This window comes from Osmerus mordax, chromosome 20 (assembly GCF_038355195.1).
Source record: "Osmerus mordax isolate fOsmMor3 chromosome 20, fOsmMor3.pri, whole genome shotgun sequence".
NCBI lineage: Eukaryota > Metazoa > Chordata > Actinopteri > Osmeriformes > Osmeridae > Osmerus > Osmerus mordax.
In genome coordinates this window covers 2,547,946-2,659,192 of record NC_090069.1, presented here as the reverse complement: position 1 = coordinate 2,659,192, position 111,247 = coordinate 2,547,946, and the positions used below count along the sequence as shown (strand labels likewise).

At 47.9% G+C, this 111,247-nt stretch overlaps 10 protein-coding genes and 1 non-coding gene across 15 annotated transcripts in view; 4 read left to right on the top strand and 7 right to left on the bottom strand.

Annotated features, from left to right (window-relative positions):
- Positions 1 to 5,228: 5,228 nt before the first annotated feature.
- Positions 5,229 to 10,119, bottom strand: c20h2orf42 (chromosome 20 C2orf42 homolog). The gene is made up of 7 exons (XM_067258015.1): positions 7,956 to 10,119; positions 7,736 to 7,852; positions 6,773 to 6,877; positions 6,572 to 6,679; positions 6,313 to 6,413; positions 6,043 to 6,208; positions 5,229 to 5,752 (listed from the first exon to the last, which is right to left on the bottom strand). The coding sequence occupies exons 1-7, from the start codon at positions 9,055 to 9,057 to the stop codon at positions 5,487 to 5,489; spliced, it is 1,965 nt and encodes a 654-aa protein (XP_067114116.1). The 5' UTR covers positions 9,058 to 10,119; the 3' UTR covers positions 5,229 to 5,486.
- A 3-nt stretch (positions 10,120 to 10,122) lies between these two features.
- Positions 10,123 to 17,606, bottom strand: tia1 (TIA1 cytotoxic granule-associated RNA binding protein). 3 transcript variants are annotated; one of them, XM_067258017.1, is made up of 12 exons: positions 17,386 to 17,606; positions 16,091 to 16,187; positions 15,816 to 15,914; positions 14,240 to 14,294; positions 13,834 to 13,921; positions 13,526 to 13,601; positions 13,059 to 13,167; positions 12,669 to 12,767; positions 12,418 to 12,502; positions 12,182 to 12,320; positions 11,931 to 12,082; positions 10,123 to 11,349 (listed from the first exon to the last, which is right to left on the bottom strand). In XM_067258017.1, the coding sequence occupies exons 1-12, from the start codon at positions 17,412 to 17,414 to the stop codon at positions 11,211 to 11,213; spliced, it is 1,167 nt and encodes a 388-aa protein (XP_067114118.1). In that variant the 5' UTR covers positions 17,415 to 17,606; the 3' UTR covers positions 10,123 to 11,210. The 3 variants fall into 3 exon arrangements, with proteins under 3 accessions (XP_067114118.1, XP_067114119.1, XP_067114120.1); XM_067258018.1 differs by having other exon boundaries at positions 12,669 to 12,764; XM_067258019.1 differs by lacking the exons at positions 10,123 to 11,349; positions 11,931 to 12,082; positions 12,182 to 12,320 and having other exon boundaries at positions 12,414 to 12,502; positions 12,669 to 12,764.
- A 606-nt stretch (positions 17,607 to 18,212) lies between these two features.
- Positions 18,213 to 18,283, bottom strand: trnag-ccc (transfer RNA glycine (anticodon CCC)). Its single transcript has one exon. It is a non-coding gene; the product is annotated as a tRNA-Gly (tRNA).
- A 152-nt stretch (positions 18,284 to 18,435) lies between these two features.
- dtwd2 (DTW domain containing 2) lies at positions 18,436 to 20,922 on the bottom strand. Its single transcript, XM_067258469.1, has 6 exons — positions 20,524 to 20,922; positions 20,238 to 20,328; positions 20,046 to 20,140; positions 19,681 to 19,888; positions 19,272 to 19,400; positions 18,436 to 18,819 (listed from the first exon to the last, which is right to left on the bottom strand). The coding sequence occupies exons 1-6, from the start codon at positions 20,700 to 20,702 to the stop codon at positions 18,640 to 18,642; spliced, it is 882 nt and encodes a 293-aa protein (XP_067114570.1). The 5' UTR covers positions 20,703 to 20,922; the 3' UTR covers positions 18,436 to 18,639.
- An 839-nt stretch (positions 20,923 to 21,761) lies between these two features.
- si:ch1073-398f15.1 (cardiomyopathy-associated protein 5) lies at positions 21,762 to 25,436 on the bottom strand. Its single transcript, XM_067258308.1, has 2 exons — positions 25,058 to 25,436; positions 21,762 to 24,524 (listed from the first exon to the last, which is right to left on the bottom strand). Exons 1-2 carry the CDS (start codon positions 25,186 to 25,188, stop codon positions 21,998 to 22,000), a joined length of 2,658 nt encoding a protein of 885 aa, XP_067114409.1. The 5' UTR covers positions 25,189 to 25,436; the 3' UTR covers positions 21,762 to 21,997.
- A 2,617-nt stretch (positions 25,437 to 28,053) lies between these two features.
- On the top strand, positions 28,054 to 44,500 carry LOC136964264 (homer protein homolog 1-like). Its single transcript, XM_067258296.1, has 9 exons — positions 28,054 to 28,391; positions 35,767 to 35,923; positions 37,282 to 37,413; positions 37,865 to 37,957; positions 39,001 to 39,140; positions 39,961 to 40,120; positions 40,826 to 40,936; positions 41,077 to 41,157; positions 41,377 to 44,500. The coding sequence occupies exons 1-9, from the start codon at positions 28,387 to 28,389 to the stop codon at positions 41,563 to 41,565; spliced, it is 1,068 nt and encodes a 355-aa protein (XP_067114397.1). The 5' UTR covers positions 28,054 to 28,386; the 3' UTR covers positions 41,566 to 44,500.
- Positions 34,182 to 67,165, bottom strand: bhmt (betaine-homocysteine methyltransferase). 2 transcript variants are annotated; one of them, XM_067258295.1, is made up of 9 exons: positions 67,060 to 67,165; positions 66,682 to 66,814; positions 66,374 to 66,486; positions 65,639 to 65,830; positions 65,298 to 65,445; positions 64,946 to 65,128; positions 64,515 to 64,743; positions 64,144 to 64,359; positions 34,182 to 34,192 (listed from the first exon to the last, which is right to left on the bottom strand). In XM_067258295.1, the coding sequence occupies exons 1-8, from the start codon at positions 67,081 to 67,083 to the stop codon at positions 64,179 to 64,181; spliced, it is 1,203 nt and encodes a 400-aa protein (XP_067114396.1). In that variant the 5' UTR covers positions 67,084 to 67,165; the 3' UTR covers positions 34,182 to 34,192; positions 64,144 to 64,178. The 2 variants fall into 2 exon arrangements, with proteins under 2 accessions (XP_067114396.1, XP_067114395.1); XM_067258294.1 differs by lacking the exon at positions 34,182 to 34,192 and having other exon boundaries at positions 63,579 to 64,359.
- On the bottom strand, positions 44,762 to 62,682 carry jmy (junction mediating and regulatory protein, p53 cofactor). The gene is given in 12 exon segments (XM_067258293.1): positions 44,762 to 46,185; positions 46,464 to 46,648; positions 46,650 to 46,954; positions 47,061 to 47,159; positions 47,291 to 47,377; positions 47,567 to 47,677; positions 47,679 to 47,755; positions 48,020 to 48,185; positions 48,664 to 48,836; positions 49,664 to 49,814; positions 55,897 to 56,070; positions 61,166 to 62,682. Coding segments are annotated over 12 exon segments (2,742 nt in total). The 5' UTR covers positions 62,063 to 62,682; the 3' UTR covers positions 44,762 to 45,868.
- Positions 67,166 to 68,942: 1,777 nt separating the features above from the next.
- On the top strand, positions 68,943 to 86,991 carry dmgdh (dimethylglycine dehydrogenase). The gene is made up of 16 exons (XM_067258292.1): positions 68,943 to 69,152; positions 69,623 to 69,791; positions 70,925 to 71,023; positions 71,312 to 71,476; positions 71,917 to 72,121; positions 77,873 to 78,121; positions 78,882 to 79,080; positions 79,406 to 79,575; positions 80,020 to 80,173; positions 82,020 to 82,185; positions 83,170 to 83,300; positions 84,364 to 84,581; positions 84,850 to 85,007; positions 85,513 to 85,572; positions 85,711 to 85,845; positions 86,043 to 86,991. Exons 1-16 carry the CDS (start codon positions 69,031 to 69,033, stop codon positions 86,253 to 86,255), a joined length of 2,613 nt encoding a protein of 870 aa, XP_067114393.1. The 5' UTR covers positions 68,943 to 69,030; the 3' UTR covers positions 86,256 to 86,991.
- Positions 86,992 to 87,147: 156 nt separating this feature from the next.
- On the top strand, positions 87,148 to 101,437 carry arsb (arylsulfatase B). The gene is made up of 8 exons (XM_067258211.1): positions 87,148 to 87,568; positions 87,703 to 87,889; positions 88,060 to 88,250; positions 88,540 to 88,747; positions 93,309 to 93,552; positions 94,768 to 94,838; positions 99,870 to 100,001; positions 100,630 to 101,437. Exons 1-8 carry the CDS (start codon positions 87,302 to 87,304, stop codon positions 100,890 to 100,892), a joined length of 1,563 nt encoding a protein of 520 aa, XP_067114312.1. The 5' UTR covers positions 87,148 to 87,301; the 3' UTR covers positions 100,893 to 101,437.
- Positions 101,438 to 106,602: 5,165 nt separating this feature from the next.
- Positions 106,603 to 111,247, top strand: part of lhfpl2a (LHFPL tetraspan subfamily member 2a) — a 32,071-nt gene continuing 27,426 nt past the window's right edge. The window contains exon 1 of one of the 2 annotated variants that reach the window (XM_067258309.1): positions 106,603 to 106,744. The gene's annotated coding sequence lies outside the window, so the exon portion shown is untranslated. The remainder of the gene's footprint in view (positions 106,745 to 111,247) is intronic. The other variant, XM_067258310.1, reaches the window with a different exon arrangement.

Genomic DNA, 111,247 nt, shown 5'->3' with positions numbered 1-111,247 from the left:
CATTACCATACATCAGGACAAATAATGAGGCTTTCAGCAAGCGGGTAATAAGAATTTGATAAATCATGAGCCGAGAATTAACTAGACGTCAAAACAATGAGAGCACCTTGATGGATGGGGAGAGGGTGATGGCACAGATTACTCAGGGCAGAGGAGAGGAGCGAGGGAGAGAAGGAGAGAAGGAGGAGGGGAAAGAACAGGAGGAGGAGGAGAAGGGGGGGGGAGCAGGTGGGGGGAGGAGGGGGGGAACAGGTCCAGACAAGGTCAAATGGGGTCTAGGAAAGAGGGAAGGAGGGGTGTAAAGAATGGTAGGGGAGGGGTAGAAAGGAAAGCTTAGGGAGGAAGGGAAAAGAAATAGAGAGATGGTTGATTGAGGAGGTGATGGAGTGGAAAATGGGTAATTGAGCGGGGGTCAGGGGCAGAAACAGAGAGGACAGCCGGATAGAGAGAGAAAACAGGTGGGAAGGTAGAACAAGCGAGTGGGGGCGGGGGGGGGAGAGAGAGAGAATCAGAGTCCGGGCGAGGGGAAAGAGAGAGAGAAAACGAGAGAAACATTCCAGAGAAACACAAGGGGGAACTGGTGACAGGAGACTGACATTTGGTGACATCAGAAGCATCTTGTCTTTGTCAGGTTCGCAGCCTGTCGATTAATGAGAGCCACGTGTGAACCATGAGGCAGAGCTGCAGTCATCAGAGCTGCAGTCATCTGAGCTGCAGTCTTCCATTCTTGACTAAGACATGATGACCTGGAACACTTGTATTGGTCACAAACACGTGTTTTTTGGTCCCTGGAAGGGAATAGTTGGTTGTTAGACAATGGATTCTGTTTCACGCTGCTTTCTTCCCTTCCATTTCTCTCCTCCTTTTCCATCTCTCGCCATCTTGTTTACCCTCCATCTCTCTCTCCTCCATCCTTCTTCCTCCTCCATCTCTCTCCCTCCCCATCTCTCTCTCCCCTTCTCCCCGTCCCCGAGTGAGTGATGTGACAGTGGGATGGTTTATTTAATGAGAGCAGTCTGGAGGGGGGTAATGAAATCTGCTCGTAACACCATTAAGCAGCCGGCTTATTCAGCTCTGGAGGGACACACACGTCAGGGCACCGCGGAGCACCAGTCCACACCACACTGTCCCTTTTGTCCCCTGTTCCAGGGGTCAGTGGCCCCTCTACACCCTTTTACAAACCCAGGATCCGATTAGGGCCCCACCTCGCCTGGAAGCCAAGCATGGGGGTTGGGTTGGGGAAGGGGGGAGAGAGACTGACAGAGATCAGAGTAACTCTATCCTGTAACATCTCACTCGCCAAGCCTGATGTGGATGGCAGGTAGGAAGGGGGAGGGGGGTGAAGACGGGTTCACAGGGTTAGTCAGGTGTCTGGCTGTCTGCTGGCTGAATGGGATCTGCAGAGCGTGTGTGTGGGCGTGTGTGTGGGCGTGGGCGTGGGCGGACGGAGGTAGCTGTCCGTTGTGCCCTGTTGAGAACTTTTTCTTGTTTTGAAATCAGGATAAGAAATGCTAAGGACAGAGTCTGTCTTTTTCCTTTTCGATCTTTTCTCCATCCCTCCCTCCATCCCTCCCTCCATCCCTCCATCTCTATCATCTCCACTTTACGTTCCACTTTTCTTTCTCCCTTCCATTACATACTCCCTCTCTCCATCCATCCATCCATCCAGCCTCCTTCACTCCAGAGTGCGTCCACATTGCTCCAGCTGTCATAGACCATGTGTTTTCTCTTTGAATTGTATAAACTGTTTTGCTGTGCCTGTGGCCTGCCCATGAATAGCCCGATATTCTGTAATGTAATGCTGAGTAATTCCGTTAGAGTGGCGCTGCTGATGGCCACACAAAGCCATGTAAATGAGCTGCGAGAGGCCCCCATCAACTCATCATGCCAGACGCTCTCTTCTCCCATTATTATTTATGACCATAATTGCCCCATGTTTCCTCGGGGCGATGACTCGTCGCTGATGGATCTGGTGACGGCTCCACTTAGCCAAACCACTAGGGTAGGCTACTCTTTCTCTCCCTCTCTTCTTTCGCTCTCTGTCTCTCTCTTTCGCTCTCTGTCTCTCTCCCGTCTTTCTCCCTCTCCCCATCTCTCTCCATCTCACTTTCTCTCTCTCTCTCTCGGCTCTCTCTCTCTCTCCATCTCACTTTCTCTCTCTCTCTCTCCTCTCTCGCTCTCTCTCTCTTCTCTTTCTCTCACTGTCTCTCGCTGTCTCTCTCCATCTTTCCCTTTCTCTCTCTCTCCATCTCTCCTGGAACACACGTGTAGTCTGCGTGAGGTCATCACGTGACCGAAACCGTACCGTCTCCTCCGGCTGCACGGATGTCCTGGTCAACACGGCGTGCCCTCTGCCGTAAGGACATACAGGATATGGAACGCTCTTTGCTCCTAAAGCCAAAGACAATAACATTGTACAGCAGAATGTGAAGTTCCTCAAGTTGTTGTTGTGTTGTGTGTTGGTGTATGTTGTGGTGTGACTGTGTATAACGCCGTCAAACTATGTCCCATTTCCTGTAAGTACATATCGAGTTATCCATCCATCTGGCTCGCCAGATTTCCTAACAGAGAGGGAACCAGAAAGCCGGCTATTAAAGATATGAAGAAATCGAAGCACTCCATCTCCAGACAAATCTGGACATAGGTCACAATGAATACAACACAACATGCAATCTAAACCACGTGTCCACCTATTCACCAGTCACTGTTGATTGCTTGATTCATTCTGCTAAAAGTATATATGGGCTAGGTCTGGACCAGTCTGTCCATCTCCACATTGCTTGGTTTGTCAGCTTATTGATAAGCAGTAACAGGGAGGTGTGCTGCGGTTGGTCAGCTCTCTGATTGCAAGCTTTGAAGGTCATGGGCCAGGTGGTCTATTGACTTCTCCCCTGACCACTTTGACTTAATCCCACTCACAACCCTTGACCTTGGAGCCAAGGAGACATCATGTCAGTCATCAAGAGGACTGGCTCTTATTTTGTAGGACAGTCAATTGTGACTGCCCAACAGGGGATCTTGCTTTCTCTCTCTCTCTCTCTCTCTCGTCCTCTCTCTCCTCTCTCTCTCTCTCTCTCTCTCTCTCTCTCTCTCTCTCTCTCTCTCATCTCTCTCTCTCTCTCTCTCTCTCCTCTCTCTCTCTCTCTCTCTCTCTCTCCTCTCTCTCTCTCTCTCTCTCTCTCTCTGTCTTTGTCTCTCTCTCTCTTTCTCTCTGTCTTTGTCTCTCTCTCTCTCTCTCTCTCTCTCTCTCTCTCTGTCTCTCTCTATGTCTCTCTGTATCTCTCTCTCTCTATGTCCTCTCTCTCTCTCTCTGTCTCTCGCTCTCTCTGTCTCTCTCTCTCTCTCTGTCTCTCTCTGTCTTTGTCTCTCCTCCCTGGTTGGCAAGGCATGATGCTGTGATGGTGGGTCTGCAGGTGGGGGAGTGTTCTGTGTCATGGTGTGTCATCGGTCGCCATGGCAGTGTTGACACAATCCTGTCAGTCCGCTACTTCCACTCTCCGTTGGCAGGTAGACTGCATGTTGGCAGGTCCATTTTCCTCTGGCCCCACACTGTGTGTGTGTGTTTGTGTGCGTCGGTATGTTGGTAGGCGCATATGAGTGTGTGTTTGTGTGTCAGCAAGGCAGGGTGCGTTTGAAGGTTTTTCCTTGTGTGTTTGAACCAGGACTTGCTGGACTAGGGTCAGGTTCAGCTTGTCACGCCTACCTCTTATTTTATAAGTCAGCAACGTCTCCGAAGACTGATGATGACTAGAACACAATGGGAATGAACTCATTCAAGTAGCCCTCTGTAATACAGATTCTTTAAGTAACGTTGTTACGACATGAGGTTATAATAAACTCTTGTAGGGAGAGAACAGATTGTTCTGACAAGTAAAGTATGGCATTCATATTCCCCAAATACGTGTGTGTGTGTTTGTGTTTTGTGTATGTGTTTTGTGTGTGTGTCGTAAGTGCAGTATGTAATTTGGAATGACATGGCTAAGAGAGGGTTGTCAGCTTGGTGTATGTCTGCAGTCTGGTGTTGACAGACACACAGAGACACACAGTCCTATGGGCAGCTGTCTCTTGGCAGCTTCATGCAATCATCATGGGACACACACACACGCGCGTACTCACACACACACACGGCTCACAAGCTAAAATCATTTTCAACTTGAGAGGCTGTGACCCTGAGATTTGCGTCGCATTCCTCTTCACTTATGTGGCCGTGACACTAAATGTTATATCAAAGACAGGTTTTTTATTTTTTTTCTTCCTCTGGAACTGGCAGTTTTAGCTGTCATCGGTTCCTCTTTCTCCACAGCTTGTTATTCATCTCCGTCCAACAGTCATGCTTGATTCGTGTCATTTGGTTTCTCTTTTACTCCCTCTCTCTCTCTCTCTCTCTCTCTCTCTCTCTCACACACACACACAAAAGCGCACACTCTCAATTCCCCCCGAATAACAACTTTTTTTCCTTCCGTCAACTTGCCGGCAGTTTGGATGAACGGATTCTGCACGAGTCTTCCTGGGCTCATTCTCCATTACTGTCTGTGAAAACACTCCCCATGGAACGTAGCCTGGATACCAACCCAGCATTGTGGAAGGGTAGAAGGTTCTGGAAAGCCCTCCTGGAGGCTTCTGTTGTCCCGTGGAGCTGATAGAGGCGGGAAGCCGGGGGCAGCCCATGTTCTGACACCCTCCCACACCTCCCACACCCTCCCACACACACCAAATGTACTAACGCTCTTGTAAAGAGGGCCGTAGAGATAATTCCCCATGGTGCTCTGAGTGTTAAATTGCAATCTTTTTTTTGTTGCATTTGGACATATTCTTCTAGGGCTGTGTGTATCTGTAGTTCTCAGTGATAAGACATGAGAGGAAGTGTGTAATTACTGGAATGTCATGACTGCAGGGGATGGAACCAGAGCCAAGACAAGGAACGCAAATAGACCAGATTTCTGTTCTGCTCTCAGATTGAGATTTCTAGACAGAAAAACGGATGTGTTCCAGTTATAACAAGGCTTCGCTGACCTCATCCCAACCTGGTAGGACATCTGGAAAGTTATGTAGCCCACAACCGATCCACAACAGAGAGATGTGAATCCACTGTGTATGCCTGAATCCCATTCTCCAAGGAAAAGAGCTTGTGTGAAACTGTTTGCTGTTGTCTCCCACTGGTGGACAGAAGCTGCAAGTGACATTCGGAAAGAAAATGGATGTACAATGAATTTAAATTCCTTTATATATTGAACATTATACAGTTTGGACCGATATCTCTGCATATAACAAATGTATGATTCTAAAGGCTGTTATGAATGTGATATTACTGAACTGTTCTCTGTTACACACAAGCAAACATTTCTCAAAGGTCATTTGGTGCTTCAAAACAATCCATGGTGAATATACTTAATGTATGTGTATACAGTACTGTTTTGCTTCTTAAAATACTTTAACATGTAAATATTTATCACCCAATTAGCTTTCACAAGACAACAAGATTTTCTTCAGACAATCACTTGAATGAAAGCAGGGGAGCGATTCGGTTGGAAGGTGGCAGATGTGGTCTTGTTGGCCCCACCCCCTCTGGCCCCGCCCCCTTTGGCCCCGCCCCCTCTGGCCGCCTCGTCGCAGACGTCCGGCTGGCCGCCGTTCTGATGTCCGTACTGGAAGCTGATCCTGAGCTCTCCCACCCGCGAGCGAGGCAGGATGTCTGGGATCCACTCGATCACAAAGGGGGGGCCTTCCTTCTGCTCCGCTGAGGAGGAGACTCCTACAGGAGACATGAAAAGATTTGGAACCTGACCCAGACCCAACCCAGCACCCAACCCAGGACCCAGCCCCAGGACCCAGCCCCAAGACCTAGCCCCAAGACCTAGCCCCAGGACCCAGCCCCAAGACCTAGCCCCAGGACCCAACCCAGGACCCAGCCCCAGGACCCAGCCCCAAGACCTAGCCCCAAGACCTAGCCCCAGGACCCAGCCCCAAGACCTAGCCCCAGGACCTAACCCCAGGACCCAGCCCCAGGACCTAGCCCAAGGACCCAGCCCCAGCCTCACTCACCCACTCTGAGAAAGGTACGTAGCTCCAGCGGTCGTATGGGCTGGGGGTGGGGCCTCTCCGTCCTGCTGGGGCCCTCGGGAGGGTCGGGGGGCGGCTCAAGGCAGCGGAAGGGAGAATAAGACCCATCGATGTTCCTCACAAAACTCTGGGTGAGCTCCAGAGGCAGCTGTGGACGACAGAGGGACAGAAGAACGTCAGGGTGGGTCCGAGAGGAAGAGAGGGGAGAAGGAGGAGGCCGATGTCAGGAAGAGAGAGAGAGAGAAAGATCACCTCCGGAGTGTCGAAGATGCGTTTGACCTGCATGAGATTGGTGATGTGCCAGGTGTACTTGGAAAATGAGCCCACGGGCAGAGAGTCGTTCCTCACGATTGCTGAGAGAGAGAGAGAGAGAGAGAGAGAGAGATAGAGAGAGAGAGAGAGAGAGAGAGAGAGAGAGAGAGAGGGAGAGAGAGAAAACAAGTGAGAGATGCGACATTTACTCATGACATTGAGTCCACTGGAGTATGCCGGATGCGCGCTCCGTCCCCACCTGAGGTTGCGTTGGGCAGCCGTCTCTTCTTGGAACCCAGAGAGAGGCGATGCTGCAGGGAGTTGAAGAACGCCTGGGGGATGTGAAACACCAGGGGCTCTGGCTTTCCTGAGGAGAAAAAACATCACCACCACATCTTCACTATCATCACCATCATCATAGTCCTCATCGTCACTTCTGGGAACTTGAGAAATGGGTTACCATCAAACTGATAGTGCATGGTCTGGTGGATCTTCTCGGTCACACTGGCTAGCCACTGCTGGAAGCCCTGGGTCACCTGCCGTTCGTCTACTGGCTGGCTGCTCCCTGAAGGACACATCGCACACACATTACACACACACACACACATCACACACACACATCACACATTACACACACACACACACACACATCACACACACACACACATCACACACACACATCACACATTACACACACACACACACATCACAAACACACACACACACATCACACACACACATCACATATTTTTGGTAATATTTGTATTTTTGTATTTTTATATTGTAATTTACGGCAACTTATATTTTATTGTATATTTAATTCTATTCTAATCCCACTTAGTACTGCTAGTTTATGTACCCTTAGTATAGTTAGTCCACATATTTAAATTGTAGGTATATGTTTATTGTATGCACCTTCCTGCCAAAGCAAATTCCTTGTCTGTGCAAACTTTCATGGCGAATAAATCCCTTTCTGATTCTGATTCTGACATCACACACAATAGGATTCTGAATGGAAAGTTTACATTTAAAAAGTTGCCAAATGGTTCCATTGACAAGACCAAAGTGATCTGTGTGTTTTGTCGTTGTGAACTGAGCTATCATCGCAGCACGTCCAGTCTGATATACCACTTGATGGCCAAGCACACAGCTGATGCGAATTCTCCGCCCCCTCGTCAAAGCCAGGCGATTGCAATGTTGTTTTCAATTTAAAAAAAACATTTGCACTAAGCAATCCGATCCACTTTTCCATGTTGATAAGAGCATTAAAATGAGAAAAAAATAATTGGACAAAACGAAATCAAGAGACATTTAGAATAGATAAAAATGTGCGATTAATTGCGATTAATTGCGAGTTAACTATGCCATTAATGTGATTAATCGCTATTAAATATTTGAATCGTTTGACAGCACTACTATTTACCTGTGATTGGCTCCTCCAGACGGGGTCTCTTTGTTTTATGAGCTGTGATTGGCTCCAGCTGCAGAAGTGGCTTGTCAGAGGAGCACAGGACAGCACCGCCAGATCCCGACTTCACACCTGATTCCATCAATGACAGACAGCAATCAAGCTCTTAACTGCAGTAACATTGCAAAGCTGTAAACTACAGTAACGTTTCAAATGAAAACAAACTCTGCCATACCGTTGGAGCTGTAATCGAGGAAAGCTGCAAACTCAGAGGACAGTTTGTCATCGCTGGTAAAGGCACACACACAGGCGTAGAAGTGGAAGCAGTGTTCTGGCGCGGTGGCGCCGAAACCGCAACGGGAGGGGTGCCCCTCCTCACTCCTCAACCCCCCTCTGGGGCCACCCTGACAGGCACAGTGGAACATAACCTGCTGCTGGCCCGGTCGCTCCTTCCTCTGGGCCTTCGGGGGCCCCGTGACCCCCGCAGGCCCCACAGTCAGGTGCAGCAGCCCCAGAGGGTGGCTGGGGCCTGAGTGGCATTTCACCACCATGGTGTCCCTGGACACTCGCTGGACCAGGGGTCCCGGAGACTCTGTGGCCAGCTTCCACAGCTCTTCTTGGGTGTCAACCGAGACAGGCAGCCCCTCTAGGACGGAGCTCTTCAGGGGCAGTGGGGTGGCCCGGTTCTGGCACTCGATGGCCTGCTTGATGTGGGCACAAGGGCTGTCTGACGACGAGCCCTGTTTAGAGATGTTGGGGAGAATGTGCTGCGATTGGCTCTGATTGGTCCTTTGACCTTGACGACAGGTGGGAAGGAAACAACGGCCTAGATTGACCCGCGTCAGCAGGGTCGCCCCGTCTCCCGTGGCGATGGCGGTATCCGTGGGAACCAGCTCCACAAAGCCTTGCTGGGTAGTGCCACTGCCCCTGCCTCTTTGGCAGACGGAGAACACCTGGACTCGTATACCTGAGTCAATCGCTTCTCCTCCCTCCTCTTCTCCTTCATCCTCCCCTCCACCACCACCATCAATCACCACCCTAACCACCTCTATCACGGCCCTCTTGGAGCTCCTGCCCCTCGCAACACACCCCCCGTCCTTGAAGACGATTCCGCAGGCCTTGTTCTTACAACTAAGACCGCGGGTGCCATTGTAAATGCCACACTGGGGGCATTTGCGGATGCCCCGGAGAGTGGCTTTGCCCAGGTTTGAGAGGAAGGCAGGGGTGGTGGGTGTATTCTTCCGGCTTTCTCGCTGCCTGGCTGCCAAGTTCGGAGGAGTCTGTACGGTTGGAGACGCTGTGCTGGGTGGGGAGGTCACGGATAACCCAGAGTCCATTTCTTTGTCTGACCCTCGCCGCCCAAAGGATGCAGCTGGGTTAATACGAATCCGGCAATAAGTAGAACAATGCCAACAGCAGAAAGTGCTTTTTCTTGCCAACAGCAGACAGTATTTTTGTTAGTTAATCCAAGCTATTTCTGAACCTAGTAGCCTATATCAATTTTTATTCAAAAGTTAGCTTTGAGTTTTCCCATGTTAAAGACATTGTAAAGCTTATAAGACACCTGTTATTCCAGTAAACGGACAGTTGGTTCACTATAGCTCTAGCTTGAGAAACATTCTCATTGCAACAATAATATTTTCATATTTTATTTACATCGCAATCCACATAGCTTGGCTCATGGAGGCTACGATTGGTTTATGTCATAATCATACCTGTGTTTCTAAATCATGAGCCGTCTCTGTATGGTCGAAATCAATTTTTATTCACCAAACCTCCTTTTTCTTTCGGCCGTCGCCATTCCTTCTTACATCCTTGTCTCCGCATTGCGCCTGTAACGAGGCTTGAGATTGGCTACCGAAATGATCACATGAGGAAAAGGATCGGCCTCTTCAAAGAAGTGAATCATGGGAACTGAAGTCCAGCTGCATCATCAGTCCATCTTTATACAAAAACAGTAAATATTACACGGCTTGAGAAATACCAATGTTGCGAACAAACAGGAGCAGTTTCCAAAGCAGTTAGCATCAGCATTTTAATGGGACAAAGCAAGAACACGTTATAGTAGCATCAACATAATATCCCCCCTCCCAAAAACACCTTCTCAAAACATCAGGTCTGAAAATATCCTTAGGCACTGCCTACTCTTTATGATAATTGGTTGATTAAAATGAAATTAACTCAAAATAAGGCAACACAATGGGTTTCATCCAACTCCATGGGGGCCACAGTGCAAAATTCTGATTCATTCAGGTTTTTTTGTCTGATACTATTTACTACATTTAAAAAAACACAAAAGTTTATATTTAAGTTTTATACACAGAATAACTTTAATTCTACATTACTTTTCAGTCTAGATCACTTTGCACTGCATAGCAATGCTGTTGGTACCCCCCCCCCCCTCCCCTTCCCCTGGAAGAATCAAATGTTGCACTGTCCCTACATAACCATGGACCAGCATTAAACAGTGATGCTAAAGCCAAAGTCTACTTTGAATGATCCCTGTTCCCTAACCCTCCCATCAAAAAAGCAAGCAAGCTTTCATAATTACGATTTTTTTCCTCTTTATACAGCGTCAGAACAATTGAACAGACTTGGTTTGGTTATTTACATACAAAACAGTTTACATAAGCCCTCCAAAAGAAATTTCCAAAGAAAAAAGTGGAATGCAAAACAATTCAAAATACCTAGATTTTGTGTAACATCAAATTTTGTGAAAAGGTAACCATGAGTAATAGTATTGTGCAATATTTGTCTGCCTTTAAAAGAAAAAAAACAGTGGCAGTAATCCCTGCAATTGGTTTAGTTGAGATATTGAAAATCTAATTTAAAAAAATACAACAGTTGACATCCATTTTTCATTTTTTTTATAAACAAATAAAAAAACAAAAAAGGTTCTTACATTTCACATGATTCCATGGTGTCATTGCTTAAACATTTATTTAAAATGACAGTCCCAAAACAAAAACAAAAGGCAAAGCTCGTTTCTTACGATATCAGCAGTTTGAAATCGCTCTTAACAAACCAACAAAAAAAGCTAATCCAAACGAAGTTGCTGTTTTTTTTTGTTGTTTTTTAAATCATGTGTTTTATTCATTTATAGTATTTTTAATTAAAAATGGCATAGTCCTTTCTGATTCATGAGTCAGTCAATCTGACACCAGGCCAAAGACCTAAAGGTTGTGTTCGTGTGTATGCGTGTGTGTATACATATATACGTGTGTATCTTATCCCAGGGCAGAGTAAACTCTCCCACCAAGCAACCATGTCTCCTCCATAAACTCAAATCAGGTTTTGAAGGGGGGGTGGGGGGGGGGGGGGGCTGGGGGCAGGGAGAGGTCAATCCCACCCACCTTCCCTGCCAGAGTTCTTAAATTGTGTTGTAAAATAGAGAGGGCACCCCCACCCCCTCTCCCTCCCTCCCCCCTCCAGCGTAGGATCCTTGTTGCCATGGTGAAGGTCAGGAGAGTGTGGCGTCCCCGCTTGCGGATCAGTGGGTGTGGTACCCGGCCGTGCCCATGCCAGACTGGTTGGCCATCACCGTCCCGTTGACTCCCTGGCCGGCCTCCACCACTCCTCCGTTACTGACGGCGCCCACGCCCGTCCAGCCTGCCCCGGTTTGTAGATGACTGCCGACAGCACACAACAAAGTTAGAGGACTGGTGGTGGTGGTGGGGGGGGGTGAGGTGTGTGTGTGTGGGGGATTAGCCAGAGTGAAGGGGAAAATGGTGAATAAAGAGACAGCAGAGTCAAGGTCAAAGGAAGGGAGGGTGAGGATGATGATGGGGGAGGATATCTCAGGAAGCTGCCAAGATTAAGGTCAATGAGAGGACAAACAGCACAGAAAACGAACGAGGGGGGGGGGGGGGGTCGTAAATGTCAGACGCCATTGAGGGACATTGAAGGAAGTGGAAAAAGGGGGATGGATTAACACAGGAAGAGGAGGAATGGATTGAGTTGTAGTGAGCTGCTACAACACAAAGGCGTAACCCAGTCTGCTGACACAACTGAGTACACTAAGACATCTACACTGAAACGGACATATCAACAGATTAAATTGATTACGCACAACATCACACAGGGGAGATTCGAACCTGATACCTCTTGATATTCAATCAGGCAAATTATCTCTGCTATTGAGCTATCCCATCCGGTAACCATAGAATTAAACGGGCGAAGGAGATCTGGGGAGATCCAGTGAGGTACTGACCTGAAGCCCTGCTGGTTCCAGGCCTGCCCGTAGACACCATAGGTGGGCACCTGCCATCCGTTGGGTACGTACTGGCCGATCTGCTGGGCGTTGCCGTACCACTGGCCCCACTGGCCGTACGGCTGAGCGGCGAAGCCCACTTTGTTCTGTTGCTTAAGGGGACCAAAAAAACACACCCCTTTAGCGATCGGCTAGTTAGCGAGATCAGAGGGGTAACGCTGGGTCGGCGGGGGGGGGTGGGAGGCACACACCTGGGGAACCTGCACCTGCTGCAAGGGGCTGACCATGTCAGTGGTCTCCTTGCCCCAGTAACACTTGACCACGTGGCCCTCGATGGACGTGCCGTTGACGGACACGATGGCGTGGGCCGCTCCCTCGTGGGAATTGAACCTGCGCGGGGAGAGGAGGGTCGTGTTTAGCTCGGAGGCGGTGGGGGGTTTTGTTGCTCACCCACACAGGTGTGCGTCGGGGTCCCCCGAGGGCTCACCTCACAAACGAGTAGCCTTTGTCCGGGAAAACTCGGATCTCCATGATTTGGCCGAAGGGGGTGAAGGTCTGTCTCATCAGTTGCTCTAGGAGACGACAAGAACATCACGTTGTGAGTATTTTCAGAGGCGGCGGTTACCAGAAGAGGAAACTACCAGCTGGGAGGGCGAATACGTGAAGAACGTAAACCATGAACACCTTGCAACAGTGTTTGGATTCACTTCATGGGGGGCATTGAGGCTGCTGTCTGACCTGTGAGTCCTGTTGTGACTCCTCCACAGTAGACAGTGCAGTTGCTAGGGCTGGACTGGTTTACCACCTCCTCGAACGACAGATGCTTGGTATTGGCTGCTTCACAGTTAAAAAAAACAAAACACACACACAAAAACAGTTGAGAAACAGTTGAAGCCACTCGCACTATGAAATTGGTATCAATAGTCCAATCCGGCAAAGGCCAACCATTAACAGAATTGATTTTTCGATACTTTTCCTCAAATTAATCATGTCTTTTTCCAAGTATGGATGCTTTCATTAGTCAAGTTCCAGTCTACAATCCATAAATGCTTCTTCTTCTTCTTCTTTTAATCTAAAGATGCACAGATCAGGCCGTTTCAAACACGGACTCGAGGTCCTCCAACTCACTCTCGTAGGTGGCTTTGGGAGCAGGGGGCTTTCTGGTCGCCCAGTTCGTCCTGATCTGTCTTCCTCCTAACCACTGGCCTCCCATCTGTTGGATGGCGTTCTCTGCATCCTGGACAGACAGCACCAAAACACTCTGCACTTAGCAAAGCCCGCCACACATCACTCGCACGTCTCCCGTCGCCACAAAGTTCATGTTGTGTACAAATATTTATAGATTTGAAAGACACACACACACAAAAAAAAAAAGAGCAGCGAAACTAAGACGTGGATTTCGGGTTTTGGATCCCGTTTCTCCTTTGCTACATCGAAATTTAAGTCCATCACCACAAGAGATTTTGTAAGAAATGTAATATGCAGCGTGGACATTTCTAGACTACCAGGAAGACTGAGGGAGAATACTTTCTTCTTCAGGGATACGTGCAAGCGATTTCTTCCAGCACAGCAGCTGGCTTAGAGGGTACACTTACCCATTTGTTGAAGAAGGAGACAAAGCCATAGCCTTTGGACTTTCCGGTGGCCATGTCTTTTACTACGCGGGCATCGCTGTTAAGACAAGACAGATGACGCACTGTTAGCCGTGGACAGACAGAACAACAGAGGCCTCTGGCTACAGGCCAGAACCTCCATCTTGTAAACAAAGAGGCCAAGACCTTATTGATTTATCCCCGATGTGTGTAAAAAGAACGATTACGGCATGTTTTTTCGGTTGAAATATGACACCTCGGAGAGTGCTGAAGGAACACGCAGAGGAGCGGCGACCGTAGAGAGCACTTACGATATCCTGCCGAAGGGAGCGAAGGCAGCCTTGATGTCGTCGGTCGTAATTTCAGGACTGAGGTCGCCGACAAAGACGTGGAAATGATCTAGCGAGGGAGAGAGTGGGATTTTGACTTTGCGAGCCGAGCTCTCGTCAAGCGCTGCAAACACATGTTTTTATCTTTAGGGAGTCAGGTGGCTGAGCGGTGAGGGAATCGGGCTAGTAATCTGAAGGTTGCCAGTTCGATTCCTGGCCGTGTCAAATGACGTTGTGTCCTTGGGCAAGGCACTTCACCCTACTTGCCTCAGGGGGGAATGTCCCTGTACTTACTGTAAGTCGCTCTGGATAAAAGCGTCTGCTAAATGACTAAATGTAAATGTATCTAGATCGTGTCTAGGTGACAGAAAACACGAGGGATACTCACTGCTTGTGTCCTTCTTCTGGCTGCTTGGGGTTGTTGCCCAATTGACCTTGACCTCCTGCCAGAGAGAAAGAAGAAGAGAAATAGAGAGGGGGGGGAGAGGAGGAGGGGGGAGAGAGAGAGAGAGAGAGAGAGAGAGAGAGAGAGGGAGGGAAGATGAAGTGAAAGGTACGCCAGGAGCTGGACAGCACACGAATGTCAGCTTGCCGATTAGAGGTCTTGTCACACACCAGTGAAGAAGAGAATAGAGGGAATTCCTGTTCACACTCATAACTAAGCACAATTCAGTCTCCGGCTAGTCAAACTTTAGAGCAAAACTCTAGGATGTAAAAAGGTCCAAGTAACAAGGGACTTACAAACAAGTGAATTTTACGAACTTGTAATACTCCTCAAATGGTCCTTCATTACCTGTTGAGGATAAAATATTTTCAACTGAATGTGTCTTTATTGAAAATCTCTCTTATTTGGATTCTTTATGCAAAGGAATTTGCAAAAGAACACAAGACAGGTATAAGGAAGGGGTAAAAGAGCATTATTTGGAACAGGGAAAAGGATGCCACTTCTAAACACACACACACAACAGTGCCAAATCTAGATATGCCATAGGTACCTATATGGCTGTTCCTTCTGTTCTGAAAATGACGTTCTGCCTATGGAAACACGTGACAAGCTTTCACTTTGTAAGGTAAGAGGAAAAATAGAATACCACTCATCAATGTGGCTGTGAGATTGATTTCATAACTCATCCAATATATATATTGTACTGGTGAGAGTTCGCATGTATGATCACGCAAGAAGGGAAACCATTTGTCAAGTTTACAGAGGAATGGAGTTGCTTTAAAATGAATGTACTAAACAATGCAATCAACTATAAACCGAAAGGATCTAGTATCAGTGACTAAATATAAAAAGTCTCCTCTGAGGTGAAATCGTGGCTTGTCATTAGAGTTCAAATGACAGATTTCTGCTAAAATATCCAGCCAACCTATTACAAGAAACCGACAGTGCACCCCAGACAACACCTAGGGAAACTCCATCATACTTACTTGATTTACGAGACAAGACTGTGTACAATATGCTGATTCAACCTTCATTCGGATTGAATGCATGTCCAAAAACAACCAATTGCCTCAGCCGTTTCCAACACCCGGCTCAAAAAACAGTCTACTACTGTGCTGTGGCACTGAATGGGCGCTGAACATCTGCCGCAGTCCGTATTCCCATCCAAACTGTTCAGTGTCTTGTGGTGAGTCAGGTGGCTGAGCGGTTAGGGAATCGGGCTAGTAATTCAGTTCGATTCCCGGCCAAATGACTTTGTGTCCTTGGACAAGGCACTTCACCCTACTTGCCTCGGGGGAATGTCCCTGTACTTACTGTAAGTCGCTCTGGATAAGAACGTCTGCTTTTTTTTTTTTTTTTTAAGTGTGTGTGTGTGTGTGGGGGGGGGGGGGGTCAGAGGTCGATTTCAACAGGTCACAAGAAGTCGCCTCTTCTTTTAATTAGATTCTTACCGCCCCACCGCCCGCCTGCCCACCAACCCCAGCCCCGGCCAACTCACCCAGTAGATACGATAGCTTACCTTACCCATTATTTTACGACCGTTCATTGCTGCGAGTGAGGCGGCAGCGTGTCTATGCTCGTAGAACTCCACAAAGCAGTATGGGTCATTACCTGCCGTCTGGAAGGGAAAAGACACAACAGACTTCACCACGGTGGACAGAGCAAACAGGGAATGTCGGTGTGCTTCCCCCCCCCCCCCCCCCCCCCCCCCCCCGCTCCCCCCCCCCCCCACACACACACAAAAAAATAGGTTAAAACGGTTCTATTCACAGGTTGAAAGGCTGGTGAACTCACGTCTACTATCATTTTACAGCTCTTGCAGGGTCCGATCTGGCCGAACAGCTGCATGATTAGGGCTTCCGTCACATCCCGGGACAGGTTCCCCACATACCTGCGTGCGCACACACACACAAACAGATTAGAGATGGTTGGCAGGATGTGACAGTCAGTAAATTACAGTAACTTCAGGAACTACTAAAAAAAGGACTAGCCCAGTGGAGGCGATCAGGTGCTCATCACGTAACTCATCTCATCATCAAACTCGAATAACCTGATTGCCCGCATCGACATGGCACGTCAGTGCACCTCATGGAGTTATATCTGTTATGAATTTAGCAGGAGATCCATAATCTCACATGCCAGTCAACAATGTCTGACATCTAGCTGCATGCACCTTTTCGCATAGGGCTGACCAGATGTGGCCTTGAAACCACGTTTATGTAGCCTAGTCTAGGTTATTGCAAGATAACTAGTCAGATGCATTGATATACGGCCGAACTGACACATATTGAAACGAGGATTCGTAGACAGCTGAGAAATTAAAGCTACTTCGAGCGAGGAGAACATTGCAGGCGAACCTGCGCGGTGTTACTCTGACGGAGGCAAAACGCTGGCTAGCAGTTTAGCAATAATAGCAACATTCTTCCTATAATTGTATATGAAACATGCTCGTTCAAAGGGCACCCTCTATAAATAAACTGTGTGGTCAAAATTCTAAACAACAAAATCTAAAACTACCTTTCTTGAGAATTCTGGAAGTGGTGGAAATTAGCTACAGCAAACACTAGTCTTTGTCTCAATCAAGAACGGACACGTCTGACATGTTTCATGGTGCCGCTGTATAGCATGCTAGCTAGCTAGCCAACAATCTAGCGAGCTAGCTCAATGTTGACAAGTGACACGAGGGAGCTGGCTAGCCGCTACAGTAATACATATGTGTAAAAATGCATTCCTTAACCAATGTTTAAAGGGCAAGAAACACACACCAGTACCAACATTATGCAACACCGTAAGAGTTCCTTTGACTGCAACAGTGGATAACGTTGCGTGGCCATTCCAACACACAGGCTAACGAGAGGTTTCGTATGTTAGCTGACATTTGCTTCATTACTGTAACCTGTTAAGCACTCAATCTAATCTTAGTTACGTTCTGTCAACAAATCACACACAGGGAGACCTTGAAGATCTACACAAACGGCAACACAATCGCCCTCCGAGATAAAAAATAAAACGAAATAGTCAGTAGAGCTCGCTAAGCCTGGTTGGCAATTAGCTAGCTAGCTGCTAACATTACTGCTGTTCATACATACAGGGTCTTGGGTTGTTCGTCGTCCATCATATTTTCCGACCAAACGAGAGACCGAACCCTGAGATAAAAATCTACGAGTATCGTATTCTGTGATGGCCTTGGATTCTCACTCTGGTCCCCTGCGTTTCTTATATTATTTGAACACTATCCAACGTTATTTTATTGCGCAGTATTTTGCTCCGCCACCCAAGCTTACTCCGATTGTGAACAATAGAAAGGCGACATAAGATGGCGGAGAAACCGGAGCGGATACTCGGCTTCGCATGCGCAGTATAGGAACGGTGAGGTCTATTCGTTTTGTCTAATCAGTGCCGGCCCAAAAAGGCACTATCGATTTCATAACTAACTCATAACTCAATTTCGAAAACTTTTCAGACGTTTTAGATTATAAAAATGTGATCACGAAGATGGTTAGCTAGGTAAAATATTACGTCATGAATCAGGATTAAGTGACGAATTAGTAGTTATTTAAACCCACCTGTACATTATCACTTTTTTATTTGTTTTAGGCCGCATGAGCCCATTTGATGGAACCCTGGCATCGCAGATTCCTTTTGATTCCCAGGCGACATTGATAGTGTAGAAATACTTTCTTTACAACAGCCGCAAAAGAATGGAACCTTTCAGAGCAGGCTGACCAAAACGATTGCATGCATCTACTCATTTAAATTACATCAAATAGAAAGCACGAGTTTTGCATATGATGGCTAAACTAAATACGTTCATACTTGCTCGTAGGTTTTAACGGTTTGCTTGTCTGCCTATCTAAATCAAAGCCCTCTCAGAACTTGTATCAAATAATATGTCGACAGAGTGGCCAAAAACTCGTGCGCCGCCCGGGAATCGAACCCGGGTCGCAAGAATGGGAATCTTGCATGATACCACTACACCAGCGGCGCTCTGATATAACCGGAGATCTCTGTTTATAAATAGATCTCATACGTTAAAAAAGGTGCAATCGCTTTAACATTTTATAAAGTTTGTTTAATCAAATGCTAAACGGATGTTTTTATTAATAATTTATTATTTAATTCATACAAACAAACCAATTTCAATCAACCTAACAATTGATGCTCAGTGTTGTGTCAGGGTAGCAAACTGATTTTTAAACACTGCATTATATGTAATTGGTTAAAGATAACACACAGATAATACAAATTTTAAAGTGCCACTTTTGCTCATTATGTAAAACAAATATTCAAAATGTCATTCCAGAAAGTCATTAGGTCTTTTTCCCGCTCTGGGCATTTCCCCCTCATCTTGGACAGACCTTCTGGTCAGTGACAAGTTTCTCCATCCTCTTAATCTTCCGCTTGTTCTTGGGCATAGGCTTGTCATACATGCCATTTCTCAGCAGGTGTTCTTTACTGTGGTGCACTTGGGCTCCGTGCTGCAACTGGAAGGAGCAGAGAGCATTCAACGGCTTCAGCAGAACCTGGACAGAGAGGAGGAGACTTTTTAGAAAAACGGTCGTAACTAAATCACTCAGCTAGAAGACTATCTGTACCAGCCTCTCTGCAGACTAAAAACCACGGTTGGAAGGGCATTCCCATGTGCTTTATTTCCCCCCCAACAGGTTTTTTATTGTTAATTTAATTGTGTCGGTTCTTATTATTATTGTATATTATTTTTTATGATTGTACCTTTTACTGTAGTGCTTTTAGTGTAAGAACGGCACATTACAAATAATGTGTTTATTTCCCCCCCCCCCAACAGGTTTTTTATTGTTAATTTAATTGTGTCGGTTCTTATTATTATTGTATATTATTTTTTATGATTGTACCTTTTACTGTAGTGCTTTTAGTGTAAGAACGGCACATTACAAATAACATGTATTGTTATCCTTCTGTTCTGGAATTCCTTCACAAAGGTCAGTTAGTGATATACCTGCTGGATGTCCTTGTTCCTCTCCAGAATGGATAAGCTAACAGCAGCACACTCTAGGGTGGACAGGCAGATATTTGTTGGTTGTGTACGAATGACATACTGGCTGGAAAGAGCCTTACTGAGCTGCACCTGGGGAGGGAAAATCACAAAATAAACAGACAGCCTTTTTAGGGTTTTCTTTTGTTTCTGTACCACAGGTAAGTACAAGTGCAGAGAGATGCATTAGAACTTTTCTTGACATCTGAGCGGCAAATCTTTTAATGCTTCCCCTCACTTCACATCTGAAAAGGTTTCTCTTCCCGCTAATCCAGAACAAACGTTTTCAATCCTATATTCTAAATCCCACAACTGAAAATAGCGCAGACATTCAAGCCATGAATAGGCACACGCTGGATGTGTCAAGGCATACCTGTCTAGGCAGGTGAAGCATCGTGTTTCTGAGAAACATGTCTTTGGCCTGGCTCCAGGTACCATCTATGATGATGACATTGTGTCCTGGTGTTTCCAGGTCTTGATGTTCCTGGGTCTGAACCAGCTCCTCCAGATTCTGAGCATCTGGACCAGGGTACAGAATCAGGGTTCTGCTATCCTTGCACACTGCTGCCAAGTCTGGGTTTCTGAAGGGAAAAGGGTGTGTTGTGTGAGAGTGGAAGGGATCAGAATCATATTTTAAATGTGTAACACAATTTGAATGTGTATGAGGTAAGAGAATACTTTCCAGTAAAGTACAGGCCATACACGCTCTAAACAAGTGTTTAATAAAATCTTACAAACCTTTCTTCATTGAACCTCCTTCCGATCAAAACTTTACATTTTCCAGGAGGCAAACAGGCAGCAAGCAGGGGGACTGTACGAAGCACTCGACTTTCCTGAAAACACAAAAAAACTGTTATAATTGCAGCTCCCATGTAAAGCGAGAATAGCTTACTTAAATAAAACGGCCATAAAGAAAACATTTGTTTTTACCTCGGCCGGGTGCTGCACAATGTACAGACATGTAGAGACCTCAAGGGGGTGTACTGGCAAGAACGGACAAAGGCATACTTTCTGTGGACGACTGACAGGAGAGGGGAAAAGGGGAATGAATGAAGCTTGTAGACAGCATCAGACAACAGAATCGGTAAATACACTTAGTCTTTTTAACCTCTGGCCTTCAAAGGTTAGGTAGGTACAAACAAAGACATTGCAAAGTGTAGTGTTGGTTTTTAGCTATAGTATTCCTCCACAATGCAGGTAGTCACCAAAATCTTACCAGCATCGTAGACATGTGGGGCGCCTCTCACAAACTTCTACCGGCAACGCAGCCAGATCCTCGAATCCGTCCACTTCTACATCTTGCAAGGACCGGGTATCACACAAATTAGCAGATTTATCGGAATCAGAAGGGTCATTTAATGAAATATCCGACATACAATTGCATGTTGTTTCCATCTCTCACTGTGAAGACTAATAGACTATTGCCATTCGTGTATTTGGGTGGGTTCCGAATGTGACTGTAACCGATATGGTGAATGTATATTGCCCCCTTTTGGTCTGGAGTTAAACAGTAAAGCAGTATTTTTTATCTGACAGCGAGATGGCACTGTAGTTAAACTAAAATTGTAATGGAAAGTCAGAAAAACATCTGTACTTGCAATAGGCTTAGGAAAACCAACCATAAAATATACCAACATACCAATACAATACCTATTTCAGTCAACAGGAGATATTAAAAACTTTCTGTTGCTGCTTGGCAAAGGGTTATTTTCACAACTTTTGTCCTTCAATGGCATGCACAGTGGGAGAGAAGTTGCAGTCTGCTGGTCAAGGTGGTGGTGTCAGGCTCAAAGCCAGAGAGGGTTATTTATAACTGTCTTTATGGAGTCAAGAGGAGGGGGGATCTTAAGATCCAACATTACTCTCCCCAATCTCTTTTCCCTCTCGTCTGTCTATCTGTTTCTCTCTCTCTCTCTCTCTCTCTCTCTCTCTCTCTCTCTCTCTCTCTCTCTCTCTCTCTCTCTCTCTCTCTCTCTCTCTCTCTCTCAATCTCTGTCTTTGTCTCTCTCTCTGTCCCTTCCTTCCTCCCTCCCCCTCTCTCTCTCTCCATCCCACCCACCCACCCACCCACCCTCCCTACCTCCTCTCTCTCTCTCTCTCTCTCTCTCTCTCTCTCTCTCTCTCTCTCTCTCTCTCTCTCTCTCTCTCTCTCTCAGCAACCTTCAGCAACACGCTCAGGCGAATGTAAAGGCTGAGACCACCAGCCCCAGTCTTCCTCTCCCGGGGCCGTCTATGTGAGTGGCTACTCTGCTTTTAACGATCCTCTCCATTTCCTCTACCAGCAGCCTTCCCTTCAGGATACATTCTTCCCTATTGCTCTTCCCCCGACCATTGACACACACGGAGGAGATAAACCTTCAGGTGTATGTCCAGTACCTTCTGCTCAGAAGAATCTGAGACAAACACCCATCCAATGAGATATGGTTAGAATACTGTTGATTGTACTGACGGGAATAGGGTGGGAATTATATTTTTAATAGTAACATACAAACACAGAGAAATATTTATTGAGATCAAATTTGTACATGTGCCATATGCGTCGTATGAACGAAGCAGTTTTGGCAGAGGACTTTTTGTTATCTTTTCTGTAAGAAACTTAATCGACATAAAACCACGTTTAAATTGCGATTAATCATATTTTCATTAGATTTTGGGCTTAATTTCCTCTAACTATTTCCCGCGGAAAATAGTTAGAGGATGATGCATCGTCCATGCTGTCTGTCTGGCTCAGCCTTAGAAGCCACAGGACTATTTCCTGAGTCTGTTTTAGCTGATTCAGTTACGCCAGCCCCTCCTTTCTCTGGCTCAACCTCTGTTTCAGCTGATTCGGCCGATTCGCTCTCTGCTGTTTCTAATGTAGCATCTCCTTCAGCCGGTTCTCCGTGACAGTTCTCCTCTTTCCGTTCCACCTCGACCTTCTCCTCCTCAGGAGGAGAAGACCCAGCCCCTGCTGTGTCACGGTTCTCTGTTTCCTGGTTGCTTTCCTCGCCGTCCACCGGCTCAGTCTCCGACGTCCGAGTCACCTGCCCTTGGTCTGTATCGTCGTTATCTGCTATGGGGAGCAATGCATCTTGGGAAGGGGCAGGGGGCGATGATGACACGTCCACCTTTTCTGTCTCATCTCCATCCCCCTCTCCCTCGTCAGCAGTTTCAGCCGGCGAAGCTTTTTCTTTCTCCTCCTCCCTCTGCTCCTTCCCTTCAACCCCCTCTCCCTCCTCTGCAGTTTCTACGGGGGACAGAGGGGTTAGGTCCAGAGTAGCCTTAGGAGCTGTGGTCTTTCGTCTGGGCGGGGCTACCAGCTTGAGGGGCTTCTGATTGGTTATGCCGCCGTCAATCTGAGAAGGTGGTTGTTGTTGTTGAACTTTCTTATTAGGGAAGGCTTTACCCTTCTGACCTGGAGCGATACACTTCTGTGAGATTGCCGGGATCCCAGGCTCCTCAGGAACGCTCGTCTTACCGACCCCTTGTGTGGAAGACTCTGAGCTTGGTTTGAGTGGCTCATCTGCCGGTTGTGTGTTACCATCCTCCGCGAGAGCTTCCCCTGGCACGTCGACCTGAGTCTGAGGAACCTCCAGGGCATTTGTGAGGTCTTTTTCTTCGGCTTTCACTTCCTCCTCGGTCACTTCTGTGGCATTTTCCTCCGATAACAACGGGGGGAACGGTTCGACGTTGCAAGGAGAGGAGCTGGCGCTCGTCCTGAAAAAATCTGTTATTTCCTCTTCAGTTTCTGGCATGTCTCCTTGTGTTTCTCCTTCGGGGGGTTGTGAGAGAAGCTTGTGTGCATTTTCAGTCCACTTCTGAAGCCTCTCCTCTTTGATGCGGCGTTCCTCGTCTGGTTCCATGTCCATGACTGGTGTTTCGTCCTTCAGGACGAACTTCTCCAGGTAGCCCCTGGCCTCTCGGTCTGACTGTCTGCTGTGGAAGGACCTTTCAGAGGCCAGGCTCTCTGCATCCTCTTCCTTCTCCCTACTCCCTACGGCCTCTTCATACAAGTCCGTGTACAGGAAGGCCATAGCCTTGGGCTCATCCAGAAGAGCGGGATCAATGATTTTAGGGGGTCCCGGAGAGAGGAAGATGGGGGTTAGGACATCTTCCTGGCTACCAAACAGAGACGAACCACTCTTTTTCAGAGGAGACTTGGAGAATGCACTTTTGTCACGGTTGCCATTCTCCTCTCCCTCAAGAAAGCTGCCGATGTCATCCGTGCCCCCATAGAACACCTCATCCAGATGATCGCTGGCGATTTCATCGCCACTGACGGCCACTGCGCCGCTCTGGTCTCGAGTCATGGGAGCACTGGTATCTCTGGGCTGGTCTTGGTCTTCACCTGCCTGGTTCTCTCCTCCGGCCCCCTCTAAGGTCACAGCAGCCGGGGCTCCTGGGGCTGCCTCTGCATCCATCAAGGTAAACGTTTCAAAGTAGTCTGTGTCGATTTCTGCTCCTGTCCTTGGAGGTTTGGCCACTGGAGCCCCTGGTGGATCTGTCCCGTCGGGCCTAGCGAGGTGTGAAGCCCCAGGGGAACCCAGGCTCTGGACTCCACCTGGCTCCGTTGGTGCCTGCCCCGACACCGTCACGCCAATGCAAGGGTCAAACACTTCATCGCTGTCTATGTCAGTGGGTTTTGCCACGGGGGTCTCCTCCAGGAATGACAGATTGTCCTCCATTGCTTTGCTTTCTTCCTCGTCCACCGACGCCAGCTTTGGCGGGACCACGATGTTGAGGATTTCGGAGCCCTCGGAGACGAGCCGGAACAGGCGCTGATCCTTCTCTTCCCGGGTGTCGGCCGCTCCCTCCTCCGCCGCTTCTCCCTCGCCTTTCACGTTGGGCAGAGAGACCCCCACCAGCTCTGGCCTCGCGGCGACTCCCTCAGAGTCCTCAGGGTCCACCAAGGGCGTCTCTCTGTCTGCCCGGCTCCTGCGTCCGGCGTCCCTCTCTCTGGTCCTCTTCCTCCTGACGATCTTGTCCTCGTCCATGATGAAGATGATCCTGCCTGCGACTCCGGACCCCGGTGTGACAGACCTCTCCGTGGCGGAGGAACAGAACTCCAAAGAGCTGCTGCGGCCGTCGGACACCCAAGGGGTGGAGGAGCGACTGGGGGTGGTCTCCCATTGGATGCCGCTGTCTTCGCCCTGCACGGTTACCATGGAGAAAGAGGGGTCCATCATCAGACACTGAAGCTTAGGCCGGATGGTCGAATCATGGACGGCCTCTCTTAAACTGGGAAAAGAGAAGCACATTATATTTATACAAGTACAACAACGGTAGTGAGGTTAAAGTGTTAGTAAGGAAAAAGGAGCCAGGCCAAATAGAAAGCCCACACACACACACCCACTCACACACACGCTCACACACACACTCACACACACACACTCACACACACATCTCTTTCTGCTCCTCTTTCCCTCTGTCCTTGTCTTTTACGGTTAGTACATGTAGCAAGAGTGTTTGGAAACATACACAGGCATTTGCTCAGTGGCTATCAATCACTTAATAACACCGTAATTTCCAATGGAATGCCATGTCACACAGTATTGTAGACATTATCACCCACAATCTTCAGGGGTGAGATGAATGAGAGGTTACAACTAAACTAAAACTGCTATTATTATGCGTCTAGATACACAGGAACAAAAGAACCAAATAACAATCAAGAGAACGGAATAAGGTGCAATACATTTTCTTTCTTTACATGTGTAAGAATGAAAAAAAAAAGGTTTAGTTTGTGTTTAAAGAATGATGTAGACTGTTACCTGTTACTTAGGTCCTCCACTTCATCACTGATTTCTCTGCCTTCCTCCTCTGATATTGCCACACCCTGTAGCATTGTCAACTGAGGATCTGCATCTATCCTTACACATTCCTCTGACAAACTGGTATCCATTTTTGAAAGGTCTTCTCATCTAATTCCTTATGGCTTCTCACTCGAGCTCAGCAGCGTTGATGGCGCTCTAAAAGCAGCTTGCTCTGAGATTTCTTGCTCAGCGTGATCTTGAAATAGATAGCGAGGCATCCAGTGTTTCATTTGAGTCGTCGACAACATGGACATGGGAGTTTATTCATCATCAGTTTACCCAGACACATCTATGCAGAATGTCGTGGAGAGCAATTAAATGCCATTGCTGGAATTCACTCATCTCTTTTCTTGAAGGAGAAGATCATTGCAAGCCAGGTTTAATAGCCTCAACATTATGCAGTAGTAGCACTATCTTTGGAAAAAAAACACTCTTGTTTCTTGCCAGCTCTAAAAATAACTATTGTATCCAATGGCACAAGGATGTTTCCAGTCTGTCACGAAAACCAAGGGTCATTTAAGGGGTGATTATTGATAAAGGATCATGGATGCCAATCAAACTTGGCAGCACCATAGCCCACAATAAATAGATTATAGAGGTGAGAGGATCTGGTTAAGAGTCTTCACACTCATGCAAAACATCTACTTCTCTCTTGATTGCTCTGCCTTTCTCTGTTGCTCAACATGTACAACAACCATACATCAATCTATTAATATAGTTGATTTAAAAACAACTAGAATCCTTTAGCTTGTGAAAGACTCCTTTGGATAGGACGTCAGAGTGTCACCTGCCCGTATCCATCTTCTTCTTGTAACGTGACACACACACTGGCCTGGGAATGCCGGAGTTCGGAGGGGTGGACTGGGTACTATTGCTACGCACGAAAAGGTATCACTCTCCGGTAATCATCTTTGAGTGAAATACATTTGCTGTAACAGATACCAAATCTGCTCACGTCATTCCGCCCAACCACAAAGCTTGACCACATGCCGGAAAAATCTAAACCGCTCGAACAGGATAGAACGTTCACAGTCATCCTGGAGCCAACAGATCAGGCAACATGAAACTTTTTTGGATGGTTTCAATGACTGGGGGGGGGGGGGGGGGGGGGCTGGATTAAATAACAGTGTGCCCGTGGTGTGGAACAAATTTGACAGGCTCTCACGTGGTGTTGATGTTGGTTCAGGCTAAAAACAGGCATCCCTGTACCGGTGTCAATACAAGGGCCCGATGACTCTCTTCCCCTCCGAGACCTATTGCCATGCCAACACACTCACTCACCAAGTTGTAATGTCCTACCAGCAAAGAGCCAATTTAAAAATACATGCACCAGCACCAAAACAAGGCCCAAATGACTCATTTTAACAGTGCATCCATTGCTCTTTTCGGGAAAGTACATGGAAATGAGGGTGGAAGGAGAAAACATTTGAAGGTTGCTATGGTGATTTTAAATTGTAATTATGTTGATGCTAATAATGTCCCTGACATCCAAACTCTTATGTGCTTAGCATTTGAATTTAAAGCCATTCTAGCCTGCTCCTTCGTTAATTTAATGTGAGACCACACCAGTATATTGTACATTTTACGGTTGGTGTTGTGCAGTCGAAGATTCAAATAATGTGGTTCTTTGCCTCAGTATCTAGGTATGTAATTGTATGTAATTGTCAACTTCATTATGTTCTGATCCCGTCTGGCATGCTGCGAATACTGACATCTTATGTCCACAAGGTGGCCGTCATCAATTGCAAAAGGAATCTTTGGCATGAATAGGTCGGTTTTAATTGCAGTGTGATACTTATTTAATATAATATATATGTATTATATGAAAACCAAAATAATATTACTATATCAGGGTTGAGTATCAGGGGATTTTTTTTCAATATGTAAATATATGTTTCTTTATATTACATTATTAATCATATATCTTTGTAAGGATGCTAAAGATGACTTATCTCTCATCGCGTCAGATTTTAAAGCATGACGTTGATACGGAGGGTGGCGTGATGACGTTGGCCAATTTACCGCTTTTGGTGAACAGAGGACTAACAGACTCCGAGGTAATGAATGGGATGAGAGCCATGGATGAGAGCTGATGCAAGGATACTGATCGGTGAAGAACGGAATCAGTCGTTCGATGGAGCGAAGAGGCAACGATTTGACGGATGCTTGCTTTCTGTACAGTATCAAAGATTTGACCATTTGTAATTTAACTCGGACTGTGCTCCTCTTTTCATGAAGCTTAGATTAGTCCTGTAAGAGACTGTGCTACTGATGGAGCCTTAAGTGGGAATGCACCAAGTATTTCCGTGTAAACAGACTTGAAATGAAACCATCACGACAGAAATTTTGATTATTTTTACCCAGAAATCATGCGTTTGGTATTGCTTTAATTTGTTTGGTTATTTTAATAGGGTACATGCACTGAAGACTACCCTCTGATATGTGGAATGTCTAGCTAGCCAAGGGAGGGGGATTTTGATGGCACTTACGACGCCAGGGAACTGCAAGAAGCAACGAATACATTTTGGATTTATAAGCAGTAGACATTTAGTATCAAGTATGAAGTTGGAATGAATGTTCAGTTGTAGTTTTTTTAACCAAAGGAAAACTATGTTTGAGCAACTGGCAACCTCCAGCGAGGTATCATCGTAAAGAGTAGGCTACGTTAAATACCAGAAGGCAACGGAGGATGAGCACCAAACTGCTATTGCTAGTTACCCCTTACCGAATGGATATTTAAGTTGATTTTGAAAATAGGATGGGACAGTGTGTAGTCAATATAAATACCTGGATACTTCCTGCATAGCTACTTTTTGCCTTTCAGTTGAAAAATAGCAAGTTCGCGGCACGCGCCTCATTGACGCTTCATGACAGAGCCTGTCAATCATGTATCTTCGTCTCGAGCTAGCAGCTTAGCAGATATTCTCTTGCTTATTCCCATTGTCAATGGACATAATTAAGCAATGCTTTTCATGATGCTCGCTAGCTAGCTAGCTAACGTCAATGCTGATGTTTTCTATCATCATGCATGCACTGACACGCTTGTTTGGATGAGCCAGAACCAACACCCCCATCATATTCAAAAACAGATCAGTAAGCCATGTCGGACTGAGGTGAACCGTGCACCATACTATTTGGAGTCCACTGTTTGTCAAGCCACAAACATAGAAGCTGCGAACAGCATCTCAGGAGAGGAAAATACTTGGTAACAACACAGATTGTTCACGTCTCTCTCGGATTCCTCTACGACCACGGACGAAATAACTCCGACCTCCGCACCAAGCAAAATGGGGTACGTATCGCGCAACACAGCTAACGTTAGCTGTCTTATGGCGTTTAACCCGTTTTAATCCCCGACAGTGTTGTCTGTTTACAGATTTCGAAGAAGACTGATTTTGTTTCTAATCATTTGGGTTTCGACACACACTGGCCACGTCATGTTTAGAGTTGGTTTGCTACTAGTTAACTCCCCTCTAGCTATATTCTATAACTGGATCACCTACGGTCCAGTCTCATGCTGGTGTACTCGGTAATTCACGGGACATGCACTTTCTTTCACTGTGAGTTGTGCTTTTATGGTGTTTTGATATTACTGTACGAATTCAAATGCACGCTATCTAGGTGCAAACTTCTATCAATGGCACTGCAATACTAATTACAGTGAAGTACTATGTGGATACTTTCCACTTAATCTCTAGTCCGTAAATCTGTAATTTATTTGATGATGGAAAGGGAAGTGTTTATGATATTGCTTCAATCGGATTGTAATAAGATGAGGAATACCTGGTCATGGTACTGTAGGAGTGGGATCGTTTCTTAAGTCTTAGTTTCATTTTGAGGGATGGGTATGGTCTGGCGTATGGAATGCTACGGCTGAAAGAAATGTCAGACACGAAAATGTGTTCCCAGTATGACACCTAATCTGGGTCCCGTGACTGTCAGAGTTAGCAGTTACAGCGTTAGTGCAGAAGGTAATGTTTTGCATAACGGATTCATGTACATGAGCACTCAAGCATGAAACTTGGCATATCTGAGTTATGCATATAGTCAAGCTGACACTGAGGCAAATACCTTTACAAAGCTTGTAGTGAAATGGTGGTTTGCCACAGCTCAAATCTGAAAAGGGTTTGGTATTCGACTTCTAATACGAGGTTCTAAGTAGTTTAGATGTATTACAGTTGGTTCCTGCTTCTTTTCTGTCTCCTCAGGACACCAGCATTTGCTTGATACTGGCTGCGGTCATTGTAGGCTTATCAATGTCCTGTAGTCAAATTAAGAATCAAATTACAAACAAAGCTGTGGCGAACTTGGTCAACAATTAAGTTAACATTAAATAGCCTTTATTTTCCTCAAAGAAACCACGTTTTGCACAACTGATGCATCCATTAGTGATTTCAGATCAAACTGATCTTGTCAAAATTAGTGCTTTGGAAGACAGACTGTACAAACGATAATTTCGGGAAACTTTTCAAAACAGTCATCCCAACCGGAGTGCATCCATGTTAACGCATCTTAAGACCTACTGAACAGAACCTACCTGAATCAGATTTGACTTTGCAACTGTTGCCAAATCAACCAGGTGTGTGGCTGTGTCTGAGCACAGACAACCTGCTGAACCTAGTTAGCATCTGTGCCACATCGCTAACGTAGAAAACGGCTCCGTTGCCAAACACACAGGCCACAGGGTGAAGACATGTCAACTTAACCGTTGTGTTATCTTCAGGTCATTCTGACCCATCAGTCATTGTGACCCACCGTCGTATTGCGACAAATTTACCGCATAAAAGTGAAGCATTTTCTTTTAATCGTTGGGCTGTCTCAGACCCCCCACACTGCAAAGGTTAAAACAAAATTATTTTTATTTGTTTTCGTATTGGGTAAAATTGGGTAAACACAACGATGGTTCGTTATGAACCTTTGGGTCATGTGACCTGAAGGCAGCGCAAGGGTTAAAGCCACGGAAAGCCCACCCTTGAAACGCAGAGGGGTCCCCAGGCACAGGTGAGCAGAGAGTGTGAAGGGACAGGGAGCTGTTGGAGAACTCACCTGCTCTCTGGGAGCAGATGGAGCCAGCATCGCCCCGCGGGCTGCCTGCTGGATGTTAACAGTGGAGAGGAGATAGGAGAAGGAAGGGCTACAACCAGCGCAGCGACAAGGAAAATCCCCAAAGCGGTTCAAACTGTCAGTTTTTTCCAGGGCCCTGACAAACCAACATGTACAGGACCTGAAAGTCAACATACGTAGGAAGAACACGGTGTGTTTAGTGTGTGTGTGTGTTTAGTGTGAGCGCTTTTGTGACCGGAAACCACACAGATCAAAGTCTGACATATGGGTATTTTGAACGAGTCTTTGCCAAACCCTTGCTGCCTCCTCTCTGCGAGTGGGTAAACTGTTAGGGAGATGAAGGGATTTGATTGGCGGATTGAGCATGTGGGAAGGAGAGGGAGGGGGGAGGGAGGGGGAAGGGGTTGGAGGACATTCGCGGCTCATGACCAGCCCTGAGTCACATGGTGGTTACCATGGCGACGTGGCAGCTAAGTTAGTAATGCAGGGATTTTGAGTCCGTTAAGCGCAGACCTGACACAGACGCCCGAGTTTCTCCCGGTGAATTTCATCGGTCATCGTTTGCTCACAGTTTAATGACCTGTATTCTTCGCACCCAGCAAATGTATCCCAATGAACTCGGATTTCAGTCAATGTGATGTGGTGGGAAAACATTGAATGTTGCCAAAATGCTGTTTAAACCCGTCACAGCGGGCATATCCCAATATATCCATGTGGTTTGGTTGTATAACTTCCAAGAATAAGGCCTCCGCTGAAACAGCCAGCCAGAGGCCACAGAAACATCCAGCCAGAGGCCTAACCGTCCAGAGAGAGTAGCAGGTGCTGGATCTCATCTGCCTTCATCTCCACCATGATTAACCCTTTTGTTATCTTCGGGTCATTCTGACCCATCAGTCATTGTGACCCACCGTCGTATTGCGACAAATTTACTTCCTACAAAAACAAAGTGAAGCATTTTCTTTTAACTGTCGGGCTGTCTCAGACCCCCCACATTGGAATGGTTAAAAGAAAATTATTTTTATTTGTTTTTGTATTGGGTAAAATTGGGTAAACACAACAATGGTTCGTTATGAACCTTTGGGTCATGTGACCCGAAGGCAGCACGAGGGTTAAGTAAGGAGCGGAATGAATAGCAGGTCAAATGAGCCTTCTCCCTGTACTTCAACATAAGCTCTGTGGAGAACAGTTAGGCTAAACATTTACATTTAGTCATTTAGCAGACGCTCTTATCCAGAGCGACTTACAGTAAGTACAGGGACATTCCCCCTGAGGCAAGTAGGGTGAAGTGCCTTGCCCAAGGACACAACGTCATTTGGCACGGCCGGGAATCGAACTGGCAACCTTCAGATTACTAGCCCGACTCCCTCACCGCTCAGCCACCTGACTCCCCAGGAAGGACCAGACCGACTCAAGAGTGCAAACCCCAGGTCATGGACAAGAGGAGTATTTACTGACCACACACAGATAAAGAGCATAATTGGAGACTGTGCCAGGGTACTTTACCCTTTGGCCATAGACAGTACCTCCCTTTGTCTGTCGCTATGCAAACACAAGGTCGGGGGCATGCATGAGCTGCTGTGTGTGGAGGAGAACTGCTGATCTGATAACATCTGCAGTCAGATTCCTCTGGCATGGCACTCGTCATTGAGCCATGCATGCCACAAAACAGTCCATTGTCGAAAGGATTATACAGTGACAATAACTCTCTCGCGCGCACACACCTGGCACCTGTCTGATAGATGACGGGGACAAGGGCTCTAAGCAAATGTTGGTTGAAGAGGAAGTGAAGTTTTCATGGCTTTAATGGGCATCAGTTTGTTTTATCTTTGCCATCAGCGCTATTGTTTCCCAATAAGACTGATATGCACTCGAGCACTGGGGGGACATCTTTAACTGCCCCTTAGTTTTTTCTGTTCGCTACAGAAACTCCCATTCCCGATCCATCCATTAACAATAGCTTTCGTGCTTTGGACATCGATTCCTGTCTTTAATCCCCGACCAGAAAAGTAACATCTTTTCCAAATGTTTCTGTTAGAACGGGCGGTGGAAGTGCTCCCCTTGCTACGAGAGATACGCTCCATATTTAGCTGACACCCCTGTGACTCTACCTTGCAGTGCAGTCAGAGTGAGTGCACTTCCACCCTCACATCACCGCTGCCTCTCTGATTAACAGAGTCTGTCTTAAATAACAGCTGCCAAGCCCCTCTTTTTCTGCCAGCTTAATTAACACGTTGGGACTTGGGACAGGAGGGGGGTGGGGGGGTGGTGGAGTGCATAACTTCCACGCTCGCAGAGAAGACCCTGTGGATATATGGGAGAAATTTTTCTCGGAGCCAAGCAATTAAAGCTTTCTCCTCACAGGACGCCAGACTGTCATCTCGTGACAGAATGAAAATGAAACGAGGCCCTGTCGAACGAACGAGCAGCTGTCTTGGTTGTATGAAAATTGTGCTGGCATTTACCAGCTAATTGTGCTGGCATCACACTCAGCTACTGGTCTGAGAGGACCAGTAGCTGAGGTTGACCTCCAGTAGGGAGGGAAGAACCAAGCCTAACAAGCCCAGGGAGACCTCACTCTGGTTGGGCAAGGGCCACTCTCTAGAGACCCTCTTCTCTGGTTTGTCCAGCCTAATTAAGCCCAAGATTGTGTGGGTAAGATAAGGGAGGGATGGAAGTGGCCAGAAAGGGCTCTGCTGGCCCCTATCCTTCTAGTTCTTGATGATCGGAGAAAGGTAGCTATGGAGACGTCATCGTCGGAGGTTAAGCTAGCCTTCTGGATAGTTCCGAAAAGTTTCGTATCCATGTAGTGCCTCTACATGACGTCAGGCATAACCAGCCCTGCACTGACTTTCCTGTTAGGGCCTAGACACACACAATTTTTCTAAAGATAGAGACCATTGTAGTCTAGTCTAGTTAGTATCTTTATCACCGACTTGACTTGCTTCTCAACAAGGAAGGTAAGGTTGAGGTTCACTCTGGTCGTGAGTGTCTTTGGAGTGGAGATTCAGTCGATGCATCCTGAACGGCGCTCCTCGCTGTGCGAGGATAGATTAAAAAAAGATGGTGATTGAAGAGCAATTCTGAGGGAGCAATTTGCCGCCATGATAAAATGCGATCGCCATAGAAAGGGCGTCAGGCAGAGAGGAGGCACCCACTGTCCTTTTCACCGTCCCAATTATAGGAACAACGTGCTCGATCACCATCTTCCATATTCAGGGTTTTTTTCCCCCCTACGCTCCTCAAAAGTGCAGACGACATCCCCGAAGCTGTGCGATTTCCCAGTCAAGAAATACAAACTTGATTTGCCCCCTCACTATCTTTTTTTACTGCTTTCTTCCATCTCTCGTGTTTCCCTTGCGAGGTGAAAGGTCTGGTCAAGAAGGCCTCAGCCATAGATGGCGTCGCCAGACATGTAAGATCTTGTCATCTAAAGAACGGGATGCTTTCCGGATGTTTCTGATCTGTGTGTGTCTGAGCAGGTGCCCGCAGGTGACCTTTACCATTGTCACGTCAGTGCAGGGACCCTCTCCCGGCAACAGATGTCCTGCTGTGCTGATGAACACTTGTGCTCCTATCTTGGGTCTTCGATAGGTTTCTGACAGAGACTCACATGGGATAGATATACCCATCATATGTTGCTTAGAAGGGATGGCTGTAAGTTTGTCTCTGTGTGTGTGTGTGTGTTTGCTCTGCAGCATTGTTCAGCTCTGGCTTTAAATTTAGAGTGACATTTGCATATCTGCCCTCGCTTTGCTTGCTTAGAGAAATATAAAAAAAACAAAGCAGAATTCCTGCCTTATCTCATCACCACCTCCCACACACAATGCAGGAGGGGTTCAAGTTAAACCCACTTCTCTCTCTGTCTCTCTCTGTCTCCCTTTGTCTGTCTGTCTCTCTCTGTGTCTCTCTCTGTCTCTCTCTGTCTCCCTCTGTCTCTCTCTGTCTCTCTCTTCTCTCCCTCTCTCTCTGTCTCTCTCTCTGTCTCCCTCTGTCTCTCTCTGTCTCCCTCTGTCTCTCTCTTCTCTCCCTCTCTCTCTCTGTCTCTCTCTGTCTCCCTCTCTCTGTCTCCCTCTCTCTCTCTCTGTCTCTCTCTCTCATGCCTTATTCCACAGCTTGTTATGTCGTCCCCCATTTCTCTGGCTACCTCCTCGGCCCACCTTTGACTTTGTCCTCCAGGAAGCTCTCGGTCTTCGATCGGTTCACCTCTCTCTCTCTTTTCCCCCCTCCTGTTTATCGCTATCTCCAGTCCTAGCCTGGCTCCCTCTGTCCCCACCCTCCCCGGTCACCTGGTTCCCTGATGTTAGCGATAGCCTAATTACCCGATGGTGGAATAACTTATCGGGGACCAATTACGAGGGCTCGTAGGAAGCTTCTCTCTAGCCTCGGGGACTAGCGTGGCTAGGTGTGGCACCGAGGATGAGTCACCTGAAGACACTGCTGCTCCACCTAACATTCTTTACACTAATAAAGATACACTATCGACTACAATGAATGGAGTGGGAGAGTCGTTTGTCTTTGTTGCTACCGTTCTGGCTTCTTGAATGCGTTGCTCCCTACTGAGTCCATTGAATCGACTCCCAACATTCATCCACTCGTTGGTGGTGATTCATTCATTCAGCCGGGGGCTGTTTTTATACGGCTCGACCGAAGCCTCTTTGCTAATGTGCAGCTGGCTTGAAGAGATGGCCCGCACTTAGGCGATGCAGAAATGGTTGTGTGAGTGAGAGAACGAGAGAGTTTTTGGAGAGATGTATGTTTGTGTAAGAGAACACACACTGGGGCCTCCGTGTGTGTGTGTGTGTGTGTTTTTGCTTCCCCGGTCATGGGCAGTGCAGTGCTGCGAACAGCAGGAGAGGGTGAATAATGGATGTGTAGAGATCTGGAAGGCTGTCTCTCACCTAACTTGACTCCCACCATCTCAGGCCTGACTCTACCATGGGTAAACAGGGATGTGGACCTGTACTGTATGAGGAAGGCCTATCACAGAGTCCTAGGGCTAAAACTCAAGTATATCCTGAATAATGTGGTGACCTTTGTGATATTTTTGTCGAAATTGAGTTAATTACATATACAACCTACATATTAACCTCTGGATGGTGTTCATGTGATGATAACGTGTTTTTATGCTTGTAGGCCTTCCAACTTGGCATCATTAGGTTCTACTTTCCATCCATCCAATCATGCGCGTCAATGAGAACCGGAGGACCAATAATAAAACGGTTCCGTGACGTCATCAGATCTTAAGCTGACGGGGTTGTGTTTGATGTCAGCAGCGTTTATGTTTCTTGTGGTATTTTAATCTGGGTATTCCTGGCTGTTTACCCCACATAACCCCTGAGAGAGCCACCAATGGGAGCGCCCAATTAGCCTAGCCTACGATGGCACTGACAGAATGTCCGTGTCAGAGCTTCCCCCATGCAGACGTTGCACATTTCTAGGCTATTTTCTTCACCGTTGGGTCGATTTTTAGTTTCCGTCCATTTTTTTTAATCAACTATAAGTTTACATGCTGGCTTTCTGATAGGGCAATGGCATTTACTTGGTATTTTCTGTACTTTCTCTCTGTTTATTTCTTTCTGTTTCTCTTTCTCTCTCTGCTGCAGGGAGCAGCCAATCTTCAGCACGCGGGCCCATGTCTTCCAGATCGACCCCACTACAAAGAAGAACTGGGTTCCGACCAGTAAACATGCCGTCACGGTCTCCTACTTCTTTGACAGTACCCGGAACGTCTACCGCATCATAAGCTTAGATGGGCCCAAGGTGTGTGTGTGGGTTGTGTGTTTACATGCATTTTTCTCTGTTTACGTTCTTGGAATCGGTGTCAGAAATGTCTGTCTGTGCATCTGTGATGGTTTCAGAGAGGGCTGGAGGGAAGGAGAGAGAGGGAGAGACAGACAGACAGACAGACAGACAGACAGAGAGAGAGAGAGAGACAGAGAGAGAGACAGACAGAGAGAGAGACAGACCGAGAGACAGACCGAGAGACAGACAGAGAGAGAGAGAGACAGAGAGAGAGAGAGACAGAGAGAGAGAGAGACAGAGAGACAAGCCTGCTGCCTCCCCCAGGCTCTGGCCTATCAGAACGTCAGACGCTGCACAGAATCAGAATGGGATTTATTCGCCATGAAAGTTTGCACAGACAAGGAAGTCTCCGACTGTTAGCCTACGCCGATTCATAGATTACAGCCGATCACACACTCAGATACGTACGTTCTTCAACCTCATCTGGATGAGCCGAGAAAATAATTTGATCCCGTCCTTTGCACTTACGAGAATAAACAAATACTTTCCGAGTCCCCCTGCAGACTACTTTTGCCAGCCGTGTTTCCATGGGCGGCAGCAGATCCCCACAGCGGTGGCAAGGGGGGCGGCGTTGGTCTTATTTTAGTCTCCGTTCGGGGTGCAGGAGAGGAGTTATTTTAGCTGAGGTGGTTATGTAATGTCCTGCGCTCGTCTCTCCGCTGTTGTCTGCGTGACCCCTGGTGAGTGGGCGATCTCAGCTGTGCGGCGCTCTCCGCTGGATATAGCAGGAGGAAGAACAGGGGCCCTGGCACGCCTTCACACGGGGAGAGCTGTCGCAGACAACACCGCGGGAATAGACACGAGCACAGAGTCGACGCTTTTAATTCAAACGCAGACCCACTTATAAGTGGCGTTCCGGCACATAGACCCCCTTCCTCCTCCCTCCCACACACCCACACACACATATACACAGACCCCACACACGCGCGCACACACGCCTCTGCCTACTCGCTCTCTGGATCTACATCGCTCTCTTCCCACCTCCCACTCCATCCCCATTCTCTGGTCGATGCCAGTTGAGTGAATCGGGCCTCGCTGGGCCCCTCTCGTTATCGATTGCTTCCTGTTTGGCAATCAATACAAGTGCAAACGCTGTACACACACATGCATGTGCGTGTACACACACACAGAGAGCGGCAGAGAGATAACAGGCTCTCTTCCAGTCACAGTTGCTCTAGGCAACTATCCTTGCTTACACAAATTGTACTTTCGTCTGAGGCAAGAAAGCTTTCTGGTGGAGAGGGAGCCCAAGTACTGGGCGTGGCCCTTTTTTCCCCTCATGAGTCACTGTAGTGTGTTTTTTTTTTTTTCCTCAGGCCATCATCAACAGCACGATCACTCCCAACATGACGTTCACCAAGACATCCCAGAAGTTTGGCCAGTGGGCCGACAGCCGTGCCAACACCGTGTACGGGCTGGGCTTCTCCTCTGAGGGCCACCTGGTCAAGGTCAGGACCACAGGCCTGCACATACCTGGTGTCTCTCTGTCTCTCTCTCTGTGTCTCTCTCTCTGTGTGTCTCTCTCTGTGTCTCTCTCTCTCTGTGTCTCTCTCTCTGTCTCTCTCTCTCTCTGTGTCTCTCTCTCTCTGTGTCTCTCTGTGTCTCTCTCTCTCTGTGTCTCTCTGTCTCTGTCTCTCAATCTCTGTCTTTGTCTCTCTCTCTGTCCCTTCCTTCCTCCCTCCCCCTCTCTCTCTCTCTCCATCCCACCCACCCACCCACCCTCCCTCCCTCCCTCCCTCCCTACCTACCTCCTCTCTCTCTCTCTCTCTCTCTCTCTCTCTCTCTCTCTCTCTCTCTCTCTCTCTCTCTCTCTCTCTCTCTCTCTCTCTCTCTCTCTCTCTCTCTCTCTCACTTCACCTCCACCGTCTAGTGTTTCTCACACCCCTGCCTCTGTCCCAGTTTGCAGAGAAGTTCACCGAGTTCAAAGAGGCAGCCCGGCTAGCCAAGGAGAAGTCTCAAGAGAAAACCGAGCTCACCAGCACTCCCTCGCAGGTAACCTCCCCTCCACCCCTCCTAGTCTGAACGTGTGGTCATGACAACTAGTCTTACCCACAGGGCTAGGCGGTCACGAGGACCAGGAAATTTGTTGTGTTCTACCAACTGCTAAAATGTTCATCTCGGGGTGACGTTGTTCTAGGAGTGGCAAGAACTGGGCATGTTCACGCGTGCATTCCCCCACTCCCAGCTCCTTCTCTGAAAAGTTCTTTAGTCACGTGTTACAACCCCTCCTATTGAGATTACATGTTCTCATTTGAAACCCTTTTCACTGCTATGGCCAAGTGAATCACCTTGTTGGGGCCTGATTGACCCCTGTGCTCTGCCCATCAACTCTTCCTCCAGGTTGCAGCTGTAAGGAAATATGTTTTGTCTGTCAACAAACCTGGTATAAAGAAGGTAAAAAAATAATAATAATAAACCATAACGCCATAACCTCAGTCTGATTCCTCCCTGGCCTAATCCTAGATGACATTGTTGCCCCCCCCCCCCACCCCCCCACCCAGCTTTCATCTAACTCACTCACTCCTCCAGCGCTCTCCCCAGAACAGTGCCACCTAGTGGCCTCATGTACACAGAACGGCGACTACAGAGGCCTGCTCACAGTAAAGCCAAATCTCATTGTGATCTGGGAAGTGTAAAATATCACTATTCCACTCTTTGGGGAAAGACCTGTCCTTAGTGTGGATGTGATGCCCTCTACCCTTCTAATCTCAGATTAACACTCAGATTAACCCCATTTCAGTGTCACATTAACTCACCCAACCCGCCAACCACCCCCCCCCCCCCGCCCTCCACCCCCTCTCCCCTTCAGCTCAAGGCATCCATGCTCCTAGATACTCATGTTTCATTTTCGACAGCTGATAATCAACTGTGCTGCCTTGGAAATCAAACGAAAACGTTTTGGAAGCAGAGTGTAAATCTGTGAACAGATATTCAGTTTTTTTTGGCGCTAGAGCGGGCTTCCTTCACCCAGCGCCTGCCTTGAGATCGTTTGACATGTAAACCGTTTCATGTGCCGGCCGTTCTGGTCCAATCAGGAGTCGGCGAGCGGCGACCTCCTGTCCCCCCTGACCCCGGAGAGCATCAACGGCACAGACGACGAGAGGGTCACGCCAGACACGCCGCAACACCCGGAACCCCGAGCGGAAACCCCCCAGTCACTGCCCTTCTCACACAGGTAGGCCCTGAAGCCTGGGACCGGAGTAGAAGGCTAAGCCCAGAATAGCTACACCTCATTGGGTATAGATAGTAGATTAACGAGGCCCTTAATGCCTCAAATCCTGCACGTACGAAGGCCCAGGCCTTTCATTTTTCAACACCATGTTCGTAGAGTATATAATTTATCGAGTGTACATTTGAGATCTTTATTAGCAGTACCACTCTGTAGTGAGCATCTGCGTCCGGTCAAGCTCCTTGTTCTCCATCCAAACCAGAACATACACAGAGCTACATGCTACTCTCATGTTCTCTGTAGCGGAGGGCTTTACTAGCCCACAGAGGCCTCCATTTAGAGTGCTGATGTCAAAGGAAATCGGCACAGCACAGCACATTCCAGGATGGACGTGTCGATTCGTTCATTCATTATTTATCCTGTCCCAGAAGCCCCGGCACAGCAGAGAAACATTGCATTAAAACACCACGCGTGGCTCGTATTAATTATGAATCGCTAAACGAGCGCGACTTTTGCCTTTCGCAGCCACTGCGCGTCGTTTCCCTCGGGTCGGCTTGGCCTCGGGGGGGGGGGCGTTGCTAGGGGGTGTTGCTAAGGGCCCGATGACTGTAGGACATGAACTTAAAACACACACAGCTCGTTAATGACCGTAGCGCAATTAGACCCCCTGTCCCAGGGTTAGTCCCTGAAGGCCCACAGCCACTCTCCCGTCCAGCTCATAAATCACTGGGTCACTAATCAAGGTGCATCTGATTGACCGCTGGCCTCGCTGCCTGGCTATGCGCCTAACAACCCTGTCCGTCCGTCTGTCTATGTGGGGGTCCAGCTCGTCCAGCATCAACAAGCACTGGGAGGCGGAGCTGGCGGCGCTGAAGGGGAACAACGCCAAACTGACGGCGGCGCTGCTCGAGTCCACGGCCAACGTGAAGCAGTGGAAGCAGCAGCTGGGGGCCTATCAGGAGGAGGCAGAGAGACTGCACAAGCGGGTCAGACCACCCTGCAGACTGTCCTGCTGACCACCCTGCATACTGTCCTGCTGACCACACTACAGACTGTCCTGCTGACCACACTACAGACTGTCCTGCTGACCACCCTGCAGACTGTCCTGCTGACCACCCTACAGACTGTCCTGCTGACCACACTACAGACTGTCCTGCTGACCACCCTGCAGACTGTCCTGCTGACCACCCTACAGACTGTCCTGCTGACCACACTACAGACTGTCCTACTGACCACACTACAGACTGTCCTGCTGACCACCCTACAGACTGTCCTGCTGACCACCCTGCAGACTGTACTACTGACCACCCTGCAGACTGTCCTGCTGACCACACTACAGACTGTACTACTGACCACCCTGCAGACTGTCCTGCTGACCACACTACAGACTGTCCTACTGACCACACTACAGTCTACTCTATAGACCACATACAGCCTGTCCTACAGATCATTTTGGCATGACTCCACTTTGCAGACTTTCCTCCAGACTTTCCTCCAGACAGCCCTACAGGAGTAGACTGGGGATGTGTTCGATACTGTGACGTCTACAGAGACAGCACACTACAGAGCACAAACTGGTTATTGAAACAAACCGTATAATTGGACAGCTGAGATCGTACAGGTGGAAAGGACAGGGGAGAGCTTATGGAATAATGAAGGATACGGGCGTGTGTGTGTGTGTGTTTCCATAGGTCACAGAGCTAGAGTGTGTGAGCGGTCAGACTACAGTGATTAAATCTCAGAAGACCGAACTCAACCAGACGATAGAGGAGTTGGAGTCTGAGTTAAAGGCCAAGGAGGAGGTAACGTGTGTGTGTGTGTGCAGGTGTGTGCCTGTGTGTGAGTGCAGGGTGTGTGTGTCACACACAAGACTATATGCTTGCTACCGTATACTTGCTATCACCATTGTAACTTCCGTTTCCAACCTGGCGCCTGCCTGCAGGAACTGGAGAGGCTGAAGGCGGAAGTGGAGAGTGCCAACGAGTTCCAGACCCAGAAGGACTCGCTAGCGCAGAAACTGAAGGTGAACCTGAATGCACAGCACCACCGCTCACAATGTGACGTGACACAGCACACATGCCTAGTACAGAAGTGAAGAATCCTCCTCATCCTCTCTTCCTCCTCCTCTCTTCCACTCTTCCCTTCCTTCTCCTCCTCTCCTCCTCCTCATCCTCCCTTCCTCCTCCTCCTCTCCTCCCTTCCTCCTCCTCCTCTCCTCCCTTCCTCCTCCTCTCCTCCCCAGGACACCGAGTCGAGGAACCAGGTCCTGGAGGCTCAGCTGGGTGAGATGGAGCAGCGTCTGGAGGGCAGTCAGCTGGAGAGGGAGGCCTTCCGCAAGAGCCTGCGCTCCCTCCTGGAGCTGCTGGACGGCAAGATCTTCGAGCTGACCGAGCTCCGAGACAGCCTGGCCAAGCTCATCGAGAGCAGCTAAGAGGCCGGGCGCTGCCCCCTGGTGGAGCGCTCCGGCCACTGCACCCTCGCCATCGATCCCCAACGCAGCAGTGTAGACTTGCGCCGTGAGGCAAGCGACCCCGAAATATTTAAATTGACATAAATACCACTCACCTGCATTCTGCATGCGGGCACTTGACCGGGAGGAGAAAAACACTCATATTGCTGGTGAATGAATAGCTTTCATTCTCCGATTTTGATGATTTACGCTCATGTAACGACACTGGTACTCCTGTATAGATAGTTTTTTGGGTTAACGCGCACACGCTCACGTCTCTTCACGTCTCTTCATGTTTACACGAGAGGCTACCGCTGGCCTCTGCCTTCCCCCTGCTCCCCTCACACCGTGCAGAGCGGGAGCTCTGACGACACGTCCGCTAGTCAGTCACCCCAGGTTGGACGCTTTATTTCTGGCTTGCATTCCTTTTGAGAAGATACCCCCCCCCCTAATCCTGAAAGAAACCCTTTTTGTTTTTTAAAGGGGGTTAACCTTCCATCACAAAAGCCTGGACAGTAAGACGACAGCTCTGATTTTGTGCTTTTCTTTAGTGCGTTGTTCTGTCACCCAGTGGTGGTGAAGTTTGTTTATATTTGTTGTCCTCCAATCATTCAGGTTTCTTTTTTTTTGTATTATCATTATTATTGTTATTATTATTATTATAGCTCATATTGACAGGGATGTCATTGTCAGCCAAATGAACAGTCAGACCAGATGAGAAAAGACTGCTTGATAAGACTTCAAGGTCACTAGGACATCTGAACTCTCGAGGTCACGGTTCATTAAGAAATGCCCTTTGTGTGAACTTGGCAAACTCGGTGTCACCCTTTTCGTTTGAGATGAGAAACCCCAGCCCAGCCCCACTGGTGTGAGGGGCCTGGGATCATGCGTCTTTTATCCACTACAGTAAATGAGCAATACAAAGAGAGCGCGTTTAGAAGTCAAACTCTTTATCAGTCTCACTTTCAGGTATTTAACTCCTCTTCTCGGACGCGTGAGACTGACCACCAATCGAGGCGCTGCAGTCGTGCTTTAGCAGCGAGTGACGGTCTTGTTCGTTTCTACACACGGTTTTGTATGAATACTAATATAACAACTTTATAGTGCACTTGTGAAAATGGAATTGTATGTTTGGGTGAATCCATAGAGAAGATTTTTGTTTTATTTTCCCTGTTGTTATTGTTGCGACTTGAAGTGCAATGATTGAACTATGTTTTTTAGTTTTAATTTATTATCCAAGCTATGTATTGACTATGATTATTATTATTATGATACGAAACAAAGATGTTTTCTTTTCTTTGAACCTCATGATTTGTACTTGTTTTTTTAGTGTCTGGTATGTGGGCGTCACGGCTGGTGTTTTCTTAGGTGTGGAAACTGGCAATATTTTTGAACTATTACACAAAGGAAATGGAAATTGAGACACTTGTCGCAGACGAGATTTGCAAAGAACTTTTTTTCCTTTTGCCAAATATGTTTTCCTGTACAGAATATTAATTTTGCTGATGTTGCCTTTGGTACAAAGATGCATCAATGGTAGCTAACTACGGTACTTTTTGTGGGGTTTACTATTGCCAAAAATCTGTGATAATGTAAGAAAAATATATATTATATGTATATCTGAAGAACACTATTTAAGGGCTTGTTGTTGGTTCTGGTATATTTGGGCGACACGCATGGCCATTCTGGTCAGCCTCATCATGACGTTTAAATTATGAACCGTAAAATTAGTTTGAAAGGGAATAACCTTTGAATGATTTTAAATGTTGATTATACCACATGCTTAAAACACAATTTTAATTTTCAGTTTCTAATAAAAACAAAAATAAGAACGTAATAAAGGGTTTTCGTTTTTTGCTTAAACGTAATTTAAATGTGGAGGGATAGGAGCATGGATTATCTGCAGCGTGGGAAGCTAGTCACATGACATTGGAAATAATCAGCTATGTTTCGATGTAATCAATGGTTTTTCCAGTCAGTGGGCATGCTAGGATTCATTGAACTTCCTGGACCCACAGTGTAAAAATCTCGTTTTACCTAAAGGTTGATAGATCTGTCATATGCCGTATCAAACCAAACATGACGGGAATACATTTTGATTGTTTTATTTTGAAAGGAAAATATATCATTGGAATATACAAAGCGGTTAGGAATGTAATGATAGGAAAAGACAGGAATAAATGCAAAAAACATCTTAAAAAGCACATTTACATTTGTATGGTATTGCTTTAAAAATCCTTACTCCCATTTTTCTAAAATATTAAGTCTTTCTCAATAAATACTTGACTTTGAGCATGCCGATGTATTTTCAGGATTTACATTTCATTACAGTATTATACATGACAAATAATTAGTTTTCGGTTTCACATAATATTGCACTTACACCCAGTTACCTGCTCTTCAATTTGGACCAATCATGCATCAGGTCACAGCAGTCAGGGGTTTCTGAAGTCAACGGTTATTTTTGTTTGAGAGAGAATGCCTAAAAATGGAAAATACGGTATTTGGATTGGATTTATGTATTGACCTAACAAAGACGGGTATAAAACCTAACTACATCAAAACATCTAAATACAATGAAAAGTGGACAGAGTTGTGAATGGTGGGTTAACAGTGGGGATGAGTCAACAGTGGAGACAAGCTGCCCCTTCGCTAGTTACTGCTGCACAGGAAGTCAACTCCTAGATCTCATCCACTTCATTTCACCAAGACGACGCGAGGGAAGGAAGCAAGCCAGACTGTTGAGACGCAGCCCAAATGTGAAAACACTGCAGAAAGTCGCACGATTGGGGTTTTAACGAGTTGCCATGATGACACAGTATTCAAGAAAGAGATGGGAGACCGCTAAATACTATAAGTGTCAAAATACTTAAACTGGCCTGAAGTCTACGAGGACAGCAGTCTGTTTTACAGTTCAATCACAGCCAACCAGATTCTTCATCCTCAGTGCATGCGTTTCATTACAGTAAAAAGAAAAGGTTCTTCCGTTTTTTGGAGAAAACTTTTGACACAACCCATACATAATTAAAACATGGTCAAACCCTCAAACGAGACAAGCACACGCTCAGGTAAATCAGTTATAGTGGACCTCCGTCACAACAAGGCGGTAAGAATGTAAGACACTTGTCTACTACAGATCGGTATAAAAAGAAACCCAAACAAACAAACCCCCCCCCCCCCCCCCCCAAAAAAAAAACATTTGAGTGAAAGGACAAAAATATCGACTGATCAACACACAAAGCCAGCGAGTAGACCTGCTGATTGGGGAGGGCTGAGGCGGCTCGAAACAAGCATCCCACATCCCGCGGGGTTACAGTGTGTGGGAATGTGGAGGACGCAACAGATGACCCAATCCTCTCCCACTAAAGACGAAACGCGACCACCTACAGTCTGACTTCTCCAACCGTCAAAGACCCGACGGGCCTCGTCATGTCTCCTGGGGGGTCCCAGGTGACCCGACGGGCCTCGTCATGTCTCCTGGGGGGTCCCAGGTGACCCGACGGGCCTCGTCATGTCTCCTGGGGGGTCCCAGGTGACCAACGAGCCTCGTCATGTCTCCTGGGGGGTCCCAGGTGACCCAACGAGCCTCGTTATGTCTCCTGGGGGGTCCCAGGTGACCCAACGGGCCTCGTCATGTCTCCTGGGGGGTCCCAGGTGACCAACGAGCCTCGTCATGTCTCCTGGGGGGTCCCAGGTGACCCAACGAGCCTCGTTATGTCTCCTGGGGGGTCCCAGGTGACCCAACGGGCCTCGTCATGTCTCCTGGGGGGTCCCAGGTGACCCGACGGGCCTCGTCATGTCTCCTGGGGGGGTCCCAGGTCAAGCAGGAGTGATCGGAGGCCAGTTGATGCCTTTCACGGTCGCTAATCACCTGAACCGGTCGCGAGGCTAATTGGCTCGAGACCAAAACACACGCAGGAAACAGGCGACGGAACTTCCTTAAACATTGAACAAAAAAAACACAGAATCCCTTCATTTTGTAAAGCACCCGTTTGCCTTTTGACACGATGCTTAGCCATAACCACAACGGAACGTAAGTAGGAGGGGGGTAAGGGGTTTCACCGACCACACCGCACCGACGGGAAAAACTAAAAAGGGATGTTTTGGATCATTTCAATCTGAACTAAAACATCGAGGATCCACGTTCAAGCAGCAGTAACACATCTCAAGGTAAGGACCCCAGGGTTTGTGCAACGAACCTGGGCCCTTCTCCCTCCTGCAGGCCCTTACTCTCTCTGTCAGTAAAAGACCCAAAGTAACTGCTGAGGTGTGCGTGTGTCTAACACTAGCTCTCCCAGTCGGTGCAGGGCAGGCCCTCGTCCTCCGACTCGGACTCGGGCGAGGCCTCCTTGATCCTGCGCAGGGCCTCGTGGATGCTCCGGGTCAGGGAGTCGGCCGAGTGGGGGAAGCGGTCCTTGGGCTGGCGCTGCTGCTCAGGCCGGGTCTTGACCTTCTTCAGCCGGACGCCCTGCCGGATCTGGGCCAGGATGTTGCAGCTGTCGTCGTCGTCCGGGTCAGGGGCCAGGACGCGCAGCTCGGCCTTGCGCAGGTGGAAGCTGCCCCTCTTTAGGGAGGCCAGGACCTCGTCCATGGGGGAGCTCGCTGGGGATGCAGGGGGACGGGGGGTTAGTGCCGGCACGGAACGCTACGCAACTCTGCTTCTCTGGCCGTTCCGAATCACATTTTGTGGGGGGGGCCGGTAACTTGGGCTAACTTGAGCGTGGATAACTTAAGCTGAGTGACTCTGTTTCTTTCTTTCTGCCTTGCCTGTCTCTCTAACAGTCACTATCACAATAAATACAGCAGAAAATGCCCCCAAAATATGTATAATTTTCGTTTTTTTTTTTTAAGGTTAAGAAAATTACAAACTGCCGACTCACCTCTCCTCCACTGGGAGGAGTCGAGTGAGGCCGTCTTCCTCAGCTTCTTCCTGGCCGTCACCAGCTGGCTGCTGTCGAAGAAGCGTGGCGAGAAGGGCGACAGGGGCAGCGGGGGCGACTCCCCGCCCCCCCGGGGCACCTGCGTCGGGGCTGCGGGGGCGAGGCGGCCGCCCCTCTCCCTCCGCCTGCTCCTCAGCGGGGGGCGGCGGGGGAGGAGGGGGCGGCGGCGGGGGAGGGGGGGTGGAAGTGGAGGGCGGAGAGGGGGGAGGGAGCAGGAGGAGGGAAGGGGGCCGGCGGGGGGCAGGGTGAGGCCCCCCGCTGGGGGGGAGGGAGGCGGGCTGGTGGAGGCAGGGCGCGGGGAGCGGCTGGGCGTGGTCGGTCTGCACGCCGGCCGCGTGTGTGTGGGGCGGAGAGGAGCCTGCTTTCCTCCGGGTGTGCGTCTGGGACACCCGCGGCCGGCTCGACTTGAGGGTCACCTGACCCGGGTGGTGCTGGACAGGGAGAGAAGAACAGGGTCAGTCAGTACTGCACACACAACCCTTTACACACACACACACACACACGGACAACACGAGTCACCGGGTCGCGTTCCCACACCTGTTTGAAACTGCGGAGTCTTTCCAGGGTTCTCTGTCTCTCCTGGCTCATACTGGCCCTGTTCCTCTCCTCCTCCTCCTCTTCCTGCTCCTCTCCTCCCTGCAGACAGGACAAAAGAGGCATGATCAGGGAGGGGGGGTTCACGTGTGTCGGTAAATAAAACGGAACTTTCCGGAACCTTCAGAGTAGTGTACACAGGCCGACAGAGCGGAGACTAGAAGTGGACGTACCTGAGGCAGCGGTCGAAGACCATCCTGGTCGTCTTGGCAACCGTGGCGTTGCTGCATCTTCTGGTTGTGGTTGACGATGCAGATTTCCTGGTTGGGATAAAAAAATAAAGTAATTTAAAAAAGCGAATATCCTTTCCACGTTTACGACAGCGTCACAATTTCCCCCCTGGAAAAGGATCTCTGCTGGGACAAAAAACAACGGTGCGTTGCCCAGGGCAACCCCCCCCCCACGCGGCGTTGCCCGGGGTGACACCCCCCCCCCCCCCACGCTGCTACCTTCTTGTTCTTGAGGTAGACTCTCTTGGCGGTGATGCGCCCCCTGCGGGCCTCCAGCTGCCGGGTCCTGTGCTGCAGCTGACCCAGCTCCTCCCTCAGGGGGGAGGGGGGGGGCCGCCGGGTCCTCCACCCCCTGCATGGCGTCTGGGCTCTCGTACGCGTCGTAGTACACCACCTCGTCCTGGTGCTCTGAGCGCGTGCAAAGACCACACACACACATACACACACACACACCAAAGGACGGGATGAGGAATGGCAAGATCCTACCCGGAGCCAAGGAGAGTCTATGAGGTACAGTCAGTAGACATCTGTTTGTAGACAGTGGAATATGTGACAGACTATCTAGACCGTCCTGTCTGTTTACAATAGAGTAGACAGTAGAGTCTGCAGACAGTATATAGTCTGTAGACAGTATATAGTCTGTAGACAGTAGCGTGTGGAAGACGCCCTCACCAGTCATCTGTCTGCGCAGGCTCTGCAGCTGAGCGTTGAGCAGCTGCTCCTCACAGCGCAGTACCTCAGCCTTGATGTCGTACAGCTGCAGCTGCAGCTCGTAGTACAGCGCCTCCATGTGGTCCAGACGCAGCATGGCGCCCTCGCCACCCTGCAGGCTCTGCATCTGACACACACACACACACACACACACATAATAAGACTAACTCCTTGATGAGAGCCAGCGTTCTGTGTTCTAGAGTGTTCTGTGTGGTGTGTTCTGTGTTCTAGTGTGTTCTATGTCATGTGTTATAGTGTGTTCTATGTCATGTGTTCTAGTGTGTTCTGTGTCATGTGTTCTAGTGTGTTCTGTGTTCTAGTGGGTTCTGTGTGGTGTGTTCTAGTGTGTTCTGTGTTCTAGTTTGTTCTATGTCATGTGTTCTAGTGTGTTCTGTGTCGTGTGTTCTAGTGTGTTCTGTGTTCTAGTGGGTTCTGTGTGGTGTGTTCTAGTGTGTTCTGTGTTCTAGTTTGTTCTATGTCATGTGTTGTAGTGGGTTCTGTGTGGTGTGTTCTAGTGTGTTCTAGTTTGTTCTATGTCATGTGTTCTAGTGGGTTCTGTGTTCTAGTGGGTTCTGTGTGGTGTGTTCTAGTCCCTGCTCTCCTACCTCCTCTCTGAGGCTGTGTTTCCTCTGCTCCAGGCAGATCTCCTTCGCCCTCATCAGCTGCATGGTCTCCTTGGAGACGGCGTGCTGCAGCTTCTCCATGCCGCATTCCACGGCCGCAGTCCAGGCCGCCTTGCCGAACTTCCTCTGGTCCGCACGCATGCGCTCCAACACGGCTGAAACACACACACACACACACACTTCTGTTAACGTGTACACGCTTCAAAACCACAAGATAAGGTCATTAAACATGCAGGTAGACAGCTGTTGTCCCGAGATGGTTGTTTAGCTCAGTGTGTGCAAGAGGGATGCGTTGTTCAATGTTGCACTTTTATGACAGTGCTTTTACTGTACTATGTGATGCTGTCGTTGTTGATATGTTATAGTGTGTACTGTAGTTAGATGATGATGATTATTATTATTGTTGCACCACACCTGCTAGCTGAGAGGCGGTTAGTTTGCGCCGTCTGGTGCATACAGACCATTCCCTGACACCGACCACCGAAATAACGTTGGAACTCTGCACTCGTGATCCTTGATGTTTCTGCTGCGCTTTCTATGCAGTACTTTTATGTCGCCTCGGATAAAATGAAGAAAGTGCTACATGAACAAAATGTGGAGCCCAGCGATCGGAGGGTGAGATAGTGCTGAGATAGGGAGGGGATTAGGAAGATGCTGCTGGGAGAGCTTAGAGAAAGCAGTTTGGCCTGGTGTAGCTGGGAGATTAGGGGTGGGACAGCCTGGTGTTTTCATCCCAGATGGTTTCTGGGAGATGTAGTCACTGAAACACAGCTTTCTCCTCCTGGTGCATCGGCGAGTACGTTTACATGCACACTGACATTCCACTATTATTTCCGAAGACGACAACGTGACTAAATAGTATGCGGTCGCGTAGTCCGAGGAGGGAGCATGTCGTCTTTATGGGAATGTTTGATCCGAAGCGTAACCGTGGTGACTGAGATGTGCTTGGGGGTGGGGGGTGGGCGTGGCTCTGCGGCCGTACCTTTCTGAGCGCGTGCCGTGGTCTCGAAGAACTTGACGGTGAGGTCCTGTATGGAGAGCATGGCGGCGTGGGCCTTCCTCTGCCACTCCTCATCCTCCCTCCTCAGGGAGTCCACGCGCCGCGGGCCCAGCCGCTCCGTCTCCAGGGAGATCTGGAGGAGGGGGGGGGGGGGGGGAGAGGGGGGTTAACACAGGTCACGCCTGGCCAACATCCAGAGCAGCGGTCTTCAACCCTGCAGGCTGACCCCGTCGTGATCGGGCTCCTGCCGAACTTCACGACGACCCGTTTGTTTGAATCCGGTGTGCTGGAGCAGGGAAACATCTAGAACATGCAGTGGGACATTCAAGGCTGTGACGACTAACCGCTTTACATTTACATTTTAACATTTTTAGCAGATGCTCTTATCCAGAGAGACTTACAGTAAGTACAGGGACATTCCCCCCCCGAGGCAAGTAAGGTGAAGTGCCTTGCCCAAGGACACAATGTCATTTCGCATGACCGGGAATCAAACCGGCAACCTTCTGATTAATAGCCCGATTCCCTAACCGCTCAGCCATCCGACTTGCCTGGCTTTCGCTCGCCCTGTAACGCCAGCGCTCAACACCAGGCGGCGCTGTGGGGTCGCCGTCCGACATGCCTTGTCATGTCTCAAAAGTAACTTTAATATAGCCCTTGGGACAAACAACAGCACCACAAGCCCAGGTAATGAACAAGCGGGGCTAATAAGTCAAAGAGTTAATGTGACACCGAAGTTGTCCCAGCTGTGTTGGTGTCAGTCAGGGACAGGACGTTTCTGTGGCCTGGAGGCTCCACCTCACCATGGAACACAATGTACAGATCGAGCCCCAGGAGCAGAGCCGCCGTCCCACGGAGCCTCTCTGTACATGACGTCCACATGTTGATGAGCCAATGGAAACCAGATGGCTGTAGGCGCTCACCGCACACACACACGCTGGTAATCAACAACAAGCCACACAATAGGCCCGTGCCGTAATGTCGAGCAGTAGGTTAAGCTGCGTTTTTTTGAGAGAGAGGAGGAGAGAGAGAGAGAGAGAGAGAGAGAGAGAGAGGAGAGAGAGAGAGAGGAGAGAGAGAGAGAGAGAGAGGAGAGAGAGAGAGAGAGAGGAGGAGAGAGAGAGAGAGAGAGAGAGAGAGAGAGAGAGAGAGAGAGAGGGAGGAAGGAGGGAGAGAGAGAGAGAGAGAGAGAGAGAGAGGAAGGGAGTGAGGGGAGTTAGTGAAGTGACTTCCATAGCGGAGCTATCCCCCCCCTCCACCACCGACCCAACAGAGCCGTTCTCGAATCACGCCAAAAACGACAACGTTCCGTGAGACGTTCCCCTCGTTAAGAGTGGACCAACACCCTGCAGGCCAACAAAGGAAACTGCTAACTGGCAGAGGTGCTTCATTCTCTCCGAGAGAACCAATCACCACGGCCACAACCCCGCAGGATACTGCACTAGAGCCATGCAGGTTGTCCAGTCCCTATTGGGGTTTGTGACTGCATTTAGCCCCAATCTGTGTCCACTCTGTACTGTTATCAGGATTCCCCATAAGGATATTTAAGGAAACAGTGACAATAACAGTGAGGTGGCAGTAGAGCAGTCATACAAAAAGAATGCAAAAAAAAAAAAAACAAGAACATTCAAATAGAGATGTGAGTGACGTCTTATTTGATTGTTTGAGTCCAGGTGTCAGCTGCTTGGCCCCTCCCCCTCTCCTGTCACTTCCTGGTGTTGGACTCTGTGACCTCATCCCTCCCGCATGAATAATATAGCATGGTCTCCTTGGTAACAGGGCCACTTCACACTAGAACATCTTTCACCTGTCTCTCCACACGTCCACAGGGGAAGGAGGGGGAGAGAAATAAGTGTTTGACTACAAACAGTACCAAAGTGGGGGGGGAGGAGAGAGAGAGAGGGGGGGGGGGGGAGAGGAGAGAGAGAGAGAGAGACGAGGGGGGGGGGGGGGGGGGGGGGGGGGGGGGGGTGGGGGGGTGAGGGGGGGGGGGGGGGGGGGGGGGGGGGGGGGGGGGGGGGGGGGGGGGGGGTGGGGGGGGGGGGGGGGGGGGGGGGGGAGAGTGTAATTAGTGTTCGACTACAAACAGTACCAAAGTGGCCGACACCTGTCGATCCACAACGACAGCTGCTGATCAAAAGCCAGAGGTGCGACCAGTGACACAGATGGGTGAGCTCTGTTACCCAAGGTTACCGAGGTCAGCGGCCGACTGGGTCACGAGTCTCATTCACAACTCCTCTCACCACAGCTTTTAAAACAGCCTCCTATTTTATGTGTAACTTATCTATAAACCTTATAGGTACGTCAGAAAATGTGAAAAATAGTAGGAAAAGTTGTGAATATGTTTTAACCCTTGTGTTATCTTCGGGGTCATCGTGACCCATCAGTCATTGTGACTCACCGTTGTATTGCGACAACTTTACCGCATACAAAAACAACCTTTTAACCATCGGGCTGTCTCAGACCCCCCACATCGCTGTGGTTAAAAGAAAATGCTTTTTATTTGTTTTTGTATTGGGTAAAGTTGTCGCAACACAACGATGGTTCGTTGTGAACCTTCGGGTCATGTGACCCGAAGGCAGCACAAGGGTTAAGTTGCAGAAACTGGACAAGTTTTGTTCTTTTTATATATAAAAGTGCTCACTCGCCAATGCACACTCAGCAGAAACTATTTACAGGCAGCATGACTGTCAAATATTCAGCAAGTTGGTACTTCGATGCATCTGAACCTGCAGTGCCCACAAACTGACTCCATCCCAGACCTTCGTTCTCAAGTCCTACTGCCGTCTGCCGTCTGCAGATCTGAAGTGATAAGATCACTTGACTGTCTGTGCAGGTCCTGCGACATGGCACTTTAACAATCAAGCTTTTCCGTTAAATGGCCAGTGTTTATCTCCCATGATAGGGGCTTATCTCTGGGGGAGCCAAGGTCACACCTGGGCTTATCTCTGGGGGAGCCAAGGTCACACCTGGGCTTATCTCTGGGGGAGCCAAGGTCACACCTGGGCTTATCTCTGGGGGAGCCAAGGTCACACCTGGGCTTATCTCTGGGGGAGCCAAGGTCACACCTGGGCTTATCTCTGGGGGAGCCAAGGTCACACCTGGGCTTATCTCTGGGGGAGCCAAGGTCACGCCTGGGCTTATCTCTGGGGGAGCCAAGGTCACACCTGGGCTTATCTCTGGGGGAGCCAAGGTCACGCCTGGGCTTATCTCTGGGGGAGCCAAGGTCACACCTGGGCTTATCTCTGGGGGAGCCAAGGTCACACCTGGGCATACAATGGCTGTTTAAAGCAGAGGGACTATTTGACCTGACACTGGGACTTGACACTTTTTTCTAAATATGTGAGGTCAGACACCGGACCTGGTTTTATGTGTCTGTGTGTGTGCGTGTGTGTGTCTGAGAGAGATAAAGAGTGTGTGTGTGTGTGTGTGTGAGACAGTGTGCGTCTTGGAGAGCGAGAGTTGTGCGTGAGGGAGTGGTTTTATGTGTCTGTGTGTGTGTGTGTCTGAGAGAGATAAAGAGAGTGTGTGTGTGTGTGAGACAGTATGCGTCTTGGAGAGAGGGGAGAGCGTGTGAGGGAGTGGGTGAGTGAGTGAGTGTGTGGGAGAATGCTGGATCTATTACCACAGCCAGTCCAACGCCATGTAATAATGTATGTGAAACAGTAACTGGGGCCCAGGGCAGGCCGAGCCGGCCTAGAGCTCAGCGCATACATCCAGCATGTCTTATTCATGGATGTCCCCTGACCCCCACAGGCAACAGGATATCCATACAGCACTGCCGCGACACGTGATAGCGGTCTCCAACAATGGCCCCCTTTCCCTTTGTTCCAGACGCTCGATCACTTGACAGTTTATTCATCCATTCATCGTCTCCCTCGTTCACCTGTTGTCTTGACCTCCGGCCGCCCGAACACAACAGAAAGCAGATGGCCACACTGGTTTTCTTTACATCATAACCTTGTCCTCTTCTTGATATTCTTATGTAGAAATACACACAGGCGAGTATCCATTTGACCTAGATGGTGTTTCTGTCCTGTTTTAGCTCTTTTATTGTTCTGTCACATCTGTGTTATTGTTTTGTCACAGTTGCCTGAGAAGATTTGCATTGAATTGACATTCTGACAATCACCCTAACCCACAACTCACCGTCCAGTGTCACCTCCCCCTCCCCCTCCCCCACGCGCTCCTGGTGTGAATCCCAGATGAGACGCACCGAGAAATGCAACCAGACCAACGCCACGCAAATCAAATGTAAACATTGCATCCTTCTCATCCCCCCCCTTTCCTCCCAAGATTCCAGACAGCTGCCTTTAAGCGAGCGCACAGACCAGCCGACTCCTGAATCAGCAGTTTGGGACGAGCCAACTGCCCCTTCTGCGGTGTTGGGGCCTATTTGCATAGGGCTTTGTGTTCAGCAGCCGGCTGTTGGTGTTCCCCCCTGAGGGGAACAGGTGGCTGGAAGTCGGCTCTGGAGGCATGTACTTCCTCTCAGACAAACTGTGGCCTGAAGGTTGACAGAACGTTGGGAACTCAAAAGGAAAGAAAGAAAGAAATAAAGAAAGAGGAGAGAGGAGAAGACATGCAGCAAAGGGCCATGTCTGGATTCGAACCCAGGCAGCTGTGGTAAGGCCTCAGCTACCGCGGACACTGAACGTTTTTAACTCTTCAAATGCAAATGATTCTGTAGCAGGCTTTCAGAGTATCAAAGCCTGGGCCAGCTGGACTAACCTACAACGCTACATAGGTTTCACTAAGCCTCCCTGTCACTACTACACGTTTGGGACATCTGGCAGGCTTAACAGACGAGAGCGGCTCTGCGGACCAGGCTTAACAACGCTGCCAGGGTGGCCAAGCGAGAGCCGATCGCTTCCATCGCCCTTCGCAGACAGCCGGCAGGATTACTAACCGAACACGGAAAGGGGATGCCGACATCTTCAAATCAAGTCTGGATACTGGATACTAACAGTCGCTACTTGTGCCACAGTTAAACATCCCCGTGTCGGCCCCTCTGACGCGGGCTCGGTCATTAGTGCGTGTGAGCGGCCAGGCGCCACAGACGAGCCTGCTGGGTAAGGAATGTGGCGTCAAGAAAGGCAAACAGGGAGAAAAAAGCTCCCCTCCTACCCCTGCAGGGGCCACAGCCTCAGCAGGAATGACCGGAATAACACACCCAAACTGTACTAACACAACACTGGAGGAGGGAGAGGGGGGGGGGGGGGGGGGTGACGGATACACAGAGAGACAGAGCAAAGGAGGGGAGGATGAGAAAAGAAAGAAAAAGACAGACTGAAAGACGAGACTTGCTGGAACAAACGGCGGTTACAGACGGCATGGGAGGGTGCCGTCCGTTCCCCTTCACTCCAGTCGTCTCAGCCGGCGGCCAATTTTATTCGAATGCAAAACATTCCAGCAGACATTTACATACTATAGCCTGGCCCCTGATACACACACACACGCACACAACGACAAAAAAAGCGCAGTAGTTTCAAGCCTCTGAGGAAACGGCACTCAAAGCGCTTGAAGGCAGGCCTGCCTCCACAGCCACCGTATGTGAAGGCAGGCCTGCCTCCACACACGAGGTGATGGAGAGTGAGGAGAGGCGAGGCCTATATGCTGCTGAGGCTGCAGTCCTGCTGAGTGGTTTAGTGACTGCTGTAATAATGCTCAGCTTGTTTGCTAAGCCGCTCTGGGCAGAGGGGGAAAAGCCTCCTTAGCCCCCAGACTCACCCCGACCCCTCCACCCCCAGAAGCGGTTAGCCTGACGGGCTAAAGCCCTGTCCTCAGTTTGGATTGGATCCAACCCCCCCGACCCCCACCCCAACCACTTCTCTCCGCAACCGTGACGCTCCACAGACGAGCAGGCTGACCTTGCGTGACCTGGGACACTCTGTACGTAAAGGCTTTCGGGTTCATCGGAGTTAGGGTGCCCCTCATGTCAGGGGGCACGATAGTCTACGAGCTGGGTTGTCTGTGGACGGTAGACCCGATCCATTCACCGGCTCCTGATGAAGCTGTCAGAGTAAGGGACACCTGGACAGCATGTGTGTGTGTGTGTGTGTGTGTGTGTGTGTGTGAGTCTGTGTGTGTGTGAGTCTGTGTGTGTGTGTGTGAGTCTGTGTGTGTGTGTGTGTGTGTGTGAGTGTGTGTGTGTGTGTGTGAGTGTGTGTGTGAGTCTGTGTGTGTGTGAGTCTGTGTGTGTGTGTGTGTGAGGTTACCTTGATGTGCTGCCTCCTCAGCATGGCCAGCTCTCTCATGTCTCTGAAGGGCTGCAGCAGGTAGTGGTACAGCTGGGTGGTGGCCTCCAGCATCTCCCCGTACGCCTCGTCCTCCTCGGGGTACACCTGCAGCAGCTCCACCATGCTGTCCATGGCCTTGTGGCGCTCCAGGAGCTACACACACACACACACACACACACGCACACGCACAAAACCAAAGACAGATAGAAACGTATTATCTTTAACCCTTGTGCTGCCTTCGGGTCACATGACCCAAAGGTTCATAACGAACCATTGTTGTGTTTACCCAATTTTACCCAATACAAAAACAAATAAAAATAATTTTATTTTAACCTTTGCAATGTGGGGGGTCTGAGACAGCCCAACGGTTAAAAGAAAATGCTTCACTTTGTTTTTGTATGCGGTAAAGTTGTCGCAATACGACGGTGGGTCACAATGACTGATGGGTCAGAATGACCCGAAGATAACACAAGGGTAGTATAGCATAGTTTGAACTTACTGCCATAGTTTAGGTCAAATGTAACCTGGAGAACAGCAATCACTGGCATTTAGTTTAGTTTAGCAGCAATACTGCCTTTGAAATAACTCTGTACAACCCAAGGACGATAAGCAGTGTATGGTATGTCCTATAAATCACATTCTATACGGCATTATAAGACTACTACCACCAGAACGGCTGAATGATTAACTGCTCGGATTGTGTGTTTGTGTAGTGTGTGTGTGTGTGTGTGTCCAGATTAACCTGCTTCATTATGGCCACTGAACAAAGAGCTCCTTCACTCGCTAGAATGCATTTTCCAATCCTGAGTAGCTGTACTCGTAAAATAAGACGCGTCGTGCGAGTGTGTTTCTGCGGCTGCAGACCACTGGATCCATTCTTCCACATCCTTAACAGTGAGATGACGTGACCCCCGACTGCTACTGACGCATGACCCACGGCTCCGTACACGTTGCGCGTTGTTCCGTAGACACAACCATCAGTACGTACTTTTGTCCACACGACTACCAAACTCTCAGGAACCACTTGCTCCAATTCATGCAGCACAACAACAACAAAAGGTTTATAAAAGGTTTGAAACAAAACATTTGAAAAGAAGTTTCTTAAGGGTTTCAAATGTATTTTCTACAAAAAGTTTCGAAAGGTTGAAAACATATTTTCGATTTCGGTTCGCAAATTGCTTTGCGTTATTGATGAGTACTTGGTGAAGACTCTACTATACTGTGGTCTGCTTTACTCTACTTGGTTTTAGGCTTCTCTGTTCTACCCCCCCCCCCCCCCCCCCCACACACACACACACACACAGTTCTCTCCCTGGGACAATATCGAATGGCTAAAACGAATCGATGCCCGATCTTGCTCATGAACAGTGAATGAGAGAGCTCCCCTCCACTGTTGTGCCATGAGAGTCATAGATATGAACAGGGGCTCTTATGTTAACCCTAGTCAGGCTTTCCACCCCCACCCACCCACCCCCTCTTCCCCCCAAACTCTGGGGACTCAGTCAGACACTGCTCGATTCAGCTCCCAACACTGCTCCCACTGTTTATCTAGGCCCTTCGTCTCCCTGGAAACCACAGGCCAACCCTCCACAGCTCTGGCTACTTGCTGCAGCCGCTGGGAGCCGGGGGAAAGCCCTGGGCATAGCGAGGGCCGGCGCTGGGGCCGGCGCTGGGGTCGGCGCTGGGCGGAGGAGCCCGACGAAGGTCCATCCTTTGAAACTTGAGTCCTACCTGCTGTGAAATGACTCAAGTAGGAGTCTGTCCATGACTTCTGGCTACAGACTGCTGGAGCCTTTGGCGATGTCAATCTGGACGCGTAGGAAATGACATCGTTTCTACTGCTCAGTATTTCCATTTCCAACTTCGACCTCTGACTTGCAGTGGTAAATGCAGGGGTGCTGTGGGGGTGTGTGTGTATGTAGCGCTTTCTCTCTCCGTCTCAAACCAGACCTCACACATCACCACATTCCTACCAGCTGGCTAACCTGCAAAGGAAAGGCTATATCCGTTCAGGGTCTGTCATTAAGACCAACTCATGCAGTTTGACAGGGTTCAAAAACACCAGTCTTGCTCAAACATGTTTTTATTCTGTCGTTTTTGGGTCAGGAAAGACAGTTCCCAGTGATCTACACCCACTTCCTCCTCAGGGGGCACTAGTCAAAGTCAGCTGTAATTGCTGGCCATTTATGAGCAACAGAAAACGAGGCCGTCATTACAAAAAGAGCCACAAGGAACACGCCTATTATCCTGCCTGCAGAGAAGACAGATTTTGTGAGCCAGCTTTGTTTAATATTAGCCTTTGTAGCCGTGTTCTTGTTATACGCATGCCCGCTATTTTGTTCGCGACAAAGTTCATCTTCTCTCTTGTGGAACTGTGGCTACAGTCACAATGTAGAGTCGTAGATGTGAGACTGTGGTGTAATAAAGCTACTAGTACATTTTATGAAAGCCTGTGCACGTATGTGTACACACACCATCTTTGCCCTTTGACCCAAACCCTGAGCCCCTGGAAGATGGGGTGGGAAACCCTGTATGTGGACACGCAATAGAGCTAATCCTGAGGCTGCAATGGAAAGCCATCAGCTAGCTACTCAGTGCCTGACACGCTTACTCACCATGACACACTCTCTCTCTAAACCCTCTCTCTCTATGGACCAGTAAGGACACAGGAAGATTAAATCCTTTTAGAAAATATAGGCCAGACTCCCAACACACTGCAGACTGGAAGCTTGGTCAGGCCCACAGCTAGCAGCGCTGGGATTTCTGCGCGCTCACGCACATCAGAAACACTTCATAAAAGACTGGCTTTCACGTACCGTACCACAGAGCAAAGTCTAGTCAGGGGGGGAACACTGCCAACTTTCAAGTTCCATGCTGGGCTACATAATCTAGGCCTACAGACCACTACAGTAGACTGACAAGCCATAAGGAGAGCTGCACATAAAGGGAGGTCTCTCAGGGAGGTTGGAGGGTAGTACAGTTTTAATTACCTCCTAGACGTTTACTGACTGGGAGTTTCCATGTCAACCCTGACCCTTCTCTGTGCCAGGCTAAAACCGCTCTGCATGTATCCTGCTTTGCAAATTGCTGTTCATCTCCATTTAATAGCGCGAATGCTAATGAGTAATAACATTACAATGATCAAAGCAATTACAGAGAGTAACTGGCTGTATACTTGGCATACGGTCAACTTTCAAAGTAAAGTGTTGCCAGGTGTTCATTCTATTTGAGCAACAAATGCCCAGCTTTGCTCTCGTCCGGTTTAATCTACAGACCCAAGCATTTCCCATCACTGGTCAATCCTATTTGGCAACACTATCAGCGGCCAGAGCAGGGGTTGTGATAAGGACACACTTTAGCATAGATTTTTTTTTTTTTGGAGCCTCCAGCTGTTCCTCTAGAATAGATCCACACTACTGGCCATGAGGCCTCCTGGGAACATTACATTTACATTTAGTCATTTAGCAGACGCTCTCATCCAGAGCGACTTACAGTAAGTACAGGGACATTCCCCCCGAGGCAAGTAGGGTGAAGTGCCTTGCCCAAGGACACAACGTCAGTTGGCATGACCGGGAATCGAACTGGCAACCTTCGGATTACTAGCCCGACTCCCTCACCGCTCAGCCAACATCTCTCAACCCGTCACCAGTCGCTGACGTCACCAAGTGACTAGGCGATTGTGAACATTCCTGATTCCTGACATTCAGCATCTCCACCCACAGGCCTACAACGAAGGTCATTGAGTGTCCTGTTCTCAGCTCCCCTCATCTAGCCAACACACAAACATCTCTCCTTACAGTGACTAGCCTTGTTCTCCATTCAGCACTCGCTGAAGTGCTTCTTCTCCGTGTTGTGCTACGCTGAAAAGCCGCAATGTCTGGCCTGCCTTTTTCACCATGGAAACCGTGATGCCTAGTCATCATCGCCTGTTGCAAACGTACAAAAAAAAAGATTCCGACTCATTGACCTTGTTCTTATGAACTGCTGCTCAGGATCCTTGACCCCCTGTATTCAAATACACACACTATCCTGCACATCATTTGGATGTTCCCTAGACTCAATGTGCATCACTCGAAAAAAGAAAATCCCTGGTTTCACTCTTCCTCGGGGTCTAGACACGAGGACGGGCCCGTGTCTGACAAGCGTTGAAACATTGTCACCATGGAAACAACCGCACGCTAGGAGACGTATGCCAACAGACGACATTATCATCACAAGGAGATTGTGTTTATGTTTTAATTGAAGGTTTTCACTTACGCCTTTACGTTTTTAAGCCTTCATAAGAAAGTAAAAATTATAGCGATCGTCTTCGTTACTGTTTTGATGGATTTCATCAAGAGCTGTAAATGATTTAACTCATTCACGCCCCTTTTTTGCTCTAAGCCCTCGTGTTATGGAACCTAAATGCAAAGTGCTTTGTTTGTCACATGGTGACACAAGGTGAGCGTGAGACGAAACATGACGGAAGACAGACGCCGCTAAAAGCAGCTGCGGCGTCCAATGTCTTTGTTTATGAGTAACACAACGAGTAACAGTGACTACGCTTGGCTCAGAACTGAAATGCTCATGACTCAAACGAAGAGAAAAGAGAGGTAAACAACCGGAGAAAAAGGAGCTGGATTGGTAGCATCGTCGCCGTGTCGTTCCTGATGATGTAACAAGCCTAGGCTACTATGGTGATTATGGTGATACAAAAGAGGATGCCCTGAGGCAGTCTTTCCATCGGGTCAACAAATTCATAATCATGTTTTAGATGCTTTTCATTCCAGCAAAAATGGCTCTCAGGCCTATACTGTTGCATGGTAGGCTGCAACTAGGACTCAAAAAAACTCCCCCCCCCCCCCCCCCCCCTCCACCTCCACTTGTTTCTGTGTGAGTGTCAGGGCCAGACCAGATCATATTACAGCCCTGTGAGAGGGAAGCAACAGATGGCAGCTCATGAGCTTACAGAAACAAAAGAAAAGATGCTGAGGGGAAACCATGTGGTCGACTGACCCTTTACGTGACGTGCACTTTGGACCTCACTAGTCTATGTTCACAGTGCCTGTGTTTGGTGACGGAGAGATGGGGGGAGGGGGAAGGGGGAGGGGGGGGTGTTTGGGTCCTATCCTTTCCTGACCACATAACAAAGCCCAAATTGTTATCTTACTACAACATTGGGAACTTGTTTGCCTGCGCTGACATTGCGAAAAATATAACGTTCTGCCCCTAAAAGGATCGGCGCTGTTATGACAACCGTTTTATTTACCTCTTGAAGACGTTTCTTGGCCCTCTGTAAAGCATCTTCGTAGCCGTTGTGTCGTAGCTCGCTCAAACTCTCGTAGTACTCATCCGTGTCTTCGCTTTCGGAGAAGAGCACCTGCGAAAGAATCTTCCAGCCGCAGGTGTCCAACGCATGGCCCAGGTACACCTGTAGCTGGTAACATAAGGCCTCCGTCTCCCGTTGCGAGACCTCGGTTGCCCCGAACAGCACCGTCCACATTCCGGATTGTTCCTCCGGAAATGGGGGTAAACATGGCTCGAGGTCGGAGTTGACAGCGCATAGTTGTAGGTGAGCGGCCCTCAAATCCTGAAAGGAAAATAGTCTGGCCCAACTGTAGTCTTCATGACTGCCATTCTCGGCGTCATCGAGGTCGCCATAATCTGGGGAGCGAGGCGCCCCCGGGACATCCACTGGTTCCAGAACCTCGATGTCCATGACCTTGGTCGACACAAAATCCCACGTCCCCAGTGTGTCGCTTACACATTTAGATGGCTTTGGAGTGCCGACCATTGACAACTTATCTCGAACAGTACTCTTCTCTACGTTTTTCCCTGTCGCACTAACACTGGATTTAATTTTACCCGTTGTGCACATTTCATCTTTTCTTTTAGTGGGACTTTTGGGAGAAGTTTTTCCATGTTTGTGTTTTTCGGATGAAGGGGGGGCAGGAAATGCGACGTCGCTTTCGCCCACCTCAAAGAGTGTATCCCGAAAAGCAGTCAGTTTTTGTACTGTTCTGTTGTGGCACGTTATGGCGAACTTTCCTTCTATTTCATTCCAAGCGACGATAAAAACAAATTTATGCTTCTCTTTCTCGTCGAAAACATTCGGCCGCACAGCTACCCATCCAGACTCTAAAGAATCCTCCATCGTGAATGACATTTCATCCAGCCACTAAAAAAACAACCAGCTCACAGCTCACAATTATCCGTCCTCTGCTCGACGTTGTCCGGGAAGAAAAATCTTAAAATTCACTTGCAAGCGAAACAAAATGTCCCCAAAACAGTTGTTTTGTTAATGAAGTAAACATAAGCAGAACGTGGGATATCTTTTCGAATATTCTGGCTGTTTGTTGAAGTTCATGTCGCTGATCATCAACTTGCGTAGGCTACGTCCTCAAGAACAAAGGGTCATGAAAATCGAAGAAGTCGAATTTGTTACCTAGTTCGTAACTATGTAATTTCTCCACCTGGTTTGCTCACCTGCCTGAAACATGCGCTGACTGTCTCCCTTTGTGCTTTTACAGACAATGCAGATGGTTCCCATCGTCACGTGTGAGGATCTGTTTACAAGCACTGAAAAGCCTGCGAGGGCACTGCGTGCTGTCAAAACCGGGGGAGGGATCTTACCCCCCTTTAAAAAACGACTTTCAAAAAGCTTTTTCGTAGCCAAATTTGCTCTTTTTATGCAGTTGACAGCGGGAAAAATTCTCATGTAGTCTTTTTGTTCCGTCAAATAAGTATAATTTGGTTTGTTGTCGCTAACACCTCAGAGGTCCGCATCTTTTCTCACAACTGACTGCGATGTACTGCTGACGTAGTTATGCACGAGGAGCGTAAACACATCTGCACGTGGGACGTGCTGAGGACGTTGTGACGCTTTTGGGCTGTATAAAAATTAACCCGCAAAAATCTGATAAAAAGTCTAAAATGTATGTGTTCACACTTTAGTTTTTTCTCAAAATATATTACAAGCGTCTATTACAAGCGTTGGTCGTCAAGCAATCTTCTTCTTAGATGATTCACTTGATACATAAAATATGTAGGATATGTCTTGTCATTAGATAAGCCTACTCTTATGAATAAAATAATACTGGCTCTTGAGTAGTGATATACAATTGAAGGTAAACATGAGGCTGGTTTGTTGTGCCCGTACGGAACAACATTGCCATCTTCAGGTCAATTTTAACAACAGTTTAAAGTTAAAATAAAATAGAATTGCTTAAAATTAACAGACACGACATACTAACTGCTATTTCCAATATGTCTTAGTTAAAAAGTTCAAAGATAAAAAAAAATAATGTTTTGGACAAATATAGACATAAATTTATACCTACCTAATTTACATTTTCCAGATTCACTCTTCGCCTAGTCCACTAGATGGAGACAGAGACTTGAAGACCTTAACTTTCTGAATGAGGACTTCCGTCACCTGAACGCCAGGAATTTCTACTTATTAAGATTCAGAATCAACATAATTTATATACAATAACCTCCCCTCAGATTTACCAGATGGGAATGAGATACATTTTCAGAACATAATTGGTCCTTTATGGCAAGACTGTTTTAAACGTGTGGTTCGACCGCAAATCTCTATACACAGGCTGTTTATTGCTTAGTCATTCTTAATGTCTTCTTCATTGTCATGAGTGTTTAATCAGAAAAATAGCCCACACATATTGAAGCACAAGTGGAGGTTTATTGATTTAATCAACTGTACTTCCATTTGGTAAAAAATATTTGGCACTTTTTGGCATGTTTTGGAGTGTTCAAGAAAATACTTGTTATGTTCTCAAAAGCTCTTTGAGCATTGTGGTCACAGTAGGTAAGGTTAACGTGCTTTAAGCTTTCTGTATCAAGATATCATCAGATTGACAACATACTCCAGAGGTAAGCTTCACTTGGGGAGTATCTTTGTTTGAATAGTACTATTCATAGTTATTGCTTGATTTAACATTGAACTCTGTTGTACTCCGAAAAGTATCACAATATGTAAAAGGTTTTGGCAAATCTATGGAAGATGCTATGAATCTGAAAAACATCTGAACAAAATTTAATTCACAGAAAAAGAAATGGTCCTAGAAAGTAACACAAAGACTTTATCTAATAACTTTAGTTTTGTAAACGTATTAAGGGAATGTGTGTGAGCTATAATCCTCCCTTCTCCTCTCACACTACACACCTTGGAGGAGAGGAAAAAGAAACCAGATTTAGTCTGGCTGGCCATCCTTCTCTCCCCCTAACCCTCCAGGGGACCTCCCGATGCCCAAGAAGACTGCTTAGTGGCTGGCCTTAGCTTTGTCGAAGAGGGGCTTCAGCTGTTCCTGGCTGGTCGCCTCCCTCTGCTGCATCAGGTCAACATGACCCTTGGTGACCCCCCAGCTGTCTGGAGTAGCCATGGAGGGACACCTGGGGCGGCCGGACGCCGGCTTCAGCTTCTCCCAGTAGTCACGACGGGCCCTGGAGGGGGTGTGGAAGCGAGCACAACACGATAAGACGCCTGAATATTCTCCAGGCGGTTGAGAAACAGCTGCGTTGCTCACCTGGTGGGTTGCAAGACTAGGAAATGTTGACCGATGTATAAGAGCCTAGGGGGGGGGACGGGCCTAGCTTACCTAGCTCGGACCCAGGGCTTGGTGTGCATCTCCAGGCCAGCGCCCCAGTTGCCGTGCTTCTCGGAGGCGGCTGGAAGGTAACCCCTCTCTGGCGCCAGCTCCTCAGCCACGGCTCGGATGTGGTAGGGCTCGAACCCGCAGCAGCCCCCAATGTAACGGATGCCAGTGTTGTAGGCCTCTCTGGCGTACATATGCATGTCCCAACGGGTCAGAATTCTGGGCTCCAGAGCTGACAGGGGAGAAGAACGTGCATGGTGAGTGTTTGTGTGACAGAATTGAAAAAGTTCAAGTCCCTCTTTGGTATAAATACCACCCCACCGCGCCAACGAATTGGCTTGATTTTTGAATATTTTCTCATCTCATGAAGTGTGTGTATATGTGTGTATGAGAGAGAGAGAGAGAGATAGAGAGTGTCTGAATACAAACAGTACCAAAGGGGAACTCAGGCAGATCGATGAACCCCTGGCAGTTGCAGTCGGGGGTGTGGTAGGCCAGAGGCTGCACCATGTAGTGAGCCTTCAGCCCCGCCCGCTCCACTCCCTCCTTCATCATCCTCACAGTCTTCACACAGGTCATGGGGTCAAAGTGGCAGTTGACTCCTACAATCTGTGCTCCTGTAGATGGAAGAGATGCAACCGTTAAACATCACAACAACAAAAAATGAATACATTAAAGAAAGAAAAAGAAAAATATAATGCGCCAAAATACATTTTAAAAAACAATGTATTATTATTTATTTTTTCTCTCGAGCTACTACTGGGAGTCTGGGAGTGCTTTGCGTACCTGCTCTGACCAGTCTAACAGCACAGTCTCCAGGGCTGACTCCATTAAGGTCGCCGTCAGGTCCGATACACAGACTGGCAGCCACAGGCTTCCCAGATGTCTTCAGAACCTGGATGGCCCATTCTGCCTCCTCCACGTGCTCAAAGTACTAGAAACGCACACACACACAGACACACACACACACACACAGACCCACACACACACACACACACACAGACCCACACACATACACAGACCCACACACACACAGAGCACGTGGTCACTAAAGAAATTACCCCACAGGCAGACCACACTGTGTTGTGTGCATGCTTGACCGAGTTGTAACTTAAGGCCCTAATCACCTCTGCGACCATGAAGTCGACGTTCTTCTTGATGAACACGTCGATCTGCTTCTTGAAGATGGCCTTCACCTCCGTCTCACTCTTACAGCTGAGGTATGAGGGCGTCTGGGAAACGCCCCCGGCAACCATGGCATCGCCCTCATTAGCCACTTCCCTGGCTAGGTCACAAGCGGCCTCGTTGATCTGCTGTCCCTGGTGATAATAATAATAAATTGTATTTATATTGCAATCTATATTTAAGCAATCTCCAAGTGCTACAAAGCATATAGTATACAAATGAAAAATAATAAGATTTAATCATTAAAATAAAATAAAAAAAGATCAAGGTCAATAAATAATTCAAAGCAAAACCTATAAAACACATTTAGTGAACAGCTTTTTTTAAAAGATGTTTTTAGGTTTCCTTTAAAAACATCTGTCATCTGAGGGGCCCTGAGATGGTCAGGGAGGGTGTTCAAAGGAATCGTTTATGCACTGTCATGCAGTATTATTGTAATGTTGATGTTTGTGCTTGGATTAAGCATTTCAAGCACTCAAATTGTGGTTTCAAAGCCCATGAGGCATTTTCGTTTGGGTTGTATTCAAAGAACCATATATACATTAATTTAACTGATATTTAGTTAGATGGTGAAACAAGCTGGTTGCCTACTATGACCATTGAAAGGTTGCACTTATGTGGATAAAAAGGGATTTTTATCCATTTTTTCAACAGCTTTTCTGAAGGACTATACTTACTGTAAAGCGTGGAGAATTGCCCCTGTTCTCGAGCTTATCATCGCTGGCATAGAAGGTAAATGTCTGCATGACGTTTGAACCCGCCCTTAGGAATTCGCGGTGCAGCTGTCGCACTGTATGTAATGAAATTGACACACTTTGATAAATGTAGCTTGTGGTTGCATTTTTATTACTTCACAATTTACCTCACTCTGTGCGTTGTGGAAAACAAACTCGAACTTGTTGCTAAGGCTTTAGTTGCAGAAATAACGGCTAACGGCTGCAAATTGACAGTGCGTCAGAAGTGATGAGATGCTGCACGCGCTTACCAGCCTCGGGGTTCTCGGCGGCGGCCTCCGGAGTCCAGGGTCCAGCCTTGACATAGCCCCTCTTCTCAAGAGCGAAGACAAAGCCTCCATCTCCAATGACAATCTCTCCTTCATCCAGACGCTCCAGAATGTTCTGCATAAAACGAGAAATGAATAGGCTATCAATATTGCCCGACAGATGTGCATGCACGGACAGCATGATTTGTCAGGACGTCACTTTTTTTCCCTCTTCAACGTGAAAATGCACGTGTTCACATTTGACATAATACTGCGACTATCCTAAATTTAGCAGAAGAAAACTGCACTTGAACAAAGCATGCAGATGCTATCATTTTGCAGGATCAGTTCGAGGCATCAAACTTTTATTTTGTCTCTCACCTTCTTAGCTCCCACTGGTGCCATGGTGTACAGTTGCAGTGGTTGGTACTCGAGACGCTCCTCTTCTACACCAAGGCTGTCCTCTTGAGTTTGGAGAGGGTTTGATTTAGGGATCCGACCTGTTTTATAATCCGAAAGAGGGGTGTGTTACTCCTGACGTCACACCCTCCTGTCTCAGACCGTTTTTACTCTCTCCATTTTATAGGCCTACGTGCAAAATCAGACTTGATGTTCTTTATTGTACATTGTACAGGAAATAAATGCACAGACCGTTGGCTAATGTCCAAGTTTTTTTCTGCGCTCTTTTTTTTAGATGCTCCATCATGATAGGCTACTTGCTCCATCTGAATGGGTAACGATTTGGCTTCATTTTATTTAAAGCAAAACTGTTTACTTTTGGCAAAGTATTGTAGGCCTACATAGTTTTCATGCATTAACTCATTATCAGTGACATTCTGCACCCTGGAAGAGAGAAATTGGTCAATAACAACACAGAGCAAATGCAGAATAATACTTCAAACAAAGAGATGCCAAAGATACACATATTGCGAGAACCCAACTTTCTCCCCACCCTCCCACTGTGGATTTGTCATGGAGCTGTGACAGATTGGAGGGATGGTCATGCAACTGCATGTGTCCACAGGAAGCAGAGGGGATGAGAAGGAACATTTTGTGCCTTACCAAAGATCCATCTGTGTACAGTTTCACTCCCCAGCTCACACCCAGTTGTACTGTATTAAGAATGCAATATCCTCCCAAGACCCGGGGGAAAATATATTTGAATGTTTACATTAGGAAGCCCAGAATGTCCTCTCAATTGGACTAAATAAATTGCCTAAATGCCCAGGATGTCCTCTCAATTGGACAAAATAAATTCCCTAAATACAAAGTGCAGTATATGGTTGCAAAGTCCAAAAGCATTGTCTATTAAACTGTACATAAATTAATAGCTAGGTCTCAGCAGGACAAGATATGAATGTCCAAACATTGTGTTAATCATGATCGCTTTACAAAAGTTTTTACAAAATAGTAAATAACATAAAATGTATAGGCTACTGTATGAATGTAAACAGTTATTCAACATCAGAAATATATACATTCAGAATTGCTCCACTGTTTATAAATAACCAGTTTTCATTACGTGTAATCAGTCTTGGTCCTTATTACAGACACAATCACTCTTAACATCTCTACTCCGTCTGACATTTTGAAAGCTCTTAATAGCCACCTCTGTTTCTGCTGAATAAGACCAGTCCTATCCAGGTTAAACTGGAACCAAGCCCTAACTGACCAAGGACTACGAGATAAACCCTGCATAGGCTACATGTGATGTAGACAACAGCAGTGACTCATACAAATCAAGTGGATAAGCTACATGGCCTTATTGAAAAATTCATTTAGGAAAATCAAATATGCCTAATTATTTTATTAAGTCTGCTACTTCAGATATCTTAATGATATCAGTATCATTCCAAATACACACAAACGTTCGTTTGTCAGAGGTCTCACTTCTGGGTTAATGAATAATATCAACCTGCTTTAGCCCATGATGTTGACATAACGGTGTTATGCAAGCGGTAGCCTACATGTAACGAATTAAATAGTAAGTTCATTTTCATCTTATAACCCAATTCAATGGGATCATAGTACTACATTTATTTCAGCATTTTCTTAAAAAAAATTATGCAGTTTTTTTCCCGAAAATGATTTATAGGTGACATCTGGAGAAGCACGGTGTAAAGTAAATAACTTTCGTACGGGGAGGATCCAGCGAGAATCTGGGTACAGTTTCAGTGCGTTAAAATTGACTGGGTTCCTGCAGTGGGCGTTCTCTATAGGTGTGTTTATGCAAAATTGCGTAGGCCTATTTGAAAATAGACTAAACTAGATTATACGTTGCCGTGGGCTTAAGCGAGAGGTGGTCTTGGAATGCGCTAAAGTGGAATAACTAGTTGTTTGACTAGTTCGAAAATGTCGAGAATATTTTACGCTATTAAAACTCACTTGCGGAGAGATTTGACAGCCTGTCGAGGAAGAGCGCGAGTGCATCTGAGGACCATATGCTGCTCTACACGGAGACGTGCAGAGGAAGGGTAAACACAAACTTTTCTGAGCAAAAATGGGTTCCCCGACATTACAACTAAGACACTGTTTTGTCGTTATATCAATACAAACACGCTACTGGAGTCCTCACCAAACAGGCCAAAACGATTATAACTACGTTTACTACATTCACTGTTCTCAATCTAGCAATTGATAAATGACATTTGCATGTCAGCATGATTTACCCGCAGATCACGTGATCACTGTACTGTACTTCTCTGTGCTTCTACTTTAGTGTTCACATTAAGTGGCAAATAAACAACAGAATGCTTGTACATCATAAGCCTGTTGTTAGTTAATGTTCCATGGGGCAATATGATGTCATGAACGTGTTCATAGTCTGATTCATGCAGTCAATGCTTCTTAATGTTAACTTTGTCCACCCGAATCCCTGAACTTCAGCTAAAACAACAGATCAATCTGTCGATCAATGAATCAACACTTCTCTCCCACTACCCAGAGAGGGGAGCACAGTCCTGGGGAAGAGATGGAAGGACACAGCCGACACAGTCATCATTGGCGGAGGCTGTGTGGGAGTCAGTTTGGCCTACCACCTGGCCAAAGGTGGCATGAAGGACGTGGTCCTTCTGGAGAAGTCTGACCTGACAGCAGGCTCCACCTGGCACGCCGTAGGTTACCAAGCAACCAAGCACTCGCTGGACAGTATCTCTTGGGCATTACTTAAAAAAAATTAAAAAAAATACAGACGAAATAATGTCTGGCCACATGATAACAGACACAGAACCAAACTGTGGGGTTGTCCCTCAGGGTGTAGGACAAGGGAGATCTTCTCCTACACTTAGACAGAGTGATAACAGACACAGAACCAAACTGTGGGGTTGTCCCTCAGGGTGTAGGACAAGGGAGATCTTCTCCTACACTTAGACAGAGTGATAACAGACACAGAACCAAACTGTGGGGTTGTCCCTCAGGGTGTAGGACAAGGGAGATCTTCTCCTACACTTAGACAGAGTGATAACAGACACAGAACCAAACTGTGGGGTTGTCCCTCAGGGTGTAGGACAAGGGAGATCTTCTCCTACACTTAGACAGAGTGATAACAGACACAGAACCAAACTGTGGGGTTGTCCCTCAGGGTGTAGGACAAGGGAGATCTTCTCCTACACTTAGACAGAGACACAGGACTTAGTAGATCTGACTGAGGCTGCCTGTCATGTAACAGTAGCCTCCCAGAGTCGTCAGAGACAGCTGTCAAAGAACTGACTTGGTATCAATGTTGCAGCTGTGGACCTGACCTACTTGTTTTTCTGATCCTGACCTCCCGTACCTCCCCTCCAGCTCACCTCTCAGAGCACCTTTTCCTGGTAGTAGTGCTAGCTGTATCTAGCACAGTCAACACATTCCTCCGATGCACACCAAAATGTCAGAGGTCAACAGGACTGAGTCGTATCCAACCGCCCTCACTGCAGTACTGTCTAGGTTTGAATCTAGGCACACTGACACAGGTGTTAAAAAGTTAGCTCTCTGACCTGGTTATAGAGTACCCTTGACATGGAAGTCAATAATGTGTGTGGAGGACCATGTTACCCCTGAGATAAAAGTCAATGACCAATACTGTTATGTTATTATCATCTGTTATGAGAGACTGTTTTGTGTGAGACAGATGGTGATATCTAGATTACTGCAACTTTGTGATGCAGGGAAGATGTTAATCTTGATGTGTATAACGACACTATCTGAAACCATTGGCTATTTTTGACATAAAACGAAATCACCCATTGCAACACCGTCTGTTTTCCAGGCTGGATTGACCACATACTACCACCCTGGGATCAATCTGAAGAAGGTTCATTACTACAGCATCAAGCTGTATGAGAGCCTGGAGGCTGAGACTGGACAGGTACAATGAACATCGCCAGCATCATAACACACATATCATCATGTATTCTGATCTGAGCTGATGGCAGCATGTCAAGTACCCTCGTAGTTCTGCATGGTGTGTGTGTGCGCGCGCGTGTGTGTACAGACATGTACAACACATGTACACACACACACACACTTGCCTTTTGGCTTCAAGGACGAATCTGGGAAACGCAGCCCTTGTGTGTACACTCTGTAAAGCGTCTCTGAGTTGTTGGAAAAGTCAAATGTCTTATCACTGTTATAACGTCTGTCTCTGCACCCGTAGGCTGTGGGTTTCCACCAGCCAGGGAGCATTCGGATCGCCTCCACCCCAGTCAGGGTGGACGAGCTGAGGTACCAGATGAGCCGAGCACACTGGCACCCGACGCCCCAGTCCCTCATCGAGCCCGAAAGGATCAAGGAGCTCTTCCCTCTGCTCAACATGGACAAGGTCTGGACACACCCAGCACTGGAAGTCACTGATCTCTGTTCATGCCGTAAATGTTAAAGGTCCAAATTCGGTCCAGGAGTTCTTTGTTATTAGGGTGATGAAAAAAGCGAGTGACTTTTTTTGTTATCGCGCAGGGAAGATTGCTTGTGGGAATAAGCTTAAGTAATAGCTCAACGACTTGTCGGTTTTATCAACCGGGTAAATGGGGGTCAGATGGCTGAGCGGTTAGTGAATCGGGCTATTAATCAGAAGGTTGCTGGTTTGATTCCAGGCTGTGCCAAATGATGTTGTGTCCTTGGGCAAGGCACTTCACCCTACTTGCCTCGGGGGGGAATGTCCCTGTACTTACTGTAAGTCGCTCTGGATAAGAGCGTCTGCTAAATGACTAAATGTAATGTAAATCCTCCTGACATTTTTTTGACAGTTTGTTTTCCTCCCAGGTGATAGGGGGTCTGTATAACCCGGGCGACGGCCACATCGACCCCTACTCCCTGACCATGGCGCTGGCCGCGGGGGCGCGGATGTACGGCGCCCAGATCTACAACCCGGCGCCGGTGTCCGGCCTCACGCCGACCTCCGACGGCAGGTGGGACGTCCAGACTCCTCACGGGACCATCCGCGCCAACCGCATCGTGAACGCCACAGGTCGGTGTATCAGGAGCCTGGAAAAACGTCAGCACTCTCACCCACTCGGGCTTCGTAGACCCTTTGACGCATGTGACAAAGGGCTTAGGTTTCAGTATACATGGAAACACTGAATACTTTCGAAATACTTTTGAACACTACTTGAATAATACTACTACTTTGGAACTTGAATATTTCCAAATACTTTTGAAAAATGCTAATCTGTGTACCTCACCAACACTTTTAATGTACATAATTATATGTAAATTCAAGTTATTGAAACAATCTGTACTACCCACATTTGAGAACAAACCTCTGCCTCTGGCATGTTTAAACACATGTGCTCTTTTGCACAAGCAACACAAAAAAAAAGTGTGTGAGAAAGAAACACGAGGTGCCACATTTTAGCAGATGATCTTGGAGGATTACGCCCCTCTCTACAAATGTTGATCTAATCACAGATTCTGGTGGAAAATGCACAGAAAGCACATTGAGAAACATTTTGTCTGTCGACCAAAAATGCTGGCCCAATAACTAAAGCTCAAGTTACAGTTTTTTTACAATTGGGTCTGGGAAGGTCCCAGTTTCAGTGTAAGTCAGATAGTTTGCTGTCTTATCAAGGAGGCACCTCTACCCTCTAATTCTTCCTCACTTCACCATTTTGCAACATTTCCTGTCGCCCTACACGACAGCGGGAATGCTGTTATTTGTTACCGAGGCTTCGTGCGGTCAAGGTCACTGCTGATGAAACAGTTTAAGAGGGCGTCTTGTGTCTGTCTCAGGCCTGTCTGAGCAGGCTTGTTGTGGGTATGTCATCTATTAGGGACCTTTGGCCGAACAGGACAGTGTTGGAGCAGGTTTACGTATTCTGAACCGGGTCATACCAGTTCTGTGAGGATTTTGTTGGCAAACACAACTGCATTTTCACTTCTGTGCCTGTTGATCTAGCAAAGTTCAGGAATTCACCCCCCCCTATTCTTTCTTTTAGGCCCTCAGAGTTTAATATGCAGTGAAATCTTCCTGTAGCAGTTGGTTTTAGTATAGATAACACTTTGACTGTCCACATCCCATTCTAGGACTGGAGGGGTCGGTCAAAGAGGACCCCTGCCAAAGAAGGCTGAATGTTACATTTTTATTAAAACAGTTTTAAGGAGTCATAACCGGATGGCCATCCTGCAATGTGAGGGTGATGAACAAACAAAAAGGCATCACACGAATATTATTAGCCAACTTGGCAACGAAGTAGGGCTAAAACTATTTTAGCACACCCATGAAAACTGTACTGTCCCTTAATGTAATATGTAGGGGACTGTTTCTACTATCATACTCACTTGCATAACTGACCCATTTTGCAGCTGGCTGCTCAGCCTCTCTCTCTGTGTTTTATGAGTTCCTGAGGGACTTCAAGCTGTACATTTGCTCTGGCCTTGCTAAAGTCATTAATATTGTGGGCCTGTTCTGGCCTCTTGCCCTCAGTTTGCCCATCAGCCAATCCAAACAGGCCAACGGTTCAGATTTTATCCAATCACAAGTAGGCAGCTTGAGCACACCTCTTCTACAGACTTTTAAGGGTTTTTTCTTTTCTTTCTGGAGGAAATACTTTGAGGCAGGCTTATGGTTTCCACTACTGTTCTCTGCAAACTGTGATGTGTACTCCAACTTCATGAATTTGCTGTTGAGGTGCTCTCTGTATTAAAACCACTCTCCATTCTTACACACTAAGAGTGGTTCAAAAGCTGTCCGAAACATTAGACAAAAAAATATTTAGCATCCACGCTAGCAGAAGAAGAGATTGATCGTTAGCAGGTGCTGAATGCCTCGCATCTTATTGAGGATTTGTAGAGCTTGGCCCTGCTTCTGCAGTGGTATTTCCTTCAGATGAGACAGGATGCCACGGTGAAGTCATTGCTATGCTGGAGTCTCTAGAGTTTCAGGCAATGCATTGCATGAGGCACACAGCCTTTGCTACATAGTCTGTATGTTTTTTGGAAGAAAAGAGAAAGTTGCAGAGAAACATAGAGTCATGGCTGGATTCAGTTACATTGTCAGGGTACATTGCAAGAACAGGTTAAGTTACACAACCACACTGCCTCACTGTTGCGGAATGACAGTTTGACTCTGTTTTGAACAGCAAAATGCTGTAGGCTGAATTCTGTATGCATTGTCATTGGTTGTGCATCGAGGTATGATTTTGTTTGCGTGCGTCTGTGTGTTTGAGTTTGTGTGTAGACTGTGTGGTTGTGTGCAAGTGTGTGTTTCTGTTGGTTCTGTGCCTTACGAATTCACAGTTTTATGTAAGTTGATTTGGTGGTGGAGGAAGAGTTATAATAGACTGTTATTAGACAGACATGTTTTATTAAAATGTAATACAAAATAGTACCTTTGTCTCACATGGACACATTGTCATGTTCACAGTGTCTGGCAATTCAGTTGTTTTTTTGTTTTTTGTTTTTTTGAGTCTTGTGGTCACACTCACAGTAGCTGTGCCTCCCCTTTCGCACCTCTTGTTCTAAAACTGCTGTCTCTCTTAGATTGTGGTTGGAACTCCATTTTGAGAGCATTGTTTGCATGTGTGGGAATGTTCTCAAATAGGATAACAATGATGAGAATGAGAAATGAAGATGGAACCAGACAAGTAAGCACGCTAAGAGCATAAAAGCAGGATCTGGAATCTCTTGACTGTTGAAAAGGTCTGCCTGCCTCACACCCACAGTTGACGATGCTTATGTCATCAAACCACCGCTAGTTTCGGTTGGTATCAGTTATTTATGTCATGCTCCATCCGGATAATACAAAATAACAAAAAAAACAATTATTGTGCATATCCATGAAGACCAGCCTCTTCTTCCTCTCCCTCTTAGGCCTCTAGTTTGGACAACCAAACCCCTGCTCTACCCTTTTTTTAATAAGTTGGTGGGTTGCTGAGAATGTGTGTATGTGCATATGTGTGCCTGTGTGTGACTTACACGGCAGAAATAACTCTCATGTGAAAGCAGATCCTGAGGTTCTGGTGAAGCATTCCTGAGAGACACCAATCTCCCTCTCTGTCCCTCCCTTCACTCCCACATTCAACCCAGTCCTGCTTTCCCTTCCTTCCCTCGTCCCTTCCTCTCTTCCTTCCCTCGTCTCCTCCTTCCTTCCTTCCCTCGTCCCTTCCTCTCTTCCTTCCCTCGTCTCCTCCTTCCTTCCTTCCCTCGTCCCCTCCTCTTTTCCTCCCCTCCTACTCACATGTCTCTTCCTTTCATATTTTTCTCCTCTTTTCTGTCTTTTTCTCAAGTCTGGCGTCCCCTTCATTGCTTGTCTACTTTCATCTCTCTTTATTGATCCCACTTCCATAGTTTCCACCTTAAACTGTTCCTCTTTCCTTTCTCGAGTCATCTTGAGTTTCTCTTAAGTGTTCAAAACACGACAGCAAGCCCTTGAACCCTGTTTTGGGCACCTCGACCAACCAGATTCCAGGATGAGTTCTCAGAATTGGTGTCTGAGTCGTCATCATGCTTCAGTCCGTTTCACCAGTATGACCTGTGAAGACGCAGAAGAGCATATCTCTTGAACCTTCGCAGGTCACGGAGAATCTCTTGAAACACAGGACAAAGCAAGTCGTGCTCTTTCAATTTCTACGTGCTAATCTTCTACCTCGAGAGCTGCATTAGAAGGCCATCTCACTAAAAGTGACCCCCCAAAAAATATGACAAAATAGACAAAGCAGTGTTTCACACAGAGAGCAAAAACACATTGGCCTTCAGAGAGTACCTACCTCCTCGTGTTATCTCTGAACACATGCGAGCTGGAGAGAGGGAGGAGGGGGTTTGTAAAGGAGGGCACGGTCCGCTTCAAATGGAGCTCCATTTTAGCTGGATGACAGAGCCTATTCATGGGTGGCTATTCCTGACCGAGCCAGTGAATCAACCTTGTGTGCCTTTGGGCTCTGGTAAACATGTGCCGCTTAACCACCTTCTCCGGCCCAGACTGTGTCCTCGAGGTCAGGGCCACCTTTACCCAGAAGCCTCAGGGGACTGCACAGAGAACATGGAACATGGAACCCGAACACAACGTGTAAGAAACCATGTTTGTTAACCAAAATACACCCGTCTCTCCTGCGTAGCGTGTAGCATTGCCGCTGGTGGGAATGCTAAGCAAACGTTAGGAGAAGGTTTCAGAGCTGAAGTACACAAGATCTACACAGGAGAGAACAGCTCCATGGTCTAACTGTAAACAGAGAGTTTTCCATAATGTTTTTTTTTTAAGGTTTGTAACCTTCAGTAATTGCCTTGCCTGGGTACTTTAGAGGGGTGTAACCTAGAGAATGAAAACAAGAACAGGGACAGTCTTGTTGAAACCAATCCAATGCTGTGTACAGTTGTCGAGGGTCAACTGTCAAAAGACCTGTTTGGAACTTTGGCAGTAAGTAGTTGTCAATAGAAGTCGACAACTGGGTCTGCATGTGGCCTTTTCCCAACTGGTTGTGACAGGCTGTGACCAGTCACTGTGTGGACAGAAAGCTTTAGTGATAGCGGGCTCTCTTCCAGAGAGGGTCCGAACACACATGTCCCTCTCTGACATAAAAAAAAGGCTTATTTTTCACCCCAAAGGCTTTTGACGGCCGTGTCTTTTTAGAAGATATTTGGCTTCATGGTGAGCGGTTAAAGAATACAAAACCTAGCTAGTGAGTGTTTATGTTTGCGGTGGTTCTTGTTCCAAACTCAGCCCAGACGGGCCTGGGCTGCTCGATATTGAGTTGTTGAAAGGACACAAGGTTGGGCCAGGTTCTGTGTGTGAGTTACCCAACTCCATCATTTTTACATTTTTAGTCATTTATCAGACGCTCTTATCCAGAGCGACTTACAGTAAGTACAGGGACATTCCCCCCGAGGCAAGTATGGTGAAGTGCCTTGCCCAAGGACACAACATCATTTCGCACGGCGGGGAATCGAACCGGCAACCTTCTTATAACTAGCCCGATTCCCTAACCGCTTAGCCACCTGACTCCCATCACCCAGCTAAGGGTGATGGGAGTCTAAACCTAAGTCAATCAGATCATCTGGCGAGCGGGTTCCATATGTGGAGCTCATCTGCTGACTAGATGGTTCTGTCAAGATGCTCCGAGAGAGCCAAACACGGATGACAGAACGAGTGTGACTTCACGTTCATCGGGCAAAGTGAATCAGAAGTGAAATGCAGAGACTGTGCTATAGAATCGTGGGTCCAAAGTGATTTGATGCTTTACCCTGTTACTTTTAATCTGAATGCTATTGCTGGGCCACACAGATGTACTGTACTCTGTACATAGTGTTCTCTAAAGTAGGGAGCTTGAGGCAGACGGTCATTTTCCTGCATTGGCAACTGAATGAATACAGTCAAACATCTGCTTGGTACATTCTTGCATAGACACAACCTCTCAGACAGCTTTTCTTAATCCTATAGATCCTGATTCTGCACGTGCTAAGATGAGTGAATTGGTAAAGTGTGTGTGTTTTTTAAATTGTGAAAGACTCTGTTGTTGTCCGTGTTATCCTGTCCTTGTGGTGGAGACTGAAATAGTGCACTAATTGCTGTGTACTGCATATATACCTAGCATCTTACCACAATGCTCTCTCTATATACCTCTATTTCTCTCTTTTTTCTTTTCTTTTCTTTTCTCACTCTCTCTCTCTCTCTCTCTCTCTCTCTCTCTCTCTCTCTCTCTCTCTCTCTCTCTCTCTCTCTCTCTGTCACTATAATGCGCTAAAAACCTTGCACATAATTAATCAGTGTTATCTTATTGGCCGACAGGTTTCTGGGCCCGGGAGGTTGGCCAGCTGATTGGCTTCGACCACCCCACCATCCCCGTCCATCACCAGTACGTGGTGACGGCGACGGTGCCCGAGGTGAAGGCCCTGAAGTCAGAGCTTCCGGTGATCAGGGACCTGGAGGGCTCGTACTACCTGCGGCAGGAGAGGGACGGCCTGCTGTTTGGGCCGTACGAGAGGGAGGAGAAGATGGTGCTGCAGGACTCCTGGGTCACGGACGGAGTTCCTCCAGGTCTGGATCACTCGGTCTACCTGGCCATCGCTTCGTCTACGCGGCGGAAAAAGGCCCCTATTGGATTTAAACAGCCAACATATTAGTTATGAGCTTGGCTATGCTTAACCCTTGTGCTGCCTTGGTGTCACAACGACCCATCGTTGTGCTGCGACAACTTTACCTCATACAAAAACAAATAAAAAGCATTTTCTTTTAACCTTCGCGCCGTTGGGGGTGTGAGACAGCCCAACGGTTAAAAGAAAATGATTTTTATTTGTTTTTGTATGAGGTAAAGTTGTCGCAGCACGTGGGGGGGTCACAATGACTGAAGCGTCAGAATGACCCGAAGATAACACAAGGGTTAAAAGATGTATATCGGTTTGTTAGTGCAGTAAGACAGTTTCACTCGATGAGATTTCTTAAAATAATGTGTTGTTTACTCTAATTAAGTCACTAGATAAGATATTTATACAAACAAGTCCAGATAGATTAAAACAAGATTATAACACTCAGTTGGAGGGAGAGTTTTTGCAGTGTGACATTACACTCTCTTTTTTCAATGTGTACGTCTGTCTCTCTGTCTTACTCATCGCTGCACGCATCTCCCTCTGTGTGTGTGTGTGTGTGTGTGTGTGGTGTGTGTGTGGTGTGTGTGTGTGTGGTGTGTGTGTGTGTGTGGTGTGTGTGTGGTGTGTGTGTGTGTGTGTGTGTGTGGTGTGTGTGTGGTGTGTGTGTGTGTGTGGTGTGTGTGTGGTGTGTGTGTGTGTGTGTGTTCCAGGTTTCGGCAAGGAGCTGTTTGAGTCGGATCTGGACAGAATCATGGACCACGTGGAGATGGCCATGGAGATGGTTCCTGTGCTGAAGGAAGCTGACATCATCAACATCGTGTCTGGGCCAATCACGTACACCCCTGATCTGCTGCCCATGGTGGGTCCACACCAGGGAGCACGTAACTACTGGACCGCCATCGGCTTCGGGTGCGTAGCAGAGAGCGTGTCAGTGTGCGAGCATGGAAGCGTGTGAAGGCCAGTCCACTGCCCAACAAACAGCCATCACTCGTTTGGGTGTGTTGGTTTGGTGTGATGTGGCATTTGTTGAGGCAGTGTGAAAATGACAGTTATCTTTCCGAACATTCTAAACCCAACAGCCAACAGGAGAACGTTTGGTGTTCGTTGGTGTTTGTTGGACATTATCGGGGCACTGTGAACTGTGTGGGTGTCTTGACATTGCTCTCCTTCTGGATGATGTGAGTTGGGAGTTGCTTCACTTTGTTTTTCGTTTTTGTTGTCCCTGATATTCCAGGTATGGAGTCATCCATGCTGGGGGCATTGGCAAGTTCCTGAGTGACTGGATCCGTACTGGAGAGCCGCCCTACGACCTCATCGAATGTGACCCCAACCGCTACGGGAAGTGGACCACTGTACCTTACATGTGTGACAAGGCCAGGGAGTCCTATGGCTTCAACAACGTAGGTGAGTGGATGGATAGGCCGCTACAGCCACGTACCGTACAGCCAAATGTAGGAACAGCCACGGTCTGATCGCTTCCGTATCGTCAACATTCCCTTACGTTGTTTTCTCTCACTCCCTTCCCTCTCATCTCTCTCGCCCCACAATCCCTCTCTCTCTTTCTCTCTGCTACTCTTTCTCTACCTTGCTCTCTGTCTCTTGCCCCCCTCTTTCTCCAACCCATCCTCTCACTCTCTCTCGATCTCTCTTTCCCCCCTCCTCCCCCCGCTCTCTCTCCAACCCTTCCCCTCCCGCTCTCTCTCTTCGCCCCCTCTTTCTCTCTCCAACCCTTCCCCTCCCACTCTCTCTCTTCGCCCCCTCTTTCTCTCTCCAACCCTTCCCCTCCCGCTCTCTCCCTCGCCCCCCTCTCTTTCTCCAACCCATCCTCCCCTCCCCCTCTTCCACCAGTCGGCTATCCTAAGGAGGAGAGGTTTGCTGGGCGGCCCACCAGCAGGACCAGTGGGGTGTATGAGCTGATGAAGGGAAAGGCCTCCATGGGCTTCCACGCTGGCTGGGAGCAGCCTCACTGGTTTTACAAACCTGGAGATGACACCGGATACAAGTAGAACACCCGCAGCTAGCCTTCCAGCATGTAGCATCTCCTAGCTCATAGCGTCTCTTAGCATGTAGTATCTCCTAGCTCATAGAATATCTTAGCATGTAGTATTTACTAGCTCATAGCATATCTTAGCATGTAGTATCTCCTAGCTCATAGCATATCTTAGCATGTAGTATTTACTAGCTCATAGCATATCTTAGCATGTAGCATCTCCTAGCTCATAGCGTCTCTTAACATGTAGTATCTCCTAGTTCATAGCATATCTTAACATGCAGCATCTCCTAGCTCATAGCGTCTGTTAGCATGTAGTATCTCCTAGTTCATAGCATATCTTAGCATGCAGCATCTCCTAGCTCATAGCATATCTTAGCATGTAGCATCTTCTGGCTAATCGCATCAATCTAGCATGTAGCACTTCCTACCACGTAGCATCTCCTAGCATTTACACTGTAATAATCTCCAACACACTGAATCGAGGAAGACATTCTGGCAGCCAAATACCATGAACAATCCCTTCTGGGAGGAACATGCAGTATCAATGATATTCTGTCTGCCGTGCCAGCTAGCATTAGGAGTGGAGAGACTAGCCGTTGAGACGCGTTTGGATTATCCCAGGCTGGTGGTTGTTAGAGACGGTAGGGAAAGTGTGAAATGTGTGCGTAAGCAAGCCAACTGGTGTGTGAAATTTACCTCAATACGTGAGGCGCTGCAATCGCATCGCACCCACCTGACCAGGGTGCCACTGAGGGGGGTTCCTGGCTGGCAGGGCGGCATACTGTAGTTCAGCTAGAGTTCAGCGAAACAGAATAGCGTGACTTCAGAACATAGAACATTCAGAGCTGCAGCTGGCCAAGTCACTGTCTCCTTTGTGTGTGGGTCCTGTTTCCATTTCCAATTTCCATATCCTGTTTTTACATGTGAAGACACCAGAGAATTTTCACACATGTCTAGCACATACACGCAGATGCAACCCCCTTCCCACACACACACACACAAACACGCACATAGACTGCGGATAAAACGTCCTGCAGATAGTAGCATTGTGGTCATGTGGTTTCATCCTGCACTTCTGTTCCTGCACGTGTTCTAACGTTCGAGAACTCTGTGTTCTTTCTCTTTTGGATGGAGGGAAGGCCACATTTCCCCTTGCTCAGGAGCATGCGCGCGCACACACACACTCGCGCACTCCGTCCCAGTTAATACCTCTTCCAGCCCCAAGACGATGAGCTCACAGCTGGTTATTTACGTGTTGCCTTGAGCAGACACAAAAGAACCATTTAGAGAAAATGATTCGTCCCCCAAAGCCAAGATCCAGGGAGCATGACTGTACCATCCTGTCCTCGTAACGACGGACCGATGGCAGTCCTCAGCATGGGGCCGTTTGACGCCACTATGAAGTGTTTGGACAATAAACTCAGGTTTAAGATGCAGTTGGCCAACCACCAAGTAATGACTTGGCTTTTGGCTGTGGGATTTAAGTACTTTGGTTTCACCGGTTTCATTAATTGGTGTGTGGAAATGCAATTTTCCGAATGTAAAGCTGTTAACGGCTCTGTACAGAGGCATACATTATGAGGCTCTGGTTATGTAACTGTTCCATCCATTTTGTTCCCATTCATTTGTCATGGGAGGTTTTATATATCATGTAGTTACAAGCCTGGGCAAAAAGATTCAAAGACAGAATCCTTAACTTGATTCTGTCATGTTTTTTGTCGCTTTTGATTTTTTTTTTCATTAATATAACAGTAAAATTGAGTGAGATTATTATCATATTCAATCATATCATATTTATGATATTCAACTCAGGAACAGAACGTGAATAACCACCTCATCTTCTGCTTGGCCCTAGGCCCAGTTTTAGACGCACCAACTGGTTCTGCCCTGTGGGAAGGGAGTGTAAGCTGGTGATGGAGAAGGTGGGAGTCATCGACTTGACGCCGTTCGGCAAGTTCATTGTGAAGGGCAAGGACTCACACAAGCTCCTAGACCGCCTCTTTGCCAACACCATGCCCAAGGTACTGCCGATCCCTCACTGCAGAACCCTCACTTAGACCCCTCACTTAGACCCCTCACTGCAGAACCCTCACTTAGACCCCTCACTTAGACCCCTCACTTAGACCCCTCACTTAGACCCCTCACTGCAGAACCCTCACTTAGAACCCTCACTTAGACCCCTCACTTAGACCCCTCACTTAGACCCCTCACTTAGACCCCTCACTTAGACCCCTCACTGCAGAACCCTCACTTAGAACCCTCACTTAGACCCCTCACTTAGACCCCTCACTTAGACCCCTCACTTAGACCCCTCACTGCAGACCCCTCACTTAGACCCCTCACTTAGACCCCTCACTTAGACCCCTCACTTAGACCCCTCACTTAGACCCCTCACTTAGACCCCTCATTTAGACCCCTCACTTAGACCCCTCACTTAGACCCCTCACTTAGACCCCTCACTTAGACCCCTCACTTAGACCCCTCACTGCAGAACCCTCACTTAGAACCCTCACTTAGACCCCTCACTTAGACCCCTCACTTAGACCCCTCACTTAGACCCCTCACTTAGACCCCTCACTGCAGAACCCTCACTTAGAACCCTCACTTAGACCCCTCACTTAGACCCCTCACTTAGACCCCTCACTTAGACCCCTCACTGCAGACCCCTCACTTAGACCCCTCACTTAGACCCCTCACTTAGACCCCTCACTTAGACCCCTCATTTAGACCCCTCACTTAGACCCCTCACTTAGACCCCTCACTTAGACCCCTCACTTAGACCCCTCACTTAGACCCCTCACTTAGACCCCTCATTTAGACCCCTCACTTAGACCCCTCACTTAGACCCCTCACTTAGACCCCTCACTTGGACCCCTCACTAACACCAACTGTAGCTTCGGAGTACCCATGTACCTATGCACTGTTACTAGACCAACATTTCACTTCCTCCCTCTCATGCCTCCCCCCCACTCTCCTTTGTCCCCTGTGCGGTGGTGTGTGGTCAGGTGGGCCTGACTAACATCAGTCACATGCTGACCCCCACGGGTAGGGTCTACGCTGAGGTCACCATCACCCAGCTGGCACCTGGGGAATACTTCCTCATCACTGGGTCAGGCTCGGAGCTGCACGACCTCCGGTAAACACACACACACACACACACATGCATACATACACACATACATACATACGCACACATACAAATACACACAAATACACACATACATACACACTCACATACATACACACACATACAAATACACACATACACACACACACGAAGGAATGAGGGAAACACCCATGTAAAGGCATGGCCGTTAATACATACATTCAAATGATTTACTGATAAACCCACACACCAATGGGTTACATGACCCCACCCAGGCCCCCACACCCAGGCCCCCACACCCAGGCCCCCACACCCAGGCCCCCACACCCAGGCCCCCCAGGTGTACAGTAGTCCCATGCTGTCCCATACACTGTAATACAATTCTGACAGTCAGCCAATACTGACACAATAGAGGTTTATATTCCAGAAACCCAACCCCTCTCTGCAGCTGGGAAAGTTACAGCCTCTCTGTCTGCTCCTGTAGGGAAGCAGCACAGTAAAAACGTCTAATTCCTCCTCTGCACCCAACTCTTTTTCAGACCGTCTGAGACACTGCTTTCCAATGTCATGTATCGCCCTCTAGTGGTAGCGAAAAGCAGCTGCAAGGTAGAGGGTTGCAAAATGTGAAGCCCACTCTCGCCTGACCATCTGTCAAATCCCATCATGCCTGCAGGCATGCCTAGAGTCTGTGTCACTCTCCTACCTGGAAATCCCACCTAGATGAGTTTGATTTCATGGAGTGAATGTAGGAGAGAGGGACACAGACAGAGAGAGAGAGAGAGAGAGAGAGAGAGAGAGAGAGAGAGAGAGAGAGAGAGAGAAGAGAGAGTGAGAGAGAGAGATAGATAGATAGATGATAGAAAGAGACATAGAGAGAGAGAGAGAGAGAGAGAGAGAGAGAGAGAGAGAGAGAGAGAGAGAGAGAGAGAGAGAGAGAGAGAAGACATTAAGGAGAGAAGACAGAGAGAGGAGACAGGATATAGGAGAGAGAGAGGACGAGGGACAAGAGAGAGAAGTGCAGTGGAGGGGGACGAGCAGAGATGCGTTTGTGACAGTCCTGTCCGTGGCGATCACACCTGATCCGTCTGTGCAGGTGGATAGAGCGAGAGGCAGCAGATGGCGTCTATGACGTGGACATTAGTAACGTGACCGAGGACATGGGGGTGCTGGGTGTCGCTGGGCCAAACTCCCGGAAGGTTCTACAGAAGCTCACGGAGGAGGACCTTAGTGACGCAGGATTCAAGTTCCTCCACTGCAAACCCATCCAGCTGGCTGGTGTTCCTCTACGAGCCATCAGGATCTCCTACACAGGTACTGTTAAACCAGACAAACAGGTACTATTAAACCAGACACACACAGGTACTGTTAAACCAGACAAACAGGTACTGTTAAACCAGACACAGACACTCACCAAGACAAGTACTGTTAACACATACACATAGGCACTGTTAACACAGACCCACACAGAATTTGTTTTCATGCATGTTAGCTACTCTACACACACAAATAACACACATTCATTGAGACACAAATCCACAAAACTGGCTGACATTGTGTGTTTGTGTGTGTGTGTGTGTAGGGGAGCTGGGCTGGGAGCTGTACATTGACCAGAAGAACATGGCAGCTGTGTACGAGGCCATCATGGCTGCCGGACAGGAGGAGGGCATCGATAACTTTGGCACCTACGCCATGTCCTCTCTCAGGCTGGAGAAGGGCTTCAGAGGCTGGGGAGCTGAGGTACACACACACACACACACACACACACACACACAAACACACACTGAAACACACACACTCTGAAACAGAAACAGACACACTCTCACACACACACACTGAAACAGAAACACACACACACACACTCTGAAACAGAAACACACACACACACACTGAAACAGAAACACACACACAAGCACACGCAAACACACACACACTCTGAAACAGAAACACACACACTCTCACACACACACACTGAAACAGAAACACACACACAAGCACACAGACACACACACACACACACACACTGGTCCTTAAACTGACATGAGAGTCAGGTGGCTGAGCGGTTAGGGAATCGGGCTAGTACTCTGAAGGTTGCCAGGTCGATTTCCGGCCGTGCCAAATGACGTTGTGTCCTTGGGCAAGGCACTTCCCCCTACTTGTCTCGGGGGGAATGTCCCTGTACTTACTGTAAGTCGGAAAAGAGCGTCTGCTAAAGGACTAAATGTAAATGTTTATCTCATCTTAGATGAACTGTGATACCAATCCGCTGGAGGCTGGCTTGGACTATTTCATCAAGTTGAACAAGGTACCCACTGATCTGTGTCACTGCCCAACTGCCTAAGGGATGAATAAACTGAACTGAACTGATACTGGCATGTTGAGACAAAGGTATGGGTCATCCTCTCTGTCGCCAAAATGACATGTTGTGGTCACGCCCCCCCAGCCTGCAGACTTCATAGGCAAGGCAGCCCTGCAGGAAGTCAAGGCCAAGGGCCTGAGGAGGAAGCTGTCATACATCTCCATGGATACGGATGATGTCGACCCCGAGGGCAACGAGACCATCTGGCTCAATGGAAAGGTGAGAACTGAGACTTCCAGGTGGTGTAAAGGTTGTTGCTCTCGGGTGAAAGTGTTGTGGGGGAGGGTGAGTGATTTAGATGGCTCTCTAACATGTCGGATGTACGCATACCCGTCATGTCTGATTGCTTTTGCGTGTGTGGGTGTGAATGTGCGTCTGTGTGCGCATCTGTGTGTGTGTGTGTGTGTGTGTGCCAGGTGGTGGGCAACACAACGTCCGGGGCCTACAGCTACACCTCCCAGCAGAGCCTGGCGTTCGCCTACCTGCCTGTGGAGCTGTGCTCCGTGGGTCAGAAGGTGGAGGTGGAGCTGATGGGGAGGAAGTACCCAGCCATGGTGATCCAGGAGCCCCTGGTCCTCACAGAACCCACCAGGACTCGTCTGCTGAAGAAGGCCAAGGGCAGGGCGTGAGTCTGGGCACAGCCACCCAGAACCAGCCTGCCGACTGCAGGGTCTGCTAGACCGACTTCCAGAAGAACCAGCCATCACCTCCTCACTGCGGACTGGAAGCCTTGTGAACGATCGTTTAAGAAAACAAACACGAAAGGGAAATTTGATTTGACGTCCCACAGTAGAACTATGGTGCACTAACGCTGCCTGCTGTGAGGGAGTAGTGGACTGTATTGTTGAAAAAGGGTGTCATTTTTGGACTGTGAAACATACTTTTTTTCTGTCACCAGGTTTAGAGGAAGTTGCTTTAGCAAGCCTAAGTTTGTGTAAAGTTGCTTTTTTAAATTCATGCTATAATGAGCTGTGTGTAGACTGTAATCCAACCAACCCTCAATATGTACCTAAGAAAACTAGTAAGTATTAAGTATTAATCTTATCTACTGTGAAAGTTTTTAAGAAATGTTCAATTCAATGTCGATTATTGAAAATAAAACACAATAAATGCTTTTTAAATTGCTACATATAGAGAAATGATCTGAAATAATAATTTGCATAATTGTACTCGTAAATTTGCTGTTTTATGCATTGGTTTTGCAATTTTGTCTAAGAAATAAACAATGAAAATAGTGACTACCGGTACGGTATTCCGGGAACAATTAAGATCAATATATTTGTGTAAATATTTAAATATTTTACACTCATTTTTGTAAATGTATGTACATTTGAAACTTTGTTTAATTAAAGGCAATGCTATTTGTTTATGTGTACGTGTATGTTTTTCATCTTTAGTCTACTCTAGGGTGCGAACTAGGTTGCCCAAATGAAAAGCGGAAGCAAAGTCATGTGACTTGCAGTCATCTTATTGGTTACTGTCTAGAGGGACAAAAATCAACCTGGAAGCTTCAGAAACAGTCATGCTTGTGTTTTTCCTTTCCAAACATACAAACGTCTTGTGATTGATTACTTCTTATTAAGTTACTTAAGTATATTATCGTGTTAAACCAGCATTTTCGTCAGTGCATTTCTGCAACTAGCAAGGATACACTTCTTCCTCGTAGACGAAGGCGATGGTACTTGTGCAGTGGATTTCGACAACTACAAGTACAATTGTCTTCATATCCGTTGCCCTACTGCTTGTTGAAGCTAAACAGCCCCCGCACATAGTGTTTATTCTTGCAGATGACTTCGGCTGGCATGATGTTGGTTATCACGGATCTGAGATCAAAACGCCGAACCTGGACAAACTTTCCGCAAAAGGCGTCAGATTGGAAAATTACTACGTTCAGCCTATATGCACCCCCTCTAGGAATCAACTCATGACCGGCCGCTATCAGGTGAGCGATTCTGAGGTTTGGATGATTCCCATGGACAGTGTTACGTCATGACTTTAGCATTTTAGCACTGCCAAACACTACTGACAAGCCTAGCAACATTCACCTTGTCTGTGCATGTCCTTCTCTCTCCCCAGATTCACACGGGCATGCAGCATGAAATCATCTGGCCTTGCCAGCCCTACTGTGTTCCCCTGGCTGAGAAGCTGTTGCCCCAGCTGATGCGAGAAGCCGGCTATGCCACGCACATGGTGGGAAAGTGGCACCTTGGCATGTACAAGAAGGACTGCCTACCCACACGCAGGGGGTTTGATTCTTATTTTGGTGAGTAGGTTCGAAATGACGACTGTATTCGTCAGCAATGACTATTAGTCTAGCTATGAGTACAAAAAAAGATTGAGACATCTAGAGTTGTTCTGTGTTGTAATAATATGAAGGTCTCGGATAGGCCTGCATTGCATGTTGACCTGTTTGTTAATGTCCGTGTTGCCAAGGCTACCTGACAGGAAGTGAGGACTACTTCAGCCACCAGCGTTGTAGCCCCGTCCCCCCTCACAACGAGACGCGCTGCGCCCTCGACCTTAGAGACGGGGAGGAGGTTGCCACGGGATACACAGGCACATACTCAACGCAGCTGTTCACAGACAGGGTCACCAGCATCATCGCTAAACAAGACCCCAACAAGGTACCTGCACCATCGTTACACAGGACGTGGTACAGTGGTCTGTAAACACTTTTACAGCAAGTCTGTTGAGCCGTCATCACGTAAACATGTTTTAACTTATAAGATAGCCTACGGTTGTCCATGGGAAATGAATCTCTGAATCTCTCACTTGACAACGGCCAGTCATTAGTTGATTCCTAAAGAGGGGGTGCATAGTGGTCGTGTGTGTGTGTGTGTGTGTGTGTGTGTGTGTGTGTCTGTCTGTACTGAATCAGATTGTGTTTGAGTGTGTCTACTTTCTGTCTTGCAGCCTCTCTTCCTCTACGTGGCTCTGCAGGCCGTCCATGCTCCTCTACAGGTGCCAGAGCGCTACATCGCCCCCTACAGCTTCATAAAAGACCATCACCGTAGAGTGTACGCAGGCATGGTGTCGGCCATGGATGAGGCGGTGGGCAACATCAGTCTGGCTCTGCAGGAGAGAGGCCTGTGGAGCAACACAGTGCTGATCTTCTCAACAGGTAACACTGACAGGAGATTGGCTCTGTCCTCGATGTTTGCTAAGCACTGGAAGCTACGCTCAAAGTCGCACTGAAAGTAGATAAGTGACACTGATTGTGACTTGGAAATAGTAACTGCAGAATGAGAATTCGAAAATGACAATGACAAAACCATGCTTACACATCCTCCTTACCTTCCTGTCTGTGGTAGTCTATTGCAAACAGGAAACCCCTGACAGAACTTCATAAGCAGAAGTTCTGTCTCGATCACAATGTGGTGATTTGATGTCCTGTGAGGTGATGGCCACTCAGTCTCAGTCATTTCTGCTGTGACTCTGTCTCCACATCTTTACTGCTCTGTTCTCTGTTCTCTCTCTCGCTCTCTCTCTCGCTCTCGCTCTCGCTCTTTCTTTGTCTCTCTCTCTCTCTCGCTCTTTCTTTGTCTCTCTCTCTCTATATTCCTCTCTCTTCGGTTATTTTTGTCTTTCTCCCTCTCTCTCTCTGCCTCTCTCTTCCCCTCGTTCTGTCTCCCTTTCTCTCTGCCTCTCTCTTCCTCTCGTTCTGTGTCCCTCACTCCCATTGTTTCTCACTCAGTAAAATGAGCTATATTGTGCTGATGGAGTGTGAGTGTTATAATCTCTTTAGAATGCAGCGTGCTGTTGTTCCCAGCAGTTGGTCTCATGCACATCTGAAAAGAGATTACTCAATACAGGATTAATATGCAACCAGGGATTACGTGACGTTTTTGATGTATCGTATTGCGTTAATTCTATTTGTATAGGAGAGTGTTGTGAAAAGCTACCATGAAAAAGACTACAAACCCGTCACATAGTAAAGAAGCAGACCGTGTCAGAAACATATGGAGGCTGTAGACTAACTGTGTTAATGTCACTGGGAACGGGGGCTATTATGTTGTTTTACGTGCGGTTGGAATCCAGATGCTTTACGAGGTGTCACATCTAAAAAGAGCCAAACTCTGTGGGCAGCTGAGGAGGGAGCGATCTTAACGTCTCTTGGGCGGCACGCAGCGTTTTCCATTATCACCCACGTCCAGTTCCCATGGAGGAGAGGAGCTGTGGAAGGGGGTCGTCTTGACCTTGAATAGACTCGGCAATGACGTAGGCCTACGTTTTATTTGCGTTTTTGTTTTTATGTGGGTCACGGGAAACAAAACAACATTTGCTTAGAAGTATAATATAATGTATGTTAATATTTAGCATTTAAGCTTGAAGTTTAATATTTATAGCCAATAGCTAATATAAATGTAGCTTAACGTATATGGTGCAATATTTGCTTGGAGAGATGTACAGTGTCTGTACAGAGTCAGGTGGCTGAGTGGTGAGGGAATCGGGCTAGTAATCCAAAGGTTGCCAGTTTGATTCCCGGTCAAGCCAACTGACGTTGTGTCCTTGGGCAAGGCACTTCACCCTACTTGCCTCGGGGGAATGTCCCTGTACTTACTGTAAGTCGCTCTGGATAAGAGCGTCTGCTAAATGACTAAATGTAAATGTAAATGTGTCTGTCCAGATAGGTCTTTGAATGGCTAGTGCAGTACTCCGAGGATCCACCAGGTGGCAGCATGTCCTCTGAGCTGGTCTCGAGGCGCTCTGTCTGCCTCACACTTCTACAGCTGGTAGCAATTTACAGGCAGAAACCGAAGGACTTTGCATAGATCCGCACACAAGTATGAGCGGTTTAAGACTGGCTAGTGTTGCCTACTTACATGAAAGTCTGATTCCTTCCAAATTTGTATTCAGTGGGCCACTCGCATTTCACGTTACATTTCCATGCAACTATCTTATGGGTTGTTGGTAATTATGTTTGGGGTTTGTATTAATTGTATATCTATATGTATTTAGAGTGCTCACCAGTATGGCCTCTAATATTTCTAATGTTACCTAATGCTTGGTCAATCAGTGTTTCTAGCTTTTTGGTTCCACCCTACAATTGTCAACATCTGGGCCTTTTTAATGGTTTGCATCTGAAGTAGGTAAACACTTTGAAGGTGGAGGGTAATCAAGTTATTTTTAGCCGTTTGGCTTTGAATAGGTAATTAGGAGGCTGGCCCAGCACTGTGGAAGTGAAGTGAGGAGCTTTCTGCCTGTGGTGGTACACTGAGGCTGTGGTAGGTGAGGCTGTGGTAGGTGTGGCTGAGGTAGGTGAGGCTGAGGTAGGTGAGGCTGAGGTAGGTGAGGCTGAGGTAGGTGAGGCTGAGGTAGGTGTGGCTGAGGTAGGTGAGGCTGAGGTAGGTGTGGCTGTGGTAGGTGAGGCTGAGGTAGGTGTGGCTGTGGTAGGTGAGGCTGAGGTAGGTGAGGCTGAGGTAGGTGAGGCTGAGGTAGGTGAGGCTGAGGTAGGTGAGGCTGAGGTAGGTGAGGCTGATTCAGGGTTGCTTCTCGTGTCGGGGAAGTTACCAGAACATCTGACTAGGCCTCAGTCATAGTTATGCCATGGTGTGTGGTTCAGGAATTGGACGTCACCTGAGGTTGTCGTTACGAGACATGAATCCCACTCCCTTGCCTCCCTCCCCTACTGACCCAGAGTCTGATTGGTGGAGACTGGTGGGGAACTGTGGTGAGGAAGACTCTAGTCAGTGTTTCTGTTGTTGGCAAGCTCGTAGAATCCAGGAATGGATCACAGGAAGAAATTATGCAAAGCGGTGCTCTTGTTTAGCGTTATGCACTCCGTCCATGATTCATCAGAAGTCCACACGTGTCATCCCTGGCCGTCATGCTGTGCGTTTACTGGTCCACCTTAGTCACAGTGTAAACACTGGCCAACACCGCTCAGCCCTGCCCTGCTAGCAGCAAACACACTTGAGGATACTGAGCTAAGCTAAGGTTTCCTTTGTGATGAAATCCCCTGTTAACCAAGTGTCTCTCTGGGCGAGAGAGTCCGAGAAAGAAAGGAGGGGAGGGCAGAGAGAGAGAGACCGAGGGAGAGAGTGGAGGGAGAGAGGGGAGAGACGTAGAGAGAGAGACCGAGGGAGGGAGTGGATGGAGAGAGAGGAGAGACAGAGAGAGAGACTGAGGGAGAGAGTGGAGGGAGAGGGGAGAGACACAGAGAGAGATGTAGAGAGAGAGAGAGAGAGACCGAGGGAGAGAGGGGTGAGACACAGAGAAAGATGTAGAGAGAGAGAGAGACAGAGGGAGAGAGGGGAGGGGAGAGACACAGAGAGAGATGTAGAGAGAGAGAGTGGAGGGAGAGAGGGGAGAGACACAGAGAGAGATGTAGAGAGAGAGACTGAGGGAGGGAGTGGATGGAGAGAGAGGAGAGATGTAGAGAGAGAGAGACTGAGGGAGAGAGTGGAGGGAGAGAGGGGAGAGACACAGAGAGATGTAGAGAGAGAGAGTGGAGGGAGAGAGGGGAGAGACACAGAGTGAGAGGGAGCACTGGCGTAGAGAAAGGAGCAACAGATTGAAAATGAATTAGTGAGCTGTGGAGCTCTTTCCAGAACAGTGCTGGAATCAGCACAGACTGCTTCCTGGACTCGCACGGCACCTCCCCCCTCCCGCCCGCCCGCCCTCCCCCCTCCTTCCTTCCCCCCTCCCTTCCCCCTCCTCTCGTCTCCTCCCCTACCTCTGCCTCCCTAGAGAGGGAGTTCTGCCTCTCTGTGATTGGTCCTCGGTGTTTATACTTGACACAACTCTGGGGAGGATGACAGTCTGTCTGACTTGCTGTGTGTTTGTGTCTGTGCACGTTTGTGTGCTTACCCATGTGTGTGTGTGTGTGTGCTTTTGCCCGTTTGTGTGTGTGTGTGTGTGTGTGTCTGTCTGTCTGTGCCTGCTTGCCGTGTGTGTGTGTTTATGTCTGCAGTTCTGTCTGAGGAAGACTTGAGGAAGTTTCACCCCCTACCTAACTGAAAGGCATGAGAGTGAAGGAAAGATGGATGACAGCAACTGCGACGCTGACACTTGGATGTGGATAGAGGTGCAGGGTAAACAGGGGAAGCATGAACTCCAGAACAGACCGAAGCACAGAGAGATGAGTCAAAGGACCCCTTTCCTCGTGACTGGGAGCTGGATCGAGCTCTTCAACAAAGCAGCCTTTTGTGAAAGGAGCAACGTTAATATTAACCGTAACACTGAGAGTGTCGGCCAACCTGGCAACCTCCCAAACTCTGGATCTGAGGGCATTTCTGCATGGGAGGGTTGACTTGTTGTTTGGACCTACCTCTATCCCCCTCAGATTCTCTCTCTGCTAGGCATAGGAGAGCAGCTATGGATTGTTTGACCACTAAGTAATCTTCCCTTCTACAACACAATGCATTGATACTGTGTCTTTCCACCTCTGATTTGAGTGAAGTTGCTCTTAGTGCTTACTAAGCATGCTGTAATCCGATGGTAACTTGATATATTGCTCGAACAGTGTGGAGAAGGAAAAGGAACAGGGAGTGCTTTTGTGAGGACAGCGTCGAATCGGAGTTAGGGTTGTACTTTCCAGAATCACAACAAAAACACATCCACAAACTTTCCCCTGACGTGGTAGGATTAGGGTGGCTTCAGTTAGTGGTAGTGGGTCTCCATCACTCTCTCCTCATGGGTACTGTGCTCATGCTTGTCCTGGTGTGTGTGTGTGTTGACAGATAATGGAGGTCAGACTCTCACAGGGGGCAGCAACTGGCCTCTGAGAGGGAGGAAGTGCACGCTGTGGGAGGGCGGAGTCAGGGGCGTGGGCTTCGTGACCAGCCCACTCCTGAAGAAGCCCGGGACCGTCAGCCGAGAGCTGGTGCACATCTCTGATTGGCTGCCCACGCTCGTCAGCCTGGCGGGGGGGACAACCAATGGCACGAAGCCGCTGGATGGGTTTGACGTGTGGAATACTGTCAGGTGAGTGGGATCTCACTCTCACACACACTGTTTATTCAAGGCTGTTCTACGTTCTACGGTTTGGTTAGACACATCAGGGATTTCTCACATCTGAGACAGCCTATGTTTGACAGCCTACTCCCCAACCCACCCCCCCCCTTCCTTCCCTTCCCCTCCTCTGTCCCCCCCTCCTCCCTCCCCCTGACCGTTCTGCCTCTTTCAGGAGCCCCTGGCCCTTCAATAAACCCCTTTGTTACCGTAGCGATGGGACCTCAAAGTGAAGGAAATTCCATCAGTCATTCTCACACAAATTTGTAGTCTTTCCATCCCTGTCTCTTTCTCTCTCTCTCTCTCTCTCCCTGTTCCATCCCTCTTCCTCCAGCTTGCCAGTCTGTCCTACGACAGAGCTGAGAGAGAGCACACTGTTAGACAAACGTCAACATTTGCGTTTTTAACTGAGCTTCAGAACGTCTGTTAAGGACGAAAAAGAACCGGACATTAACTCAGGCACTGTTTACATCCAGACTTGGGAGGTACCGTGATGTGAACGTCCCACTAACCTACGAGCTGTCACAGTTAAAAGTCCCAGAGTCTCTCATTGCCTACTGTTTGAGTGACACATTCTTTTCGTAACCTAAATGTAGAAACAATGAAATGGAAGTAATTGAGGGCTGCTGTAGATCTCATGCAGCAGATCCAGGCAGAGTCTCCACCACAAACTACCAGCCCCGGGCCTTTCCTTCTCTCCATTGGCCAGGAGCAGTCACCTGACCTCCGTGTTACCTAGGCCCGGTCGGTTTTCACAGCAGACGTGTCGCAGTGTTACCGTGCCAGGGCGACCAACAACCGTTTTTATTTTTTGCTGCGTTATGGCTGCAGAGGGCTTTAATTGCAGTGCGTTTACGGAGAAGCACAGGGCCTCGACAAGTCGGCCTGTGAAATTACAACCAAATGAAGGCTGGAACAGGAGCTCGCTAGCAAGGGCTTAAGAAAAGTTATTCTGGAGTGTGTGCACATTTACGTTATGGAAGCATATTGTGTGTGTGTGAGTTGTCAGATGCAGTTGGCTGGAGAAAGTGCTGTATTCTCTCTATGGTCGAATGTGTTCAAGGTTTCTGACCACTGGGTGCTTGTGGTTTAAGGTCCTGCTGGACCAGGCGTGAGTCACAGATGACACGGTTTGTTCACCACCTTGCTGACACTAACCTTCTACCTTTTTTTTTCTGTTTCTGACAGCAAAGGCTTTGCGTCACCCAGAGTGGAGCTGCTCCACAACATAGACCCTCTGTACGTCGACATGGCACCATGTGAGTTCACCTTTATCGGCTGTCATCACCACACAGTTCTGCTGGCTTATGCGTATAGTTACTCATGTAGACTAGATCCATGGTCTTCAACCCTGGTCCTCAGGGCTCACTATCTTGCATATTCTAGATGTTTCCATGCTCCAGCACACCTGATTCAAATGAACAGGTCGTTACCAGGCTTCTGCTGAGCTTCCTAACGACCCATTCATTTGAATCAGGTGTGTTGGAGCATGGAAACATCTAGAATATGCCGGATAGTGAGCCCTGAGGACCAGGGTTGAACGCCACAGCTGGAGACCACCATTGATAAATGTCAAATGTTATCCCGTTTGAAGGTGCAGTTCTTGTTCCTGAGGTGTTTGAGTGTGTTTAAGTTTTGCCATTTAGGCTGAGAATCCTACACCCACCTCATGCATCTTAGGTAATAATGCTACCACAGAGGTATCAACTAACATCCAGTCTGAAGCGACTGGGTGAGTGAATGTGTGATTGGAGGAAGTGGTCACTGGGGAGGCGCGTTCAGTTCCAGTTTGGAGTGTTAAGACAGACCATGTGACTTGCGAGTCATGTGACAGGAACAAGGTGATAAAACATGTTCAGGTGATTGATGACCTGTGGTAACGACTGGCCAGAGGCGGTTTCTTTTCCTCTCGTCTTCCTGCTTTCCAACTCCTGTCAGTCAGTCTGTCTGGGACATGGTAAACGTCCCCACACAGCTTCATGTTACCTATTTAGTTCACCTATAAAGGACTTCAGTAGAATCGCAATCACATGGTAACAGCATAATGAAGAGAAGCTGTTCATTGGATAAGGGCAATCATTGGTACCAAGCAGTCTTGAAGCCTTTGAAGTAATATCAGGAAGTTGAAACACATTTTCTTGTAAAAACCCATTTCTCCTAAAACCCACAAACGGGGAAACTAAATCATGTTGCATGAGATGCTCCCGAGTTTAAGGAATGTGTGAACGTTAGTGATCCAGGGAGCTTAGGGTTAGGTCGTATATAGATGCTGACTGACTGTTGGGTTTGTTGCCATCAGTGGTCAGTGTCCTCTCTTATCTCTTCTCTTGTTATCTGTTACTGTCTCTCTCGCTCCGTGTCTGTCGGAGAGGATGAGGTGTGTTTCAAGACCCGGTGTGTGTGTCTGCGTCTGGCCAGTCTCACCCGGTCGGCGTTCATCACCGGCACGTTCTTTTATCTCCCCTTGTTTTTTCACCGGCTCCCCCAGAACCCACGGAGCACCGCGGTGACCCGGGCCATCTGTCCGTGATTAACGCGCTGTTAGGAGAGCCGTTTCTGCTCTTTCACCCTCTTCTGGTTCATTCTCTTTTTCTGTACACTCTCAAAGATGTCCGTCTCATGGCCTGAGTTAGTTCTGCTAATTATTGCGTTCATATCACAGTCGATATATAACGAATGCCGATAGAATAACGGTTGCGCGCCGTAATGACCAAATGTACGGTCGAAACTTGAGATATACTTGACCGTTTAAAAAGGGAGGGTGTGTGTGTGTGGGTGGGTGTGTGCGTGGGCTAAACTGTGATTGTAGGGGGGGATTCCAGGAAATGGGCTATGTGACTGTGGAGCCCCCCCTCGCTGTGCAACACAGTGGAGTACTCTCATTCTCGTCTAAACCACTTAATATTAGGTGGAGTGAACCACTTCCATCTCAGAGGGGGGTGTGAGGCCCCTAACTGGAGGTCGGCTGGTGGGTGGAACAAAAGGCTGTGCGATAGGGCATGTATGGATTCTCCTCACCCAGTTACACAACAGTGGGGCCGGGTAACCTCCAGAACAAGCCTCCATGCTATTATTTTTCACCGTTCAAGCTCAAGAGCTTTGATCAAGCTTGATGACCTTGATCTGTGTGTTAGAACGGTTCATATCCATAGTTCAAGGCTGCAACTGCCACGGAGTTCTTTGTCGTGTGTGTGTGTGTGTGTGTGTGTGTGTGTGTGTGTGTGTGTGTGTGTGTGGGGGGGGGGGGTTATAGAAGAGTAGGATTAACCTGCCTTTGGAGAACAACCTGGGCTCCTCTTACTGGTCAGAAAACCAACTGCCAACTTTCAAAGCCCCTAATTGCTTTCTAGTGCTTTCCTCAACAGGGGCTCACTACTGGCATCAAAAACATACCTCTGGATGGGGGAATCGTGTCGAAACTCCACAGCATCGATACTCCATATTCTCACGGCTGAAATGGATTCTTTATTTAACTGCCATACTCATTATCGGTCACCATAGAAACAGACTGATTTTCCTCTGGTCTTTCCAGAATGAGAGCCCCCTTCTCTTTTCTTTGTGGCATTCTTAGGGTCTCTTACTCTCATTCGACCCTTTCCTCTCTCCTTCTCCCCTCCTTTTCTCTCTGACAAGAGGGTCTCTGTGCCCTGGCCTTTCCTCTCCCTTTTTCTCCTTGTCAATCTCTCCCCCCCCTCTCTTTCTCTGTCTGACAGGAGGGATTCCTGCTCTGTTTTTCTCTCTCTTCCCCCTTTCATTTCGGTGTGTGTCTGAAAGAAGGATTCTAATCCCCCTGACGTTCTTTCTCTTGTTCCTCATTCAGACCGGAGACCCTCTCTGTTTGAGGGGTTCGGTGTAAGTGGGCCACAGAGGGGTCTCTGAACCCTTGGCCTGTCGAGGCAGAATGAGGCCCCTGGACCAGCTCCAAAACCTCAAATCCCCCTGACTTTCCCCTCTTCCTCCCTTTTCCACCCCTCTGTCACCCCCTCCCTCCCTCCCCCTCTTCCCCCCCCCCTCTCTCTCTATCTCTATCTCTCTCTCCCTTCTTCTCTCTCTCTCTCCCTTCTTCTCTCTATTTGAATTTCTCTTTCACGCTCTCTCTTTCTGTCTCTCTCCTCTCTTACACCCCCTCCCTCCCTCCTCCCCTTTCCTCCCTCCTCCCCATGTCGTTCCCTGGGGACCTGTCCCGCTGGTTTCTTGGATCCAGATGTAGCAGTCCGGGTAGCCGTCAGCTGCACTTGTCCCTCGGTCCTGCCGAGAGAAAGGAAAACAGGAACGCCGGCGTGAGGGGAGGACTGGTGAGGCCCTGTCTCTGGGAGAACTGAGAAACAGAGAGAGAGATGCCCGCAGAGAGAGAGAGAGAGAGACAGGCAGAACACAAAGTTCCTTCAGCGGGGCTCAGAGCTCACCCAGCCAAAGCTGTCAGCTCTGAGCCCGTGTCTGAGACGAGGACGGTCTCTCGGGTCTGAGCTAAGGACATCTGCCCGTCGTTAACGGCGACAACAATAGGAGACCTTGCCTTGTAAACTGACTGACGTGCGTTTTCATAGCTACTCGTATGCAGGTCCACGCTTGCTCTGGGGTGGTTTGGCTCCGACTTGTTTCGAACAGAAAGATCTGAATCGCGGACGATTCGGCAGCAGTGCGGTGCCATGCGAGCCCACCTTGAGAGCCCACGTGTCTTTTGTGTGTTGATCCATCAACGCAATGATGCCCCGTCATTCATGTGGTCTCTGGTGCCGATAAACATCTTAGGATGCGTGCTCATTAGAAGAGGGGAACAAGGGCTGGTGTATTATGGGATGGCGGTTAGGAGACATGTTCCCCTGACTGTATTAACCGGTGGTAATTATTCCAAAATCTGTCTAATTAAGACCACATTTCTGGGGTCAAACTCAGCCTGGACCTGGAAACGCCCTCCATTCTAGACCCCCCCCCCACACACACACACACACACTTCTTGAAAGTGTGTCTGATGTTTATCTGCTTCAGACCTGTTACTTGAGAGAGTTCTTTATGTCCTGATAAGGGAAACGGGGGGGGGGGGGGGGGGGTGTTGGCTGTTAAAAGTCCCTCAGATCTTAACTAGAACAGCAGTAAATCTGTAATCATGCACTTATTGATAACACTGGTTGACAGCAGTACATCAGTAATCATGTACTTTTGGATAACACTGGTTGACAGCAGTGAATCTGTAATCATACACTTATTGATAACACTGGTTGACAGCAGTACATCAGTAATCATGTACTTTTGGATAACACTGGTTGACAGCAGTGAATCTGTAATCATACACTTATTGATAACACTGGTTGACAGCAGTGAATCTGTAATCATGCACTTATTGATAACACTGGTTGACAGCAGTGAATCTGTAATCATACACTTATTGATAACACTGGTTGACAGCAGTGAATCTGTAATCATACACTTATTGATAACACTGGTTGAATGCTCCTCAGTGGAGGGAAAACACGACCTTCTGGCTGTAAAATCGTATAAATGTCATTGTCAGGCACAAGGAAAATTAATCTTCATGGCATTTTCAACTAAAACATATCACAGACTACATGTAAAAATGATAGGTGAACCAGGAATGTATCTGGGAGTCAGTTGGCTGAGCGGTGAGGGAGTCGGGCTAGTAATCCGAAGGTTGCCAGTTCGATTCCCGGTCATGCCAACTGACGTTGTGTCCTTGGGCAAGGCACTTCACCCTACTTGCCTCGGGGGAATGTCCCTGTACTTACTGTAAGTCGCTCTGGATAAGAGCGTCTGCTAAATGACTAAATGTAAATGTAAATCTATGTGAAATCTTACCACATACACTTTTCTCATGGAAGAGAAGAAGGGAAGATGATAAGATATATGAGGGTGACTCCCCTGATGTGCTGACAGTGTTGGCGCTAAAGCCAAGTTCAAATTCTTTTCGCTCTAGAATCGCAAGTTTGGGGAAACCTCGCTCCTTGAGTTCCTCCTCTTAGCCAAGGCAATGTCTGAAATTGCTTCATTCCTGCTGCCTCATCGTTTGCCTTGCAGGAAAGAAAGGGCTCTTTCTCATCCGTGTATTTATTTTTACACCTCTAGCCCGACCGGCCGCCTAGTCTGTGATTCTCGGGTATGTTCCGTGGAGCGATGCCTGACCCAGTCTCACTTCGCTACGCTTCCCTTTCCACAGTGGACGTTTTGTGTCCAGTGGTAGTCCAATACTCCATTTATCAACTATTCACGGTTTCTTTAACATGGATCATTGCCCTCCATTATCAGTTAATTCTCTCCCTCCTCTCCATTCCCAGGTCCTGGCGTCGCGTCCCGGTTGACCTTGGCTCAGGGTTCTGGTTCGGAGCCGTGGTCTAACTCTGGCTTCAACGTGTCCGTTCACGCAGCCATCCGCTACATGAAATGGAAGCTTCTGACTGGGTACCCAGGTAACTGTTTCCTCTCATTCTTAACCCTGGGATTAATAGTAATAATAAAGCTTTGTTTTCTGTAGCGCCTCGAAAGCGCTTTACAACATAAGAAATAACAATACAATGAACATCAAGGAAGCAATAATCACAGAAAATCAATTAAAAAAGCATGAATTTTCTGAGAAGATTTAAAATGCCAAACCTCATAGGGTTTAATCTATGAAATCAGGACTCGTAACCCTTCACCTAGTCGGATGTCGATTTCGTTGCTTGGATGCAGCCAAGGGAGTCAGGTGGCTGAGCGGTGAGGGAATCGGGCTAGTAATCCGAAGGTTGCCAGTTCGATTCCCGGTCAAGCCAACTGACGTTGTGTCCTTGGGCAAGGCACTTCACCCTACTTGCCTCAGGGGAATGTCCCTGTACTTACTGTAAGTCGCTCTGGATAAGAGCATCTGCTAAATGACTAAATGTAAATGTAAGGTGGTTTGGGTAGACATGCCCTCATCTCAAGATTACCATGCAAGCATCCATAGATGTGGCCCCTAAAACCACAAGGTTGTGTTCTGGGTCTAATGGTTGCCCCTGGGGTCTGGGGCATGTTGAGAACACCCAGCGTCAACTACCCCGCCCCTCTCCCCACCCCCAGGTTGTGACGTGTGGTTCCCCCGGCCGGGGCAGGAGGGTTCGGAGAGGAGCGGTCTGAAGGACGCTCCACTGAAGCCTGTCATGCTGTTCAACCTGGAGGACGACCCGGAGGAGAGGCTGGACGTGTCGGACCAGTACCCAGACGTGGTGGACCAGCTCCTCAGAAGACTGCGTCACTACCAGAGCACAGCCAAGCCAATCATCTACCCCGATGACGACCCCAGATGTGACCCTGGCACTGGAGCCTGGGGACCCTGGGCCTAGATGATGAAGATGATGTGGATGAAGATGAAGATATGGATGAGGATGTGGATGAGGATGTGGATGAGGATATTAGACCAGGGTCAGAATTCAAGGTCAACATTCTTACAGAATACACTTCAGTCATCATACTGTATGTATTATCAACATCAAGACACTCCACATTTTGTACATTCTTGTTTATAGTTATGTAAATTGTCGATGTGGTCTGATATGCAGTAAATGTTTCATGTGGTCAGTCTGGAGTTTTTGGAAACTGCAATACATCTGAGCTCTGAATTTAACACACCATTAACGAACTGATATAGTGTGACATCGCTCTGCTTTTCCGTGCCCCTGGAGATTAGGTAACCTCAGCTCAAGCCATTGCGTAAACATGGTTCCCAACACATGTTGCTGGTTTAAGCCTCTCCTGCTGTTTCAGGTATTTGTACTTAATTTATTTAACATTAAGTAGAACCTCACCCCTCTGGTGTGTCAAACACACAAACAGAAATAGCATGCTGTAAATCTATGGGAGTCGGGTGGCTGAGCGGTGAGGGAATCGGGCTAGTAATCAGAAGGTTGCCTGTTCGATTCCCGGCCGTGCAAATGACGTTGTGTCCTTGGGAAAGGCACTTCACCCTACTTGCCTCGGGGGGGAATGTCCCTGTACTTACTGTAAGTCGCTCTGTATAAGAGTGTCTGCTAAATGACTAAATGTAAATGTAAGTCACCTGTTTCGCAGTCATTAAAACTAAACCACTAGCCTAACTATAAGGATTTTTTTGTCCGGTTAAATCACTGGATGTAGAATTGATAGTTTGCCATGGTTTCTAAACGTCTTGTTATTCTAAGTAAACGGTTGGATTCCAAAGTCTCTGTAAAACCTTATAAGTAGTTTCATGGTTTAGCATGGTATCAAAATTCACTCCAACTCTTAAGATCTTTTTTTCTAGATGTCAAGATATATCTGTGTTTATGTTTAGATCAAGTAAAACTAAAACACATTTACAGAATTGGAACCATTGCTTCCCACTTAGAGCAGTTTCATCACATTGTTGCCATCTCATGCGTGCTTTTATGGGCGCTCATTTACTTGATGACACGTCTGTTAGTGTGGTCACTTTGCTGCAGAGCTAACGAGTTGGCGCTAAATGGCCTTAGGGTTATCTTGGGTCAGAGGTTGGAAACATGAGGAATTTCTCGCCGTCTTCTCGGTATCTCCGTTGTCATGGCTGAAGACGTAACACCTCGCCCCCCCCCGTCACACACACTTTCATTCAATCAGTCATTACATAAGTAATTCAATAAGTTTAGAGAATGTTATCTGTTCAGTTTGATGATGAACTAATGATGTTAAAGCGTAGTGACGAAGGCAATTCAACTCAAATCTTTTAAATGATTAGGATGGTTTTATAACTAATGTGGATTTGTTAGTCAACCACTGAGAAAGGATTATTCCCCAGGTGACTATATATATCTTTTAGAGTCTTAAGCTAAAGAAACAAATGTGCTTTCAACAGATAGCTCAGACAACCTTTGACCTTTGGCTTCTGACCTCCCCCCCCTTGATCGGCAGCATGCAGAGTGCCACAGGAAGCCCCCTGCGGAGAGCGGACAGCCAGGTCCTAATGTGGGCTGTGACCTCTGACCTGTCACGTGAATTGACTGACAGATGAGCGAAGCCAAACAACAGTGGGGTATATACAATGAAAGAGAGTGCAACATAGCCGGATTGAGACCTCAAACAACTCGGTCTCATTCGTAATCCCTTAAAAGTGTGCCTTTCGACACACACAACCACCATGACTGTGATCTCAGGAACCACAAGCCCTCTGTAGTTCCCTCCCCCCCCCCCCCCCTCCTCACATCTCTTTACCTCTCTGTCGTGTCTTCAAACCATTTCTCTGCAGCCTTCCCCCTCGCTGTCTCTGCAGCCTTCCCCCTCGCTGTCTCTGCAGCCTTCCCCCTCGCTGTCTCTGCGGCCTTCCCCCTCGCTGTCTCTGCGGCCTTCCCCCCCCTCGCTGTCTCTGCAGCCTTCCCCCCCCTCGCTGTCTCTGCATCCTTCCCCCCCCTCGCTGTCTCTGCAGCCTTCCCCCCCCTCGCTGTCTCTGCAGCCTTCCCCCTCGCTGTCTCTGCAGCCTTCCCCCTCGCTGTCTCTGCAGCCTTCCCCCTCGCTGTCTCTGCTGCCTTCCCCCTCGCTGTCTCTGCAGCCTTCCCCCTCGCTGTCTCTGCGGCCTTCCCCCTCGCTGTCTCTGCAGCCTTCCCCCCCTCGCTGTCTCTGCGGCCTTCCCCCTCGCTGTCTCTGCAGCCTTCCCCCCCCTCGCTGTCTCTGCAGCCTTCCCCCTCGCTGTCTCTGCAGCCTTCCCCCTCGCTGTCTCTGCAGCCTTCCCCCTCGCTGTCTCTGCTGCCTTCCCCCTCGCTGTCTCTGCAGCCTTCCCCCTCGCTGTCTCTGCGGCCTTCCCCCTCGCTGTCTCTGCAGCCTTCCCCCCCTCGCTGTCTCTGCGGCCTTCCCCCTCGCTGTCTCTGCGGCCTTCCCCCTCGCTGTCTCTGCAGCCTTAACCCTCGCTGTCTCTGCAGCCTTCCCCCTCGCTGTCTCTGCAGCCTTCCCCCTCGCTGTCTCTGCTGCCTTCCCCCTCGCTGTCTCTGCTGCCTTCCCCCTCGCTGTCTCTGCAGCCTTCCCCCTCGCTGTCTCTGCCTGGCGCGACTGCAAGGCTGTGGGAGGTGGAGACCACCAGCCCTGTGTGTATATCTGCTCCTCGCGTCCGACACTCATCGCTTATTGAGACTTGAAGAATGTAGCGAGAAGGCCGCGTTCTGCATGCTTGAGATTTCGAGAACCGGAGCAGGATTTTGTCATCTGCTCTTAGGGAAAGGTCGAAGGTCACTTCTGGGGTTCCCTTGCAAAGTAAACCACCATCCTGCAGGTATGTGTATTTGGCAAGGAGGTGTGAACTTCACATGTATCTGCATGTACATGCAGTATGAATATACAATGTTTCATAAATGAACATTTCTGAGTTTGAATTACCTTTTTTCCTGACGATACAATTTTCTATTTTTCTCTTTGTACCTTAAGTACATAAATATTTTTGATGATAGAAACATCTTCACAAAGTACCTAAGAACATCTTCACAAAGTTCCTGTGTAATTTGACCCAAATCAACTGTGTTGCAGTTTATCACAGCCATGGGAACATTACTAACTGCTGATGTTGCAGTATGTTATTTTAACCACTGAGTGCAAGTTGACCCATTCACAGCTCCAGAATCCAGGGTTTTGAATCATAAAGGGATAGTTCACCTAATTAAACGGTGCTGTCTCCCCCCATTCATTTCTCAGCTTGATTTCAAGCCTTGGGATATGAAAACACTTCAGCCTCTTTGATTTAGCGGCAAACTGTCTATTCCCTTACAACGCTCACGCACTCCCAAGATCCCCTTGTCATTAAGAACAAGCTAGCCTCGGCAGCGTCACGACTTGTCTCCTCCAAGCGGGTTTTGGTGTGTCTCGCACACTTAATCCTACGCAGTGTCTCTGCCTCATGGTGGGGGGCAAACACAGCCTGCTTCGACGAGGCACGACTGAGTCAACTGGGCCAAAGTCTGCCAATCCCGACGCAGGCCCTAACCTCTCGTTTTTGTTATCTCAGCTGTGACGACCTTAAGGCTGCCACGAACACACCCTGGGCCTGGTCTGGTGACGCCGCACAGATACTGTACGACATTGACATTGTTTCTACGGCGATGCCATGCAAGGATAGAATGTGTGCCCCCCTTGATTCCTCTGTGGAATGTTCACAAGGACAGATTCCAGAGGTCCGCGCTTTCGGGTTCCCTGTGTGTCCCACTGAAGTCAGACCGGGAGAGGAATTCCAAACAAGATTGTGTCTGTCTGTGCTGGCGGCCTGTGAAAACAGATTAAAAAACCTACTGACCACTGCAGACAGGAATGTGTAGATCCTCCAGCCTCGCAGCGGGAAACACCAACAGCTCATCACACCCAACGTTCAGAAAACGTTATCCTTCAAATCCATCAACATCCTCATCAAAGACCCCTCCCCCAACCCCTTACTCCTGTGACAGAACCTTCCAGAACATCAAACATTCTCTTCAGTTTCTTGCTCTTCTCCAAGATGCATTCATCCTAATGAAAACCTTATGGGCTCTCTAATAAGCTTGCCAATACATGACTAGATAAAAACATTTACGACAAACAATGCCCATTGTTTTACCACAGGATGTTTTAATCTAACAAGCCATTAGAGTTGTTTCCAAAGTAACGAGTTCTCTCTGTTGAAAGGCACACTGTTAATTATTCTCCATCCAAGGAGCAATAATGATGATATATTGGATTTCAATGGCACTTTTAAAAGTTTTCCCATACAGCGGAGAACCTCACCTCACCCACCAGCAATGCAAGCAACATATAATTATTTTGAAGGGGAAATTATCATCAGCTGAGCTGTAGGCTACACTGACATACACCAGGCCATAGTGTACTGGTGTGCAGTCATAATCTAGACACAGTGGTCTATTAGTACATCTAAATAGGAGAAAACCTACTTCCCTTATCTCACACCTGTCCCACAAACTGTGTCAACAAAGATCTTGATGTTTATTCTCGAAACATCAGGATCCGAAGTTAGACTACATCAAAAGAAAAAAGTATTGTTTCACTTTTTGAAAGAAAACGATTCAAAATTGAGACAAAAACCATACAATCACCCATTGATGAGGAATCCTATTTAATTCAGGTAAATATTCGTTTTGGGGGGAGGTTCAAGGTGGTTTACAACCTTTTTTAACCCTGACAGGAACACCACTGGGTCAATGTTACAGTCAGTAACTATAGCCAGCAGTTTTCAGAAGCTCAAAAAACTCAGTCATAAGGCTTCCCTTTGTGATTTCGTTCCATTCAAGGTTCATTGGAGTGGCCTAGCAGTGCCAGTAGAGATGCATGTAGGTCCTGGCTCCAGTTGTTCCCCTCCAGCCATAGCAGTCTTTAAACAGACCAATCACACACCCTCCCCCATGCCCTGTAACACATAAGCAAATGTTTCAGACCCTGTTCCTGTTTTTCAGTGGGACAAATGCTCACCCTCGTGCTGAGATATCTTGCATGAATGGGCTCCATCTCCATTGAATTTGGCACGACTATCCGGACAATAAATCTCACTGGAAGAGACCGTGTGAATAGTAAATGGAACGAGCATTCACGACCAGAAATAAAGCTCAAGGCAAGCCCTCCAAACTTACTGTAGCTACATTGTTGCTGTGGTTATCTAAAGCCTATTGTGTTTTTACTCTCAGAATGTGAACAATCTGCCTTGAATGACATTGGAGAAGTCAACCTTGTTCAGCTGTTCCCCACCACCCATGTTCAGGGCTGAGAGAGATGGGCTATAGTGCCTATATGTAGGCCAGTAAATGCTGTAGCCTATTAGATGTGATTGAAGCTGCACCTGATCCTATATAGACGTTTCCTATTCATATGAGTTAGTTGGAAGGTTGAGACATATTAATAAAAGTTTCCTCGAACAATCTAGAAAAAGCTGTTGTCCACTGTAAAGGCAACACGACTACAAAAGAAGTGTCAATGGGAGTTTGGCGTCTGGAAAGAGGGAGAGGGGGTCGGGGGAGGGAAAAAGAGAACCGTTTACGAGAATAGCGTCACTCACTGCCCTATGTAGACTGGAGAAAAGAGAGAACCATTCACTTAACCGTGGTCACAGAAGCGTGGAGGAGGAAGACTTAACAAATCTGGTGGGCAGAGAGAAGCTATACTTGTGTCTGCTAAGATCAAAATAACGGTTTCACGGCAGAACCATCGCTTACTGGATTTTCGAAAGTTTGCACAGCCGGCATAACGTGTAAGTATTGGTTATAGACTTCATACTGCCTTTCCGCCGATCCATATTTGTTTAATTGTTGTCAGTAGGTAGTTTTTCTTCAATCACAGTTCTACATACATTGTGTTTGTTTAAGACTTTAAGTTTGGAACTCGCAAGTTATCATTTTAACATTGCCTACATGCTGTTGCGGCATTTTTCCATACAAAAGGGAAACTCGTGGCAGTGAAGCCGACCAGATTGACTGATTTGCCAGGCAGCACTTTTTTCGTCGTTTTCGCAGGCACTCAGCGTTATAAGTTGTCATATTTAATACTACAACGTAATTACTTTAGTAAAACACTGCAGAATTCTTCACATTGACGAAAACTTTATTGTCAAGAACTAATCCGAAACTGCCAGTTTAGTAAATCAACAATAGCCTAATTAGGGTATAAACCCATAGGTGATTATATGCCTATTTTACGAATTTTCATTAGTTAATTTATAATCATTTATAGACCGTGTTTATCTGATGATGTAAACTTGTGCATGTGGAGCTGTTATGTTGCTGTGTATCATTGACCCGAATGACAAAGAATGATCTCACCTTCACCTTTCCGTGTTTTGGGCTAACTGAATGTTTTTGTGTGCTTTCGTGTCAAGGATGCTACTCTGTTGACCTATCAGTGTCACGACACCGATGTCACATTTCCTCTGTGGAGTGCTTGAGAGACTCACGTGGACAAAGCTTTTGCTTAAGGTTCTATTTGGCTTCAGGATTGACACCCCCCCCTCCCCCCTCCTTAAAAAAAGAAAACATAAAAAACGGGACCTGTAAATCCCACCTGTATTCCGGAGTGTGGGAGAGTCCCTGGGGGGTGAACAATATTGCATTACTAACGAATGTGAAGCCCTTGGACCTTTGTATTGTCAGCAGGAAATGGAGATTGTGTACCATGAATACCATATCATATTAATGGTCTTCATATAAAACATGTTGTCCCCTCCCCTTTTCCCTTTGTGTGGCAGCTCATAAGTCAGAGAGGGTCTTTGGTACCAATTCCCTCCAGTGAAGAATGAGAACTGGAACGCTCACCTGCACAAGTGCCCAATCACCAGGGCCCAGTTTTTGACTTACCCACCACACCTGCGTTTCCCTTCAAATCTGCCTGCATTCGAATGTGTGCGTTAGATCTGCTGCAATTGTCACATTCAAGCCTTAACAATGAACACATGGCCAGGGGCGCACGGCAGTCACTGTGTGGTCTTTGTGACGACTTGACACTTTCCATTGTACAGTCGGTACAACTCTGACCCATTTCTTCGTGTACCGCCCCCCCTCTCCTCCCCCATCTTTTAAAAGGAAAGCTGCAGAAGTTTAGGACCTTTTAATGGCACTTAGGTCATCATAGAATGGGTGACTTTACGGTTCCTAAGAATAAAAATGGCAGCCGTTTGCAGTCGGCTGGTGGACCGCTGGTAGTGGTTAGGTCTGGAGGGCCGACGCACGTGGTCCCTCAGGGCTCAGTGCTCGGTCCCAATAAAAAGTTGGGAGTAAAATGGGGCTTCAGTCATACTGGTCCTGCTTAAGGGTCCTCCGCTCAGTTGTGGCCTCAGGAAAAGGGGAAAACGCAAGCTTCCTCCTTCTCCTTTGGCAGGCTAGGAGAGCAGTTGCGTCGGAAAACTTCTGTTATGTTTGTTCTTTTTTTCCTTTTTTTTTTTTTTTTTTTTTTCTTCCTTGCTTTTGCCTAAACAGAAATGGTGAAGTATCAAAGAGTGGAAATAAAAATCCGACCAGACTGTCTTTGCCTGGTGCAGCGGGTGCAGTTGGCGATTCTTTTAACGTCACATAAAAACCCATGAGTTTGACTGCTAACCAGTTCACACAGACCACACAGTCTGCTCTCCGAACGCCAGCTTTTCGGCCTTTTTGATGGCCCAGGCCGCAGATGTGTCATCAACCCAAGCCCCTGACCTAATGTTTACAGCTTTCGTCAATACGTTCCTCTTGGCACCGTGACTCGATAAGCGACTTTCAATCCGAGGGTTCGATGGACAACGTCTCGAAGCTCGCAGTGGTCAGGTCTCCCAAACGTAAACATTTGCTCTCGTGATTATGTTCGTGTAAATATTGTTGAGAGGACTTTTGAAAGGAAATCAGAGCCGGCCTTTATCAGTGTGTGGCTGAAACCAAACCCAGGACCACAGAACTGGCCTGGCATGGGTGTGAAATCCCTTAATAGAAAAGATGCTGTGGGGTCAGAGGTCAGTCCTGGGTGTTGAGGTAGGCCCGACATCTGGCACACAGTTTGTCACCCCAGAATCCCTCCGTAACTATCCTACAGTTGGGTCTGTTAACAAGAATGTCTTGCTCTCGATAGGTTACCTATTGTCTGGTTTAACAGTTGCAGGAGGAAGGACAAAGAGAATTTTCACTTTCAAGGACATCTGTTTTTGACATGAATCATCGTTTTTCCTTTTTTCTCCCTCCCATCTTTTCAATGCACTTTACATTCAAAGTGCGAGACGAGGTTGTGAGACTTTCAAAACAGCATCCAGGAAGTGATGTAATCAAACCCAACATAAGAAATGACGATTTTCAACATGTGTCCACCCCCCCCACCCCCCATCCTTTTTAATTGACAATAAAAACTGACAGACTTTGAGAAGGCCTGCGTTCGAATGCAGGCGAACTCTAACTGGGTCACATTACGTTATGAGGTTTTCCATTCCAGCCTCCCAAAAGGAGTCTTCTTGATTGAATTAAAAGCAGCCGTCTGTCCGAGTCCCTCACAGGCCCGGTGAGCGTAGGGAGATGACCTGGATCAACAGGCCCTGGAAAAGCACATCTCACTTTTGGGATGAATTTTCGTCCTTTTCTGAATCATGACTTCACTCAGGCTCCCCTTTCGCGAAAGAGAGAGGGAGATTGGTCTCCCTACTCATATAAACCCTTCATAGATCCTGTCTAACATAAGCAGGCAGTAGGTAGTACACAAGGGTATGTTTGAGGTACTGTAGGGTAGGTGTTTTAGGCAGGTCAGTGGGCAGATGAGTAAGGAGAGGAACCTCTGCTCTTAGTCTTCGTGAAATGTTACTGTGGCCAGTAGACCTCCAGGTGTAGTTATTTTGTTCTTTTCAACTCTGCTGTCTTTCTTTGTTGGCATACTTCTGAACAATTGGTCTCTATCTCTCTGTCTCTCTGTCTCTCTCTCTCTCTCTCTCTCTCTCTCTCTCTCTCTCTCTCTCTCTCTCTCTCTCTCTCTCTCTCTCTCTCTCTCTCTCTCTCTCTCTCTCTCTCTCTCTTTTCTTCTCTCTCCCCCCCACACACTTGCCTTCCATGCTCCACTGTAGGGCAGTCATGCAGACTGATAAGATTAGGGCAGCATTGGAGCTAATCTCTCTGCTCTCCTTCCCTCTCTCTATTCGCCCTCTGTGTACTTTACAGTTCACTCTTTCACTCCGAACACATTCTTCCTCTCCCTCCATCCCTGCTCCCCCATGGCTCCCAGAGATGAGGGCTGTGTTGGGGCCACAGCAGCTTCCATCGGCCCCCAGCCTTACTCGGAAACCAGCAGGGTGGGGCCCACACCATAACAAAGAACCCACCCCACCCAGCCGCCTTCCCTGGCCCTGGTGCTCCAGCAATGCAGGGGCTGTACCCCCAGAGTTGGATGTCTAGAGGCTGGCTTGAGTGACAGACGGGGAGAGGTGAAGGGGCAGGCGAGCGGGCTTGCTCTGGCTGCTGGAAGAGGCGAAGCGAGGCTGGGTTTTTCGTCTATTTGTGGGTGACTGGGGGTCAGTCTCAGGGGAGACATGGAGACAGACTGACAGCAGGCCTTCGATGCTGGCCCCTCACATTAGCCAGGCACAGGAGATCTGGAGGCCTATTATCGTTGACACAAAAAGAAGTAGACCCAATTTATTCTATTCTTCTACTCTGTAGTGGGATGAATGTTTCGTGGAATGAGGCAGACTTGTTGAAACAATTCATCTGGGTTCATATGCCAATTCCTTCCCTTCACGTGAAAACACTTTGTCAATTTTGTGAGAAAATGTTTTTATTGGATATTTTTGTGAACAACTGCGACCGAGAGCCATGTCTTTGTTCTGCCGTGAGTCCGAATTCTTTCCAGAACGGTCTTTTCAACCGCCCATCCTTTCTCCCGAATGGTTGCCGTGGCAGCCGACGTTCCTCCTCGTTTTATGAGTATTGATTGGCTGAAAGGGAAGTGACCCGGGGCCTAAACCTCACAGCTGTATGGTAATGAGGAAAGATTATAGACTATTACGAAGACCCAGCCTTCTGTTGTGGACGATAAGGCAATAGCATGCGTGGGGGAAGGTTATTGCGAGTGCTTGTGCTGCCTCGAGATAATGTGTAGCAGGCTAAATTAGGCAAGCTATATTATCTTTAAGATGTCTTGTGGGGTTCGTGGTTACTCGTGTATACTGGGACGGTTAGATCAATACACCCCTCTTGTGTAGAAGTCAAGGCATCGTGCTTTTAGCTCAGGGTGACTAAGGACTAAGGGTCAGTAA

Bases quoted from the DNA above. Each gene is read 5' to 3' on its own strand.
- c20h2orf42 (XM_067258015.1), bottom strand. From the start codon at position 9,057: ATGGACTCTGGGTTATCCGTGACCTCCCCACCCAGCACAGCGTCTCCA. The intron at 7,853-7,955 runs GTATGGCAGAGT...TGATGGAATCAG, and splicing joins CCTCGATTACAGCTCCAACG to GTGTGAAGTCGGGATCTGGC. The intron at 5,753-6,042 runs GTGAGTGAGGCT...TGTCTCCTGTAG, and splicing joins ACGTACCTTTCTCAGAGTGG to GAGTCTCCTCCTCAGCGGAG.
- tia1 (XM_067258017.1), bottom strand. From the start codon at position 17,414: ATGATGGACGACGAACAACCCAAGACCCT. The intron at 13,602-13,833 runs GTAAGTGCTCTC...TTGTCTTAACAG, and splicing joins GCTCCCTTCGGCAGGATATC to CGATGCCCGCGTAGTAAAAG. The intron at 12,503-12,668 runs GTCAGACAGCAG...GTCGTCTCCTAG, and splicing joins AGTCACAACAGGACTCACAG to AGCAACTGATGAGACAGACC.
- dtwd2 (XM_067258469.1), bottom strand. From the start codon at position 20,702: ATGGAAACAACATGCAATTGTATGTCGGATATTTCATTAAATGACCCT. The intron at 20,329-20,523 runs GTAAGATTTTGG...CTCTCCTGTCAG, and splicing joins CCCACATGTCTACGATGCTG to TCGTCCACAGAAAGTATGCC. The intron at 18,820-19,271 runs GTATATCACTAA...CTCTCTGTCCAG, and splicing joins GGAACAAGGACATCCAGCAG to GTTCTGCTGAAGCCGTTGAA.
- si:ch1073-398f15.1 (XM_067258308.1), bottom strand. From the start codon at position 25,188: ATGGATACCAGTTTGTCAGAGGAATGTGTAAGGATAGATGCAGATCCT. The intron at 24,525-25,057 runs GTAACAGTCTAC...CTCTTTTCCCAG, and splicing joins GTGGAGGACCTAAGTAACAG to TTTAAGAGAGGCCGTCCATG.
- LOC136964264 (XM_067258296.1), top strand. The intron at 35,924-37,281 runs GTGTGTGTGTGG...TTTTTTCCTCAG, and splicing joins TAAGCTTAGATGGGCCCAAG to GCCATCATCAACAGCACGAT. The intron at 40,937-41,076 runs GTAACGTGTGTG...GCCTGCCTGCAG, and splicing joins AGTTAAAGGCCAAGGAGGAG to GAACTGGAGAGGCTGAAGGC.
- bhmt (XM_067258295.1), bottom strand. From the start codon at position 67,083: ATGGCACCAGTGGGAGCTAAGAAG. The intron at 65,831-66,373 runs GTAAGTATAGTC...TATTATCACCAG, and splicing joins GCAATTCTCCACGCTTTACA to GGACAGCAGATCAACGAGGC. The intron at 64,744-64,945 runs GTACTGTTTGTA...CTCCCCTGTCAG, and splicing joins TCTGCCTGAGTTCCCCTTTG to CTCTGGAGCCCAGAATTCTG.
- dmgdh (XM_067258292.1), top strand. From the start codon at position 69,031: ATGTCGAGAATATTTTACGCTATTAAAACTCACTTGCGGAGAGATTTG. The intron at 72,122-77,872 runs GTCGGTGTATCA...ATTGGCCGACAG, and splicing joins CCGCATCGTGAACGCCACAG to GTTTCTGGGCCCGGGAGGTT. The intron at 79,081-79,405 runs GTGCGTAGCAGA...CTGATATTCCAG, and splicing joins TGGACCGCCATCGGCTTCGG to GTATGGAGTCATCCATGCTG.
- arsb (XM_067258211.1), top strand. From the start codon at position 87,302: ATGGTACTTGTGCAGTGGATTTCGACAACTACAAGTACAATTGTCTTC. The intron at 88,251-88,539 runs GTACCTGCACCA...TCTGTCTTGCAG, and splicing joins CTAAACAAGACCCCAACAAG to CCTCTCTTCCTCTACGTGGC. The intron at 93,553-94,767 runs GTGAGTGGGATC...TGTTTCTGACAG, and splicing joins GACGTGTGGAATACTGTCAG to CAAAGGCTTTGCGTCACCCA.